A 130658-nucleotide genomic window follows, 5' to 3' on the forward strand; every position below is an offset into this window, starting at 1 on the left:
AAAAAGTCATAATTGGAGTTATAAACCTCCTTTTTAGATGATTTCAAAGCCATAGGAAAGCTAATATCTAGCGCTACAACTTTTATGAAGACAATAAAGTGTAACTCGAAAAGTACCAAACCACTCAACTATTTCAGAATCGCATAGTAGATTTCTTCTAGAAACACTTAATTTTGATATGCAAATTCCCTTAGCTGTTTGTTTTCAGAGACACCTCCATTTCTCATTTTTAATTTCGCCCAGCCATCTCATGACATAGACCATCTCTATTTTTTGCGATTTTGAGGTTTTCAAACCTCTCCATTCCATCCCGAGCCTCCTACAAGTTCCAATCTCAAATCTAAACTATAAAAACTCATCTAAACAATTAGAATACATCAATTTCCAACAACAAAACAACTCATAACAAGAATTTGGTTACAAAATCAAGGTTTTCCCCCAAAAACCCCGAATACCATAAAATCTTCAAGAAACTAAGAACATCAAGTCTTCTTGCAAATCAAGTTATCATTTAAACAATTATGCATCAATGAGCATTTATACGATGCATGCAACATGATAATCCATACAATCATCCACCAAGATCAAATTCTAACTTCCCTTACCTCAATTTTGAGTTAAACCAAGAAAGGAGAAGGAGAAGAAAGGAGAACCCTGAGCTTCCAATCTCTGCATCGCCTTAACCCTTTGATTCTTAACTTAAGCTTCGAATTCGATACTCCTCACCACAAATCTAACCCTCCAGAAAAACCTAGAAAGAAGGGAAGGAGAACCAAAGCTTCTCTATCTAGATCTCTCTCTAAGGTTTCTAAAAAACAAGAGATTATGACCTCTGTTCAAAGCAGAAACCTTATATATTTTTTCTTCTAAGGTCAACTGAATCTCTGACCAGAGATCCTCATAACATACCCAATGTTACAACATTTGTTTAAAAGAAAATTCTTAAAAATGTTCTTATCGAATAAAAATAGCTAAAAACATTTTTGTTGAATAATAGTTTTTTAAAAGCACTCTCTTTCAAAATAATTATTTTAATTTATACTATTTGATAAGAGCGATATGTCCTTTTGGTATACACATTCTATTGACCATTTTACCTTAACTTTTAAATCACTATTTTCTCTTCCATACTTTTTTATTTAGCTTTTTTTTCCCACTTTTTCATAATTTTATTTTTTTAAATATTTTACACCTTTTAAATAACTACTCAAAACCGCTCATATTATTTAATTATTAATTACTCACACATATTTAACATATCAACTATTTTTATTATTTATTTTAATTTTATATTTTATATAAAATTTACAGAGACACAAAATATTATTTTAGACTAACTTATATAACGAGGATTGTTAAAATATAAAATCATTATAAAAGTGTATTAAATATAAAATGATTCTATTTTTTTTAAAAACTGATTATAGAACTAGTTTTAAAAATATAACTGATTATATAACGGATTATTAAAATTTTAAAACCAAATATTCTAAATCATAACTAGTTATTAAAAATTGATTATGATTAAGTTTTAATAAGTACTTATAAATTAAATATAAAATAGATATAGTTATAAAATGATTATGATTGGCTTATTTAGATTATTTAAATAATTTAACCATGAGCGCTGCTAATTGCTTAATACTCAGGATTGACGCTACGCTTTTGTGTACATGTACAACTCTGTTTTCTTGTAATGTCACCCTCACACATAACCAAGTTTTTTAGTTTACAAAAATAATTAGTAAAATTCGATTATGTCAAGTAAAGATTAACTAGGGCCATAGTCGTTCGAGATCATGGGATAATTTCTCCCAAACAAGAGAAGAAAGAACATCAAGAATGCTTAATTGAAAAAGTTTTTTAAAAAATGACACTTTCCCTTTCTCAGTTGCTTATTCTAATTTATAAGAAATTGATTTTCCCGTAATATAAAATATTAAAAAAAATTTCCTACTGAAATGTTAAATATCCTTCAAATCAATGGCTTTCCTTCAGGTGGGGTGACTGATACAAGAATCAAGATATAGTGGTTTATTGTGCGTCCGATCACTTGGTAGAAAAGAATCAATCAATAAAAATATACAATATGGCTGTGACATGCAGTCCACTAATTAATAATTACAATACGCAGCCCGTTGCACATACTATACCGAAGCGTAGATGATTCAAAGAGATTTGGGGGGCAAGGTACGACCCTTTTATGCCAGCAATGCAATTCATCCCTCTCTTCTCTGAGAGGGTCCTTATTTCACGTGAAAATTAATGATAAACTATTAGGTTATTCAAGATTAGTAAGTGTTTACTATCTCAACCGATCACTATATAACATATATTTAAGTTTTTAATTTATAATTTTTTTTAATAATACTTAAGTACATGTTATATAGAGATTAATTAGTTAGAAATTATGTGATGAAGAATTAACTAATAATTTCTCAAAATTAAAAGGGTATGGTTTTATGTAGTTAGAGCATCAGGAAGGTTTGACCGGGAGCCAAGTACCTTGCCACCTACATCTGGGAAAGACTCATGTCCAGGTAATGACTTAATTTTCCCATTGGCATCTATAGACACAGGATATTTTAAAAGGTGCCCTTGCAATGGAGTAAATTCATAAGATGTGTACTTTTTCCAATTGTCCTCAGCAATCTTGTTCACGCTATTCACGCAATCCAAACTTTCAGGATCCTTAAAGCAAGCTTGTATGGTCCCCATGTGTTCTGCCCACAAAGACATTCTATACCCGTATACCTGCAAATATGAAATAATACCTTAATCAAATCCTCCACAAAAGATATCGGGCGTAAAAAGGCTAAGCAAAAACTATGTAGTTAAATTTAGAGTATTACTGAATGAATTGTTCTACAGACCTGACCATGTGGATGTCCCCTTTTCTCACTCCATGTATGATGGGGTTGATATGCACCCATTGCTATCTCAGTATCTCTGGATCCAGCCATAGATCGTTGGTTGATATTGGCAGACCCAAGAATCACATATTCATCATCCACAATCATTCCTTTCGCATGTACATAAATCATAAACCGTTGGAACTTTTGTGAGGCTGAAACCTGAAGATCATTATAGAAAGATGTTGATGTTATTAAACATAAAATAAGAATATTAATCCTGAACTACATTTCTACCAACAAGTAAATTGGTCATTACTTCACATTCATACTAGACACAACTCCATGTGAAGTTAAAATTGACCAACTATTTGAACTTGAAGATCCAAGAGACATAAGCCCATGGAAATAATTACGGCCTTCAATCCTTTTCCTTCCATTAATAATGCGCAAAATGTTTTGAATGATTACCGTTTCGCCATTATCTGAAGGTGTATTATTTGAACTCGGAAAGATAGTTGTTGACTTCTCTCGGTTTCCAAGACAGTAAAAATTGAGATAATCTTGTGGATGTCTATCGTCTAGCTGCATATATTTTAACTCCCGAGCTATGACTTCATACATCATTTGCATAGTTTGTCCCTGAAAATGTGAATTCCTTTTTTTAATTAATAAACATATCACTTGCAATATTTTCAAATATTTTCCCTACACTATATATTACCTGCCAAAAGAGTATCTCTTGCACAGAAGCAGAAGAAGGGACCCCTTCGGGCCACATTGGAATGACAATATAAACTGTAAATCTCTCCTTGGATCTTATCTTACTGGCTATCTTCAGTGCCAACTCCATCGGAATTAGGTTATCAGCACCTGATCATAGAATGAAATTTTAGATTAGTAGAAAATGTTGATAAAAAATTTATGAAAAAGATCAATGCCAAAACCAAGTCTTGTCCCACTCCCACTAGGGTGTGTTTTGAAGGAAAAACAACGATATTTCAAGTGATGTAACACAACCGTAGAACATAGTTTATAATTACTTAGAGACAATTTGTCATTCATCAAACGTGTTAAGTAGTAGTTCCATTTACATGGAGAAAAAAAAAGAATAGTTTTGCAGCATTTTGAGCTTAAAAGTAGAAAAATGCATTTTACAAGCTAAATACTAGTCATAGTTACGTATAGAGAAATTATGAGCAATAAGCAGATGCAGATGCAATAAGTTACATGAGTAAGCATCAATATTCTGCCAAAACCTGCATCTTTGTAAGCTGGCCAAGCAAAGGATGATCCAATAAAATATTGATTCTCGATATAAATAAAATGTTGAGCTGATCTGATCGCATGTATATAAGCTGTTTGAATACTCTTGTCTATGACCAAATTTTTTGCACAAACAAGGTTCTGCAATGAATGGCAATCAAAAAGAATTTAGTGAGATCGGGAAATCCAAAGGTTTTATGACATTTATCTAACTACAGAGCAACTCAATGTTTGGGTAATTTACCTGAGTCTCAGCTACATATACATCCTTAGGAAATCCTTTCAAAGAGCCAGAATCTATGGATCGAAAAACCTGTGGGAAACATAAAGTATAAGTAAACACATCCTCTGTTGAAAAAAAATAAATAAACAGGAGACACACTTTAAAGATAGTGAACTAGTAACCTGAACATGCCAATTTTGAGGATTGTCTTCCTTTGTAACCCATAGTTCAGGATCATCATTTGGAATTGATTCAGAAGGACTGAGAATCCAAGAGATGCGTTCTATCTTGATCAAAGAATCATCGTGCCAGTGAGACACTCTTTTAAGTTTTCGACCCAACTCAGACCATTTGGAGGCTTTTTTCCAACGCTGCTCAAAATTGGTAAGGATATCATACGCAGCAGGACCTTCAATTTTGCAATGCAAATCATGCCATGGTTGCCTTGGACCCTTGGTTCCTGACTATTATTAAAAGGGAAAGAGACAAATTTCAGTTGGTAAGAGTACACTGGGAATCTCAAACTTGGTATCAAACAAAACCTCGGACAAAATTTCATGTTAATTTACGAAGTTACTATTACATGCACAGTGCCAATAACAATAATGTATTTATAACATGCCAAATTGCCTAACCTGCTAAATGAGTGGAAGGATGGCATGAGAGTTTTTTGTGACTACTTTTAACATGTAAACAGTTAAAATATAGAACAATGTCCGTATGAATATTAATACTTCAAACCAAGAAGTCACTATCAACTTATAGACCAAAAGAAAAATACTAGGTCAATAATTAGCCTCATTGAACGAAACGGCTTATAAGTAATGTAAGGTATCCTGAGAAATTATGAACTTACAGAAAATGTAGGATTATGATAATCGTTCTGATACACAGTGTCAATATCACGTAAAATTCTGTGCTCGGGTGTATCATACCGGCCATCACAAAGATCTAGACCACCAATAAATGCAGTTATCTTCCGATTATTGCCATTTGCTTGAGTATCAACTATCACACATTTCTGATGATGTGTAAAGAGTGTTCCAACAACCTGAAGTTTGGCACCAAGTAATATAGTCAACATGTTTTTCAATTTTTTGAAGAAAAAAAAATCTATTTTTAGCAAACCAATCCCTGGGGGATTCAAAAATATGCCAGGTATATTTTAACATTTTTTAAATTATTTTCTTTATAGCTCATCTGTTAAATTAACAGTTCACATATGCCAGGTATATAGGTTTGTGGGCAATACAAATAAGAACGAGTGCCCACTAATTCAGTAACACACAGGGACGGAGGATTTGGCCCCTTAACTTTTTTTTTTGTCAATTACAAATTTTTTATATGTATATTCATTAATTAATTTTATTTTATATTTATGTGTAAAAAATATATTTAAGTATTTTTTTTATACTTTTTGATAAAATATTTTATATTCTTTATTGCAGAGACAAAGGTATTTTTGTTTTTTTTTTATAATTATATTAGTATCATTTATATTGTTTTAATAGTATTTTTATTTTATAATTTGATATTGTTATTTTAAAGTTATAGATAATTGTATTTGTAACCAAATGACTTTATTAATATTATTTTTATATTGATTAAGTGAATAAAAGATATTTATTAACATCTGTGAATGATCCAAACTTAGGAACTCAATAAAAAGGATTGAAAACCTACATAAGTAACATATTTATTCTAATTTAGTATATATTTATGACATAATTAATTGAACTTTTTTCATTAAAAAATTAGCATAAGTATCCATTTTTATTATTTTTTTTAAGTTCTAAGTAATATGTGGAACTAATGATCAATATTTATAATATTGAGTCTCTAAAAAATTATGTTTGTTTTTTTATGGTAAATATATTTTCTATCATATATTCCTAGATTATTTAAAAATACACAGTTATAAATATTTTTTTAATTAATTTTGAAAATTGGCTCCCCAACTCTTTCAATCTGCCTCCGTCCCTGGTAACACATCAATGTAAAGTTCGGGGAAGGAATTTATCATGGAATGAACTTCATGTTACATTTTCACATGATTTTGTTGTCTTGTCAAAATTTTGTGTCCATTTCAGTCTTCATAGACATTTATAGATTTTGATGGGCCGGGCCTCCACTATTTAATGTCTATGAAGAAGAAGGCACAAAAAAGTTCATATTATATTGTCATGTAAAAATCTCGTTGGGATCCACCCTCCTTTGCATATATTAAAATTAGTGATATTCTGAAAGGATGGAAAGCAAGCATGATTAAGTATCAAGAACTTTCTAACAGAAAAATGACAAAATCTGGGAAAGCAACTAAACCATAGCATAAAGCATGCCTGCTGCCTGAAAATGCTAAGCTTACTGCTGGCATATCTTGGTGACAGCAAACATCTAACTGTAGAATGCTTGAAAAACTTTCGAGTTTCTTCATCATGCGTTTGCATTACTCCAGTCTGCAACCGAAATTACTAAGTTGTAAGGTTCCAAAAATAAAAACTCAACAATCGGCAAATGGCAAACAAAGTAAATCTATATAATATATGTCTGTTTCAAGCAACTTGCAAGTAAAAAAATTACTAAATGAAGTAAATCTGAATGATGCACATGGTGAATATTATATTATATTATATAAAATAGTAAATTAGCAAGGAAGCATATAAAGAGATATAGTTGGAAAATAAAGAAAAATACCGTGTTAATGAAAAATTTGCTGTGCGAAGTCTTATCATCCCAAACCAAAAGTAAAACTCGCAAACCTTCTTCAGACTTGTACTTGAGCAAGTCTCCCAAATTCAAATTGCCACCGCTAGGTAAGGGTTTAGTAGGCTCTCTGACGAGCTTAACCTTGTGGAAGATGGACCAACCCACAATATAAACCAAATGATGTGCTTCCAAAATAGCGTGGCATATATCTTCCCAACACTTGCCATGCTCAAACACGATCCCATCATCCAACTCAACATCGGGCAACATCCCATCAGGCACGTGCGCGTCCTGATACAGCGTAACCGCCCCTCCGTGCCGAACCGGGAAATAAGAATCCCGAACCACGAACCGGTCCGGATCCATTTTGGGACCGGACCGGTACAAGGGATTGTCCTCGAACCGCGTGAATTTCATCGCCAGGCGCACGGCGCAGTCAGGCTTCGGCGGCTTCCCGAAGGAGCCGATGATCGGAAACCAGTCGCTGATGGCTTCGCCGGAGAGGATCCTCTTGGCGGAGACGGAGGCGGTTCCGATGAGGTCGGCGCCGAACATGTCATTGTCCTTGACGTAGAATTCCACCTGCGCGGCGGGGTGCGCCAGCGGGATCTTGAAGTGCTCCTCCCAGGAGGGGTTCTGGGAGTTGGAGATGACGCGAGTGCGGGCGACGGTGGCGCCGGCGAGGCAGACGGTGACGTAGGGATCGCTGGTGATGATCTTGCGGTGGCGGGAGCGGTTGTGGCGGTTGTTCCGCTTGGCGGTGATGGAGGTGCTGCAGGTGTTGAGAGCGGAGAAGAAGCGGCGAATGCGCTCGGAGAGCATGTCCATGTTGGGAAGGAAGCGAGCCTCCACGATGACCAAATCGAGGGTGCCGTGGAGGTACACCACGTTGTCCCGTTTTTGAGGCATTGATGGAAGAGTGATAGGGAGCGTTGTTGAATGACGCTAAGCGCGCGGAATCTGCAAACGCTCGCTATCACGTTACGGAACGGCGTTACCGCATTATTACTCCATCGGCGGCGAAACCGATTGGAATAAATATTGTGGTTGCGTTAGCTAGAAACGGAAGCTAATGCCATTGGCCTCTGCTTCGTTCTCTTTGTTCTCCTTCGCCTCTATTTTTGGACATTAATGTTTTTGTATTTCTTCGCTACCTATTAATATAATATTTCAGACTTTAACACCTGTCAACTTCCCATCAGCACGACCACGAGGTGAGTTATGCTTCTTCCTTCTTCTTTTAGATTACTTTTTTTTGTTGCATAAGTGTAACGGACAGAAAAATGGGCAAAGTTGGTTGAGTCGCCTATTATTTATTTTTCATGCTAAGAGGATACGATCAAACATATGTTCGACCATTCTGGATAGTTTCTTTTACATTCATACAGGTGGCAGGAATTTAATATATCCAGAAAAATTTAAGTCTTACTTTAATTAAAAATAAGAAATTTAGGAAAAATTATTCACCTCCATTAAAATAAAGTAATTCGTTAAAGTAAGAGAAAATAAAAATAAAAATCAACTAATATTTTATAAATTTCATTTTTTAATTACATACGTTATTTTATCTTTTTACAAATTTTTTTATTATTCTCTAATTTTAAAAATAATAATTTTTTAATTTATTTTTAAAATTATTTCTTGAAGTTAGTATATTTTTTAAATTACAATATACACGATATTTAATATATAATTTAGGGGTTAAAATTAAATAAAAAATAAGAGTTAAAATGATATTATCTATTTAAAAATTAGATGAAAGATGTGCCATCTATGGATCTCAAAAGTTCCGTATAATTTGTAGTTGAGAATTGCTTCATGAAGAGAAATTCCGAAACAGCGTCTGAATGTATAAAATATTCATATTTTTTAATAAATTTATTATAAAATAATAATTTAATTTAATATTTTATAATTTAAATTATTTTTTTTAAGTTTCGGAATATGTTTCGGAACATATTTCGGAATGTGTAGAACTTTTCTTTGTAGTTAGTGCTTTCAAGTTTAGGGTTTTTTATCTTTTATATTAGAGAAATTATGTTTTATTTTACTTTGCGATGGTTAATTTGTAGTTAGTGCTTTCAAGTTTACTATGTAACAACACAAGCCCAAATTTTCTTTGACGATCTTGTTCAAATTTTCTTCGTTCCAATAATGCCACAATTTTCAGGCTTGATTTCACTTTTCTTTCTGCGTAAACTTTTTAAGCATTTTGTATTTATTTAATTTATAAATGAGATACTAATATATTTTTCTTACCTTTATTTGATTCAAGTAGGAGTTGTAGGTATCTTCTATTGTGAGCTATATAACGAGTGGAATTTTTTTAAATTATTATTATATTATTAATCTAACAATAATGTTCATGAGAGTTGAAACTTAATCGATAGATTTATTCTTAAAATAAATAGATTTTTTTTAAATATATATATATATATATATATATATATATATATATATATATATATATATATATATATAAATAAATAAGTGAAACACTTTGAGGGACATTTCATTTGTACATTTTACATATAAGACATCATATATGATTACAACTACTCAAGAATTCAGTAAATATAATCATATATTGTTCCTAAGTAACGGTATCTTATACATAAATGGAGTTTGGTTTCACACTTAATGAATATTAACTGCCTTTAAAATTAAGGGCTCTAGTCAATTTCTCTTCGTCTAACTCGAAATGGGAGGAACCACTCTAAGCATCATACTCTGAACGAAAGATATCATCTGTAAAATACAATTGCAACCATAAAAATTAAGAGTCATAAATATAAGTCAATTAAAAAGGTAACTAGGGCATGAATATACTTCAAATATAATAATATATAAAATAAATTATTTAATACAAAAACAAATTAAAATAATTGCCTATTATATTCCATTAATGATCAGTACCTGAATGAGAGAAACTCATATAGATGAGTTGGAAAAATAATTGTATTACATGAAGTCATGAAATGTACATAAAGCTTTGAACTTTAGAATTTAGTTTACCTATTCATATTCATATATATCAAAGTTTGATTTTACCCTTGGTTTGAATATTACAAAATCAAACACCAAAAGATTATAATGTACATTATATGGTTACTTTCATGTTGTGATTTTATAATATGTAAACAAATCGTCGTAGTTCAACTTTATAACATATTATACATAGACTAGTTACTTTTTACATATGTAATACTGGACTTCGTCTATAACAGTGGAGTTTCACTAAGACGATAAAAGAACAAAAGAAATATAGAGTTCAAAAGGTAGTTCTTACCGAAGCAAATCCAATGCACATTATACTAAATCCAGGAAAATCAAAAGGTGCCTTTTCAGAGAGGAAGAGGGCTGACAATTGAAAAGAAGTATTTGTTAATAACTTTTATTAATAATATAAATATAACATGTCATGAAAAAATTCTCTCACCAGTTAATGGAGAGAAAACCAAGGGAGAAACAATATGTGCAACTGAACATATGCCTGAGATGCAACCTTGAGCCTTTCCCTAAAGAAGGAAGATTAATGAGAGGATTGAACAAATTTGAAGTTTTTTTTTCCAAGATGTACGGATAAGAAATCACTAAACATTGTACCTGTTCATGGGGCCCAACTTGTTTAGAAACAATACTCCGTATCTGCAAGATGCATAAGAAATTACTAAACATTATGTTTTGAAGAAAATACTTATTTTAAAAAATGAGAGGGAAAAACAAACATCAATGAGAGAGACAAAATGAGGAAATGAACTCACACAAGGCTGTGAGAAAACAAACAAAATTGAGAACATGGCTGAAGCATAAGGAACCTGCCAACATTCACACACTAGCAATTAAACTATATATAAAAAGAGGAAACTTTGGCAACAAGGGGATAATAGAAGTATATATATATATATAAGTGCTAATAATAATCAACCACTCTTATCTTAAGTTTCAACCTTATACTGTTATTACATGCCGAAAAATAAGTAATAGAAACTAACTTGTAATTATAAATAAAGTTACAAATTAAAGACATACCAACGAGGACCATGCTATGCTGTAAAGGAACATCTGCATCCCAATCCATTTTAAGAATTTAGACTTTTATAAATGAGTGAGTATTTCACAATTTCATCATATAAAAACAATACTTACATGTATACAATGAAAAAATAGTCCAATTGAGAGTAGTCTTGCCTCACCCAAAATAGGAGCCAAAATGGGCATAAGTAGAAGCTATATATGACAGACAAGATTCACTGTTTAGATTCATAATGTATAAACTCTCAAAGAAAATAAAAATTTATGGAAGGACAAAAAGAAAAACGTTGATAATTAAAATATAACCATTTAAAAAATACCTGTGACACGGTCCCTGCAATTCCGGAAATGACCATTAAGTCGGCAAATTGATTCTTATCAAAGTGAAATCGAGCCTTTAAGAAATACTGTATACAAAGAAAAAGTGTTATTGAAGATTATGCTATATATTATGATTAACTTGCCAAAGAGAATGCAATGAAAAATTTCAAGTTGACTTGGTTAACTACTTCATATTGAAAAGGTACAAAAATGTAAGAAATTAAACATAAATAATTTGCTAAATAAAAAGTTTAGAAGTTTGTAGTTGAGTATGACTTTAAATATCTATTAGAAATATAATGATTGAAGATATACAACTACAATGTGCTTTGACGTACTAGATGATTTGGTTTGAATGTACGGAACCAAAACCAATAAGGAATACAGTATATCACATCAATATAACTAGCTCTAACTCTAATAGTGATATAAAAACGCCTGAGCCTTTACCAACACTAAAGGTTAAAAATGAAAATACATCAATATAGAATACATACAATGTCTAAATTGTAAAAATTAAGTAGAACTTGAACAAGATATACAAAAAAAAAAAAAAAAGTATACGAAGCAAGGAAAAAATATACCATCATTGAACCATGAAGGCCAACATCTGCAAGGTTACTGAAGAATGCAACAATTGCTGCTTGAGTAATAGTCAAGCTGCATATTTGAGTTTACATCATACATGTATAATTATGACAAACAAAACAATGATATTTGTTTGTTTAGAAAAAAAAGTTAGGAAAAGAGTCGCACCTACTATTGAGGATGGAGGTTAGGTCTTTCAAAAAATGCAATGCTTTAAAAACATGTTTGTTACTTTCCAGTTTTCCGTTGACCTTAGAAATCGTGGGCTTTCCTTGTGAAATAATTGGGGTATAAAGATGTTTATCATCAATGATTGAATCTTGAAGGAAAAATTTCATGTACACTGCTCCAATCACCGCAATAAGAGTGGAAACCTTAATTAAAGAAAGATGTGTAAGCATTGCAATTAAGAAAAATAAGAGATTGATTTAGTAGGGTGCATTGCAATTAGAGAGAAGAAAAAAAAAGGATAATGTGTTAGCATAAAAGCAAAATACCTGAAAAGTTAGGGCAGTAGATAAGAATCGAGCTGATAAGGTGCCACACACAAATGCAGCGGACCCTATCCCTGAAAGAATTCCAAATGCAGTGCTTCGTCCACTTTCTGGAATGTTATCTGCCTGAAAAAAATATATTCAAAGGGAAATAAACAAATTTTATGTTGTGTTGTGTCTTACCACCATACTTTGCTACTTCTAAGTTCTAATATAGATAGATAATAAATATTTAAAATAATAATAATAAATATTTAAAGCATATATAATTGTCATAGTAATATTATTATAATAATATTTTTAAATATAATTATAAAAAAATTAAATTTAATAAAAACTAATACACATGTAACAAATTAATTAAAATTAGAATATTCTTAAACTTCAAATTATCTATAATAGTAAATAATATTATAATAGATATTTAAAATGTAAAATAATACTATAAAAATAATATTATAAATATTTGATTAATATTTACAATGTTTTAACAAAAAACAAAGCAAAAAACATACCACTAATAAAGAATATAAAAATAGAAATAAAATATAAAAATAAAAATAATATTAAATTTTTATTATAGTTATAATATAAAAATATTACAAATATTATAATAAACATAATTTTTTTTAAAAATATTACTCATACAAATTGGATTTTTAAATTGCTCATAAAATATAAATATATTTAAACCAAAATACATCAATTTTACTGTATATATAATGTGTGGAAATTGAATTTTCAATAATTAATATTAAAATAACATTAAAATTTAAATTATTTAGAATAGAAAAATATTTATTACTTAATAAAAAAAATAATAGCACGAAGGTATTTATAATATTAATAAAGATATTTACTAATATTTATAATTTAAAAAATTATATATTATTATAATCTTTAAACAATGTAAAATAAATAATAAATAATATTCTAATTTCTAAAATAAAATAAAATTAATATTAAATTAAATAACATAAATGTAATAGAAACTACTCGTAATTATAAAGTAATAAAAATATTTTATAAAATAAAATATTAAATATTAAGAAAAAAATATTTATAGCCGTACATTAGACTGGTATCAAGTCTAATTTTAAATTAATTACTCAATTGAGAAGTATTACGCTATTTAATATTAGTTTGATTTTATGTGAAATATTGCATAAGACTCACTAAATAAATTTTCAAAAGAAAACTCACTAAATAACCAAAAAATAATTATCTTTTAAACGAGTCTTGTGTAAAATTTATTCAATAATAATAATGATTTAATTATTAATTTTGTTTGTTATTTTTATGTTTTAATGAAGAGTTTCAATAACTTAGGGATAAGAAGAAAAAAAAATTTGGTTGGGGGTGGGGGGTGGGGTAGCGGGTGAAATTAGGGATAACAAAAATGAAAATCGATACTTACAAATAAAATCGAGGATGGTTCAAATGACACCGGTGTAACTTTTACTAAGTGTTATACCGTTCAATAACTTTATATTAAATGTGAATTTTGTAAATTCAACCGTTAGATGAAAAGTTCATATCTCTTAGATCATATATGTCAAATTTTATATTAATCTAAGATGATTTGATACTTCATTCTCATAAAACAAACGTGTTTGTTTTATGAGAATGAAGTATCAAATCATCTTAGATTAATATAAAATTTGACATATATGATCTAAGAGATATGAACTTTTCATCTAACGGTTGAATTTACAAAATTCACATTTAATATAAAGTTATTGAACGGTATAACACTTAGTTAAAGTTACACCGGTGTCGTTTGAACCCTCCTCAATAAAATCTGCTATATGAATAGTAAATAAATAATTAAGACATTTATTACTTAGGTAACAAGTAATAAACACATATTAATTGTACATTAAAGCTATTTAATTTAATTTATTTTTATCATAAATATAAGTTGTAATTGTTTATTTTTAATATAAAAATACGTTACAAAATTATTTTTAAAATATGTATATGTTTCAAAATTATTTTTTAAAATTCATTTAAATTTTTATTTTTTATTAATGTTTTACATTTTAACAAATATGTACGAATATTATAAATATTCACAGATTTTATAAAAATTTCATGAATATTTCTTAAATAAATACTCACACTAAGCTTTTAACACAATGGGTGATAAAGAGTTACTATTTGTCTTGGCCTATTGTCATCTCTGGGTAAAAATGACCTAAAACTTAACAACAATTCTTCATTTAAATTATGTTTTTAATTCTCATAAATTATGGCAAAAATGACCTAAAACTTAACAACAATTCCTCATTTAAATTATGTTTTTAATTCTCATAAATTTGATAATGTTCTTTTTTATTTTTTAAAAATAAATCATCTTCCTGTACTTTAAAATATATCTTGTGTGGTTTTTATTTGCTCAAATGAAAGAAGACGTCTTTTTACGAAGAATAATACGTACATTTAATATTTTTTAATAAATGAAAAAAATATTCCTTATAAAAAATGTTAAAATAAAATAAAATTATTAGTCTATTTACCGAATAAAAAATTATCTAACCGAAAAGCTACACTTTTTTTAAGTAAAGAGAAACTTACCACGTAAGCTAGAGCGAGGCAAGGAACGCTTCCTTCGCAAACCATTGAAATGAGAATCTTAAACACGTAATACACGTAGAAGAATTTTTTCGTCCTGCTGTAAGCTAATATGCCTGTGAAAAACATCAAGTGGTTCGAATCAAAACTATTTCTTAGGTTGTATTTTAAATATATGAATATTTTGCAAAAAAAAAAAAAAATAGTCGAAATCAACTAAATGAAGGGAAGAAATTGAAGAAAAAAAGTACCTATGGGAATGATTGTGAGAGTCATAGGGACTGTGAGAATGGCCTTCCTACCATACTTATCGGAGAGATTACCCAAAAGTGGCATCATCACAAGCGTGCCCACTCCTATCATCTGCATAAATCACTCGTTTATGTCATCGATATTACTAAAATCTTATAACAACTAAAAGGGAGAAAATTGTCACACACAAAAAAAAATGATGTTATTTCTCTAACAAAATCAACAAATTAAAAGAGCTTACGAAATACATTAGAGTCCTTGTAGTAAGCACGATAAAATGTGATTGCGGGCCATAGTTGTGGATACCATTGAAAGTGATATGTTCATAATGTCTTTCTTGTAATTAAAGTATATTTTATTTTTAAATGTAAAGTGAAGAGGTATATTTTATAAGATAAAATACATATATAATTATTGATTATAAAATTAACAATTAAAATCAAATCAAATTTTTATAAAATAAAATTATATATTAGTTATAACATCAACAATTAATTTTTAATTAATAATTATTATTATACCTTTTTTTTAAGTGCAATTTCTTCACTTTAAACCTACTGAAGGTTAGCTCTCCACAATTGTGACTGGTTTTAGTTTTTTAGATCCTTTTAAAGTGCAATAATGTTTAGAAAATTCGTTGTTGGGCCCAATTCGTTTTCACTTTAGTCCAAATTATCAGTTGATTTAATAAGCGGACCAGTTAAAACGGACCACAGAAAGTGACAAATACACTACGGACATAAAAGTGTTGTTGATCAAAATAAAAAACACATTAGTCCACATACGACGAGGCAATAGAAAATGTAAGGAAAACCACGAAAACTCGAGGAAAAAGCATCACAATATAAGTTAAAGAAAATGGGAGCCTTAAAGAATCGCGAAATCACAAGGAAATTTCTTTGTTGAGTGGGGGACAGGCTTACCTAAACAGACGAAGGGACGTTATCTCAGTGACCAGTTACCTATTTTAGTAAATGAAATTTGAATTTTGAGGTTGTCTGTCTATAAAACAATCAAATTTTATGGGTACATCAATAATCATTTATGGATACATCAATGAAGGTGTCTTTCATATATCAACACGTTCGGTTTGTGTCTAACAAGAAAATTATACTAAACAATCTAAATAACAACTTTTTCAAAATCATATTTGATCCAAATTAATCAGACATTTTATGCAATTTTATTTATTTAAAAAATAATTTAATTTATTGTATTTTTTGTGAGTCACAAAGGCTTGTAAGTAGTCACGAGCTTAAATAATTTTGGGTAAAATTATTGTTAAATCATAGGATTATTACAAAAAAAAAAAAGTAATATTATTTACATATCAAATATTTACAAGTTACACAAAGGAGATAAGAAAAAAATTGTAATAAGAAAGGTGACCTAAAGAAGAGAGATTAAAAAAATGTAAATGTGTAAAAATTGTTAGAAATAATGGTTGTATAATAACATTATTCTTAAAAAAACAATAATTTAGTGCACAAATATATATTTTAATTTTGTTTATGAAGTACTTTATTATCAAGCTTTTCGTTCACATTTTTTTTATCAATATTGAATTTGATCAAATAAATTATTAATTGATCTCATTAACAACAATTTAATAACCAAATAACCTTTCTTTTTCTCATGTGTCACATAAAATAGATATGAAATAAATATCTCAAACTCGCAGCTATATATGTTTACTTTATCACAATTTAAGAGAACATGAAAGGCAATTAATGTACAAAAAATTACAATATTCATGAAGAAAAAAAAAACAATGTATCACCTCGATCATTTTTAAGTATCTAAAGTATTAAATCTCATTAATAATAAAATAAAGTCACAACAAGGATGAATGCCTGGACGTGCACCGTGCGGAACTAACAACTTCAGAAACATACTGAATCAACAACACCCACATATTTTTTCACCAAAAGATTAAAATTTATACATATGTAGAAAGATGCCTATAAAAATACACACACTTTACAAAATTTGTTGCTAAATATTGAGTCAAATGGTTTTTATTTGGTAACACAACAGTTCATATTACTTGTTCCTTACGTATATATATGTCTTGTGTTGCTTATTAATGAAAACTCGTTATTAAAATAGTTTATTAGAGTCTCCCATAAAAAGTAGTTTAGATCAAAAGCTTAAAGTATCTAAGAACTCACTCAACTAAATTTCCCCTCGCACCAATACTATACACATCCACACGCCTAATCAAAGATTAAGGAACGAAAACATATAGGAAGTAGAATGAGTGAAGAAGATATAAGTTAGAAGTGTTAATGGGAGTTTTTCTACAGAAAATAAAAAATATTTTTGGTAGTAAAAATTTCAAAAACACTTCTAAATTTATATTAAACCAGAATAAACATTTACTTGGATGAAATATTATATACTGACCGCTTGTTGAAAACCAGTGAGGTAGATGGCAAGTGAGCACTCATCTTGTCCGGGACAAAGAGCAGTCATTGTGACATCGGTGATGGCTGGTACCACCATGAACACGGCGAAGTTATGAAGAAACACAGTCATGAAGAGGTGGCTCAGCCCATTCAACTTGTCCATGATGATTCACTGAGGCTAGCTCTCTCGGTTTCCCTTTGATATGACAAAAGAACTAACTATAGTTAGAATTCTAGGTAAGATCTTATAGAGAAAGCTACCTCTCTCTACTTAGGAGCAGTAGTGCAAGGTTCACTTAGAAGCACCCTATATATATGAGTGGGACCTCAAACTAATCACAAGAGCAAGCGTAGAGTACTTGTTGCGATTGCTTTACGTGGTATCTCGCAAAATAATTGTGCATGTGATCAATCAAACACTCGCAGTAAGTGACACGGTGACAGAATGAGGTTAGTAAGTAAAAAAGGACAGAATGTGTGGAACAATATTATTGTGAAGTTTCAACTAACCAAGTAGTGATTAAGGATTTTTAGTCACGTAGCTGAAGCGCTGTTTATTGTTAATTTCATGTATCTTTTGTTAGATTCTAACTATTTTGAATGGGATGCGTGGCGTCAAAGATAACACAATTAACCAGGATTAGAGTACGCCTCGAAGCGTGCAAGTTTTATGTATACCCTTTTTTCAAAGCATCGAACAAGTGGGCCTACATCATCTCCTGATCACGAGTGAAATTCATGGTTGATTTATGGATCAAGTATAACGGCGTCTAACTTGACAAATCGGGTAAGTTATGCGATTAAACGTTCATTGAGTTTTAATTTGAGTTGTTGGCTTTTAATTTTGTTATCATATTATATGTGGCTCACTTTATAGTTTTTTACACTATCGAATCTGTATATTTTTTTAGCTAAATTAATAATAATATGAAGACATTTTTCCTTTTTCTTTTCCTCTCGCCCATCCTAAAAACTGTTTAACGTGATAACAAAAGTGATTTCATTTCATTTAGAAATTTTCATGTCCTTTTTCTATTGATTCTTCTATATATAATATAATTAATAGGGTCATTAATTATCTTATATATAGAATAAATCCAATAACTCAATTATATCAAATAATCCTTTTGTGTCGTTAAAATTAATGTCTTTAAAATTTGATCAGTCATTGACTTAATTAATTGATTAAAATACTAATTCAATGTTTAATTGTAATTGAACTGTAATTAAATTAATATTAATAAAATAATATAAACACTATAAGAAAATATTAATTTTTGATAGTCAAAATCCGTCGAAAACAAGTATTATTTATCGGAAATAGAGAATTTTTGACAGATTTTTTACGGATATAAATCTACAAAAAAAAGGGACGTTGAAAAAAAATATCTGTCAAAAATAATTTATTTTGTCGGTAATTTTTTACAAATATATTTGTATGAACATTTGTCAATAATTTCTAACGGGGAAACATCCATTGGTAATTTTTGATAGAAATATCCTTAAAAAATTTTCGATGAATATTTCTGTTGGAAATTATCAACGGATATTTTCATAAAAAATTTCCGATAGATATGTCCGTCAGAAATTACCAACGGATGTCTATCAAAAATTTTCGACCAATATTTCTATCAGAAATTTCTGATGGATATTTCCGTCAGAAATAACGAAATTTATTTTTGATAGAAAATTTTGTCAAAAATATTATTTGAATGTTTATTTTTTATAAATTTATTAATGTAACCAATTGACATTATTTTCACTTGTTTAACAATATATATAGATTGATGTTAAGTCTCAATTTTACCTCTTTTTGGATGAGACTTATTGAACAAATTCCACTCATCCTTTGAACCATTGCAATATAATTGTTCTCTTTTTGGTTCATTTTGTGTGCAGATATAACTAACCCAAATTCATCTAACAATACCTTAATCCACCTCATTTTTTGTGCAGGTATTGAGGAAGAGTTGAAAGTTGAAGACTCTTAGGATTGGAAACCTAAGAAGCTAAGGAGCATAGAAGAGGTTCTGCGCCGGGCTCAATATAACCCGCGCTGGGCGTGACAAAAACAGAGTATTTCATCTCTACCAGTTATATTGCGCCGGGCGAAAAAGGAATTGCGTCGGGCTTGTGTTGAGACAGAGAGTGCTTGACTCCTCTGGAAGAACTTGCGCCGGGCGCGAAGAATTGCGCGCCGGGCGCAGAACCCTAATCTGATCTCCCTGGCTCGTATTTGAAGCCATTTTTGGGGATCTTTCTCCCCATTCACACATTGGACGAGTTTTAGGAGCTGTGGAAGGGATTCCCGGAGCTTGGAGTTGTTCGTGTGTGGGTCTTTCCTTCGGTTTCTTCATTTCTCCCTTCATCTCTATTTTGTTTTGCCCTCAATTTTGAGTGGTTCCACCCATTTTTTGTGGGGTTAGATGTAACCAACGAATTCTAGTGTAATCTTAACGTTTTCAATTATATATATATATATATATATATATATATATATATATATATATATGTTGTTCATTCATTGTTGTGTTGTTTCTATTCTTAATGCTTGCCTTGGATTGATTCTCCTTGCATGATATAGGTTCCATGTGTATTGGAAAATAACCTTTGAAACTAGCTCTGAAACAAATGCCTAGTGGGAAATGTATCTAGGAATGGAGCTTGGCCCATTAGTAGTCTTAAACCCTAGACCGTAATGCGGGTGTAGATATTGGATACTCAAGGGATTGATATTCAATATCCACACCTAGGCTCTTGCTCTAAGGGATTAGGTTTGAGTAAACTATTGGGTTGACTAAGCAATGAATTTAACAAGAGATTAAGGATTCATTAGTTTAACGTTTGGTGAAATCTGACCCCACAACCTCACAATACCACAATATCATTTCTAACCTTTTCCACTCACAACCAAATATTTTTATAATTTTCATTCCAGTAGTCATGATCTTTAATTCACATTCACATGACAAACTACAAATTGGAATCATTCTTTAGTCACGAATAGTCAATAAATGCTTATGTTACCTTCTAATCCCTGTGGATACGATATTTTTACTACTTGAACGGCCGGTATACTTGCCGTGTTTGAGACCGTTAATAGAATCTAACTGATTTATAGATTAAAACAAAAGTGTTTAAACGGAAATCTCAACAAGTTTTTGGCGCCGTTGACGGGGATTAGAATGGCGATTTAGTATTTGTAGCTATTTGTGACTTATTCTTTGTTTTTATTGTTATTTTTATTTGTGTGCTGGCAATGAATTGTTGAAGCTAACCTGTGCGCTCTAGTCCTCTGCTTTCTCTTGTATGCAAGGTACTGTGAACTAGATGGACCAATTCCTCTGAGCAGTTGTTGAGCAATCCTCAGATTGAACACAAAGCAAGGAGGAACAAGAGCAACAGGAGGAGAAGGAGAATCAGAGCACTTCAAGTTGGTCACCGTCAGGCTCGGGACAGTAAACAAGCGCTTCCTAGGAGGCAACCCAGAGATCTGACTTTGTTTATGTTTTTGTCATCTCATTCTGTTGTAGATTTCAGTGTTAATGTTTGTTATGTATAGTTGTTTTGTGTTATATGTTATTGTGTGTATGTATTGTTTTGTGGTATGTGTTGTTTGTTAGGATCATGCTTGAGTAGGTAAATATAGGGTACATTTTGTTTGGAATGTGAGGAATGAGGGAATTCTGTATCTAGGTGGAAATAAGGCCTGATCCTAAAGAAAACCTGGGCAAATTGACCTTTTAAGTGGCTACGCGCCGGGAGTGACTCTTTTGCGCCCGGCCTAGTACTCAATTTTTGGTCTCTGGAACCACTACGCCAGGCGCGTTTAACGCATGCCCGGCGAGATATCAGATTTTGAAACCTCGTTGATTTTTACTGATATGAAGCCCGGCACATCTGTGTTAAGCCCGGCGCACCACATCCCTGACACCCAATATTTATCTGTTTTCAATCATGTTTCTTTATGTTCTGTTGTATGTTGTATGTTTGTGTGCTTTATGTTGCATTGTTATCGTCCAATTCCGTGTGCATGCATGTTGTGCTTAATTTTGGACTAAGGATATTCTCCATTTTTGCTATATTTGCTTGGTCATCACTGTGTATAATTTTTGTGCTCACCATGTTCTTTCATGAGTACACTCTACAATCACTTCTGGTTACCAGGACTTTCAGGCGTATACTGGTTGGCCTGGGGACCAGGCTCCTAAGTTTGGGGGAGTGGAGCTGCTGAGGTTGGTGGAGTTGATGATGGTGGAGCAGCTCTTGGAGATGATGATGACCAGACCTCATAGATGGAAGCAGATGGAGCCTACCTTAGTTTACCTTTGTCTATTGCAATTTATTTTTCTGTCTTTTAATTTTAGTATTTAACTGTTTTTATATATAGTCTTTTTGGTGATTACTTTGTTGGTTTTTTTGTGAATAGTCTGCCTTAGCATGGTTTTTAATCTTGTTGATACTTGTTTTGCTTGTGGTCAATTCTGGATTAGAGTTTGCTTGATGTTTATGGTGTGTGTACCTTAGACATTTTCAAGTCACATTAGATCTTTAGTTCATGACTAGTTGCATACGGGTTTCAAGGTTGATCATAGAACTGAGCTGAGTTTGATAGTTTGTGGATGCATAGCCGGGTGAGGTTTGAGCCTAAATACCTATGAATGAACTACGCTTAGGTTGCATGATAGACTTTGATTGAGTTTCCCTGGTGGTTTGCTTATGTTGTGCATTTATATGATCAAGGCATTCACATTTCCATATTTTGTTAACCATCTAAGCCAAAAAGCCATATCCACTTTCCACTTGACCCATACCTTCCTAAGCCTAAACACCATACCTTCCACTTGTCCAAAACCAAGAAAAATTAACCATAACCTTTGTCTTGGTTAAGAGAGCAAAAATGATGACATCAAATAAGTTTGGGGGAGTTGAAGAATGAGGAAATTTGGGAAGAAGAAAGTATGTGGTCAGCCATTACTAAATAAAAAAAAAAGAAAAAAAAAAGAAAAACAAAAAGCAAAACAAAAACATAAAGGCTAATGGCTTGGATCTGGTAAAGGGCATGTGCCAAAATGTGTAATGGGGTATGGAGAGGGACATCTTTGTAAAATCTTATTTGCTCTCTTAAGCTATAGCACCTTCAATCCTTGAAAAACCATAAAACTGCTACTGCTTGACCCTGCTTGACCCATAATTGCCCTAATAAAGACCTTGTGATAAGTGTCTGCATTTGTTTTACCACTGGTTTCTTTTGGAAACGAAGAGCAAAGTTGAATCATATGGCGTGAGTAGTAGACTAGAGAGAAACACTCACCCTGATACACTAGTGTGCATAGAGAGAAACACCTTCCTAGTGAGGATGTATACACAGATAGTCATTACTCTTCTCAGCTCTTTGATCTCTTTTGAAACCTTTGTTTGCCCCTTGTCATGTTCTATTGCAATAATTGTGCCTGGAAATCCATCTGAGGTTCATGCTTGAGAAAAGAAAATATAAGTGAACTAGGATGTAGAAATTGATTCACTTGCATTGCTTGTTATCTGCTAGATTAATTACCTTTGCTTGAGGACAAGCAAGGTTCTAAGTTTAGGGGAGTTGTTAAGTCTCAATTTTACCTCTTTTTGGATGAGACTTATTGAACAAATTCCACTCATCCTTTGAACCATTGCAATATAATTGTTCTCTTTTTGGTTCATTTTGTGTGCAGATATAACTAACCCAAATTCATCTAACAATACCTTAATCCACCTCATTTTTTGTGCAGGTATCGAGGAAGAGTGGAAAGTTGAAGACTCTTAGGATTGGAAACCTAAGAAGCTAAGGAGCAGAGAAGAGGTTCTGCGCCGGGCTCAATATAACCCGCGCTGGGCGTGACAAAAACAGAGTATTTCATCTTTGCCAGTTATATTGTGTCGGGCGAAAAAGGAATTGCGCCGGGCTTGTGTTGAGACAGAGAAATCTTGACCCCTCTGGAAGAACTTGCACCGGGCGCGAAGAATTGCGCACCGGGCGCGGAACCCTAATCTGATCTCCCTGGCTCGTATTTGAAGCCATTTTTGGGGATCTTTCTCTCCATTCACACATTGGACGAGTTTTAGGAGTTGTGGAAGGGATTCCCGGAGCTTGGAGCTGTTCGTGTGTGGGTCTTTCCTTCGGTTTCTTCATTTTTCCCTTCATCTCTATTTTGTTTTGCCCTCAATTTTGAGTGGTTCCACCTATTTTTTGTGGGGTTAGATGTAACCAACGAATTCTAGTGTAATCCTAACGTTTTCAATGATATATATATATATATATATATATATATATATATATATATATATATGTTGTTCATTCATTGTTGTGTTGTTTCTATTCTTAATGCTTGCCTTGGATTGATTCTCCTTGCATGATATAGGTTCCATGGGTATTAGAAAATAACCTTTGAAACTAGCTCTGAAACAAATGCCTAGTGGGAAATGTATCTAGGAATGGAGCTTGGCCCATTAGTAGTCTTAAACCCTAGCCCGTAATGCGGGTGTAGATATTGGATACTCAAGGGATTGATATTCAATATCCACACCTAGGCTCTTGCTCTAAGGGATTAGGTTTGAGTAAACTATTGGGTTGACTAAGCAATGAATTTAACAAGAGATTAAGGATTCATTAGTTTAACGTTTGGGGAAATCTGACCCCACAACCTCACAATACCACAATATCATTTCTAACCTTTTCCACTCACAACCAAATATTTTTATAATTTTCATTCCAGTAGTCATGATCTTTAATTCACATTCACATGACAAACTACAAATTGGAATCATTCTTTAGTCACGAATAGTCAATAAATGCTTATGTTACCTTCTAATCCCTGTGGATACGATTTTTTACTACTTGAACGGCCGGTATACTTGCCGTGTTTGAGACCGTTAATAGAATCTAACTGATTTATAGATTAAAACAAAAGTGTTTAAACGGAAATCTCAACAATTGACCGAAGCTTCATCAAAATAAATTTAAAAGACACTAACATTTATATCATAATAATAATTCAACACTAACATAAGTTAAACAATTCATAATTCAAACATCATATATAGTTAATTCAAATAGATTCATATTTTTCTAATGTTAACTAATAATTATCATAATTAGGAGAGTTTTCTTGATTTTTTCCTTGGTCATCTTGTTGTTGTTGTTTCCCATTTCGTTTATCTTGGTTGGCATTTTGTTGTTGACTAATATTTTGAATGGCGGTTTGTGCTTTTGTGGGTAAGAATTGCAAGACAATTGATTGAAATTGTTGCAACTAACGAATAACCACATCATTTTCTACAAGTTGTTGTTTCAATTGAACAATGTCTTCTATGTCATGTGAACTACTACAAGATGTTTTCCTTTTAAGCTTAAGGCGACTGCTCTGTGTATCTTTAAAATTACGAGTAAGGTCTTTAGCTCCATACAATTGCCCCTTAGTGGTCATGCCACCAACTACATCAAACCAACACTTAGACCTAATTGTATCCTCCAAACTAGGGTCCATAGGATGTGATTCATCAACAGATGATGCAACCTTAGACATAGCTTGAAAAAATTTATTGAGAAAATCTTCCTATTATTCAAACAAAGGCATTGTTTTACTAATCTTGTAAATATGATTAAAATTAACATGAATAATTATTTAAATAACTTACATATGTTTTCTTAGATCTTTCATCAACACACTCTCAAGTTTCTTTTCGTATATGGGTCTGTTGAAAGACCTCATCAATATGCACTGAGCGACCAAATTCTTTTGCCTGCAAATAATGCATTGATGGAAAATAAATTAATTTGTTGTAAAGTTGTAAAAATATAAAAGAAAATTTTAATCTATAGATACCATGCACTTGGCATGATCATGAACTGTAATTGTGTTACGACCAGCCTAGCCGTCACACAACAAAACAACACCACACAGAAGTAGAATATGCATATAAAGGAGTAAATATATATACATATATCTAGCCTGGGGCTCAACAAGTCAGTATCTAAAACTAACAGAATTGCTACACTAAGTAGCCCACACACCAAAAGTCAGCTCCTGCTACCACCTGTAGCCCTACTATTACTCTCCAGCCTATCCCTGCTCTGTTCCTATACACAGTATGATCATTGCAGTCCAACCCATATGAAAACAGGCAAGGGTAAGCTAGTGAAAAGCAATCAACATATAGTTATATTTATAAGCAGCTTTCAACTTAACAGCAACATCATCATTTTCAACAGATTTAGCATACAACACATAACAACATACAACTCAATCACAGCTACACAACACACTGCACATATACAACTCATATCATCATCAAATCAACACAACAATAGCTTATGCATCGTCATGCATTTCAACTCGAAAATCTCCTACAACATGGGTGAGCAGTTTAAGTGGCTAGGTCCTACCGAGTCGACAGCAAAAAACCTTTTTGGGCTTACTAGGTAAACAACAAATTTGGATGTCAAACCACAGCACGATAACGATTTATCAGACTTTTCCACTTAAACAAGGAAGTATAGTACTATGTCAGGATAGAACAGCTGGGTTTTAGGCCTACCACGACATTAGCTAGCTTAACTAAGTCACCTATGAAATTAGCCTACCGACTATCCTCTAAATACTACAACCCTTCGATACTCAATTAGGAACTAAGTTCCCGACTTCGTACTTTACTCGATTGGCCGCTTGTAATCGGTATAGCTCGACCTGGCCCCTTTACTGTGGTCGCTTTGTACACGTGTGCCTCGACCTTGCCCAAACACGAGACCAACTAAGTACTAGAGGAGAACAGCACAATGTCCACTCCAAGAGACAACTTCCCAAGGAGGATTTTCAACAAATTGGGCTCTCTAAGCACCACATCTTCTCAATCCTCACAATGAGGTAAATTCGAAAACATCTCCTCTAATCCTAGTGATCAACAGCTCATCATCACAGCTTAATCAGCTTAATCAACATACAGCACAACTCAACTTAACATCTTTAACAACATAAACAACATACAACACAGCTCAGCTTAACATCATTAACAGCATAAATAACATACAGCACAACTCAGGTTAACATCATTAACAACATAAACAACATACAACACAGCTCAACTTAACATCTTAAACAACATGATCAACTCAATAGCACAACTCAGCTCAACAACTTAAACAACATGATCAACTCAACAACACAACTCAGCTCGATAACTTAAACAGCATGATCAACTCAACAATACAACTCAGCTCGACAACTTAAACAACATGATTAACTCAACAACACAACTCAGCTCAACAACTTAAACAGCATGATCTACTAATAAATTCTATATAAATCTCAACACATCTACACACTTCACATCATGATTCTCACAATACTATCATCATGCACTTCACAACTTTCAACTATATCAACACATAATACAACTCACCCATCATGTTTACAACTCATCTATCATGCCAACCTACACAACATATACAACATGAATTAACCTACGCACCCAAGACAACCTTCAACTTATCCAAATCACTCTTTGTGAAATGGTAACCTTTACATAAAACAGCATATCGGGAGTTATACTACTCCTATCATGCTCATCCTTATCTCATATGAAAGATAAGCATATTTTCTAAAACTCTCATGAAGACACCAAGTCCTAATTACTTCATCTACCTTGTTAAAAATTCTAAAAACCGCAACAGCTATAACCAATGCTGGCAGCTTGACCCCTGTTCACTAAAACAGCCATATCTGGAGTTCTAGACCTCCTTTTTGGGTGATTCCAGCGCTATTGGAAAGCTAACATTCAAGGCTATAACTTTCATGAAGACTTAAAGACCAAAATACTCCCGCCGGCAGCAAACTTAACCAGAGACCTCCAGAGGTCTCCGTGCCTCGCGCAATTATCCTACGCCCGGCGCAACCCCAGACAGAGACTCCCAATGAATCTCCACGCCTGGCGTGCTCTGATCACGCCCGACACCATATCAGTAACAAAAACACAAGGCTCACGTCTGATAGTGCGCCCGACGTGGTTCTCCCAACGCCCGGCGTGATTCACCCAGGGATTTCTCATTTCAAATCACGCCCGGTGCGACTAGCTTTGCGCCCGGCGTGAAAAGACAATGGTGGCCTCTGATGGAATGCACGCCCGACGCCAAGAACTGCGCCCGGTGCAACCTCAAACAGTCAACCCAAAAACTTCAAAATTTCACACAAAAACCTGCAAATCAGCCAGCTCAAACACATGCAATCCATGAAATGAACTACATTTACATCATATGACTAAAAAACAAGCTCTATTTCAACATGCAACCATCAAACGCATCAAAATCACCATTTTCCCCAATTTTCCCGAAACCCCGAAAATGAACAACTCTTCAATCCAACCATTTATCTTCTGAAATCAAGCATCACTTGAGTTCCTAAACTCACTTACAACCAATCAACGCAAAAATCTAGCTTCCCTTACCTTGCAAAGAAGAATCCAAGCTCCAAGGAAGAGAAAGGGAAGAGGAAGAAGACTGGGTGCTCTCAACTAGCTCCTTACGCCTCTACTCAGCACCTTCAACCACAACAAACACCAAAAGGAAGTCTGAGCGTTTGAAACTAAGGAAAAGGGAGTGAGGAGAAAATGACCGTGTTGAGGGGAAGGAGAAAAACAAGGAGCGGGCCTTACAAATTGTGCCACCTGTATGAAGAGTCTCGCCCTTTTCAAATGTTCAATTTAGTGAGGCTTGTGTGGACTTTAATCGAAAAGTACCTGAATTCCAACCTAGAGTGACCTTTTACTTGATTTTTGAGCTTCACTAAACATACCAGACAATTTATGATAGGCCTTTGAGTGAAATACATGGTGAACAATTATTTTTCTTAATTTTTAATTGTATGTTGTGTGATAATTATTCTATTTTTTATTTATTTTCAATGATTAATCTGATAATTTTTCCTAACTAAAATAAAAAAAACAAAAACCAAATAAATACACTAACAATTATAACATATAAAATTAAAAAGATTCAACAATTAAAATAAAAACAAAACAAAAAACTCAGTAATTTTTTTTAACAAACTAAATCATGCTATCTTTAATTATTATAAATCCATGATTTTTTTTATTAAAATTACAATACATTAAAAACAAAATTTACAGATAATTTTGATGGAAAAAAAGTAAAAATAAAATTGTTTATTAAAATAAAAAAGTTGTTATTCAAAAGTTGTGGAGTAACTCTTAATTATCATTTAATTATGTGAACGTTTGAAATTTATCAACAATATATATAATTACACATTTCACCTCATCAAAGCGTGAAATATCCAAAATATATATATATATATATATATATATATATATATATATATATATATATATATATATATTTTAAGATGACTAATTAAGATATTAAATTTAATATTAATATATTAAATATCATCTGTTATCTTATAAAAAAATATTTTTATAGATTTTTCTTCAACAAATAAATTATCAATAAAAAATTGTGCTTTAATATAAATTACTTATCATAAAAATAAAATATAATTTATATGTTTAAAAATATAATCTATATAATTTTAAAATATAATTTATATATTTGAACAAAGTATTTATTTATCTATATAATTTATTATAAATTTTAATTATATATATATATATAATATTTGTGTATTTTACATACTATTAAATACTAATTTATTAAAATGTCCAAACAACTATAGAATAAGATTTATTAAGAATTCTTCTAAAAATATAGCCTTATTAATATTTTACTAATATATCTTAATAGTTAGTTTAATTATCCAAAGAATAAAATATTATTAATTTGATACTATTAATTAAAATTTATAATTAAAAGCATAATATTTAGATTTAATATATTAGTTATCATGTCATCTATATAATTAATACTAAACATTTTTTACAAATGAAATTTTTGACAGAATAATAAACATTTTCGATGCAATTTTTGACAAAATAATCCGTCAAAAATCTTCTGTCGAAAATCATGAAATCGGATTAATATCCATAAAAAATTTCTGTCAAAAATTTTGACATTTCTAACAAATATAAATCCGTCGAAAATATTTTGTAAGTAATATTAGTTTTCCTACAATTTTTTTCGTGAAAAATAAAAATTTTTCTGACAGATTTATATCCGTCGAAAATTTATATTTTTCTTGTAGTAAAAAAAAAATATCATAAGTTTATAAAGTTAAATCTTAAACACAAAACATACATTTTATTCATTCTTAACGTTTAAAGTATATATAAATGATTAAATTAAATGTATTATAAAAGTATAAAAATATACACAAATATTTATTAATAATAACAAATTTATATTTGTAACAACTCGCCATGACTGTCACACTGCGAAACAACACCACACACTACTAGAATATATATACTAAATAGTATAATAAGAAAATATACACATCTATCCAACCATAAAGGCTCAATAGGCCAAATAAATATGTACAATGCCAACAAAATGCTACTCCAAGGTAGCCTACAAAAAGATCATCTACTCCAGCTCCTACCACCAAGTGGCCTCCAACTGCTCACAACAACCTATCCCTGCCCTGCTCTCATACATAGTATGATCATCGCAGTTCACACCACATGGAAACATGCAAGGGTAAGCTAGTGAAAAGAATCAACATATATATAAGCAACTTGCAACACAACAACACTATCATCATCCTCAACAGTTCAACATACAACACATAACAACACACAACTCAACCACAGCTTCACAACACAACAACATAAATATAACTTACATCAACACAAAATCAACTGATCATCAACTTATGCGTTGTCACGCATTACAACTCGGAGATCTCCTACAACACAGGATGAACAGTCTAAGTGGCTAGGTCCTACCGAACCGAAAATACAGAACCTTTTTGGGCTTGCTAGGTAAACAATAAATTTGGATAAAAATACACAACACGATAACGGTTTCTTAGACTTTACCACTTAAACAAGGAAGTATAATATTATGTGAAGATAGGATAGCTGGGTTTAGGCCTACCACGACATTAGCTAACTTAACTAAGCCACATATGAGATTAGCCTATTGACTATCCTCCAAATACTTCAATCCTCCGATACTCGGTTAGGAACTAAGTTCCTGACTTCGTACTTTACCTAAATTGGCCACTTGTAATCGGTATAGCTCGACCTGGCCCCTATACCGTGGTCGATTTATACACGTGTGCCTCAACCTTGCCCACACACGGGATCAACTAAGTCCTAGAGGAGAACAATACATCATCCACTCCAAGAGACAACTTCCCAATGAGGGTTTTTCAATAAATTGGGCTCTTAGAGCACCACAACTATCTCAATCCACACAATGGGACGAGCAACTTCGAAAATATCTCCTCTAGTCCTAGTGATCAACAACTCATCATCACAGCATGATCAACACAGTTTTCAACTCATCCTCTCAATCAACTTTCAACTTGAACGACACAGTTTATCAGCACAACAACTCAGCAACCCTGTTTAACAACACATTTTAACAACACAACAACTCATTTCAACTTTAAACAACACAATTATCATCTCATTAGCTCAACTATCAGCTCATTTCAACTTTAAACAACATAGTCAACTCAACATCTCAATAGTTTAATTCATAATTTATAACTCAACCATCACAAATTAATATCTTTTCAACACATAGTAAACCATACAACTCTCAACTAACAACTTAGCAACACAGTCTACTAATAACTTTTGTATCGTCTCAACACCTCTACACACTTCACATCATACTTCTCACAATTCACAACTTTATCATCATGTATTTCACAACTCTCAACTAGATCATCTCATCATATTTCAGAAAATATAAACAGTCAATACATAACATAAAACAATTTTAACAACTTAATTTCAACATGCTTCAACAATATCATTTGTTCAACATATAATAGATCAACACACCACTCGTAAACAACTTCACAACATACAACATATTCAACATATAATACAACTTACCCATCATGTTTACCACTCATCTATCATGCCAACTTACACAACATATACAACATGAATTAACCTAAGCACCCAAACAACTTTCAACTTAACCAAATCACTCCTTGTGAAATGGTAACCTTCACATAAAATAGCGTATCGGGAGTTATACTACTCCTATCATGCTCATCCTTATCTCGTATGAAACATAAGAAGATCTCCTACAACTCTTATGAATACATAAAGTCCTAATTCCATCATATATGCTGTTAAAATTATAAAAACGACAACAACTATAACCAATGCTGGCAACTTGACCCCTGTTTACTAAAATAGTCATATCTAGAGTTCTAGACCTCTTTTTTGGGTGATTCCAACGCCATTGGAAAGCTAAGATCCAAGGCTACAACTTTCATGAGACCACAAAGTCAAATTCTGAAAGCACAAAAGAACTCAGCGCTTTACCTCTAGGAATTCTCCCTGGCTCGCGGAAATGAAAGGGCTCATCCCTTTCAAAGGGCTTAGCCATTTCCCAAAGCGCTCAGTTTTTCCCAACGGCTTAGCCCTTTGCCTCCAGGGAATGCTCCCCTTGCACGCTGCCCCTAAAGGGCTCAACCCTTTAAAAAGGCTTAGTCGTTGATGACAGGAAACCCCAAGGTTCTTCACTATTTTCACCAAAACTAGACATGCAAATGCACCTAATCTACATCAAAACACCAATACAAGAAGATCTAGCACAAGAAATCATCAATTTTCAACACACAACACAACATGCAACTCAGAAATCATCAAAAACACCACATGCAAACCCACTAGCTTCCATTACCTCGGAGAAGAAGAATCTGAACTTCGGGGAAGAGAAAGAAAAAGAAGAGGAATATTCGTACTTCCAACTAGAAATCCACACCTCTACTCAGTATAGAGGTTCATGGTGGCGGAGCTGCCAAAGAGGTCGTAGTTGTTGGCACAGAGACGGTGGCCCTCGAGAGCCTCACAATGGTGTTCCTCCACCATCCGCAATTGCGGTTTCTCTTTCTTCGTCGGTGAATTCTCTGAACCTTGTTGAGGTTGGGAAGGGGAAAAGTGGATAATAAGAAAAATGATGGTGAGAACTGAGAAGAATCTTAACAAAGAAGGATTAATTAAGTGTGTGAAAGAGAAAAATGAGAATGTTGAGGGAAAGGGGAAAAAGAAGAATGCATTATACATTGTGGGTCTTACAATATTTAAAATAGTAAATAAAAAGACAAATATTTTATGTTGATAATTTTCAAGAAAAAATTAAAATAATGGCTTTAAAAAAAACATTGATCAGGTGCAAACTGGATCTTGACCAGTCTTTTGCTATACCGATTTCCTAATAAATTGTTTTGATTAGGTGATTAGTACCCCAGTTCAATTTTGAAAACATAGGATAAAATAACTTTTTCTATTAAATGATAGTGATAAGTTATAATTTAAAATAAGTTTTGGGACAATACCAAAAAGAGTTTTAGAAAAAGAACACTAAAGAAAATATCGTTGACACGCTAATTAATAAAACTTGAGTCACATTACTAGTAAAATTATTATATTATGTCTTTACAAGTCTACATTAATAACGTAATACATCATGTTACTAAACAATTTTGTTGAAAAAAAAATATAATTAAAATATATTTTAAATTATTTAATTTTAATATAAATTTATTTTCAAAGTAAAATTATTTTTTACTTGTATATATTATTATGATTTTCTTACTTATCATGTGAGGTCATACCAACTTTTTATTTTGTTTGTTGTTTAGCAATTGATGTACAATAAAAAAAAAGGTGAGAATTATTATGCTCGAGAAATTTAATTCCTTGAAGGAGCTAAAATACTAGAATAAGGAGGTATTTGACGACTTGGATTAGATGTGATGTGAGGATCGATGATCTTGTTCAGGTGATAAAATCCTTAAACAAAACAACAATTAATGTCTTTGTGTCAAATTTAAAGGTGGGGCTTATAAGGAAGACCACAATAGAGTTATCAGAACAATTAAGGTCGAAGTGAGAATATATTTACTATAGTTATCAGAATAAAGAACAAGATAGTTTATTTTTATGAATGTAACAATCTATTTAGGCACTATATTTATTATAGTTTAATAATGATTAAGTGAAAATATAAAATATAAACATCAACCATCTATTTAAAATATTATATAATAAGTAAATTTCATGCGAGCAATTATATATATATAAGAAATAAAATAATTATTTCGGAACATATACATACTTCATATAAAAGAAGTAACTACTATATAAAAAAATAAATTTAATCACTAGTCAAGCGTCTATACAAGAGTTAGCTATCTTAGGATAACAACATCCAAAGAGGGTCACATTAGACACGACTTGTACAAAACAACACAGCTCGATTTGTTAATGTTGCCTTACTTTTATACAAAGTATGATCATAACAATTATAAGAAAAAACATAAGATAAGCTTGTGAAACAAAAATAATGTTATGCCAACAACATTTAACACAAACAAATTAGATGACATCCTTTTAATACACTTTATAATAATTCTACAACACAACTTAAAGTATTCAAACAACTCATATAACACATAGTCATCAAACATTACTCTCACAACTTTCACCATATAGCAACCAATACATCTTTACACATTCAACATAACCCATTTAAATATACACATATACATATCACCAAACAATATGAACATCTATATCATCAATACATCACAAACAACATAGCACAACACAAACACTCATTTGGTTATCATCCACCTCACACCTTCAATAGAATAACATATATATATATAAACACACACACACAATTGATGCGTTGTCACACGTATCAACTACGAAAATCTCTTACAACTGAGGTGATGACTAGTCTAAGTGGCTTAACCCTATCGAATCACAATGACTAATATAATACTAGAAAACAACAACTGATACTAAGGCTAGAAACAACAGTTAGTACAAGTCTAGAAGCAACGACTAACATAAACTAGATTGATTTCTCAGGTTTCGTCACTTAATTAGGAAGTATGCTACAATATGTAAAGGTAAAATAGTATGGATATGAGCCTATCATAACATTAGCATGCAACATTAAGCCCCTTATGGAATTAGCCCACCAACTTTCCTCCAAATACCACAACCTTCCAATACTCGATTAGAGACTAAGTCTCAAACTTCATACTTTATTTGGTTGGTCACTTATAATCAATATAGTTTGACCTTACCTGTATACTGTGATCACTTTATACTTGTATGTCTCGACCTTACGCACATACGAATACCACATAAAACCTAGGGGGGATAATTGAAAATAACTTACCCATTCAAAAGTTGACTTACTTACTAAAAGATTCAACACAACATATATTTGAACAAATGGGATATTAAATTTTATAAACATCTTTAACTCTCATTTAGTTCCTATATATCTGAACATAAGCATGTACTACAACCGCATGCCTAACAAGTTAATAACTTAACAACTTATCATCATACATCGTTAAAGCTTAAACATCATTTAACTTACATCTTAAATACACAACAACATAACATCATATCAGCTTACATCTTTATAACTTAATCATCTTTCAACATACATACCAACTTTTAACTTAACAACAATAATAAACAAAACATTCTATACACAACAACTTTACAACTTTCAACTTTAACAACTATTGTGGAAAAAAGAGAAATACTATAAGGGCAGTTGAATAATATTACTCAAAAACTCTCACTTTTCGCAATCTAATGAAGTAGTAATATAAGAGACTAGACAAAGTAAAGAATAAACTCAAGGATTTATACTGGTTCATCTCAACCTTAGAGACTACGTCCAGTTTTAAATCCAACTAAATCAAGTTCCACTATCTTGTCAAAGATACAAGTATTCTTTACCAAGCTACTTTTGGTTTAACTATAAGTATTCTTTGAATTGTTTTTTTAAGCAATCTACCCAAGTATTCTTTTCATACAAAGCTTCTCCAATTTTTAACTCCAAATATTCTTTTACAATCAAGTTTCTCTAGGCTCAAACAACAAGTATTCATTTTCAAACAAATCTTTTAAGGCTTAAACCCAACAATTTAGAGTTATAAAGGTTTACAAGGTTGTTTCATCATCTTGTCAATGTGAAGTCCCACATCGGTTAGGAAGGAGAACGAAGCATGCCATATAAATGGGTGTGGATACCTTCCTTGTGTGGACGCGTTTTGGGGTGGCATGCGTGCCATTGCCAGAAACAAAACCGTGAGGGCTGCGGCCAAAGCGGACAATATCCACATGTGGGTTGCTGGGGTGTTACATTTGGTATCAGAGCCTGGACCCGGGCCGGAGTGCCAGCGAGGGCGCTGGACTCCCTTGAGGGGGGTGGATTGTGAAGTCCCACATCGGTTAGGAAGGAGAACGAAGCATGCCATATATATGGGTGTGGATACCTTCCTTGTGTGGACGCGTTTTGGGGTGGCATGCGTGCCATTGCCAGAAGCAAAATCGTGAGGGCTGCGGCCAAAGCGGACAATATCCACATGCGGGTTGCTGGGGTGTTACAGTCAAGATGTGATACAACAAATTATTTACAAAGGCTTTTTATAAAAAAATTGTAATTTTTATAATTATCAATCTTTATTCTTTTTGTGCCTAAGACTTCCTTTTATATATTGCTCGTTCAAGATGACCGTTGCAACTTTTTGAGTTTCTCTCTCATGGCTTGCTTTGTCTATCTTCATGTATTGCTTCTTGAGGAGAGAAAAATCTGTTAGTGTAATAAATATATATTTATATTAAATATTTTCATCAAATTATCACTTATTATCTAATCAAGGAAGCTCCTTATCATCTTGTGGCATCAAGTAGGTAAAACCATACGTGTGTCAAGATGTCACATTGATGAAAAAACTTTTCATTGTAGCTTTTCATGTTTGTAGAGATCTACTCGACATTTTTCTAACACAAAACATGTCTTTCTTTCCTTTTTGTAGAATGTTTGTACTGAGAAGGTGTCTTTAAATTCAATCTCTATTAAGAAATTACTCAAACGTAGTAAATTTCTTATTGAGGGATCGTAAATTATAAAGATTTAACACATATCTTTTTTTATGAATAACGATTCATCTTATCCATTAACAGGATCATCTTAATAAAGTCATCATCTTATACAAGATTCGTCTTACTAGGTGAATTTAGTCTTACTGGAAGATTTGTCTTAGTCACTTTAAAACTTTACACAATCAATCAAAAATCTCTTTATTTGTTAACAACAAAACTTAAGACCAAAAGGATCTAAGATTGTCTTTTGATCTAACAACTATCAACATCCATCTTACATCATATGCATTATCACATTTGACATCAACATACAAACCTCTACATTGTTAACATATCATTCTATCACACATCTCCAATAACTTAGCATCATACAATTCTTATATAACTTACATGTCAACCAACTTACGCCATTCAACTTATAGCACTTCATAACATATGCAACATATCCATAAACCATCTCTCACCTTAACAACATATATAATTAGCATCATACATCATCCATCATATAGTTCATATATCCTCATTCAACTATAAGATAACTTAAAGCATCGTACAACATGTATTACATACAACTTATTAACTTTCAACATGTAAATTTCATTATAATACGATATCTTGCACATGACTTATTCATCATCACTTAGCCATAAAGAAACTAAAACAACAAGTATTCATCATACAACTCATTCATTATGCAAGCAATCAACTCAATTGGAAAAGAAAATATTTAACTAAGTTTCCATGCTGAGTATGGAATCTCACATTAAGCGTTAGGCTTCCAGAGAGTCGTGTAAGAAAAATTTTCAAGTTTCCACGTTGAGTGTGGAATCTTACACTCAACATCAAACTTCCAAAGGCACATCCAATTCTCATGCTAAGCATGAAAACTTATGCTTAACCTCAAAAACCTAGATACTCGTGCATAACTGAAGAACACCCCAACAATTATAATATCATTCAATCTTCAATTCCTTTCAACTTATGTAATAATCCATGCATGCAACCCCAAAATATTTCAATTCTAACAACATTTAACCCCAAAATCGAAAGAAGGAACATGCAACAACAACACATCAAGAACACCAAAAATCCCAAATCCCCTTTGTAACCTACTTTGATTTGATCCACACAACCATGAATTTCCAAGGAATTCACAAAATACAACACCCACCCTAAGAATCAAGTATACCAGCAAACATTCAACAAGAAATTCATTTGTTAAGAGCTAACTTTGGGGCACTTGAAGTGTCTATTTATCTTTTGAAACTTGTATCTTTTTGTTGAGTTAGTTGTTTACATGATGTATGATAATGATTGAATTTAGTTCATTATATGTTTATTTATGATGATGTATAATGATTATTTAAGTTGATTAAGTTGAAAGTTGTATGTTGATTTAAATTGATTAAGTTGAAAGTTTTATGATGATAAGTTGTGAATGTAAGTTGCTCATGATATTGCAAAATACATGAAAGATGATAATGCATAATGTTGTATGAAGATAAATCATGATGCGATGAGTGAGTTGGAAAAGGTGATGTTAAGTTGAATGATTACATATATATATATGTGTGTGTGTGTGTGTGTGTGTGTGTGTGTGTGTGTGTGTGAATAACCAATTTTATCTGGACTTACAAAAGCAATAAAACGGATGTCTACTATGAAGAGGAGGAGCTCCCAAAGTATGGAGTCAATACCATATGACAACAAGGAAGCTTGAAGCTCAAACAAGTCAGTTTTAGGAGCCCAGAACGGGCTATTCCAAATTTGGAACGGGCCGTTCCAAGCTACTACAAAAACCTACAACTCTAATTGAGAACGGGCCGTTCCAAAAATGGAACGGGGCTTTCCAAGTCGGTAAAAATGACCTAAATGCCTAATCTGAAATAGGTCGTTCTGAATTTAGAACGATCCGTTCTGAATTTAGAACGGGTCGTTTTAGGCTCAAATTTCATTCATAACGGGATGATCTAGAACAGGTCATTCCAAATCCGAAATGGGCCTCTCTGGTCAGGTCTAATGTCTATAAATAGTAGACTCAGACACTATTTTCGGGGTTGAAAATTTCGTCTAAGACTCTTTAGAGCTCGAAATTTCTCTCTCTCTCTCCTTCATATTGTATTTCTTGAGATTTGTGAAGCATATTGTAGTGTGAAAGGTAGCCAAAAAAACACCTAATAGATCGTCATATTTGAAGATTCAACAAGTTCAAGCCTCTCATTTGGTATCATTTTTTTTATAATTGTATGTACATAGTGAATATGATTTGTTGTCTTTAAAATATTTGTTTAAAAAGTATTTAATATACGACAAATAATAATGTTAATTGAATAACATTTTTATCTTTAACATTATTTGGTTCTAGGGGTTTAATGACTAGTCATTTGCTAGCTTAAACTCTCCTGTAAATTTTTTTTAAGAATAAAGATATGTTGCAACCAATAACGTTAATTAAGTAGCACTTCTATTTTTAACGTTATTGGAGGAACTCATTGATTAGCCATTTGCTAACTTGAATCCTTATGCAAAATCTATTTCTTTAGATAAAAATATAAACATAATTTTGCTTCATGTATACTTATTTTTATGGTTGATGATATTAATTGAGTAGCACTTCTACCCTTTAATATCATGTAAATCATAAAAGTTAATAGAATAATTATTCGTTGTCCTAAGCTTTAAGCATAAATATCAACAAATAAAAATTAATAACATTGATTGAATAACAATTCTATCTTTCATGTTATTGGAAGGGTTTATTGATTAGCCATTTGCTAACCCGAATCCTTATGATTTTTTTATAAAAAAAATACAAAAGAAACATCTCTCACATTTAAAAATAATATATATATATATACACATTTTCGAGGAATAAAATAAATATTTATGAATTTATATAATTTTGCGCAATTAATTAAAGGTACTGTTTTACAGGCGTCGTAGGGTACTAATACCTTCCCTACACGTAATTGACTTCCGAATCCAACTTTGATTTTAAAGATTATCTTTTAAAGGGTTTTTCAATATTTTTTCCTTAAAATAAAATATTGGTGGCGGCTCCATTGAAAAACAATATTTGCGTCATCCCGTCGTGATTCTGATTACCATAATATATATATATATATATATATATATATATATATATATAAAAGGAAGAATCCACTTATTCTAAGAATAAATCTACCTAGACTTATCTCATTCAATAATTCATGTTCTATATCAAAATTTAGTAATTCAACTATTAAATAAAAAGTTTTCTTAATGTATAGATCAAATCTATAAATTTTCAAAAAATTTTAAAACTATTTGATACTTCGTTTCATTAATTCAAATCATCGTATAAAGTACTTTTATAAAAAGAAAATTATAAACTATTTGATAATTTTTTATAGGATTGTAACTTTAATAATAAGAGATTCAAATTAGATTATTTGTCAAGATATACTATAATCATAAAAAAAAAAAAAGATTCAAACATAAATTATATTAATATGATTAAATCAAAGGAAATTTAATAATCCAATAAAATACTTTGAAATGCATGTGTGTATATTTATTCTAAAATTCATGTATAAAAAAAATTTCTTCAACCACTATACTAATAAAATACATGCATATCCATTCTAAATTTCTAATATAATAATTTGAAAGTATAAGTAAAAAAAACAACTTTTTAAAGAAAAACAATATTTAACATATGACTAACATTAATAATCTTTATTACATTAACGTTTATTAATGTAACTATAAAACAAAAACAAAATACATCATTACATAATAATACTTAATTTTAATTATTTTTTTAATTAATTTAGATAATAATCACAAAAATTTAATAATCTAATAAAAATAATAACACAAATATTTTTTTCTTAAAATTGACTTCAACTTTAACTAATATACTAATTAAATGCATCTATGTCTATTTTAAAATTTTTATATAATAATTTTAAACTATAAAAAATATTAAAAACAAAACATTTAAAATATGACTAACATTAATAGTTTTTATTACATTAACATTTATTAATGTAACTATAAAAAAGAAATTAATTAATTCAAAATGATAACATTAAAAAATAAAAAACAATTAATTAATTCACTCAAGTTTAAATATGTTTTATTTAAAAATCTAATTCAAACATAAATAAAAATGATATTAATAAATCACAAGAAATTTAATTATTCAATCAAAAAATAATAGCACAATTGATTTTTTAAAATTAACTTCAATCATTATACTAATTAAATGCATCTAATATAATACTCTAAAAGTATAAATAAAAAAATTAAATAAAATCAACTTTTCAAAATGAATCCTAAAATTAAATTTTAAAACAATAAAAAATATAAGTATTTCTTTAATTATACGGAGAAGGTAATTAACTAAGTATAAAATATTTGGCACATAAATTACTAAATAATAAAATAATCACTCACAAATTTTCAACTCTTAAAATTTTTACTACTACTACTTAAAAAATATGAAGAAATAAAAAAAACTACATAAAACTAAATATTGTAAATAACCTTAATTTAAAATACCAATTTGAAAAAATACCAGTTCATGTTTATTTTACACCAACCTGTAATATAAAATGAAAATTCTTATTAAAAAATACATTTATAAATATTCAAGAATAATCAATAACCAAATTAATCAACAGCTAACAAAATATTCACAAACAATATTTACTGTCAATAAAAAAATTCGCCATAAACTTAAAAAAAAAAAAAAGGAAACAAAAAACAATAAAACGACCAAAAAAGAAAGAAAAATAAACTGATCAAAAAATGATGGAACGAAAAATGTTCATAGAAAACGTCCTCCAATGCTTTGTTGCCTTCTCTTGTTAGCATACAATACGCCTTACCTCCATACATTTTTCTTTTCTTTGCTGTTTCCAACAAAAAAAACACTTAAGAGCAGTAGCGTTTTATTTATCATAAAAATAATTTATTATTCCATAATTTTCTCTTATGTATATGAAAGTTACGGTAACTTAATACATTTAAACTATTAAACTTATAAAAATAAATTAGATTGTAACATGTGTACAATATATATTTTGACTTAAATGTACATGTATCATAATTTGATCTATTATTACAAATCTAACGGTTTAAATGTATTAAGTTACCATAACTTTCCCTCCATAAAATTAGAGGATCTATTTCTCATAAACTCATTTTTTATATTAATTTATAAACGTTATATAATCAATTATTTTATTATTATAAAATAAAACCTAATAATAATTTTGAAATATAAATAAAATACACTTTAAAGTATAAAACTAATAAAAATAATTTATCTTTTTATTATATTAAATGAAATCCTTGCATTTTACGAGTGTTGGGAAAACAATTCAAATTTTCAAATTTAAATATCTGAGATACTATTTAGATTTTAAAATATATTGATTCTTTTAAGATATTATTTAGAATTGAAATATATTGTATTTATTTTAGTGATTTGTTTCCTCTTTTTAAGATTGCAATGTAAGTTTAATAAATAGAGACTCTTGAGATGAGAAAAATCACTTCGGCTTATAGAGGGGGTCACCGCCTTAAATGAAAGAGGAGGTCATATGAAGGAGGGTTTCCAAGTTTTGTCAGAAAGTTTGTGAACGAGAGTTTTCAAGTTTTGCCAGAAAACTTGTGAGGAAGGGATTTCCAAGTTTCACCCATAAAACTTGTGAAAAATGATTTTTCAAGTTTAACTCACAAAACTTGAAAGGAGGATTTTGATATATATGTAATACATTTTGAGATAAATAATGAACAACGTAGACATGAGGGACTGAACCACGTTAAATAAATTTGTGTAATTTTTTCCTATTTCTTTTATGGTGTTATTTTAATATGTTTCTCATCATCATTATTATACGTAAAAAAAAAATAATAAAATCCCAACAACGAGTAAACAAAGTAGTTGTTTAAAAAGGTACATCTTTTAAAAGCATATATAATCGGTTGAGACTTTCCGAAATATAATCTCAATTTATCTTCAAAGTACATCAAATTTAGTTTATTAAACTTAAACTCGTCAAAATTCATTTCAAGGTGCAGGGGGCAGGGGCAAATGGGTGGGACAGAGAGGTGATAAACATCCCTTAAACACCTAGGTGATAATAGGGAAAAGGGAAAAATCAAATCTGAAAAAGTTTTCATATAAAATAATTCCGGTTAATTAAAAAAGACAAGTTAGTAAGTTATTAAATAAAGTGGATGGGCAAAAAGCAAAGGATGAAAGTGAAAAAAAGAAACAAAATGAGAGTTGAAAGTTGGTATTTAAGTTGTAACAAATGGTAGTTAACGCGTGAAGAATATCCAACAATTTACAGCGAGGTTTAAGAAGAAGCGAGTAACAAACGTAAAAGGATTTAATTATTAATATGGTAGATAAGCGTTGTTGGTCTGTGTGGGCATTGTTTAATTGAATGAAAGGAAGCAAGATAGACGCGCGAAGCACGTGGAGTGAAGCAGCGTGAGCGAAGAGAAGAGCGATCCACATTGGCACATTCCACAACACAAGCGAATAAAAACAAAGAGTAGGGACCAATGGTTTGGCAATTGGCATCCCCCACAACACAACATAATTAAGCCCACAGCCACACCCAGAGTAGGGAGCCCAAAGTAAAGAAGGTTTAGAAAGAAAGAGCGATATTCTCTCTCATAATTCACACTCCCAATGGACTCTCTCTCTCTCTTGTGCACAGGAGCCCTGATCGCCGGCGGGCTGTACTGGTTCGTGTGCGTGCTGGGGCCGGCGGAGCAGAAGGGGAAAAGAGCGACGGATCTGTCGGGGGGGTCAATATCGGCGGAGAAAGTGAGGGAAAACTACAAGGATTACTGGTCGTTCTTCCGGCGGCCGAAGGAGATCGAAACGGCAGATAAAGTGCCAGACTTTGTGGACACATTCTACAATTTGGTGACGGACATATACGAGTGGGGGTGGGGGCAGTCCTTCCACTTCTCGCCCTCCATCCCAGGGAAGTCACACGGAGAGGCCACGCGCCTGCACGAGGAGATGGCGGTGGATCTAATCGAGGCGAGGGCCGGGGACAGGATCCTGGACGTGGGCTGCGGCGTGGGGGGGCCCATGCGAGCCATCGCGGCCCACTCGCGGGCGAACGTGGTGGGCATCACAATCAACGAGTACCAGGTGAAGCGGGCCAGGCTGCACAACAAGAAGGCCGGGCTGGACTCCCTCTGCGAGGTGGTGTGCGGGAATTTCCTCCAGATGCCCTTCCCCGACAGCACCTTCGACGGCGCCTACTCCATCGAGGCCACGTGTCACGCGCCCAAGCTCGAGGAAGTCTACGCCGAAATCTTTAGGGTTCTGAAGCCCGGCGCGCTCTACGTTTCCTACGAGTGGGTCACCACGGACAAGTTCCGCGCCGAGGACCCCGAACACGTCGAGGTCATTCAGGGGATTGAGAGGGGCGACGCGCTTCCCGGCCTCAGGAGCTACGCCGACATAGCCGCCGCCGCGCGTAAGGTTGGCTTCGTGGTGGTGAAGGAGCGGGATCTGGCTAAGCCCCCGGCCCAGCCCTGGTGGAGCCGATTGAAGATGGGCAGGATCGCCTACTGGCGGAACCACATTGTCGTAACTGTTCTCGCCGCATTGGGAATCGCGCCCAAGGGTACCGTCGATGTCCACGATATGCTTTTCAAGACCGCTGACTATTTGACCAGAGGCGGTGACTCTGGCATTTTCTCTCCGATGCACATGATCCTCTGCAGAAAGCCCCATCCCAAAGAAGAGGCCCAAGCCTGATTTCGGCCCAAACTTTGTTTCCTTCCTCCCTTCCGGTACCCCCCCCCCCCCCCCCCCTTTTTTTTTCTTTTCTTTATAATTATCTTGGGTTTAACTTATTATTATTATTACTATGAACTTGCTGTAATTTGGATTTTGATCTTTTTAATTTAGTTTTAATTTTGCAATGGGATGGATGGATGTCTCCTGGTATTTTTATTTTTTTTTTGGCTTTAATGGAAGTTATTTAGCATAGAATGAGGTTTCGATTTGAATTAATTGCGTGGTCTTTGTTGTTGTGGTGATCAACTTATGGTTTATGAAATGGAGATGGAAAGTACAAGTACTTGCTTTAATTTCCGCGAATTGATTGATCCACGAATCTCAGGGATCAGAGTATCTGAAATGCTCCGATTTATGGCGGTGGTTGTTGAAGGGACTTTGATTTTGATTTTGATTTTAATTAAACTGATTGATCCCATCCCAAGTGTATAAAGTTGAAAGGGAGAGGTGGGAAGAGCACATGTTATTAGGTGGCGACCACTAAGGCTGGTTGTACTGTAACGTGGTTATGTTCGAGTGTGAATCTGGCCTTGATGCGTGCTGAGTTGCTTTTTTGGTTTTACTCTTGTCACGTTCTGCCTGGATTTTTACTTCACAACACGACATCTGGCCCGCACTTGTTTTAGATCTGCATCACATTCATTTTAATCACTCCCGTGATGCCTACTTAAACAATGGATTATCGTTCCATGCCCATGCTCATGCCCGTGGGTTACCATATTTTTATAATCAAAAAAATGAGAGACAAATTCCATATATTTTAATAAGATGATACAGGACATCATTACTTTTGGACTTGGGTGATGAGATGGGCTCACTTGGGTTTTCATTATTCAGGCATACAACGCAATTCGCCTATGCAATACTTTCTCCTGATACCATAATTTATAAAAACAATAAAAAGTAGGTATGGTCTTTTTAGTCTCGTTGGGTTTCATGAATTTTATCTTGATTTAATTACTACTTTGCTTTTTATATTTTCATAAATTTTATATATTAGATTTAATTACTAATTAAAGGAGAGTGAGAAACATCTCCCTTTAATTAGTGGGATAGGATATAGTTAGATAGCTAAATACAAAAGACACATAGCACTTACAACTCATGTATACATACACATTAAATTTAGTCACAAAATCACATAATATCTCAATAAACAAGTACACATGAATACATACAATGTAATGGATATAGACTTTGTTGTACAATATGCATGTGCATTAGTAAAACCAATTCGTTGTACATTACTCGAAGGCACATGGAGTAGCCTAAGTGAGCTTGTCGGGTCAAGCCATCATAATTATACAGTAAGAGGATATACATCAGGACACATAAGGATAACTGTAGCACACAAGTTTCACCTTAAACACACAAGTGAGCGAAATTATGACTCCTAAATACACTATCTTTGTACAAAAATCCCATCAACAAACATGTAGGGAAGAGCCCATCGCCAGGTACACTACTTCCAATGCAACTCACACAAAGAATGTGCATCACTCTCTAGAAGGATCATGCCCAACATGACTATAGTCATGCCCGACAAGATTGTACTAGGGAGTCCCTAATGCTCCCACAACTAATGTGGATCATCTCTCACCCATCGTAAGTGACACAGAGAGTAGTCTATGCTTTTTGTCACTCTCACACTTGATGACCCTTCTTGGCGCCTGGCACCACACCAAAATCTCTGAATTGTAGGCAGCAAACAATCACAAAAAACTTGTACTTAACCAAATCTCGAATTTGAATCGATAAAAGTGTTTTAAATTCCAAAGCATACATCTATCAACCAACAATTTCATACCTTTTCACATTAAGATTAATTATTTCATACTAATTCAATTTTCTCTATCCCTAGATTCTTCACGAGGACTTGCAATTTCAACAATTTCAAGTAATTACACATAATTAAACATAACTACTTAGCAATTACTTCAATTAGAATACAAGAGAAGCATAGGAGCACATGAATACAAGTCATAGTCAGAAATTGAGATTGCTCCCTACAACATATAAGATAGAGAAATAGATTGGAGGTGAATCTCACTGTCCAATATACGTCTTAACCTTAGAATGAGACTATTTACTCCCTACTTACCTCGATGGACATTAGAAGAAGGGTATGGATCTTTGGGATGCTCTCCAATGCCTCTAATTGTCCAAGTTTTTCAAATCAAGAAACATAAGAAGGAATGAGAGGCATAAAAATAAAATTGAAGTAACTTTTCATAAAACATCTTAACTCATATCTTACCCATTAGTTAATCAAAGAAATCGTGGTTACAGTTCCTTTTCCCTAAATAATTAAATAAAACATATAATTAATTTTTAATCATGCACTTCTCATATTTATAAATAACCCAATTAATTATTTTAAAACTCTTATCAATTTATTTATAAATCTTGGAGTGTTACACGAACAAAAAAAACTTTAAAAATTAAAATAATAATATTTTTAACTATAGGAAAAATAAAGTATACGAAATTTAAAAAGACTGGAAAAGTAATCAAAACTCTTATTTTTTATTCTATAATTAATAACATTTCATTTAATTTCATATATGTGTGTGTTATTTCTTTTTTAAAATCTTTTTAGTTTTGTAAACTTTATCTTAGCTAGATGTTATGACTAAATTGAAACAAAAATAACATATATAAAATATATTTTATATTTTAAAAATATCTATTTATACTAATTTTAAAAATAATTTATATATTCAAATATAATATTTATTTATATATAATTTATTATAGATTTTAGTTATATATAATAAATATTTGACTTGTAAAATGTATAGACTAAAATACTATTTAAAAGCTAAAAGTTATAAAACTATAAAGAGTAATTAAACATAAAAATCAACCGTTATTTTACACCAATATTTTTATGAGTTATTCTTCAATGAAACTTCCTTTTTTTCAAAATAATTAAATAAATTATATAATTAATTTTTAATCACACTCTTCATTTAATTAAAGAGCTCATGTTTATAAATAACTCAATTAATTATTTTTAATCACTTTGGGATGCTCTCTAATGTCTTTAATTGTCCAAGTTATTCAAATCACATAAACATAAGAAGGAATGAAAGACATAAAAATAAATTTGAAGTAACTCTTCATGAAACTTCTTAACTCATATCTTACCCATTAATTAATCAAATAAATCGTGGTTACACTTTCTTTTTCCCAAAATAATTAAATAAAACATATAATTAATTTTTAATCATGCACTTCATTTAATTTTCATTTAATTAGAGAGTATTCAATTAAAGTGATTAATCAAATTCTTTGATAAAAATTAATTATCGATAAAGTCAATAAATATTTTACACCTAAAATATAATTATCAAAAGATATACAATAGACTCACATTTATTATTTTTCTTAGGACTTATAAAATGTCAAAATTAACCCTATTTATACAAGTTTATTATTTTAGAAGTTTATGACTATTTTTCATAAACTAATTAAAATAACATATATCTCATAAGTTATCAGTTTTTATTTATTTTTTTTATCTTTATTAATTTAATTAAAATAATTTTCCTTTGTAAATTATAAAATATTTTATCTATTATGTCATTTTCTCACTTTAAATATAAAAATTATTTTATATAATTTTATATTTATTAATTAGTTTATCAATTAATTTTATTAAATAATTTTAATACTACAAAGTAGCCTATAAATTTTTAGTTTTTTTAACTCTCTACTTATAAATTAATTTTACGAAACACATAAAATGGAATTATAATTTAGTCCCGATTTGAAAAAGTAATTTCGCATATTTTTCTTTTATATATAATCAGCGTGTCGTGCAGCTATTTTGTTGTGTGAATTCTGCGCCTTCAGATGCTTTGGAGAGTGTGATAAAGAATTAAGGTGTGCTTTGGAGTGTGTTATGAGAATTGAGGTGACCACTTAGTAGTGACCACCCCTGATCCATTTGATCATGTTTAAAGTTTCATTGCTAATTAATTTAACGGTAATTATTTAAAAATTATAAGAATAATAATTATTAAAATGTGCGTTTTAACTAAAGAAATACACTTACATTATCCCGTAATTTTTTTAGTAAATAGTATTTTTACTGTAAAAACTTATTTATTATCTTTAATTAATATAGTATTCATTTGTTTTGGTAAAGTTTATAATACTATAAAGAAAAATGTAACTATTTCATGTTTGGTCAATAAAAGATACTACCCCCAAAAATATCAATAAATAATGCTTATTTTAAAGATAAACAATGCTTTGAATACGTTGTTTCGTTTCTAAAAAAAAATTATTATTTATACATATAACAATGACTATTAATACAAAATATTTTTTAAAAAATATGTTATTTATAGATATAAGAAAAGATAAAAGTTGAACAACTTTTTGTCTAAATACAAAAAACACTTACTGTCATGATATTATAGCAATACTATTACAATTCTTACCATTGTTACCTACTATTATTATTACTATCACTATCGCCTATAATTATTATGGTTAACCACCACTATTGAAATTCATTATTATTAACGTTATATATCTTGTTTCTATCAATGTTATTTTTGTTATTATTGTCATTATTTATGATATCAATGTTATCATTTTTATCATTATTATTATTATTGTCCTATTCAAACAATAATAATTCATTACAATAATTAATATTAAAAAATTTAATAAACTTAATATTACTTTGTTTATACCATTCATTATTCATTAAACAATATAAAAATAAAAAGCTATTCAATAACTTAAAAATATTTTTCTTATATTATTCTTCTTTTCTTGTCACTTGATATATATCAAACATACTTATAATATTATGTTAGGGCATTAGATACATACAACTTTTCCTAGATTAATAGTTACCAAGTATTAAATATTAAAAAATATATAAAAATATTAAAAATATGAAGGCTATTATATTTAAATGAATTTTTTTTATTTCAATTAATTAAATTCTTAATATAAATGTTGAAACCTTTTGAATTGTGTACATATAAAAGTTTTTTATTTATCAACATGATCCATACAGTATTAAAATTGACGATTAGGCTTTGTTTGGATTTGAGGATGGAAAAGGGGGAGTGAAAAAGGAGGGATTTGAAGGAAAAGTGAGTGGAAAGTGAGGTTGTTTGGATTAAGGGAAAGTGAGTGGAAAGTGTAGAGAAAGTTTGTGAAAGTTTGTGAGTGAATTGATTGATGTGATAGATAAAAATAAATTTTTTAATTGATAATTGTGTAAGATTATTATTTTGCCCTTTGGTTAAAAAAAGTTTTTAATTATTATAATTAAAAGATAAATATATAAATTTTAACTAAAAAAATTATAAAATATTAATTTAAAAATAATTTAATTTAAATATTTGCTTTAAATTTAATGATAGATAAAAATTAAAAATTTAATAGATGAATATATAATTTACACTTTTATCGTTGGATTAAAAATGAGTATAATATTATTTATTGTAAATAATAATAATTACAATAAAATTATATTAATAGGTATAATTTATTAAAATAATAATAAATAATGATAAGAATAATAATAAATATTAGAAAAATGATAAGAATCATAATAAATAATAATGATACTAATTATAATAAATAATAATAATATTAATAAAAATGAAAATAATAATATTTTATAATAATAAATAATAATAACAAAATATATCATGAAAATTATATTTTGTAAAACAAAATTTGATACCTAGAATGGGCCGTTCTCATATCAGAACGGGCCGTTCTGGGGTTACAAATTAACCCACAACGTCCATCTATGAAACGACCCGTTCCAAAACTGGAATAGTCCGTTCCCAAAGTGGAACGACCCGTTCTGAGTTCGCATTTTGCACATAAAATTCATTTTTAGAACGAGTCGTTCTAGGTTCCACTGGAAGCGAAAATATCCCAGCATAATCGATTATGCTTGGCCACATAATCGATTATGGCCTTGCATAATCAATTATGCAAGGCCATAATCGATTATGTGGCCAACCATAATCGATTATGCTTCCTTCGTATAACCGATTATGCATGCATGGGACAGGGACATTTTCGGGTTTTCACAAATCCTACGTGGCTTTCTTCTCCTTTTCTCGCTTTTGTGCGAGGACGAGAACCACGCTTCTCCTCCTTTTTTTTCGCCTTTCTGTCGTCGCAAATCACCGGAAACAAACAGTAATTTTCTTCGCCTTTCCTTACTCGTGAATAGTAAATCCCTGGAAACAAATACTTTGTTAATGATTGATGTATGTTTGTTAAGAGTGACTTCTATTATAAGAATTAAATATATGTAATTTTGTTTACGTTATAAAAAAGAAATAACTATCTGTTTTAGTTTAAATTGATTTGATTCATAAATCATAGTCGCAGTTGAATTATGTTAAAAAAAATAAGTAACTTAGTAATTTATCATATTAGTTAAAGGAGAAAACTTAGGTAAATTACCATGATTGAGTCTATTTTATTGAAATAAATCCCATTTTTTAACCATAAACATGGATTTGAGGCTCCCAAATACCATTTTAAACAAACCACTGGATACAATTATTGGGTGGAATACTGGAATACAAGAAACAAAATATAGTTTTCACTTTCTTTTTCACACGTTACCTGTTGCTATCAAGTTATTAACTCTTTAAAAGAGAAAGACATATTTGTTTGTTGTAATAATTGATACTCCTTTCTTCTTTATTATAAGAATTCTTTTAAATATAAATAAATGTCAACTATATTTACTTCATTTAAAGATACTTTCTATAAAATATATCTCATTTATTCAATTATATATATTACTTATATATATATATATAGGGAACATATCAAGTGAGAGAAAATTTATTATGAGAGGAAATTTATTATGAGAGATGAGAGGGTTAAAATATAACCCTTAGATTAATTTCCTCTCACTTGATTAAACCCTAAATTTTCTCTCACTTGATTAATCTAAGGGTTATATTTATAACCCTCTTATCTATCATAATAAATTCTTTCTTACTTGATATGCTCCCTATATATATATATATTTATAACAAAGACAATTTAAAAAAAATGTTATAGAATTAGTAAAATTTAATGTAAATAATTAATTTCTTAATATGCATAAAATTAGTTTTTTTAATAGTAAACAAAGAAAGTATTATAATATATTATAAAGAGGGTATTTTATGTGTTTTTATTTATTTATTTATTTATTTTCAAATAAAATTAAAGTTTCAAATAAAATTTGCATAATATATGTTGACATTTATTAAAGTGAAATTTTAATTTCTATTAAAAAGTAAAACTTAAACTACTTAAGATATTATCCCTAAATTTAGTGTCTTTGTTTGTGAATAATTTTCATAAAGAACTTGACGAACCACATTTGAAGGGGTATGTCTCCTATCTCAACACATTTATTTGGTTTATAAGATTTGAAATTGAAATTTTATTTAAGAAAATTGAGTCTAATACTACTCAAACTAACGATATGTTGAAAACAATAAAATTAAAGAGTTTTTATTTAAATAGTACCATTTACTATGTCATAAATATCTACATGTTTAAGTAATTAAAATAACTTAAGGTTCATTTGATTAAATTTTAAAGAATATATATATATATATATATATATATATATATATATATATATATATATATATATATATATATATATATATATATAAAGAATTGCTTTTTTTAAAAAAAGTAATTTTTAAAGATGTAGATTAAAGTTTTTTCTTTTAAAAAAACAAAAAAAATCTTTTTCAAATAAGTTTAAACAAACACGTTTAAGAAATAATTAAAAAAGTAATTATTTTATTAAGAAACATTTCTTAAGAAAAAAGTTTAAACGGACTCTTAATATATATATTATTTATAATGCTTAAATTCAAAATCTCATTTAAGTGTGATCCAAGGATCCCGAGCCCTGTTTTACTACGACCAAGGCAATATTAATTTTATGATAACGAGACTTATAAAAAATATTAATAACAATTTTTTTAACATAACTTTAAATAGACTATTTATTATTATGATCATTTGCAATGGAGCAGCTGACATGAGCTGCTACATTTAATATTTTATAACATTTTACCGTTAGTAACAAGTTTTTTCTTAAGACAATGTATTTTGTCTATCCTATTTACCTGTTTTAATTTGAAAAGATTTTCAAAATGTTTTTAGAAACTCAATTCAACATTTTTCTTATGCATTCCTTGAAGCTACGGTTTCATATTAAAGTTTAGTCCAATTTATATTTAACGAATCTGTGTGTAAGTTTTACGAAGGAAAAGTTAACAAAAAAAAGACAAAAAAGAAATGAAATCTCGGAATTTTTATAATAATTATAGATATTGTTACTAAAAAATTATTTTATTCGTGTCGGATAAGATCTTTATGGTCGATAAAATATTTAACGCAATATTCTTTACAAGTAATTCACGTGCTCATAATAAAGAAGGTGAATCTACAGGCGCAAAAAAAAACTGAATAATGATAAAATTCCTTTAAATCCAACAATTAATTGATTTAATTTTCAACATTTTAAAGGGAATGGTTTCAAAATTAATGGTCATTTGCTACTGTTACAACATTTTATGCAACAGCTCTGAATTCTGATACATTTCTGAATGTTTTTATTGCCCTGATACTCGTTACGCATGTGAATTATATTGCGAAGTGTTATATTAATTAATGTGGTAAACCCTAGTAGAAACTAGAAAGTAGAAAAAATTTCATAAAATAACAAATTATGGTTTCGATTTTTTTTCGTCGAGAGACCCAACTACACCACAAATAAAAGTATAAGTTAATCACATACATACTATCAATGTAAAATTTACACTAACAATTAATTATATATCATAATTGTGTCATGTCATTATAAATATATTTATTTTTAACAATGATATGACACAACTAAGAGATATAATTAATTGTTAGTGTAAAAAAACTTTACATTGTCTGTGTAAGTGATTAACTCTAAAAGTATTTCCAATGATGATTGACGCATACAAAACCAAAAATAAAATAAAATAATTCCAAATTTCAATTTTGTCGACCAACCAATACCCTTGATTAGTTATCATCGATTATCCAATTTGACCAAATCTAAAACTATTGACAGCATGTTGGATTTTTTAATTTCAAAAAGAATAAATTTGTTCACTTTTGTAATTTGAATTTCCTGAATGACATTTGATAACTGGACCAGTAGGATACTCATACAAATCGTAATTTTGATGCCATATACCATGTTGCTTATCATATATATTACATTTTTTTGCTCTATCTAATTAAATCTGTCTGGGATTCTGCACATAAAATGTTTCAAAACCAAAAAACAAAAGGAATTAAAAAATTGAAAGAACAAATATTCATCATCGTAAGCTAATTAATAATCAGTTTGCTCTGTCTAATTGGAGAGGCCTAGGTGGAGCCATAGTTCTTCTCTTCCATAGGTTGATTTCTTTTCGTGGCTTCAAATTAAGGTCACACGCATGACCATGACCAACCAAAATGGGTGCAGAGAAAGGAATCATAACCTCTTCCTCTTCTTCACCATCACTACTCTCCACTCTGTACTCATCCGAATAGTAATCAATTTCCTCTTCGTCTTGCGCCACCTTCCAATCAAAATCAGCAAGAGCGTCACGTCCACTTGAAAACCTTCTCATCTGACTCACGTGCGGTGCACGTGCTGCAGCATCCTTGTCAATATCTCCGGGAGCAGAAGCGTTGGATTTTCTCCCCTCAGATTTTGGCTTCGCCCCATTGAACAATAGCATCTTTTGAAACGTGGAAACGTGCTTCTTTACCTCTATGTCTCGGGAAGTATTGCTAGCAACGTTCTTCGTTTTCTTTGGTATGGACGTGCACGTGCTCTTACCCTTGGCTTTCTTCTTGTGTTTGATCTGTCCCATGCAGGAGATTTTTGGTGAAGTGGGTTCTTGAGAATAAATTTCATCAATGCCATTATGGCCCCTATCGTGTGACTTTCTTCTAGCTTCGTGGGGAATCATGGATACCATAGGTTTTGATTTGTGGTCCCTGCCAGGGCTGAATGGAGGGTTTTGAAATGTCACAGTGACTGCTGCAACTGCTTTTGGAAGTGCCTTCAAGATTTTGCTCCTCAGCTTAAGTTGTTTCTCCATGGATAAGACTATCCTTATTGTGAAAGATCAGTAGAATCTTGCAAGAGTTGGAATGAATTTGATGTTTGGTCACTTTGGTGTGTTCTAACTTCTAATGGGGTGGAATGTGCTTATATATGTTGGATTGTCATAGAGGTCAAAGGTGGAACTAGTACATTAAGGAACATTGTTATATCAGAGTTGTTTATTAATAATTGATTTTGTCAAGAAAGGTGGGTAAGGGAAACGGAGAAAGGGTTTGGTCAAAGAAAAGCAGTATGAGACTCGGAAGAAAGATAAAATAAAATAAAATAAAATAAAAATCTATTTGCTTCGGCCAATAACGTAGGTTGTATAACTATAATTATTGTTGTTTTTTAAGTTACATAACCACCACATATATTATTTATTATAAATGCTAAGTGTCATTTGGAATTTTTTGGAGTCATTAAGTAGGAACACTGAAACAGATTGTAATTAATGTAGTAGGGTGTCCTTTTTTCTTCATCTTATGTTTTTATCTTAATAAGGAACTTCTCATCGGATCGGTTCTTTAATAAGGTGTTCTTCTAATTTTAACTCTATGTTTAAAATGAGAATCGAATAAGATGTTTAATTTATTTTATTTATAAATGACAAATAAAATATTGTATTATTTTCAATAAACAATATATGTACTGAAAATTGTAATTCAATTTATATATAATAAGTTTATTAATTTTTAGGCTTTTTGACCAAAGTGGGGTCGTTGACCAAGTTATTTACGTAAATGGGGTTGTTTTGAATTTATTTACGCCTTTGGAGCTGTTTATAACGGTGTCGCTATAGCCCATAGCGACACCGGTGACACGTGGCATTTTTTTCAATTCAGGGAAGCCATGAAAGCCATATAGATAAAGTCGCTATAGTCCATAGCGCCACTAAACGGCTTAAATAAAGTCTCTATAGCCCATAGCGCCACCAAACGGCTTAAAAAAATAAATTCAAATGTAAAAAATAAATTAAGTTAATAATTTAAAAAAAAAAAATTAGTGGCGCTATGGCCTATAGCGACACAGTGTCGCTATAGGCCATAGCGCCACTTTTATAAATATTTAAATAGATAAAAAAGAAAAAAAAATGTATAAAATAAAGAAATTATAGAAATAATAAATTTATAAATATATATTTATATGAAATTGATAATATAAATTAAAATTTGGAAAAAGAAATTAAGTTAATAATTTATTGGAATTAAGTAAATTTTTGTAAAATAATTTACTAGAATGTTGAGTATATAATAATTTTTAACAGATATATTTTATTTAAAAATTGTATATAGTGCATAATAAAAAATGAAAAAAAAAATTTCTAGGAACAGAATGTATTTATATAAATGGAGATAATAAAAAATACAAAAAAAATGAGTTACAAAATAATTTTTAGAAAAAAAAACTAGTACAATAAATCTGGAGAAAAAAAAAACCCAATAACCCAAAAAAAACGAAAATTTTGAAAATAAATATTTTTTATTTTTATAAATATATAATAAGTATACTCAGTTGATTATTTTAAGGTTACATTTAAATTATTTTAGGTTTTTTCATTTTTTTTCTTAAATGGTGTCGCTATGGGCTACACCATCTTTGTTGGCTCACAAACTGTGTTGGTCCAGCTCATAGCGACACTGTTGTGGCTCATTCCAGCCATCCCTACGCAAAAAAAAAAAGCCACGTGGCATGGGTGTCGCTATGGGCCATAGCGACACCGTTGTAAACAGCCCCAAAGGCGTAAATAAATTCAAAACAGCCCCATTTACGTAAATAACTTGATCAACGACCCCACTTTGGTCAAAAAGCCTAATTTTTATAATAACTATTTATAAAAAAATCATATCAAAACTGATTTTGGATCAATGAATAAAAAAACTATATATTGATGGTAAATGAAAAATTAAGCTTCAAGAATCATAAATATTAATAAGCATGTATATGAGTATAAATTTTTAAGTAGTTATTATAATTGTCAAACGCGCGAATTGATAAACATGAGATTATTGTATGCTTAATTAGTGGTTTTTGATTCAAGTTGGAAATATGTAAATACATTAAATATTTAGAGGTAATTTTTTTTCTTCATAATCATCTTACTCAACACGAATATCATGTTTCCTATAAAAGATACCTATGGTTTCTATAAAAATGCAATACTAATTTTTATATACAAAAATTAATAATTTTATCAAACATGACAAGCTATGATTAAATGACGGTTTAAAAAACCTTTAAACTAATGTATTTAAATTAATTTATATTTTAAACATTATATAAAATTGTACAAGAATATGGCTTTTATATTGCTTATATATATTTTACTGCAGTCATTCGTTAATATTATGTACAAGGATTAAAAATATTAAATATTAAATATTCAACTTCAAAAAATATAATCATATTCAATTAAATCATTTTTTAATTCATTAATCTTCTGTTTTATTTCACTTAAGTTATTTTTAGTAAAATTAACTCATATGACTGAAAATTTATAAACTAGTTGAGAAGTCAAAAGCTTATAAATTAACTTATTAAATTGAAAGTATTTAATAAAATTAATTGATAAGTTAGTTGACTAATATAAAATGACATATTTATTTATTTAATAAAAAGAGAGATTAAGATATAGACATAATGATTTCTAAAATAAAAATAAATAAATAAAAAGAAATTTCAAGTAAATAAATAATGTTAAAAGAGGAAAGAGAAAAAGTTAAGAATTTATGAATTATAAACTACTTCAATTAACTTATAAAAATAAGTTATAAATTTTTAAAATAAATTTGTGTACAAAATAAGATTATTTTAATCAAATAAATTTTAAGCTAATTAAAAGAGCTTATAAACACATCAAATACCTTATTAAACACATTCTTAATAAATGTAAAAAGAAATTTATTTCTATATTATAAATTAGAATCCATAATTTATCAAACCTTTCATTTCACATAACACACTTTCAATTAGTCAAAAATTTTCCCCAAAACATTTCAAACTATCAATCATTTATTTATATTTGTATACTTAAGTTTCTTAACCATTTATCCGTTAAAAATCTACCTTTTTTATTTCTATTTCTAAATTCAATCATAATAATTAGAAAAAGTTAGTAGTTAAAAGGTATTTTTATATTAAATTAAATTATCCATTATAAATACAAAATATAATTTATATATTTTACAGTATTTACTTATTGTATTTTTTAATTATAATATACTATATTAATAATTTTGTTTATTATAATTTAATCATATAAAATATATATTTATTCTGTACACAATATTTATCAAAAAACGTGATACTATTAAACTTCGTAAATTTGTTCCTATTACCGAAATAATTTTTCATGCTGTCCTTTGCGCACTTGATTTCGTCTATTTCTGACTTGTTAAGTTTTGATCTAATCATTGAACGCGGTATGTGCTTCTTAAAGTATACGAAAACAAGGCTTCAATAAAATAAGACAACTCGAATCATGACATAAACGTGGATTTTACAAGAAAATTGTTTTTACTTGTCGATAATTGAAACGCGTTTAAAATCTATTTCCATATTTTTTTAAAAGTAATTAATGTTAACAGATTTATTGGTAATTTGGTAAGTATATACAAAATATTATTATACTGAAACTTTTTTTTATCAGGTTATTAATATGAAATACTTAAATTTAGTTTTACCCGAATCAAACACTTGTTTGTATTGTAATGAAACATTTTAAAATACTTATAAGATAAATACATAAATAATAAAATAAGATTTAAATTTGTATGTATTGTTAATGTAAAAATATTTACTCCATCAACCAAATAAAAAATATTATTAATATATACTTTAAAATATTTGAGATGAAAGTTAATAAATTTATCTTAAAATAACGATATGTGATTAAGTAAAAGTATAAAAACTCTATATTGTAATGTACAACATAATAAAGTACTAATAATCAGTGCTAAACACAGATATTTTAATAGAAAATAACTTTTACTCATTCGTTCAATTTTTCATCATTTAGAATCAATGTTTTTAAGGTTGTTCATTAGGTGTTTTACAACTATTTGGTATGCGAATAATTGCGCTTATAGCGTAGCTTAACCTTGAACACAATGTTTTAATGAATTTTAAACTCTTACTTTGTAAGTCAAGTCAAATTAAAACAGACTCATTCAACTGTGTCATCTCCCTCTTTCTTTAAAACGTTTAGTATCTTAAGTCCCGATTAATTAATTCAACTTGATTTAGGTGAACTTGTTCGGAGAAATAAAACTCTTTATTCTTAACTTACAAACTTTAACCCAAAACTTAATTTATAAATTATAAATCGATTTTTTTTGTCATATATTTGTTTAATTTAAAAGAAATGATATATTAGTTTCTAATTAGTTTAATTTAAACAGTTGATACCAATAAAGGTCTGGACAAATCTCTCCGCAGAGGTAGAATTTAACTTCATAGACGTAGGTAGGGGCTCATCAATGATATTATTCAGTTTCTAATCCGAGCATCATTAACTTGAGTTTTAGTAAGATTTTTTTTAAGTCAATAAGGTTAGTCAATTAATAAACAAACTCATATTCTAAAAGAAATTCTCATACAACTTTGAATTGTACCTTGATGTTGATAAGCCACCGTAATCCAACTCACTTAAACTCTTTTATAAAAAATAAAATAAAATAAAATTCCTTGATAAATAGTTAGCAACACTTTTAAATTAAAAAATATAATATTGTAGCTAAGCTCACTAGTAGATATGCCCTAATGGGGGTGGGAGCGGCGCGAGTTTTGTCGTTACAAGCTACAACGAAGGTTATAGTTTTAATGAGAAGGGATTGTATTTTGATTTTGACAGCAAAAGGATTGTATTTTTAAATCTCATCCTTATCTCCATTATATTTTATTGGGTTCGGATAAATTTATGCGAAACTTGTCATATTTTATTTATAATTTTAATTAATTTATATATTAAGTAATTACTTATATTTTAATTCAGACGTTGTATAAAAATTAATAAGAAAAACTTACAAATTAAACATTTAAGAACCATACTTGAACTGGCTTGTGTAGTTGCGTTGGCGCGTTACTGCGTTACCATACTCGAACCCATCTAATTGAACACGTGCATATCCTTTTAAATCAACACGTGTGAATAATGGGCTTCCCCGACGTTCGTGAATATAATCATTTTGACAAACAGTTTAGGGAAAAAAAAAATTCAAAGAAGAAACTCTTAAATGGTATTATTTAATTGCAAGAATAGCTAAATCTGAATAGAGCAGGAAGGGAAAAGAAAAAAGATTACGACGGGTTCAAATACGTTTGAATTTTCTTTAGTTATGGAAATTGACCACCTACAGTTTAGAAAACAAAGGCACCCGTGCAATTATTGATCTCACCGTTAATTTAAGTTTTTCTCTTTATATATTAAAATTATCAAATATTAAATTATATGTATGGCTGAAATCTCATGCAGTTGTTTTAAATCTGTAGAGGATCTCGATCCATGTGGTTTTTGGACCGGGATTCCCTGCAATCAGGGGAATTTTTCATTCCCACAGTCGGCCACTGCACCAAGATTGAATTTGATTCTCTCAACTCAACTCCAACCTTTGACTTGCTTTGTCCCAAACATAGAACAAAAAAATGGAAGTAGAGATAGAGATGAGTAACTGCAGAGAATCTGTGTTCTACCGCGAACCTGTCTATGTCTTACAGCCTTGAAAATATATCAGACTGAAAAAAAGTATTATATTGGAAGAACGTATAACAATCTTTAAGCCTTGCAAAATGTCATAAAAACTTCTAACTAAGCCGTCATCCAATTCAATATATTACAATCGTAAAAAATATTGGAAATGAAAATAAGATGGATTTTTTAATATGAACCGGAAAAGTAACTGTTTCCACAGGAAGTTCGCCATCATTATTAGATCATCACAACCAAAATATTGTCCGTTGACACTCATTATACTGTTACGATTTTGATTTTAAAAAAATGTTTTGGTGAATTAAAGACAAAAAAATGTTTATAAAATATCTTTAATTTTAATTTCTATTTCATCCTTTGAGGTGTTTCTAACGTAACGACTACCTTTTAAAATAATGTAACGAAAAGATTAGTCACCGTTATCGACGATAAATACTCTAACAACGAACAAAAAAAAATCTCAATTTTTAAATAATGAGACTTTTTTTTTAATATTTCAAAACAAGTCTTTCAATTAAAATTAAGGAATAAAATTAAAATTAAAAAATAAAAGCAGCTTAAATCCTCATTTTAATGTTAATTATCTGACTGTAAATCCGTTATCATTATTAAAATCATTATATCTAAGATATTATTTATTTTAATACTTTTTAACCATCATAATTTTATCTTTGAAAAAAGGTCTCGATAAGTTAAAGAGAGAGTTTATAAATTACTCTTAATTTCGATTCATAATTAATGGATAACTTTTTTTAGACATATCAGAGCAGCAACTATTTGTCTTACAGGCAGCAAACGCATCGTAACTTGCTTAGCTTCACGTTACGGTTTGCTACCAAAGAATAAGAAAGAGTTTATCAATCTGGTAAAAACATGACGGGGAGAACCATATTTGGGCAAGGATTGTGTGGCTGGTTTAGCAACTGATAGAAGCATTACCTCCTCCCACTTGTTAGAGCATCCCAATCCCTTTTGAACATGGCACAACTCGTTAGCAACTCCACCAACAACAGGGACATACTAGTAACGTGCATAGTGTTTCATTCAATCGAATCAGTCCACGGCTTCTAAAGCAAAATTTAAGAGTTCATTAAAAATAAATAGCAACAGTAATTAGAAATAAATAATGAGTAATGAAAGAAATTTGAAACCTCCAGGACTCGGTTAAGATTTACAAATGCCCCCTATTGTTTTCACACCTTGCAAATGTGACAAACTTGCAATTCGAGAACAAGTACTCAATTGAGTACCCTTCCCAGCGACAAGAACAACATTCCTCAATTACAAGCACAATGAAATGCTTCAAACAACATTTGTGCCATTTGCTTCATGAACACCTAAAATTTCGGGCAGCATCCAAATAATAAATCATGGCCGCCAAGTTAATCAAATTGAAAAAAATTTCATCCAAGATCTTAATCATCTAAACCACCATTGTACACTGGGGTATAAATAACAAGTAGAGGCTAGAGCGTCTAGATTAAAAAGAATAAGGTACACTTCGGGGGTTAATAAAAAAACCCCACTTGTAGCGATTAACAAACAATACCACCATTTTATAGTCAAACTTGGAAGTTCTCTTATTCACCTCAAAGATGCGAAGGATCAAGCAACTTCTACAAAGGGCGAGTCACAAATCCCCTGGCAACCATCTTATCCACCAACTCTTCATGCTTTTTCAGCTGGCCAGCCTTTCTCAACTGCTCCAGAACCATTTCATAAACTGATAAATTCGGTCTTAGGCATTTTTCTTCAACCATCTCCTTCGTTAACTTGTACGCATTGTTCCAGTGCTTCATTTCACAAAACAACGAAATCAAAATTCGGTAAGTATTCACATTAGGTTCAACCTGATTCTCATCCATCTCCTTCTTCATTTTCAGAACCATATCAGTAGATTTCGACTCCGCAAACATCCTCATCAATATATTATAAGTCAAAGTATTGGGCTGGCACTTCAGTTCCTTCATTCTAGCATACATCCTATGCGCACCATTCACATCATGCAACTTAGCAATGCATCCAAAAACAAAATTGAAAGTGGATGCATTAGGTGCAACCCCTTTCTTCACCATCAAATTAAGAACCTTCACAGCCTCTTCAAGATTCTCATCCCTACAATGACTCTCAATTATGAAATTGTAACTAATTGTATCAGCAGCACAACCAAGCCTCTTCATTTGATTGTAAACTTGCAAGACCTTCTCAGTCCTACCAGCCTTCACATGAACCCGCATCAAACTATTGAAAGTAACAGCATTAGGAGCACACCCTGCATCAATCATCTCGGAGAAAACATCATGAGCGCGAGTAATTTGCCCGCACCGGCACAAGGAATCAATGACAATGCTATAAGTATAAACATTAGGTTGGATTCCAGCCATCTTCATGTCACTAAAAACCTCTTCAGCCTTAGAAATGTTACCAGCGCGGCACCATCCATGAACTAAGCTAGTGTAGACTACAACATCAGGCTCAAACCTATGCTTAAGTGAATCAAAAAACGATTGTGCCTCGTTCGCCCTTCTCTTCCTACACAAGCTACTAATGAGAATTGAAAACGCGACCTTATCAGGGGTGCAGCCGTAGTCGTCCATACGGTTAAACGCGTGCACCGCCTCCGCAGCCAATCCGGCTCTGACGTAGCGGCGGACGAGGGCGGAGAAGGTGTGGACGGTGATTTGGACGCCGCGAGCCTTCATGAGGTCGATTACGTGCCACGCGAGGTCGAACTGTCGGAGCTTGCCGGCGAGGTCGAGCATCTCGTTGTAGGGATCCGGCGAGGGGGGGAAGGCGTGGAGCGCGGTGGCCCAGTTGAAGAACGCCAGGGACTGGAGGAAGGGGATGCCGTGGCGGGGGGCGGCGCATTTCTCGATGACGAGGCGGGCGACGGCTGGAGAAATTGGGTGGGCGGCGGAGATTGCGGAGAAATGGAGGGAGAGTTCGGGGATGGTGAGGGTGGGAGTGGGAGGAGGGGCGTTAGGGTTTCGGCGGTGGTGGTCTTTGATTGCGGCGTGGAATTTGTCGGCTATGGCGGTTTCTTCGGGGGATAGGTTAGGGGTTTGGGAAGTGTGGTGGTGAAGTTGAGGTTCGGAAAGTTCTAGGGGTGAAGAAGAGTATGGTTTGAAGGTGCGAGGGAGGATGGGTGAGAGGGAGTGACGCAAGCGTGCGGTTGATTTGATGAAGGCCATGGTTGAGGTTCGTGTCCGCCACTGAAGTAGGCGTTGCTGGGTGGCGGCGAATCTGCGGGATGATGCGCTGCTCACAGAGTCACACTGGACTACTACACAGTACACATGTTAATGTTAAAGAGGCCGTCAGGCCCTGTTATTCACACTCTCTGTTTTTCTTTTCCTCACCCCACTTTTACTTTTTTTTATTTATAATATTTCCAAACCGAAAATATTTTAGATACATGCAAAAAAATCATCCAACACCCTTTAAAAGTTATTTTATCGTTTTTAATAAATTAAAAAACTAAAACTTTTGCCTTGCGGAAAGATTTTGCAAACACATTGTTTGTTTCGATAGAAACTCAAATAAAATATGTGATGAAATAATTTTTGATTGTTTAACATGAAATATATTATTGGAGAAATTTACAAACTAAAATACACATTACTATTTTTTTTTTAGTAAAACCAAGCATAAATAATGAAGAGAGAATGAGGGTTTTTTTAATAATATTTGTATCCATCCAAACTCTCATCCACCCTCTATTCGAATATATGAAGGATAAAAAGATAACCTTATTTGAATAACTCTCATCTAATTATACATTTTGTTTGAAATAGTAATTTATTTAAATAAATAACTATTCTACTATAAATTTGTTTATTGTATTTAAATAGCATGTGGAATGTAATAAAATAAATATGTTTTGATTATTCCAGTAAATAATGAATAAAAATAAGAAAAAAATTGTGTGTAATATAGAAGAGAATGAAATCGTAATTTTTTTAATTATATTTATTTTTTCTGTATTATTTAAATTAAATAATTTTATAATATTTTTTTATTTCTTACTTATTTCTCTTAAATCAAATAATCTTATTTTCACCTAATTTTTTTTACTTATTCTATTTACTTATTTTTCTCTTTTTTATTTTTCTCCATTTCTTTTCTCACCTATTTCTAAACTCACAACCACATAATGTAAATAATTGAGTGTATGATAAATGGAACCCAATCCAAATTATTTTTGTCTATTCATTTTTTTTACTTTTTAAAATTCTTCATTCTTCCCTTCCATCCTTATTATTTTCTCTTTATTTTTTTGTCTTTTTTAAAACTATTTAGATGATGCAAAATATTCATCAATCATTAATAATTAATTTAATAAAAAATTGTGATTGTCTACTTTTAATCAGGTTAGATTTTGTTAATATTTATTTATAATCTATAATAATATATAAATAAATACTTTCACTTCCGATCATATCTAGCCTTTACTCGATTGAGGCAATTCTATTCTTAAATGTCTTTATTTATTTTTTAAATAAATTTTTTCTCTCACTTTTGCACACAGTCTATAATCAACATTATCTTTATATTTATTTACTATTCACATAACTTTCCTTTTCTCTTTCTTTTATTTAAATAAAATACAAAAGTACAAAAGTGTTTCTTCTCCATTAATATATTTAATAATGTTGATATGTTAAAAAAAAAAAGAGTAACCATTCACTTTATTGATATCTAAAAAAAAACCACTTCATATCTTTATATTTAAAAAATAAAACATAATAAGTGAAAAAATAAAAAAAAGTTACTATTTTTACAATAAAAACTGTCATAGTTTTATAGTTTGCATTCAAACTTCCGTAACTTTTTATTTTCAATTTTATCCTTTAACCAATAAATATAATTAAAAGGTAAAAATGACAAAGGAAATGTGCACATGAAAGGAATATATATTAAAAGATGATATTGTTTTTATAATAGTTAGATGATAAGAGACCCTTCATTCCTCTCTTATTTTTTAAAAATAAAAATTAAATAAAGTTGGTAGTTAATTAAAAAAGTGTCTAGATTTGGTGTTGAATTCAGAGAAACCAACAAAAAAAATTACAAAATAGTTACAAAGATAAATTGGAAATGAAATTGGGTAATGAAAAAATGTCACTTTATTATAATGATAAATAAATTATTGTTTAAATATGTTTTTAAATCTTTTAAATATGAGATAATTTTCTTTTTAATCTATCAAATTTAAAATTAAATCATTTTAGTTCTCTTAGTTTTTTTTAAATATTATTTTAATTTCTCAGACTATCAATAATATAATTAATGTGATAAATTAAGACATTTATGTATTATTAATAGAGATTAATGTGATATTTTTACCGACAATAATATTAACATGTAGATTTTATAGGACAATATTTAATATATTCAAACAAAAATTAAGCATAAAAATTAAAATAAAATTTTCTGAATTTACAAGATTAAAAAAATAATTTTAAATTTAAGAGACAAAAAAAATATTCTAAATTTAAAAAAAATAAAAATATTTAAACTTAAATAATAATTTACTAACTTATTTCATTCATATATTTTTTTAACAAAAACATGAGATGCCCTTATGTATTGTTAGCTAACAATTAATGACTAGCATTTTGCAAAAATTAAGTCAAATTACATTTAATTTATGTCTATTTTAATATTTAATTTATAGAAGAATAATGTTACAAGTTTAACAAAAAATTGTACAATTATTTCTTTGTCTTTTCATTTATTAAAATTTTAACTAAATTACATTTATTTATTTTTTACTATTTTAATATTTAATTTGCGAAAGAATAATGTTACTCCAATAACCAAAAATTGTACTAGATTCATTTTATGTTTATCTCTCTCTTACACCATTTATTAAATGTGATTTAACTTACATTTTATTTATAAAAAAAAAAAAAACAAACAAACAAAAAAAGGAGAACATGGCGTGTTAGTACACCGGAAATATTTTGGTAAGTAGGAAGTTGCGGCTGGAGTCAATGAAGTCGTGACGACACGATTCTGAGGACTTGTTTGTTTAAGTACGACTGAGTAAACCGTTCGTCAATTGCTTAGGGTTTTGGAGCAGATTCGATTCAACATTATTGCAAATACATGGCGAAAGTAAAGCATGCGCATACCAGAGCACAGGGGAAGAAGTTCTCAACATTTTCGTTGTTTTTGTGGACGCTTTTCTTCCTCACACTCATCCTCGTCGTGCTCCTCGCTCTCGGAATCGTTTATCTTCCAACTACCGACGACAATTTTCCAACCACGGATCTCAGCGCCTTCAGGCGCAAGATCTCTCAAAGGTGCTATGCTATAAATTCATTTTGCTCCGTTTGATTTCGATTTGGTCGCAAATGTGTTTAATCTTTCATAGTGTTGCATCGCGCAGTGGCGAGAATTTGGTACAACAGCAGGAGCAGTGGACCGAAATTCTCTCGTGGGAGCCAAGAGCTTTCATCTATCACAATTTTCTGGTCAATTTTTTGTGGATCTGCCTTTCCTCGTTCTTTATTTTATTTTGGAGAGCTAGCTAGAAGTTAGGCGTCTCTGAGTGTTTTAAACTTGATGCAACGCGTTGTTCCTCGCGCGTGGAATTTTTGTTGAACCGTTGAGATTGGGAATATTTTGTTTCTTCGATGTTGTTGATGATTAAATTGTTCAAGTGTAGAATAGAGTGCTAAATCTATAATGCTGCGTCCTTATCAAGGAAGACTGTGGTGTTCTAATTGAAATTTCTGCAAGCATAGGTTAGGCTAAGGGAAGACTGAATATATTGTGATTGAGGTTCTTCTATAGAGTTTGTGATAAAAGAAAATTCTGGTAACTATGTTTGTGCAGAATGTTCAGATTTTTGGTCTACTTGAACCTGTTGAAAGACTCGAGAGTTTAAGGGAGAGATCTTATTTTACTTCTGTAAACTATTGCAGTAGCAAACTGTTGAAATTAATATTGTATGAAAATGTTAATTCTGCTTATCATTTGGAACAGTCGAAAGAAGAATGTGAGTACATGATTGACCTTGCCAAACCTCATATGGTAAAATCAAGTGTTGTTGATAGCAAGACTGGGAAAAGTACAGAAAGCAGGTTTGACTTTTTATCGTGTGTTTTTCTAATGGTTACAATAATTGTGAATTGCATTTTTTGTTTATACACTTTTTCGAGAGATTAGTGGCAATGCATTAATCTAGACATTCTCTGCCTGTAGGGTTCGAACTAGTTCAGGAATGTTCCTGAAGAGGGGAAGAGACAAAGTTATCCAGAAGATAGAGAAAAGAATTGCTGATTTTACCTTCATACCTGTAGGTATGAGTTTTATCTCTTTCCCTTATCTCATTTTATTCATTAGTTTTAACTTATTAGTTTGATATGTTCGATAGCCCCAGAAAGGTGTATATGTATATGAATTGCTTGCATTTCACATTAAACAGAACTACGGTTTTTTTTTTTTTTATGTAAGGTCTTCAAACTAATGGCTACTTTGCCCAATACAGAATGAGGGTTAAGATTAAGGTGAAGGATTCTGATAAGAATCATAAGATTCATGAAGTCAGAAAGTTAGAGTTAGTTACAAAGTAGTTATGGAATTAGTTAGATGGTTATAGTTGGAAGAGCAAGTAAATAGCTATGGTGATAGAAGAAAATGTATTCATATTTGTTAGCATTTGGGAATTGAGCTTTGTTGTAGAAAGGGAAAACCCTTGGAGAAAATTCTCTCCTTTTCTTTGTTGTCATTCAATATTTCATAACAGAAGCATTCTTTCTATTTCTTTCTTTTGGTCTTCACATCTTTTTCTCTAAATTCTCATATTCTGTTTCTGGGTCTCTTACAAATTACAACAGTTCTCAGCTCCCTAAATTATTATAGCTGTAAGAATAAAATTTCAAAGAATGAAACTAGGTTATTTTTTCTTTTGAAGAATTTATTTAGTGTATTGGAAGTTTGTTGTGGAAAAGCAGGGTGATATTGTATCAAAAGTAAATTGATCTGTCCATAGGGCATAGAGTACCAGAGTATTTTAGATTGTCATTATAAAGTTGATGATTTGAATTTATGGAATTACTCTGAAGAATTAATTCCTGGCTTGTATCAGTACGTTTAATTTTTGTTATAGTAAGAAATTCATCACTTGGGAGGTCCATGGAGGGAAGGGAAAACACAGGAGGTCCTGTGGTTTGGACGCAGGACTCTGCCAAACCCCATGCCTAATGTTTCTGGACTAAGGCCCAGTTTGTATTGATACATTATGCATTAATGCCCAAGTAGCGCTAAAGCCTGTGTATTTGTCAAAATGTTTTATTTTTCTAATAGCACTTCCTATCCATGGGCATGGTTGAATACTTATTTTTTCTCATTTACTATTTTGTTAACTTTAAAATATTCAGAGAATGGAGAAGGACTTCAAATTCTTCACTACGAAGTAGGCCAAAAATATGAGCCTCACTATGATTACTTCCTTGATGAGTTCAACACTAAGAATGGAGGCCAACGTATTGCTACAGTTCTTATGTACCTGTAAGATGTCATTCTCTTTCCAAATTATGGTCTTTCATTGTGATTTCTGATGGATTTTGTAAAGAAACTTGATATTTCTTTCATTTTGTTTTTCTGCTTATACAGTTCAGATGTTGAGGAAGGTGGTGAGACCGTATTTCCTGCTGCCAAAGCGAATTTTAGTTCTGTGCCATGGTGGAATGATTTATCCCAATGTGCAAAAAAGGGTCTCTCAGTGAAACCAAAAATGGGTGATGCTCTGTTATTTTGGAGCATGAGGCCTGATGCCACACTAGATCCATCTAGTTTACATGGTTAGAAACTGTTCAAAATTGTCACCAAATGAGCTTAAATACAGATTTTGTTACTATAGCATGTCAAGTTCATATTTACCCATTTTTTACCAAATTTAATTATGAGCCAAATTTCTAAATTTAGCTTCAGATTGATCCATGTATTTACTGCTGCTATTTAATTTTCTGCATGCTTAGCCCTCCGAGAAAATTATAAAATATGCAGTATGGACCTTATGTTGAGAATATTCTTGCCATGTCATTCCATAATTTTTTCTTACCAGTGGAAATTACAAGCCACTCAACAATGTTTTGTACTCACAGTTTCTTTTGGTCCCAGGAAGGTCATGATTGGTAAAGCTAATGAAAATTTTATCTTTGCTTCCAGGAGGTTGCCCAGTAATTAGAGGAAACAAATGGTCTTCAACAAAGTGGATGCATCTTCATGAGTACAAGGTTTGAACCATCAACTGCGCAGGTAACTTCTACAGACCAAGTACGGACATATTGTTCTCTTGAAAATAGATGTGAATAATCTAAAGATGACTTTCAGATGAAAAATTCAAAAGAGAATTTCGCCCCTAAAATTTCCATTGTCCAGGAAGCTTGACTTTGAGTTTCAAGTAGCAGATGTCTTACTTTTTCATTTTTGTTCTTCTGTTTTATTATTGACATTTTTTGTTATCCAAAATTGAAATTTTAGTTTGAAAATACTATTTTGAAGAGGCCATTTAATTTTGCTTCAGTTGTTAGAATTATGTTAGACGATGTTAGATTTGTCATTCCCGCCTCTCCTCACCCTGCTTTTCCCCAACCGTAATTCCCAAGTATATAAAATTAATATATATACTTAACTCATGTTGTATATTAAATTTTAACGATTTAATCGTTGAATTAAAAAATTATTTAATGTATAGATTAAGTTTACAAATTTTTTAAAAAATTGAGAACTATTTAATATTTTGTTTCATTAATTTAAATAAACTTATAAAAATTTTATAATTATTTGTCGATTTGAATTAATGAAATAGAGTATTAAATAGTTTTCAATTTTTTTTAAAATTTGACAAACTAGATTTATGTATTACAAACTTTTAATTTAACAGTTGAATTATTAAAATTTGATATAAGACATGAGTAATTAAGTAGAATAAGTGAATCTCTTCACATATATAAATATATATATATATATATATATATTATAGCTATTTACCAAAAAAATTAGCTTGTGTAAGCTCAGACATTTCCCTTTCTGTTCACCAAAAAATATTTAGCCTTGTTTAGTAAGCATCTTTCATCATATATACTGGAGCATCTTACTGTGATCGGTGGATCATCGAACCTCTTCTGTTAACATATTTATGTCAGATATCATTGGGCACCTGACGATTTTATGTTTGCAGGATTAATGTGGTACAGGGTGAGTATTTCATCGCATTTTGGATTGGAGGAAAACAGGTTCAATGCAATCATATTCACTCCTTATGCTGCCTAGTGATGTTTTCCTTTGCTCAGGTGCACCATTTTTCTTCACTCGTGTAGAATAAACCATCTGGTTTCTCTTTTTCATGGATAGATAACTTGGCGTTGTCAAGGGAAAAAAAGAGCACTTTCACTTAATGGTCCGAGTTTGTTATATTTGTTATAGTCTTATAGAGTTTTCAAGCGCATAGGTCTCTAGGTATGAGGCTTACTAGAGAGTGATGTGTTGAATACAAGTAGGGATAAATTTGTAATTTAACATAGTGAAAGGGATAGTATATTGGTCATAGGTAAGTTTTCGAAAATGTGCTGTAGTTCACAGAAGAAAACACATTTGGAGAAGTATCAAATTTTAGTTTGTAAAGTTTATTTTTCCTCTAGTGTTGGTGGAATTTAATTATCATTCACTGGTGTTGTTTTTTCGTTTAAAAAGTTTGTCATTTAGAATTATTGTAGTCAATCTCGTTTGTGTAAACCAAAAAAAAAAAAGAATATAATAGTCAATCTCATTTGTCCATACCAATAAAAAAAAATAATCAATCTCAATTGATAATATGACTATAATGTTGTGGTATAATGATAGTTTTGCACAAACAATGATTAAAATTAAAATTTTAAATTTCTAAATTTATAGCATTTATTTTGTAACGACCCGCCCTGGCCATTACACTGTGGAATAACACAACACCTTGCTGAAATATATACTAAAATAGTATAATAAGAATATTTACAACACAAGTTGCTAAGAAAGCAAAAAAAAAAATTCAATTATACACAACCAAGTATGCTACTATAAGGTAGCCCACAAAAGAAATATTCACTCCAAGCACCTCCTGTGGCCTCTAACAATTATCTCGCAGCCTATCCTTACCCTGTTCCCATACATCGTATGATTATCGCAGTCCAAACCATATGAAAACATGCAAGGGTAAACTAGAGAAAATAAACAACTCATAATAATTAAATATGCAACACAATAACTGTATAATCATCTTCACATCCAACACAAGTAACAAACAACACATATACCACACATCTCAACATCATTTCAGCTTAATTCCAATACATTAAACGTTGATCAACACATTATCAACACATATGGTTAAAACATGTAACAGAAACCACTATACAACTCATCATAATAGTCACCATATTCAGCACAACAACGAATAACACATGTATTACATATCTCTCAACAACTCATATTTAACAGCAACTTACAACATAAGTAATCTAGCAACGCTATCAACATCATCATACTTGTTCAACATACAACACATAATACTAAAACATGAATTTAAAAGCAAATTACAACACAATGTCACTACCAACAATAACTGTTCATTCATCATGCAACACACAACACATAGACAACATACATCTTAATAGCACCTTCACAACACATCAACTCATACAACTCATAGCATCACAATATCAATTTATCAACACATACTACTTATATCATCACAATATCAACTCATCAACACATACAACTTATATCATCACAATATCAACTCATCAACACATATGCGTCGTCACACATTTCAACTTCGAGATCTCCTACAACACAGGGTGAGCAGCTTAAGTGGCTAGGTTCTACCGAACTGACAACACAGAACCTTTTTGGGCTTGCTAGGTAAACAATAAATTTTGATAAAAATCCACAACACAATAATGGTTTCTCAGACTTTGTCACTTAAACAAGGAAGTATAATACTATGTCAGGATAAGACAACTGGGTTTAGGCTTACCACGGCATTAGCTGACTCAACTAAGCCATAATGGGATTAGCCTACTGACTATCCTTCAAATACTACAACCCTCTGATACTCGATTAGGAACTAAGTTCCTGACTTCGTAATTTACTCAATTTAGTTGCTTGTAATCGGTATAACTCGACCTGACCCCTATACTGTGGTCACTTCATACACATGTGCCTCGACCTTACCCACACACGGAATCAACTAAGTCTTAGAGGAGAACAACACATCATCCACTCCAAGAGACAACTTTTCAATGAGGATTTTTCAACAAATTGGACTCTTAGAGTACCACAACTATCTCAATCCACACAATGGGATGAGCAACTTCGAAAACATCTCCTCTAATCCTGGTGATAAACAACTCATCATCATAGCACAATTAACATAGTTTTCAACTCATCATCTCAATCAACTCAACTATCAACTTAAACAACACAGTCAACTCACAACTTTAACAACTCAATTTATCAACACAACAACTCATTTAACTCATATAACATCTCTGCACAACTATACAATTAGGGTTTAGCATGCAACTCTCAACTCGCAATTTACAACTCAACCATCGTAAAGTAATATCTTTTCAACACATAGTACAACATACAACTTTATAACAATATACAACTCTCATCTAACAACTTAGCAACATAGTCTACTAATTAATAACTTTTGTATAAATCTCAACACATCTACACACTTCGCATCATGTTTCTCACAACTCACAACATTATCATCATGCTCTTCATAACTCTCAACTATTTCATCTCATCACTTTCACAACATATAAATAATCAACACATAACATAAATAAACTTTAATAACATACCACATATTCAACATATTTTTATTTAGTACAAGAACTCACTCAACATATAACTCTTCAACTCATTTAAGACATCTACACAATTACACCACTTCACAACTCAACTACAACATGCATCTCACATCTCACTACTAAGTATCCTCATTATGCTACACAACATCATCTCTCAACACCATACACATCAACCCATGTTATGCAATCATCTCTAATTACTTACAACATTCACAACACAGCATAGCTAGTCATATATCTCGTTTACATCTCATCTTCATCACAAAAGCATCACTAACAACATCATAATCAATATTTTATCATTTTATATTATCACACAACATTTTCATCACATAATACAACTCATACTACATATTTACAACTCATTTATCATGCCAACTTACACACACAAACAACATAAATCAACCTAAGCACTCAAAACAACTTTCAACTTAACTAAATCACTTATTGTGAAATGGCAGCCGTCACATAAAATAGCATGAATGAAGTTATACTACTCCTATCATTCTCGTTCTTAACTGAAATGAAAGATAAAAAGATTTCTTATAACTCTCATGAAGCCATCCGGTCCTAATTCCATCATCTATTTTGTAAAAAAATTAAAAATTGCAACAGCTACAACCAATGCTGACAGCTTGACCCTTGTTCACTAAAGTCCTAATTCTATTATCTACTTTGTTAAAAACTTTAAAAATTGCAGCAACTACAACCAATACTAACAGCTTGACCCCTGTTCACTAAAACAGACATATCTGGAGTTCCAGACCTCCTTTTTGGGTGATTCCGGTGCCATTGGAAAGTAAACATCCAAGGCTACAACTTTCATGAATATTCTAAGACCAAATTTGGTCATCTAGCCCCAGCACTGCAACACTCAATTCAGCGCTCCAGATTAAATTTTCTGCCCTTCCATGGCTTCCCACACGTTTTTCACCCCTAAATCCATCAAAACTTACAACCCGTAGGGACCCAACACCTGCACTTACAAGAAAATAATCTTACCATCAACATGCAACTCAGAAAACATCACAAACCCCACATGCAACAAGAAATCTGACCCAATCCATTACATTCTGTAAACAACTCAAAACCCCTCTTTCTAATTCCACACACTCCGATTAATCAACATGCAACCAGCAATTTGTTGCAACAATACAACATTTTGTCTCAAAATCAACAAATTCTAGCTTCCCTTACCTTGGAGGGAGAAAATTTCTGGTTCCGAGCTCTCGAGAAAAAGAAGAAGAGAAATGAAATTACTTCGGGAAAGAAGACTAGCTTTGTTGCTCTCCTTGATTCTCAACAACTCCACCTTCTAAATTAAACTCCAATACTTAGGTTTCAGCCATTAAAGGAATGAAAAAAAAAAGTGATGGAAGGAAGAAAGGGAAAATGAGAAAAAGAGGGTTTGTGGGTGCAGAGGGGGTGCGGGTCTCACATATTTAATCAAATTAACATGCTACGGGTATGATAGTTACTATAATTGTTTAAATTGTCAATTTTATTTGAAGGTTTATTAAATCCTACGGTGGTGCTATTATCGAACCTATTATGTATTTGATTCCTGTTGATTCACTGGATTTCTGTGAATTTTATGCTTCGTGGTTAGTACGGGTTTGAAGTACGCGAATCGCAACAAAAGAGAAACGATAAGGAGGCGTTCTAATAAGGTATATCATGTCAAAAATCGAGGGATTATAAAGGCATTGTACAATTTCATTTCGTAATTGCCAAGCAATTGTCCAATAAATTGTACTGATAGTACATAAGGTCAACCATTTCAGTAAGTTTCTAGTTTTTTTAATTGTACCGGGAGGACCCTATCGGTCACGTTGACCAACACGTGCCGTTTCGTCAGACACCCATGCGAACTGGACCATACCCAAGGATGACGTTAGCATCGGCTCGGCTTATAGCCGAAGGCCGAGATTTGTCAACTGGTGCATAACGGCTCGGCTGAAGGCCGATGCAAGCAGCATGATGCATTCCCGCATACTATGTATCGGCTCGGCCCAATGCCGATCCGATAGGATTACCAAGCAAACGTCTACCGGCGCATTAGCCTGTCGGCTCGACAATGTGCCGATAGGTTAAACAGGTTATAGTACAAATCACAGTTAACAAGGATAAGTGCGTAATTAAGACATGATTAGCTGATTAGCATCGTATTACCTAATTTGGTAAAGATTAGAACAAGCCCATCACGTTCAGGCCCATGTCAGGTATTATAAATAGGTCACACGTAACGAGGTACGTCACTGTTCATTAATTACCCTAGAATATCGTGCATATCCTAACTTGAGCGTCGGAGTACCTTTTGCAGGTACCTCCCCCCTCTGAAGAGTCCGTTTAAAGCATCCGTTCGGCCCTTCTCACTAAGAAGACTACGAGTGTACCCTCAGGCAGGTACATTTTGGCGCCCACCGTGGGGCCGAACCGAAAGCATTGCAGAAACATCGAAAGTTTACGAGTAAAAGAATCATGGTAAAGACAAGGAATACTAATTTTGAAGGGCAACAGTCCGAAGAGGAGCACCAGTCCGGGGCTGAGACGGTTGAGGAGACAAACTTGACCGATATGGTACGCCAGATGAAGGAAGAGATGATCGCCATGAAACAGCAGCGAGAGAGAGATGCTGCCGAGATGGCCGCATTGAGAGAAGAGAATGCTGCTTTAAAAAATCAATACCGAGACCCCACATGGAAACCATCTGAGACGACCCACACTCAGGGATCGTTCCACTCGCACGGCCATCATACCTCCATTCCTCACACTTCTGTCGTTACCCTAGGCATTCATGTTTCGGTCGGCCGACCAACGCCGCCAATGCCGGCTGGCGCCCACCAACATCCATTTACGCCAAATATTATGCAATCTGCACTTCTTGACCATTGGAAGTCCTTGCCCCTTGACAAGTACGATGGCACCACCGACCCCGATGAACACGTAGATGTGTTCTTAACTCAAGTTACCCTGAGCACAACCGATGATGCCGCCTTGTGCCGAATCTTCCCAACATCGTTAAAAGGGCGGGCGCTGAGCTGGTTTACTCGGCTTCCAGCTAACTCGATTGACTCGTTCAGCACGTTAGCTTCCCAGTTCACCATCCAATTCGCTACAAGTCGGCCTCACCAGTTGACCTCGTTGGCGCTGGTCAGCATCCGTCAGGAGAAAATGGAGTCCCTTCGGGCGTTCATAAGCCGATTCAACAAAGCGGCGCTTGAGATTCGAGACTTAAACCTTGCAGTGGCTGTGCATCACCTTACCACCGCCTTGAAACCGGGGCCTTTTGCCAACAACATTTGCAAGAAACCCCCTACCGACATGGATGACTTGCGTCGGCGAGCCGACAAATACATGCAGATGGAAGACCTAGCCGAGTTCCGTAACCAGGCCCGAGCGGAGGTGTCGGCAAAGCCTGAAAAGCCGGCTGAAAACAATTTTCGAAGCCGTCCGAAAGAACTGGTACCCCGCGAGAGGCCCCCTCGTGGCCCGAAGTATTCCCATTATACACCACTCAACACCAGCAGGTTGGCAATACTAGAACAAGCACTCACTTCGGAAGTACTAGCCGTCCCAAAACGAGCGTCGACCCCTCCCCGGGCCGATACGACCAAGTCTTGCAGGTATCATCGCAATCGCGGGCATTCAACTGACGAATGTTCGGCCCTGAAATATAAGATTGAAGACTTGATCAAGCAAGGACAGTTGCAAGGCTTCGTGGACCGACCGAACTCTTCGAAATACTCCGACCGGTCGCGACGGCATGATCAGCCCGAACAAAGAAGGACAGAAGCACGCTCGTACAGAGAACGCAGTCGGTCAAGAGATCGAAGAGAGGAAGAGCCTTCGGCACAGCCTCGGCGAGTCATCAACACGATAGTAGGAGGATTCGCTGGCGGAGGTTCATCCTCATCAGCCCAATGCAGACACTTACGAGCTGTTCGGCACGTGAATGCAGTGGAGACAGTTCGTCGTCGCCTTCCCACCATCACTTTCACCGAGGATGACTTCAAAGGCATTGACCCGGACCAAGATGATCCAATGGTAATCAGCGTCGAAATTCATAACTGCATCGTACGAAAGACGTTGGTTGATCAGGGAAGTTCGGCCGAAATTCTTTATTGGAACACATTTAAACAGCTGGGTATTCCGGAGTCTGAGCTAGTTCCTTATGATGAACCTTTGGTCGGGTTCTCCGGTGAACGAGTCAAGACAAAAGGGTATATCAAGTTGTCAACTCGGTTCGGGTTCGAAGGAATTGAGTACCGAGACATTTCGGTTAAGTATCGAGACATCCCTGAATCGGCTCGGCGCAATCGTCTCCACCCCTCATTTAGCCATGAAGTTTCCGGCCGAATCAGGGCGAATAGTCACTGTCCATGCTGACCAAAAAACTGCGCGAGAATGTTATTTTACCAGCTTGCGATTACCGAAAATGAAGAATGAAGCACCGAATGAACCGAGAAGGGTGCACTCGGTATCACAGCAATCGGCCATGGACCTCGATCCTCGGATCGATCAAGATGAGAGGGTAGAGCCCATTGAAGATAAACAACCATTCCAGGTGGGAGTGTCCGAGTTCCAAGTCACTCACTTAGGAGCTAATTTCTCTGAAGAAGAACAGTTGGCTATTAAACAAGTAGTCCTCGAAAACAATGACTTGTTTGCTTGGCACCCGTCTGACATGCCCGGCATCGATCCCAATTTCCTTTGTCACAAACTCTCCATCAGCAAGGAGGCTAAGCCGATTGCTTAGCGGTGCCGAAAGACCGGGGAAGAAAGAAAAGCTGCAATTAAAGTAGAAGTGAGCAAGTTGTTAGACGCTCGGTTTATCCGAGAAGTGCACTACACGACCTGGTTGGCCAACGTCGTCATGGTCAGAAAACCGAATGGAAAGTGGCGCATGTGCACCGATTACACTAACTTGAATAAAGCCTGTCCCAAGGACGCCTACCCGCTACCAAACATCGATCGGCTCATCGATGGGGCATCCGGCCACAAATTTTTGTCTTTCCTGGATGCATACTCTGGATACAATCAGATCCGGATGCACCCCCAAGATGAAGAAAAAATTGCCTTCATCACCGAAACAACCAACTACTGTTACCGAGTGATGCCGTTCGGCTTAAAGAATGCCGGTGCTACCTATCAGCGTTTGATGAACAAAATCTTTCACGATCAGATTGGCTAGAGCATGGAGGTGTATGTGGATGATATGGTAGTAAAGTCGGGTGATGTGTCGGTGCATGCACGCGACTTGACCGAGGTATTCCAGGCGCTTCGGCGACACCAAATGAGACTTAACCCCGAGAAATGCGTATTTGGAGTCTCGGGAGGCAAGTTTTTGGGGTTTATGTTGTCCAACCGGGGCATTGAGGCAAACCAAAACAAATGCCAGGCCATCCTGGACATGAAAAGCCCAGCCACATTAAAGGAGGTTCAGAAGTTAGCCGGACGGCTTACCTCGCTGTCCCGATTTCTCCCTTGCTTAGCCGAGATAGCTAAGCCGATTCTACTTCTGCTCAAGAAAACAGAACGATTCAAGTGGACCCAGGAGTGTGAAGAATCTTTTCAGCAGTTTAAAAAACGGCTTTGTACGCCTCCAATTTTGTCTAAACCAGTCAGTGGCCTAGCCATGGTTGTTTACCTGTCAGTTTCGAGTAGTGCAGTCAGTGCCGTCATAATACAAGAAAACCAGGAAGGTCAACAACCCATCTATTTTATCAGCCGGACGCTGCAAGATGCCGAGCGACGTTATCAACTGTTAGAAAAAGTTGCCTTAGGACTCATCTATACCGCTCGACGATTGAGGCAATACTTCCAAAGCCATAAGATCGTAGTCAGAACCGACTGTCCGGTTGCAAAGGTCCTCCGGAAACCAGAAATCGCCGGCTGGATGATGGCATGGTCGGTTGAGCTTTCAGAATTTGACATATCTTTCGAGCCAAGAGGGCCGATCAAGTCGCAACATCTGGCCGATTTTGTTAACGAGCTCACTCCTCCGGGATGTTTTGAGGACGAACCTTGGACCATGCATGTTGATGGATCCTCTAATGCCCAAGGTAGCGGGGCTGGCATAATTCTGGCTAGCCCTTCCGGAATCACAGTTGAACAATCCCTTTGGTTCGGCTTCCGTGCATCAAACAATCAGGCCGAATACGAAGCCTTGATAGCAGGAATGAGACTAGCAACTAAAATGAACGTCACAAAAATCATATGCTGGACCGATTCGAAGATCGTGGCTGAACAAGTCAATGACAACTTCCAGGTCAAGGACTCCAATCTGCTGCAATATTACCACCTCTTCCAGAAGCTCAAGGACGACTTCACCGAGGTGCAGGTTCGCCACGTATTGCGCGCCAACAATGAACGAGCCGATCAGCTAGCTCGGCTCGCCAGTAGCCGGAAACCAGGACAGTTGCGAACAACCATTCACCTTGAGATTCCCTCTCCAAGTGTGACGGTTGAGTGTATGTCAACCGGTACCGAGACGCCGACCTGGATGACCGCCATTCGGAACCTTATCGACCGAGGGGAGTTACCAGCCGACCCGATGGAGGCAAAAAAGATACGAACACAAGCGGCTCGGTACTCCATGATCTCCAATGAGCTCTATAGGCGAGGATTCTCCACCCTGCTCCTCAAATGTATCGACACTCACCAAGCCGACTACGTAATAAGGGAAATACACGAAGGCATCTGTGGCTCCCACTCAGGTGGAAGAACTCTCGCAGCCAAAGTCTTGCGTGCCGGCTACTATTGGCCAACTTTGAAAGGAGATTGCGCTGAGTTTGTCAAGAAGTGCGTATAATGTCAAAAGCATGGAAACATCATACACGCTTCGGCCACAGAGTTGCACAGTATCAGCTCCCCATGGTCGTTTGCTTTATGGGGTATAGACGTGCTGGGACCATTCCCTGTGGCAAAGGGGCAAGTTAAATTCCTTCTCGTTGCGGTGGATTACTTTACAAAATGGATAGAAGCTGAACCGCTGGCCTGCATCTCCGCTGCTAATGTTCAGAAGTTTGTTTGGAAAAATCTGGTTACACGCTTCGGCATCCCGTACGCCATTGTTTCAGACAATGGTCTCCAATTCACCGACAAAAAGTTCAACATTTTCCTCGAAAACCTTGGCATTCGGCATCGGTTCACCTCAGTCGAGCATCCGCAGTCAAACGGGCAAGCCAAAGCAGCCAACAAGGTTATACTCGCTGAGCTCAAAAAGAGACTCGGCTCGGCCAAAGGAGCATGGGCCGAAGAGTTACCGGAAGTCCTTTGGGCATACCGCTGCACACCACAGTCAACCACCAAAGAGACGCCTTTTCGCCTAACATACGGCGCGGACGCGATGATCCCGGTTGAAGTGGGAGAACCGTCCTTTAGACGACAGCATTTCCATGAAGACTCTAATGACAGCTCACTCCAGGCCGAACTCGATGTTCTCGATGAACTACGAGAGAAGACACAGGTAGTGGCGGAAGCATGCAAACAACGCATGACCCGACGCTTTAATTCCAACTTAAAGCCAAGGACATTCCATGAAGGTGATCTCGTATGGAGAGCAACCGGTTCGGCGAGGCGCAACTCTTCTGACGGAAAGCTCGCAGCCAATTGGGACGGCCCGTTCCGGATCAGGCACGCCCTACACAATGGAGCGTACAAGTTAGAGGAACTATCCGGCAAGATTATCCCTCGGACATGGAATTCTACTCATTTGAAGACCTATTACAGTTAGAATTTAACTCATGTCCCTCTGAAAATGTATAATGATGCACTCTTTTCCTTGAACCGGTCTTTTGTCCTCTTAAAAAATTGTGAAAAGAGGTTTTGGCCGGCAAGGTTTTTAATGAGGCATCCATTCAATTAATACCAAGATAGTTCAATCATCTATGACTTACTTTAAATTCCTGCAATTTTATTTTCCAATGACAAGTCTTCCCTCCCGAGATCTCTCTCGGCCAAGGACGCGGCTTTAATTATTTAACAAGTCTTCCCTCCCGAGATCTCTCTCGGCCAAGGACGTGGCTTTAATTATTTAACAAGTCTTCCCTCCCGAGATCTCTCTCGGCCAAGGACGCGGCTTTAATTATTTAACAAGTCTTCCCTCCCGAGATCTCTCTCGGCCAAGGACGCGGCTTTAATTATTTAACAAGTCTTCCCTCCCGAGATCTCTCTCGGCCAAGGACGCGGCTTTAATTATTTAACAAGTCTTCCCTCCCGAGATCTCTCTCGGCCAAGGACGCGGCTTTAATTATTTAACAAGTCTTCCCTCCCGAGATCTCTCTCGGCCAAGGATGCGGCTTTAATTATTTAACAAGTCTTCCCTCCCGAGATCTCCCTCGGCCAAGGATGCGGCTTTAATTATTTAGGGTCTTCCCTCCCAAGGTCCCTTTCGGCCAGGTGCACCGGTATGACAGCAAACAAGATTCACATTTATTGATAAAGGCGCTATCGGCCTAAAAGGATACATTAAAAAAGGGGGCACTACCGGCCCAACATTACAAAAACAAGAAAAAAGCACAAGACCTAACCTCCGGTTCCCCCTTAACCGGACCATCCTCCGGCGCACCCTCCTCGTACGTCGTCACCTCCTCATTCGGCCCAGCTGGCCGTGCCGTTGCCTCCTCATCGGCTTGTTGGTCAGGAGGGATAGAAGTCAGGTCCACCAACTTCCCCTGGAAGAAGTCCTTGGTCATGTCCAAGTTGAATTCAGGGGGGAAGTCGCCGAAGAAGCATGCTTGTCGGGCGGCCTGAGCAAAGCCAGCCTGATGTTGAGTTAAAACCTTGTTGCGCGCTTTCTCCTGGTAAGCCCCGAAGGCAATCCTCTCGGCCTCCAGCTCCTTGCTCAGAACTGCAACCTTCTTTGTTTCGCCCTTCAAAGCAAGTTCAAGGCGCTGAACCTTTAAAACCAGGTCATCAGCCGTTCGACCCCGGCGATCCACCTCGGCCTGGTATTTGGTGTTGGCCGTTTAGGCATCAGTAAGCGCCGCCAACGTCTCTTGAAGAGACTTCTCCTGCTCAGCTAGTTGCCGATGCAATCCATCGGCCTCGCCATTCGACTCCATCACGATGCTTTGGGCTAAAGCCACAACACGCACTTGGGGTCAGGCCTTCTTTTTTCAGGCTGGGGCCGAGAGGGTTTTTTCGGTCTGACTGTTGGCCCCGCTCCACTACCTTGGGCAGACGGCTGATTCCCGCGCACACCGGTCGGGGCCCTGTTCGTAGTAGTTGCCGCCACTTGATTCCTGATCAGTGTGCGAATATCCAAATCGTCCTCTCCGTGGTTTGCCATGATACCTGCACATCATTAGTCAAAATCGATGATAACGCAAGAATTTAAAAAAAGTAAGAAAGGTACTATACCAATCAATTCTTCAACTACGTCGGCCGATTCACACAACCGAACCAGAGGACGGCACGGTAAAGGCCGAGGCAACTTCTCCAAAAAATTCAGACTCAATCTCTATTCCGGGGACATTCGGGATTTGGAGACCGTGTCGTACTTCCTCGGCTTCCAAGTCCAGTACAATGGAAACAATGATCTCCCTTCGGCATAAAAAAAAAACTTGTTCCCTAGCTCTGGCCGAATCATCACTTTCATAAACCCTACTTTAAAATTTTTATAAGAGGTGGTGAAAGGCTGTAGCAGGCAATCACTGTGCCGAACCAGGGACAACCACTTAATCTTCTTCGTCGGCCGAGACGAATAGAAGTGTAGGAACAGATGTGGAGTGGTCCGGATGCCAAGAGCCAAGCATAACTGCCTAAACCCTATAGCCGCCCAAGTGTTGTGGTGAAGCTGGCTCAGCGCCACGTTCAGTAGGCGCAATATACTGACAAAATAATCGTCAAAAGGTAAGGTGATCTTCAAATCCCGGAACATGTAATCATACACATAGAAGAACTGGTATTTGCTCGACCCTTGGTCCAAATATACAAAATCCAGGTTCGTCCCTCCATCACCTCTACATGGCTGAAAAAAGATAGCGGAGGGCTCCTCTTCCTCGGGAAAGGTCAAGAACTTCGCCGCCGATACGAAGCGGATCAGGGAGTTCTTATCGGTGTATCGTGAATATACGCTGCCAACCTCCCCGTGCACCCACGAATATCCAGGAGTTGATATAGGAGCAAAATTCCTGGACGATCCACCACCTCGGCTCGGCTGATCGTCAGAAGCCATCGCCGATGAAGAGTGACTCCCATTTTGCGACCGTTCGGACCCGGGTGCGGACCCTGCATGATCCTCTCCGTTGGAAGCCGAGGCCGATACGACGTCTCGGTCTGGAGTCTCCCTCAACCCAGAATCATCCTCGTCCCCGGAGGAGTCAATATCAACAACATTTAAATCTGCCATTACGTACCTGAGTGTTGAACTTGACCAATTTTTGGTGAAGAATATGCGAATGCAGCAACTCAAACGATCGCGGTTCGGAGCAAGTAATAAATGCGTATGTTTGAGGACCCCCCCAACATGCCTATTTATAGGCAGTCTCCGCAAGTTACCAAGAGACACCCCTCTGCACACCATTGGATCACTCAGATCCAACGGTTCACGATGCGTAACCCTTCGCGTACGTCTTTAATACCCAACGGTTATAACCCTTGGTATTCCGACAACGGTTACGTCTCTCCATATTCCATTAGGTCATAACTCCTCGCGTGCGTCATTAATGACCAATGGTTACAACCCTTCATTTCCCTGAAGCAGTTGTAACCCTTGGCCTACCCTCAAAAAGGTAACCAACAAAGTGCTACATTTACCCTTTGCGTCGTTATACTCCTCAAGGCTGGGGGGCTTGTGTACCGAGAGGACCCTATCGGTCACATTGACCAACACGTGCCGTTCCGTCAGACACCCATGCGAACTGGACCATACCCAAGGCTGACGTTAGCATCGGCTCGGCTTATAGCCGAAGGCCGAGATTTGTCAACTGGCGCATAACGGCTCGGCTGAAGGCCGATGCAAGCAGCATGATGCATTCCCGCATACTATGTATCGGCTCGGCCCAATGCCGATCCGATAGGATTACCAAACAAACTTCTACCGGCATTAGCCTGTCGGCTCGGCAATGTGCCGATAGGTTAAACAGGTTATAGTACAAATCACAGTTAACAAGGATAAGTGCATAATTAAGACATGATTAGCTGATTAGCATCGTATTACCTAATTTGGTAAAGATTAGAACAGGCCCATCACGTTCAGGCCCATGTCAGGTATTATAAATAGGTCACACGTAACAAGGTACGTCACTGTTCATTAATTACCCTAGAATATCGTGCATATCCTAACTTGAGCGTCGGAGTACCTTTTGCAGGTACCTCTCCCCTCTGAAGAGTCCGTTTAAAGCATCTATTCGGCCCTTCTCACTAAGAAGACTACAAGTGTACCCTCAGGCAGGTACATTAATTAAATGAAAAACTTTTTAATTTTATTAATAATGTTGGGTAAAACATTTAATTAGCTTCTAACTTTTTTTACTCTAACTCAACGAACGTTATCTTAAAACACTAGCTTCTATTCTTGTATATTATTTCTTATTTGACTTCTAAATATTTATTAAATCTTATTCTTACCATTTATAAAAAAGAAAATAATTATTAAATTTCCCCATCCCATCTTACTCTTTGATCTATACATGTGTTTAATAAATAATATTTTATTATTCTTATCTTTTACTCGTTTGCATGTGCGAAGTAAGACCTATCGAGTAGTCATCATCCCTCATCTCATTTCCATTAACAATTAAGTTCATATCATTCTTATAATAATATAGTGCACCCACTGCATCACTTTTCTTTCTTTCTCCACCATTGCTCCCTTGTTCTTTGTTTTCTCCCAATCAAGGCAGGTTCGTGCTCGCGCACTATGCTTGTCGATGACCATGCTCCGTCACAATGTGTCCCAACTTCGTGAGGTAAAACCGCAACAAATTTCTGGCAATTTACCAACCACAAGAAAAATTAAAACCATTTTCTATTATGTGACACTATTAGTTAACGGAGTTAACACAAAGCAAAATGGTACATACCAAAATTAAAAGTGAATGTATAAACACTAAAATGGATTCTTTCTAGATAAGGACCAAAACATAAAAATGATACAAGTAGAAATATCAAATGAGTAATTTATGTTTTTGTATCCCAAATTCACTAGTTATTTAGGTTTCTATTTATTTATACCGTAGTAAAGGAGATTCTTCATTTAGTCATAATTTTCTTTATCTAAAATACCATTGTTTTATTAAACAATTTTTTTTCAACAAAAGAAAATTAAAATTACAGTTGCAAGAGTGTTTCAATTATTCTTTAACCTTTCACTGTATAATTAATGTAAAGCTTCGTAATTATAATATACTCTTTCATTTTTTACACATTTTAATCTTAATTAAAAGTTAAAATAAAGATTAACAATGTTCATAGGGATACAGAATATATTCGAAAAGTAAAAGTCTAAAGCAAAGCCAATAAGAAGTCAGGCAACTCTATTTTCCAGAAATCACCAAATGGTGTCAATTTTCATAAGTAAAAAATTATTCGGCTTACACGTTTGGTATTAAAACTCGTGTAAACGCATGGATATTACCTAAAATTTGGTCATCAAATTTTCATTTTGTTTATATTTTATATAAATATAAAATTTTAAAATTATTTATTATTTGATTATACATATTCTAAACTTCACTTTTATTATCCTGCAATCCTGCAATATTTAAACTGTAATTTTAATCATTTAGATTATTGATTTCACAATTTTAGCTTTCAAATTTTATAAAATTTGTAATTTTTGTTTTAAATATTCATTCCTTAGCAGTTAAAATTGCAATATTAAACATGAGCTAACATTAAGTAAATATTTTTTTTTTCTTCTCATCAATATTCTAAGATTTCATTTTAGACTAGTCTAGCTGCACTGGAAGGTAAATAAAATCTAGCCAAAGAATTATTTTCTTCAAGGATTAAATTCAGACATTATCCAAACAATTCAACCTTTAATTCAACGCATTAATTACTTATATCTAATTTCCTTATTTAACATTAAACAAAAATGATAATTAATATGTATATCAAAAGGTACTTTTCTCCTTAATTTCTAACTATATAGAGTTCTTAAATCTGTCTTTTAGAGTGGGACATTGTCTTTCATTTCATTCTCAGCCTTTACATTTAATATAAAAATAGTGTCTTCTGCCGCTCACTAAAGTTTTTACGGACAAATTCTTTTTTTTTTTTTATTTACATATTTGAACGGTCTACAAATAAAAAATAAAGATGGTTCCAAAAGATGTCATAATTTTTATCATTAAAAAATATATTTAGTTTATTTTTTTAATATAGAATTTTAAATCATGATAACAAAATCAATTTGAATGGAACTATCTCAATACTTTTTTTTCATTTTTTTATTTATTGTATTTTAACACAACATATTAACATTATGATATATTTTGTAATATATAAAAATTTAAATAATGTTAAAAAGTCAAATCAAACTAAACAAAGCTTTCATTATATATTTTTTATTTTTATCACCTATTCTAAAAGGAAATATACTTTTTTTTTCCATTTTAGCTTTTATTACATTGATCTCATCTTAATCAACATAAAAGAAACATTTTTATTATCAATGAGTTTTCTTATTTTATTGCTTTGGAACAATTTTAAAAAAAAAAATCAGATAAAATGGAAATCAAGAAAGAAAAAAGAAAAAAAAATGATAAAAAGAATTATTAGTACTTCGTAAAGTTTATAGGATAGATAGCACAGATATAGAACTTTATTTAATACTAGTAATAGTCTATAGATATGTAAAAAAGGTGTAGCGGAATAGTTTGATAAGAAGTGGAAACCGGCTTACTAAATATGAATATAGTGCCCTCGTCATAAATTTGAACGTTTTGAGATAGAAACCCTTTCACTGCCAATTCTACGAAGCTGGCTCAAAATCTCGTCGAAATCTGCAGGCGGTTCGCATGAAAAGTGTACCTGCTCCCCTGTACGGGGATGCTGAAACCTACAAAACAATAGGCAAAACCTTGTCAAGTTTGTTAAACAAAGAGATAAGAAACAAGGTTTAACAAGTTAATAAGCTTTTTATCCTCTCACCCGAGAGTCAAAGCATGAAGGCAAGGCCTATCTAGCCCTGAAACCATTTTTATAATTTTGCTATGCAAACTCGTCGAAGTTCGGGGCCGTAGCAGTGACAAGACCATGTTTTTTGTCCCTCCATACACCTCATCACCCAATAGAGGAACTCCCAAATACTTAGCGTGAGCGCGAATCTACAAAAAAAAAACATGGATTTTTTTTTTGGAAGGGAAATTATTAGTTTAGCAAATTCTAATGGAATATTCTTCACCAAATACATGTGATGAGAGGTTTTTCTTCTTCAAAATATCGGTATCTAAAAGAAAAAATGCCTTGTTTACCATTTCATTCTTCAATTGATATAACATGCTAAATAATAACGTGAACAATGTTTCAATCCAGTATTGGGAAAAACTATTTCAACACATTCCATTAGTAGCCCAAAAATCTGGTTCAGGCAATAGTGAGGCATCTAAATGTACCATACCATTACCATGTATCATTTTTGCACAAAGTTATGTGTCATGAAGTACCTGATGAGTACGTCCAGTTTCCAACTTCCACTCAACCAATGAACAACTGCCCCCAGCAAGTATCTCAATTACTTTGTACCTGACATATGGTAAATAATCAACTTTTAGATGAAAACATAGCACTTGCTACGAAACCTTAAGGACATTCCACCATACGAAAGAAACCAAAACTATCATAATGATGAACCAATTACATGGATCACACTAAGTGAGATATTCAAGTAGTTCCTTTTGATTAATTGATTATAAGGGAAAACCCCAAGGATGAAATATCTTCTCGATAACAATTGCCAGTTAAATAAGTGAAACTAATTCCCCTAGAAATCTAATTGCAAGATCGCCTGGATTGAATAATAAAAAAGTTGGAAGTTCATGTTATGTGTACAAAATTTTTAAATTTATACAGTTCTTTTATTGATATATTTCAAATTTCATGATAATCAAATATGATAAGAAGCAACTAATATAATTCATATTGCTTAGTAAATAACTAAATATAAATTAAGTGTAAAAGTACCATAAATCACCTACTAGCAGCATGACGGGCCTTTCTAGAATTATTTGGTCCAGCTACAGCAGTCATACGGAGACGGTTATTAAGATCACGACCAACTGGAACTTCAACACGGCCAGCAACTGGAGCGGGTACCCCAGCAGTAATACTAACATAGACTCTCTTGATGGTACGTTGCTTGAATTGCTCTGACAATTTCATATGTGAATGCTCATCCTAATAACAAAGCATACAAATAACAGGTACAAAACCAAATGTCAATCTTTCAAAGTATGAACAAGAATCTTCACTTTTTACTAAGTTGGGTGCTAATGACAAGTTTTTGAGAAAATGTAAGAAACACCTTTGCAACAACAAGTAACCCACTCGTGCCTTTGTCCAATCTGTGCACAATCCCTGGGCGAATCGATGCCATAGACAATCTAGAATGTAACCCTTCACAAGAACTTGCAAGGGAGTCATAGCTATTGAACTCCTCATCGGAATCTTCTGTATCTGAAAGAGCTTCCTCTTTAGAAAATTCAACATTTGGAAGGTTGCAATGGTGAAGAATGCCATTGACAAGTGTCCCAGATGTGTTGCCAGGTGCTGGATGCACAACCTAGGAAGTAAATCAAATAATGAAATAGTCAATCTCACTATTAGATTCTATTAACAATGCCTTGTGAATATTTCTTATATGATTAGTAATTGGGGTTAAAAAGACAGATAACTTCATAATCATAAACCATACAAGTTAGGCTTAGAATTACCATGTGTGCAGGTTTATTTATGACAAGAACATGTTCATCTTCATAAACTATATCCAAAGGTATATTTTCTGGCACAGCCCTCAACTTCTGCAACTCTGCAATTGTGCACTTAATCTCATCTCCAGCTTTGACATTGAAAGAAACCTGCTCAAGCATCACCAATTAAAATATGCCACTGATCCATGCAGCTCAAACACAAATTGAGAGGAAGACAGAACACTGTTAAAAACTACCAAGAGATGGATACATAGTTGCTAATTGTGCTGTAATGAATTTGAGAATGAGTCTTTTTTTTCTAAACAATGGATTGGGTATGGTACTTATCCAAGCTCTGCTCGTTGTGATACCTAAGTAAGCATCCTAACTATTGGTAGTTTCTTAAAGTCGATCACAATTAAGAAAACCAGCATTACAGATTTAGTTTCAATTTCAACTACGCTGTCATTACCGCCATTACAGATTTAGTTTTAATTTCAATTTGGCTGTCACTACCGCTAGGAAACGCCTCCAATTTGGAAGCATCATCTTAAAATACTGGAAACATTTTCTAAATTCTGAACACAACGCATTTCATATTCATCAATAAACCACGCATAAACAGGACATCTTCCACGATAGATAGATGCAGATTTATATTATTGCACAAATAGTTAAATGTGAAATAGCTTGGAAATTATCTTAAGGAGAAGCCAAACACACTCGCACACACGAACCGAGTTAGTAATCTACATGAAATTGCAAATTCTCGCAGTTCTAAATACAAAACGGAAGTAAAATCAGCTTAGAACCTAATGCATAGATTACCTTATCAATGACACGGCCATTGACATGAACAAGTCCCGCTTTGATACTTGATTGCACGCGCGCTCTACTAATGCCGTTGATGCGAGAAGAGATCCAATTATCGAGTCTGAGTTTTCCAGATCCGATTTTGCTATCGACGGTCTCCTCCAATCGCGCACCAGAGAAGTTCAAATTTCGCTCTCCGTCGTAGTCCGAGTCGCCGGCGGAACCAGAAGCAGCGCTCGCGGTGACAGAACGAAATGTATTGCTCGTAGCAGAGAGAAAGAGTGAAGAAGAAGGTGAGGTTTGAAATTGAAATTGGAATTGGAATGCTCTGGATGTTGAAACGCGCCAACATCCACAAGAGTGAAACGACAGCATTTCTATTCTAATTCTTTTCACGTTTTCGTTGAATGGCTGGATAAAAACTGTGACGCAAAAGATGAAACCACCAAGCGTTACTTGGGTTGGGCTTGGGCCTAAGTCCGAAAGGAACGCGCCGGATGGTGCAGAAGGAACTGAGACCCACTTTCTAGTAAAGAAATTAATATATAGAAATTTTTTATTGGAAACTATATTTATTGGAAACTATATTTAAAATACATAATGACTGCGCTATATTAAATTTATATTTTTCAATATAAAATTTACTTTTAATTATTTAATAATTACTCTAATGACACTTATTTTCTATAGCTCAATGAGCTACAAGTCTTTTCCTCCATTCCCATAGAGGGTTTTTCCTTCATACTCTTTCTTCCCATAACTTTCTCACTCCTCTAAACCAAAGTTTTAGAACACCACTGCACCGGAGCAACGGTTTCAAAAAGAGAAAACCAAAGAAGCAAACTAGGTAACAAGCATGCTTCTCGCAACTTTTGCTGGCAATTGCAAGAACTGTGTCTCGCATCTCTCTTGACTGGTAATAGGTGGAAATGCAGTAACATAATCACAAAACCACATCAAAGGGTATAATAATGCCTCTCTTAAAAGCTAATTTTAACTTATAAATAAAAAAATTCAAAAATAAAACATTTATTTTATTTTCCTCTCGACTAAAAGCTTATCCAAATAGAATTGTGCCAACGACAAGTCGTTGGTTCAAGTGGTAGTAGACTTAGTAAGATATTCATAAATTTTAAGTAGTAAAGTTAATATTCATATACAAATATGTAGTAATAAACATATAGTTTAACATTTTTTTAGAATAAAAATATGTATTTTAATTATTTTTTACGAGATTTCATATTCTAAAAATATTAAATGATTTTCTTATTTTCAACATCTTTAAAAAAAATTATATAAGTAACAAAATAATCATTTAATCTTTCGTTTCTTACATTAAAACTTTATCTTTTTTAAAAAAGTATAATACAAATTTAGATAAACCATTATCTTTTGACTAAGCTTACTTAACTATAATTAATATGACACGCACACACATACATGAATTTGCTAATTTACAATTACATCATTTTTTTAAAAAGAGTAAGTTAACAAATTACATCTAGATGTATTTTAAAAAATATTACATTATAACTTACTAATATACTCCTTTTAAAAAAGAAGAGAATGTATGTTAACAAATCCCACATATATTTGATAACTTGCCCCATTTATTTTTAAGAAAAATCAAGTTAACAAACTACACTCAAATTCATTTTTTTATAAAAAAAATATACTTAAAAAGTAATATATTGATTTTAACTTTCTTTTACAACATAAAACACAAAAGACAATGGAATACTTAATTTTTAAGTAGTATATTTTATTATTATTATTATTATTATTATCATTATTATATATATATATATATATATATATATAACTATTGATATAAAAAAAAACTTAATGGGGGAATTTGTCCCCACTTCCACCAAAATGGATTTGTCTTTGAGTGGACTCAGTCATTTTAAGTAAGATTTGAGTTTTGTGTATGAAAACAACGTAATTGGGATAAAAGATCCTATTATGTTAGTAGTGAGTCAAATTTTTTTGACAAAGATTAATCATCACCAAAATTGATAAATATTTCATATCAATAATATAATTAAAAAAATTTATTAAAAAATCTTTTGCTTATCTGCTGTAACATGTTCCCATCTTTGTTGCCTTTTCACTCTGTCGTAACTCTAGATCATCATAATAACATTTTCAAATAAGGGATAGGAAAGCAAATTTCTCTCGTCTTTACCAAGTTACAGTCAATATATAGTTACAAGGATTCAACAAATTTGGGACAACAGCCATTTTATGCAACAAAATTAGAAGAGCAAGTCTATATCTATCTTTTCTTCCTAGTACCAAAGGTCACGTGCAAACCAACTAACCAAGCATACCCTCTTCAGAGAGGAATGACTACCTGTATTTTCTTATGATCCCCCGCATCGTTTAGAGATTTTATATTTGTACATTTATCTTCCCTGATCACTCACTTTTACCTATTTATTTCTTTCTTTATTTATCTCTTCATTCTACCTATACACTCCAAATTTTTATTTTTTCCATCGTTTATCACATTCACATTGTAATAGTAAACTGAATATGACACCGGTAGTAGTACAAATTTGTGAAGAAAAGTAGTCCAATACTAAGAGTCTAAGACCCACCATTTAAAATTGCAGAAAACATCATAATTTGATAACATACTAGGATGATCGGGGTTTGAATTGCCCATGGGCCATTTCGAAATCTGCTTCTTATGTTATCTGATTTCTTGTTGACATATATGGACTTGTTGGTTGTCATTCGCTTTCTTGTCGCTTTGGGCCCATTTCAACTATCATGAGAGGATTTTCTTCCGATCTGGGCAGGTTCCAAACACTAGCTAGCTAACAACACTTCTTTTTGTACGTTACGGAGAAGGAGAACAATAATAATTGATGCTTCAAGTTCATGAATCATGAATGTCTAAATTATTTAAAACCACTATTTTTCCGACAGAAAATCAATTTCCAAATCGAAATTCAAATCACGTTCTTGACTATGTTTATCAAACTTGCACTCATCAATCATCATATATCGGAGTATGTCACCTTTCCCTTTCATGACTGTCTTTTTCTTTCAAATAGAAAATCACCCACAAAGATATGTAATAATCTAATTAATTCTGAAGGGCATTCCAGTCCCTTCCGTGGTGTAGCAGATTCGGTAAAGTTTTCGCCCTCTTGGCCTCTAACACAGGACATTCAATTAATTGCTACAGAAAGTTATTAATCACTTCCTATATATATTATGCACAACCAGTAGTGGTGTCCACCAACACATTATTATTATTATTACTATTAGTGTCACGTTCCACAGCTCTTACGCACTTGGGGTGCACTTCATAGCCACATTGGAGACACTGATAGGCCCAGCTAGAGCCTTGTTCATCACACACGCAGCAAATAAATGGGCCCCCACCGTTCCCATCAGACACCAAATTAAGGTTGTGGCGGTGCCCTTCGTGAAACACCAACGTTGGAAGACCCTTAGCCTCTTCCTCGAGCTTTTTCTCCAGCTCCTCCACTTTGGCGCTGGTGAAAGGGTACGCGTTCTCTTGGTACAAGTTTATCAAGCTCCTACCGTGAATGGTTATTGTTTTACCATCAGGGCCTATGATGACCAACCAGGGAATCCCCTGCACGTTGAAGTGCCTAACCAGGTTCTTGATCTCAGGGTCACCGAAGGGTAAGGCTAGCCAGGGCATGGTGCTATAGTAGGAGTCGAAGGATGCTTGGTCACGGTCGCTGGAGATTAGCACAACCTCGAAGTCTTCCTCTCCCTTTTCGGCTAGCTCGTGCTTTATCTTCTCGTACACGGAGATGAGTTTGGGAGTGAACTTGGCGCATGGCACGCACCATTCCGCTGAGAAGTAGAGTCCAATGGTTTTGCCCACAAGGGAACTCACGGGTACCTGCATGTGTACACGAGGAGCAACACCCGTAATGCGGAACAGGATTTCTCGGCATGCAGTTCAAATGAAACTGCCTGCATGCACCACAAATTCTATTCATATGCATGGATATGATTCTAGTAATTCTACATCTTTTTTCTATAATTAACTACCAGATAAACTACAAGATAACTGTTAAATACAACGACTGATACAATAAAAATTATATAAAAAAAAAAATGTTATAAGTCTTTACTCGATGTTGATGATTAAAAAAGAAAAAGGCATTTTGAAATTTGAATTAAATTCCCAGTCATGTAGTCTCTGGTACTGGAGCATGATTGACTTTAAGTGATGCTTATTCCATATTTACAATATATAAGAATTAGAGAAAAGCTAGACACAAAAATAAGAACTACAACTCTTATTTTGTAACATTAATTTTCTTTTTTATAATCATCGTACAAAATATCAACCAACTTAATTAATGTTTACGATTAATCTCTATCAAGTAATCTAGCTGGCCATTTTAATGAGATCACTCTTAATTATATTTTTTTCATTCACTGGATTCGAATTTCAAAACCTTACTAAAAATGTTTAATAGTATTTGGATCCATGACTAACTGATATTTTGTATCATTGATTTAAACGTTGATAGATAATTGCAACCTTATTAAGTTAAAAAAAAATTGTGACATAACAATTATTTTAACTAGTATTTTAATATTAATAAATTAATATAAGTATTATATAGAATAAATATTTATAATAAATAAATACTTCTATATATGTATAATTAGAAGAATAATATAAATAAATATATTTTTAAATTTTTCAATAAACAATTTTAAACTTTAATTGATATATATATATATATATATATGTGTGTGTGTGTGAGAAGTGATCCACTTATTATAAAATAAGTTTTGATACACTTACTTTATTCAATAACTTTCTATATCAAATTTCAAGATCTAACTATTAAATTAAAAGTTCTTAATTTATATATTTTTAAAAATTTGTAAATTATTTGATGTTTGAAATGCCAAGAAAAGAGATAGAGAATATTGAGTTGCGACTTGAGAGCATGTAATAGTGAGAACTTATACATGTGTATTCTAATTATAACATAATTAGATAATATTAATTAACAAAACGTGGAAAACAGTAGCATGCATGCAAATCAAAAGTATTGGAGCGATTTACCTGTTTGAGTCCCGTGTGAGTGTGAGTCAAAACATAGTTTCTGTGTTGGTTTCCTAGTAAATTAACGAGGGTCTGGTTATCAAGCTTCACTTTGTCTTCATGTTGCAGATGCAACAACCTCTCGATACTGAATGGATAAGCTTGGACACCATAGCGGTAAATAAGTTCAACCCCATCACGAACTGTTGCATCGTTCTCTTTACCATAGTCAGGTTGCAACAAAATCAAGCATGGAATGCCTTCCACGTCATACTTTCTGCTCAAAGCTTTCTTTGTTTCCAAATCAGAGAACGGAATTGCAAGCCACGGCATGTTTCCATAGAAGCTGTTAAAGGCATCCAAGTCCTCATCAGAGGACACATACACTATCTCGAATTGAGGGACACTGCTTTTCAGCTCCTCGTAGATTCCAACTAAGACTTGGGTGAATCCACGGCATGGTGGGTACCAATTGGCAGCGAATAAGAGACCCACTACTTTCCCTTCAAGATCGCTAACTTTTACCTGCATCCACCATTTATAACAACTTAACCCAATATCAAGTTATCAACTACCTCCGTAATTGATTATTGAAAAAAAAAAAAAAAAAAGCCTCCAATACTTACCACAGTCATTAGTCAATTCGGCCCAAAAAGTTAAGAACGGATTAAATTGATACGCACACATTGAAGTCAAGGATTAAACTACCCTTTTGCAATAAAAATTAAATTCATTGAAAATGATGAATTTTTTTTCCTATACATAAAAATTACAAAGCAGCAGCATTTGAACAATAAATTGAAAATTATGAACTAAAAGACTCAAATTAATTTTAATGTTATTGTTTTGACCACAAAGTTGATCTCATCAACGGAACACTTAAATGTTCTCCTTTTCTTATTCTCTTTAGTTGTGTTTTATTTCTAGAAAGAAGACATGTCTCCCCTCAAGACATCTCTCTTCTTAACCTAGCAGTGGGATTTCATGGCCTTGATTTTTTGACCTCCTTCCTGACCTTGATCTCAATGCTTTTTTGTTATGTCATCATCTCTAGATTCCACATATCTTAGGAGCACATCCTTTCACGTAATGGTTTATATCTTTCATTCTATGCATTAATTAAGTCATTATACCTATCATGATAGATCAATCGATTACCCTCTAATGTCGAGTTCAATCAACATTGAATACATAAATATGATTTGTGAGTCTTTGACCCATAAATATCCAATAAATATATTATATTATAATCTCATGGGTCATGTCCATATATAAACTCGAAAAGATGTAAATTTATTGTGGATTGTTAATTATTAAGATGATTAACCTTAAGTTAATTGACCGTGAGCCTAAAAGTTAGATCGGCCATAATCCTAAGGAGGAGGTTGGTCCCGAGTATAGGAGGTAGGAATCCCATAGGCATAGGAGGGTACAATTCCCCTTATCTAACATTTTACTTAAATTATTGTAACTAGAGAGATGCATTAGTTGATTAATCTTTGATAACAAAATCAGTCAACAATTGAGTAATCAAACAAGGTACATCGACCTTGAACCTCTAAGATTACAATTGTAATTGAAATTAATTCATTCTGATAATTTCAGGAATCTCTAGATAATATTACATTTATATGTAGACAAATATATCCATTTGATCTTAATATGCATATGAGCAATAACAACAATAAAACACAAAATACCAAATGGCATGAATGACATATTTTTAAAACAATAAAACATGACGTGACTAAAACACACAAATATAACATAGAATTAATATATAATCTTTAATAAAATACACATTTCATCACAATCTTCAAACAAATAAAGTAGAACAAAAATATATCCCGAATAAATACTAAAAAAAATATATATCATTTTAATTATTCACTACTATTAACAACATTTCTTTTTACTCATGATAAATATATTAGGAATAAAGAGGCACTTCATGCCCCTCTATTTAAAATTAAAATTATAAAAATATAAAAATAATTAATTGTTATTTAAAGAGAAAGAGGTTTGAAATAGTTATAGGTACATTAGTTCAGAATTTGCTCACACCAAAAAGAGGTATTCTTTTATTAATAGTATAAACTAAGTAATATAAATCGGTATAACTACTGCATAATGATATGAATTTATACTAAACGATGTTGTGCATCATATATTCGTTAAATTTCTTAATTTGATACATTCAGCCATCGAAACCAGCTCTTGTGGACAGCTAGGGTAAAGATTTACCTTGTTTATTTTTTAATCAGTAAAGTAAATTACAACAACACAATGAAAATTAAACCTAAATTTTCATTATCCACTGTAACACCGCCATTAATTAGAGTTTCCCTAAAAAAAATTACTTAAAAAATAATTTAATATTTTAAATAAATTAATATAAACTAATATATAAGCTTCACAAGTCTAGGAAATTCTAAACAACAAAATATTTTTGTTTGTCAATATAATAGATCATAACAAAAAGAATAAACCATCTTCTTAGTCTGTGACATATAACATATTACTATTTCTTCTAAATAATCCTAGAAGTATTAAAATTATGTTAACTAATCTCATAAATAATAAAACATCCTTCAATTTAATCCTTAAAATTTACTGAAAACATCTATTTTGAAACTAAATTGATGGATTTTTCGTAATTCAAGAATTACTTAACCAATCTTATTACTTTAAAAACATTTTTGAAGAAAGGATAATAATCCCATAACGAAATTGGCGATTTATTTATAATCAAAATTTACCGTTATAGTAACATAAAATTATATATTCATTCAAATAGATTAGTATATAAACTATTAAGCATTTAGCTTTTTCTAGCAAGTATACTATTAAAGAACTTGAGTCTAACACCTACGATAAGCCTCGACGAAAATTCTAGAAATAGATGAAAGGACATCACGTGGATACGTGCTCTTACGTGTCGCTGGCATACAGAGTTAAAACCATGCCAAATTCCGTACAGCTGCGTTCCAGGCTTCCAGCGATGACCATGTGTCTCAAAAGTTAATTTACAAAATTGCACATAAAAGAAAGGGGCCTAGGGGGAATGATACATGAACATCAATGTTCGAGATTCTGGTACAAGGGGAAGGTTAACAAAGCATTCATCAACGTTGTTAAGGTGAACGCTACTAAGAAATTTCAATTATGCCTTAATCTATCCAATAAAATTCAAATTTAATTTTATCTAAGATACTTTCTCTTAATCAGAATCCGGCCATACTTTTAAAAAAAATTGAAGAACTTGAATAACACCGACAATGGAGTACATGATACAAAAGCATGGGTACATAAGAACAGAAGAGAATCCAGTGCTATCCGAAATTATGAAAGGGACGGGTCACCAAAATGGCCCACTGTTTTTTTCTGTAGGGAATAATGGGCCACGTGTATAACGCACAGCGTAATAGCTAGGACTAGGCTACAGGGACTATTTAGGTGACACTTGTCCTTCAATTGCAATGCTTGGTCCTCCACGACAACGCTGAAAGTGACAACAAAAATTGGGCATGTGTAGCTCGTGAATGCTTTGCATCTATGTCATTTAACTACTCAAGAAAACTCCATGGCTAACAAGAATATCATCGCCATTCATCTTTATTTTCATTCTTCACCTCAAAATTAGCAAAAATCGTTTTGAAAATTCAGCAGTTGTCTAAAACATTTCCCAGAATGCTGGGTACCATTCTTCGTTAACCAAAAAACAAAAATATTTTCTGAATACCAGGTTGTTCACGATTTATTAGTTGACCAACTTTAAAGACAGTCAACCTTAAATTTGAAGAACTGTATCTTGAGTCTTAACCAATCGCCTATTACAGTTGTTAACGCAAGTAATCGTTAATTACAACGCTCCATTGACGGTATCTTTATCTTTACAACCAAAGAAGAGTTGTATAAACTTTTTCGCTTCAAATTTATACTTATGTAGTCTCGTTTTTTTGATAGCTTGTAAAAACAACTCTCTCTTTTCAATATAACTCTCACTTTCTTTGGTAAAGTATTGCTGGTAAAGATGATATAATTCATAAAAATCGCAAGCGAAGTTTGTTGGGGATGGTTTCATAAAATTAAAGAGTAAAGGAATAGACCACTATCAAAAGAGCATAGAAGTGAAGCCCCATTAGACAGCGCAACAAAAACAAAACTTGCTTCTCTCACAGCTTATTTATACCCTACCTCTCCATCTACCCCGTTTATTTGGACGGGTCGGATTGTTACTTTCCGGTTTTGGTTCTCAGAGAATAAATGTAGAGTTATAGACATATTCACCATGCAAGTTTTAGCTGACCAGAGATCATAACCGGAGTTTGGTTTTTTTTCGAATTGAAAAGTTGCATCCTTTAAATAATATTAAACTCAACTGCTTTTAAACCCTAGAACTTAATTTTTTTTTAAGGTGGAAGATAGGCTCTTCTAGATAAATCTTCATAATTTTGGGGTTGCAAATGCTTCTAATTAAGTTCCAATGGATATAAATAGATAAATCTAGAAACTTTACACCTAAAATCTCTCAGGAAAAACAACTAACATAGTTCTGGGTCTTCAGTCTTCACGAAGAACAACCTTAATATAATAACATCTTATTTAAAATACATGAATATGTAGAAATTTTACGGATATAATAAGAGTAATTAAAAATTGCATCATTTTAATTTGCTTGGCCTTTACTAAACGCGATTGAACACAATAAGGTCACCCGCCACCGGCTACCGCGGCAGCAACCTACCAAACATTGTTTAAAAAAAAAAAAACACAATTCCAAAAAATTGCAAGACTGAGTCCTAACCCAAACTACACCAAAAGCCACAGCAAAGAGATTAATTTAATAAAGGAAAGGCCAAAGGGGAATTAAACAAACTACGATTTATACAATCATAATATATATATTCCCATAAATTATTTTCTTGGGTGTATTATCATTTAATATGTATGGAAGAAGCTCTTGTTATTTTCCGCGGCTAAATCCAAAAGTTGGAGGGCCATGACCCATGAGCAAGTCTGGCGAAGATGTATAGAGCACAAAAATAGAATTAAATCGTATCAAGATCAAAATAATACAAGACGAAAAACTGACCAGAAGTGACCACCATCTGAAACAAAACGATAGAAGTATAACCGTAGGAGCATACTATATAGTTTTTTATTTTATTTTCAGCTATTACCCGATGGTGCTCTAAATAATTAACACTGACATACAAAAACTAGAGATAGAGAGGGAAAAGTGTTGAGGGAGATAGAAAACCTGAGAGCCCGTTGGAGAGAGAAGAAAATCACGATCTTGGGAAGCAAGAAGGTGTGAGAACTTGGAGATTGAGACTTTCCCGGAGTTACCATTATCATGCACCACAACTTGAGTTCCATCCTTCATCTCAGCCCTCATCACACACACACACTCTCTCTCTCTCTTTTTTTATTTTTTATATGTACTAGTCTAGAGATTAAAGCACCGCGAGGAGAGTAGAAGCCTCTTGTACACCCGACACTTATATTCATTAGAAGTAGAATCATATTCTTTCCACATCATTACATCCTATGCATCCACAAATCACACATCAACACCTTCACACGTAGCATTCATCCGCACCCCGAGATAATATCAGCCTACACCGCACACACATGGGGAATGATGGTGCAGCCATTTTGATTGCCGCGATCTCGTCCATGTGCGCCTTTGACTTGTGCATGCGTGAGTCAAGCGAACATAAAAGGGCCACGTGTATGGTGGTGATTACCAAATGGGGTGTTATTATTAGGTGCCATCTTATGGCAACGGTGATATAGAAGGTCCGTGTAGTCATAAAAGACTTTTGAATTTGAATTAAATTGATGATGCGGAATACGGCAAAACCCTCCTTCCGACACCTGTCACTCCTTTAATTTCCTTTATTTACTTTTCTATCGCCACTCCCCTTTCTGCCAAAGCTTTCATAGCCTAGCCTTGCCGTACGATGTCTAAAATAGCTCTAATTTTGGATGTCTAAAGTTTTCATAGATGAAAAATTCTGATCCTCTGAAATATATTTCGAACCTTTAAAAAAAAGTTTTAATTATAAAATATTAAATTAAAAAATTATTTTATATTAAATTTATTTTAAAATATTAATATTTTAAGATTTAGACGACGCTGATTCGATTCATTTTTCGGAGTGTGTAACATTTTTCTTCATATATAGATAGGATTTGCATGTAATTGAAAGAAAAACATAATAGCTCAGTAGCAGTGATTTGAATAAATTTAAAAGTAGATGAGACTGAGCTCACACAGATTAAAAATACTCACTAACATAAGATGATTCGCTTGGAAACTAAAAAGAAACGACAAAAAAAAGTGTGTGTAATCATTATTCATTTTTCAATTTTATTTAAAAATCACAATCATCATATTTGGTTTTGATTAAAATTAGAACATGAAAGTCATAAAGATTTTAGGTATAATTTTGTTTCTTGATCTATGAATCCAGTTTATGTGATAAATAAGAATACTAGAAAAATTTAATTCTGTAATTTTTATTTTAAAGTTGTGGGTTGAATGTGATGGACTAGCTTAAGTTCCTACTTTTGGAACAATATTTTTAGTGATACATAATACACATATAATATTTTATAATAGGTTGAAATATCTCTTATACTTTCTTTATTTTCAATTATTTGGATTATAAACAAATATTTTTGATTATGTATATACGTAGTTTAATATATAATAATTATAATTATACGTAATCTATTAACATATATATATATATACACGATTATAATAATTTATATTATTTTATTTATTAATCTTTAAAATAAATAATTTGCAATATAATCTATAAGTATTATTATAATAAATAATTAAAAATTGAATAATTTAATTTACATAAATACTTAACTATATAACTTACAATTTTTAAATATTAATGTTTCCATTTTTCATCCAATTCTATCTTATCAATTAATTACAAATTTTACTTTAATCTACTTTATTCTTAATCTATTTTGATATTTTTTAATCAATAATAAATCTTTACTTATATCTAAAGTTAACAAAGTAGATTTCGGTCTGAAGGTGAATTCAGGTTACTTTAAAAATGGATTGGGTCAAAAATAAAAAATAAAAAAACTTTAAATTGGTCCAAAAACTTAACCTAACTCACTTTTAATCCCATCAATCCAACTTATTAACAACTCACTTAACCATTTATTGTTTTATATATATATTATTCTAACTAAGTACCTTTTTTTAAGAAGAAGATAAAGTTGATATTAAACAACATTAAATTACTATAGATTCATCTACCTAAGTCTTAAATGAAAGTTAATATTGATTGACAACTATTTTAATAACAATAATTTATTATTATTTTTGTTTTAATTGTTTAATTAAGTTTAATATTGCATGGATGATACTTAGTTTGATAATTTTATATTAGATAAAAAATCATTTTAAATTAAAATTTTATATAAAACAAAGTTAGGTGAGTTGGTAAATCAATTTGTTTAACCCACCAACCCATAATAGGTTGAGTCAGATTTAAAAATTTTGAACATTCAAATTAGTGAATTGAGTCAAATCAACCTCACTTCAAAAATGAGTTGAGGTAAATTAGATCGAACTAACCTATTTTAATAATCGTATTTATTTTCTTTCCCTGCCTTTGATTTTTCTCTCTCCCAAACAAAATGTTAAAGTTTGATTCTTTTAACAATCAATTTTTTATTTCTATAATTCTCAAACAAAAATATTTACCATAATAATAATTCTCACTATCGTGTTTAACAAAAAGCAAAAACAAAAAAAAATAATAAATAGTTGGATAAAAGTTGGAGTTATTTAATACGAAAGATAGAAGTAAAAGAAAAATGAAGTAAAAATATTTTTTATTAATTTAAAAAGAAAATGTAACAAAAATAAATAAATTAAAATTAAAATTTTATTTATTTTTCAAATCATAGACGAATGAGATTGGATTAGATCATTCTAGTTTAACTATTTTAAATCATTTAAAAAATTATAATTTTTTTTAAATTAACTAATTTTTATATACAAATTCAATTTATATTAATATAATACATTTTCATCAACTACAGTGAAAAATAAAAATAATTTAAGGATAAATACTTTTATATATAGAGGGGGTTATAATTATACCGGTATAACTTTTACTAAGTATTACACTTAAGGATGACAAAAATACTCGCACCTGCAGGTATCTGCGGATAAAATCCGCTACGGACAATAAATAAATAGGCTAATTGGGTACCTGCGGATAATGAGAACGTATAATTTTTCACCCGTTTATAAATGAGGCGGGGCGAGTATATATGATGATATCCATTCCTGCGGGTACCCGTTTAATAATATTTCTTAGATATCCTAATTATCTTTGTATCACATAACTCTAAAACTACACTCTCTCATCTTATTTTCTTACAAAAGTGAGGTTGATGAATAAGTTACCAACATGTGTTAAGCATATTATAGAATTATGTTGGATGTAATTTGATTAATTTTTTTAACTTTAATTGAACCAATAAGATTTGTGTATTTTAAGTTGTTTACTTTCGTTTGGAATTATGAGATTGAATTATTGTAGCTTTGTTATGAGATTTTAACTTACTTGTGAGATTGATGTATTTTAAGTTATTGATTATCTTGCATTTTTATTATTATTTCAACAAAATTAACATTAAATATAAGTAATATAATTTTTTTAATTTCTTAAAAAATTTATAAATATCCATGGATATCTGTGGGCATTCAATAAATTTATGGATACCCGCGCGGATATAGGGTGGGTATGAGGCCAATTTTCATCCAGTGGGGCGGGGGAAGATTTACTATTATCCACCACCATGGGGCTCTAGTGTCATTCCTAATTATACAGCTCAATAACTTTATATTAAATGTAAATTTTGTAAATTCAACAGTTAGATTGAAAGTTCATATCACTTTATACGTGTATATCAAATTTTGTTAAAATTGAACAACAACTTGAAGGTAATCAAAGTGTTCATATTTTAATATATTTTAAAATGAATATATTACGTCAAATTTTTTATTTTATAAAAATGAAATATTAAATCATCTTGGATTAATATAAAATTTTGTATATATGATCTAAGAGATATGAACTTCCAATCTAACAGTTGGATTTACAAAATTTACATTTAATATATATATATTATTGATATTACCATGAACTTTCATCATGTTAAACAACTTTTCTTTATGTGACTATGTGACTTGCAATGATCGTGTCTTTTTTTATGAAGTTGTCTTAAGGCAATTAGTTCAGAAGTGCAACGGTCTGATACATTAGGAGAGGACCTAAAAAGGATTTAAACAATTATATAGTTGTTATTTTTTCTTTTATATTATTTTTTGTTATTTTGAAAATTAATTAAAATTATTTTCTCTCATGATGTCTCTTTTTTAATAGCTAAATAGAAATGTAACATGATTATAAAGACTATAATTATTTTTATAAAAAATTGTATGATGTATTACAATCACAAATTAATGTTAAATAATTTTACAATTCACTGTGATATATAAACGCGTAATGAATATATGATAATGCGTATAATTAAGATTTTTTTTAAAACAAAATCAAAAACATGATTAGAACTCAAATTGTCAAGCAATTTATCTCCACTCATTAATTTAAAATCTCTTACTTGGAGAATAAAACCATTACTCTGTCGATTAGAGTTTATTGACGCCTTCTTTTCTCTTCTCGAAGAGTGCATTTCACACATTATTCAAAATTAGACAAAAAAAATGTATATTTTCTAAAAATTTATATATAAAGAAAAATATTTAAATTCATACATTAGTTAAATTTATTTAAATATATTAATTTCATATAAAAACTAAATTTTACTACCTAAACTACCCTTAATTATATTTATTGGAAATAATAATCACACATTTTAAAAAATATATATAAATATTAAAATTAAAAAAATTCATTTTTTATTAGAATTAAAAATATATTTTAGTATATAATTTTTGTGATAGAAATATCTAATTAACGGTTAATTTTTGACTTAAAATTGCTCAATAATTTTTTTAAGCTATTGTAAAAAGTTAACGTCGTATACATATCTGAAATGTGTGAAAATGAAATAGTTTTATTATCAATATTAAAATTTAACAATATTTAACACATAATTTATCAAAATAACTAATAGTTTTAATGTAATGGTTGAATTAACAAATATTTTTGTTTCCATTTCTTTAATGCTTTAGTAACAACTGTTAATTGTTCGCTTATTTAATTTCAATTAACATACAGTTATCACGCAATGTCACTATTCTTTCTTTAAATTCACTATTTTTATTGATCATGTAAGTTAATAATTCGATACAAACAAAAGAGCATTGAATCCCGCCAAGCCAATTAATTTAATAACTAATTGAATACACTGTTTTAACTCTAATTTTATCCTACAAAATCATAAACTTAATTTGCCTTGTAAATTTGTTATCCGATAATGGTAACATTGCCATATATAAACAGTTAAAAAAAAAAAAAAAAAAAAAAAACTTTGCCACGGACAATTAAGTTAGCATCAAGGTTTATTTGATTTTGCCAATATACAATAACAAAAAGTCCCAAATGAGAATAGGCTTAGTTATACTTGATAATTTACAAATCCATAAGAAAAACTAAAATCTAAAAGAAATCCACAATTGAAAATTACAATATATATATATATATATATATATATATATATATATATATATATATATATATATATATATATGAAAACTCGAAAAATTGGCTTGAAGCATAAAGAGAGAAAGATTAAAACACTTTTGTCTGAATCATGCAAAGGCATTCATAAAGGTATGTGACAACTCACAACTTTGGAGAGTCATTCTTGACTATAGCAACTCTACAAGTGAAGGGAAGAGAAGTTTCAAAAAAGTTACACTTGATATATTAATGCATAAGAAGAGTGTGATGCTTTACATGGTTATACTATGCACGGAACTACAAAGATCATGCATGCTTAAGTAAGCGTGATTGTGCATATATATACAACATATGCACTGATTGAATAATGTTGGCATCATTCTTAGCATGTTTGGACTATGATTGTGATTAATTAGTTGATTTGGTTTAATTGAATTTTATGGCATAACGAAGTTAATAATCTGGCATGCATTTGTATGAATTCATTCAATGTAGTTTTTGGATTGTAGACTTACTCGGATCTCCTAAATAAAGTGGTAATGGTCTAAAGGTCATATCCTATGTTCATTTAAATAAGGTGATGATGACCACTATAAGTGAAATGAATTTTTGTGGGAAATTCAAGGCGGGAGCATTTTGCATGCATTGTAGAGAGTAGAGTGATTCGTGTGGAAGGAAGTAAGGAATTTGGATTCTCTCATTTAATATTCTCTCTCACTAGCAACATTAATAATTATTAAATATATTTAATAATTTAAATTTAATTTTATAATTAATATAATTTTTTAATAATTTTTATAAAATCAAATTTAAACTATTAAATATATCTAATAATTATTAATATTGTTAAAGAGATTGTTAAGGATAACAGAAAAAGAATAAAATCTGTTAGTTAGTTACAGTTTTGATGACTTTATAAATAGATGTTTATCACCTTAGATGTAACTCACTGATACAATAATATTTTCTCTTCCATAAGTTTTCTCCAATCTCTCATTCTTTTAGAAACTTCAACATGGTATCCAGAGCGTAAACGGTTCAACATGACTTCTGCGGCGCAATTCACCCCTCAAACATTTGCAACGTCAATTGCGATCAAGCTCGACGATGAAAATTTCTTGGTATGGCAGCAACAGGTTCTTGCAAGCATTCGTGGATGGAAACTTGAGAAATTTATCCGTGGGAATGAGGTTCCATCGCGATATGCATCCAAAGAAGATGAAGCCAAAGAAATTGAGAATTCAGAATACCTAAATTACATACAACAAGATCAATTGCTCGTTGCCTGGTTACTTGCTTCCATGTCTACCCCGATCTTGACGAAAATGGTGGGATTAAAGAACGCACATCAAATTTGGATGCGATTGGAAGTCTATTTTGCATCACATACTCGTGCAACGATCAAGAAACTCAAACTTCAACTCCGAATGATCAAGAAAGATAAAGGGGTAAATGAGTATCTTTTAGAAATAAAGAAAATTGTTGATTCTCTTGCGGCTGTAGGTACTGTACTCTCAGAGGAAGATCACATTGATGCAATTTTAGATGGTTTACCAGAAGATTTTGATGGATTTGTAACTTCGGTTACATCAAGACTAGACCCATATACTGTCGATGAGATTGAGGCTCTTTTACTAGCTCAAGAAGAAAGGATTGAGAAAAGAAAGCATTCTGATTCAGTTCTGATTCAAGCAAACATTGTTTCTGGACCCTCCCAATGGCAGAATTCAAATCAAAGTCGTGGGAGAAGTGATTCTAATTTTAGAGGAGTTTTTCGTGGTGGTAGATCAAACAACAGAAGTGGAAACTTTCATAATAGGGGTAGATTCACAAATGGTAGAGGCAATGGCAGATCCAACTGGAACGCCACAGGACATAATTCGTGGAGCCAAGGTAAAGTTCCTTGTCAAATTTGTGGAAAAACTGGACATATTGCTATTGATTGTTGGCATAGGTACAATCAGGAATATCAGAATCAACCTCAAGCAAACAACACTCAATATACAAATCGTGGCAATGAAGTCTCCGAGTCTTTTTCTCTTGCCACACCCTCAACCGTGTTGGATCCTCTATGGTATCCTGACTCAGGTGCATCCCATCACATCACACATGATGAATCTAATCTTTCTACGAAAAGTACTTATACAGGAGCAGACTCAGTGAATATTGGTAACGGTACAAATTTACAAATTTCTCATGTTGGCCATTCTTATGTTCATACTCCACAATCATCAAAACAGTTTTCTCTGCATAATCTACTACATGTACCTTCTATAACTAAAAATCTACTTAGTGTCTCAAAGTTTGCCCTTGACAATGGTGTATTTTTTGAATTCTATCCTCACCATTGTAATGTAAAAACACAGGATACCAAGGAAATAATCCTTCAAGGACAGCTTAGAGGAGGCTTGTATGTCTTTCCTCAACTACAAAAAGTTCAGCCAATTTCTGCCCATCCCACTCAAAGATCTTCACAACAACTTTTCCAGCTTTGGCACTCAAGGCTTGGTCACCCATCTCCTAGGATTGTTAGATTAGTTCTAAATAAAAACAACATCACATGTAATCAAATTCCAGATTCTTTTCTTTGTGATTCCTGTTGTATGAGTAAAGCACATCAACTGCCCTTTGCAGATTCAACAACTGAATATAATACACCTTTACAACTTGTTTTTTCTGATATTTGGGGTCCTTCTCCCGTGGCATCTAGTTCTGGTGCTAGATATTATATAATTTTCATTGATGCCTTTTCAAAATATTCTTGGATATTCCTTCTTCATACAAAGTCTCAAGCTTTTGATGCTTTCAATAAATTCAAAACTACTGCTGAATTACAATTAGGCTATAGATTAAAAGCTATTCAAACGGATAATGCAAAAGAATACTTAAAATTTACCAAATATCTCACTGAAAATGGAATACAACACAGGCTGTCTTGTCCTCACACACATGAACAGAATGGCAGACCAGAAAGAAAACATAGACATATAACTGAAACTGGCCTAACCTTACTTGCCAATGCCTCTCTTCCTCTTCTTTTTTGGGGTGAAGCTTTTGTCACTGCAACAACTCTCATTAATCTCCTCCCAACACCTTCCTTGCAAAACACAAGCCCTTACCAAATTCTCTTTCATAAACCCCCTGACTACAACTTTTTGAAAACTTTTGGTTGTGCCTGTTATCCCCTTCTTCGACCATATAACCAACATAAACTTGATTTCAAATCTCATCAGTGTCTTTTCTTGGGGTATAGCAACCAACATAAGGGATACAAGTGCCTGTCTCCTACAGGCAAGTGCTATATATCCAGACATGTCAAATTTAATGAATCTTTTTTCCCTTATAAACATTCTCCGAATCCCTTCCTTTCATCTTCTATTTTAGATATATATACTTCTCATCCTAGTCCTCCACTCACTGTGCTCATTCCTACTGCTGACAATAATTCTCATGAAAATTGTAATATTGCTAATACCACTAATGCTACTATAATTGTTCCTAATGATGATGCAAATACTACTAATCCAATTGTTCCTGTTTCTAGTTCTATTACTGATACAGGCTCTACAGTTCTACAATCTCGAACTAATGCTCATTCAATGACAACTCGTGCTAAGGCAGGCATTTTTAGGCCAAAAATATATACTGCAAAAGCTACAGACCACATATATGATAGCACAATTGAGCCACACACAGTGAAGGAAGCTCTCTCCAAACCCGAATGGTGTCAAGCTATGAAAGAAGAATATGAAGCTCTAATAAAGAACAATACATGGACCCTTGTGGATTTACCTCCTGGATGTAAAGCAATAGGGTGCAAATGGGTCTTTAAAAGCAAATTTAATGCAGATGGTAGTTTTCAAAAACACAAAGCACGTCTTGTAGCCAAGGGCTATCATCAAAGAGAGGGTTTTGATTTTACAGACACATTCAGTCCTGTGGTAAAACCTACAACAGTAAGAGTTGTCTTAACCTTAGCTCTTTCAAAACAGTGGCATATGCATCAAATTGACATCAATAATGCATTTCTTCATGGTATTCTTAAAGAGATTGTGTATATGAATCAACCTCCTGGATTTGATTCCAGAGAGAAAGGGAAAGTGTGCAGGCTGCAAAAATCAATTTATGGCCTTAAGCAGGCTCCGCGATCTTGGTTTCAAACTCTTAGTCACTTTCTCATCACAATGGGTTTTACAGCAGCAAAGAGTGACACCTCTTTATTCATTAAAATCACTCAAACATTCACTCTTTTGGTCCTGGTCTATGTGGATGATATCATAGTCACTGGCAGTTCCAAATCTGAGGTTGTTTCTTTGGTTACTAAACTCAATTCTATGTTTAAGCTTAAAGACCTTGGACCTCTACACTATTTTCTGGGAATTGAAGTAAGTAACACTACAGATGGAGGACTCGTTCTTTCACAAGCAAAGTATATTAGAGATCTTCTTCATAGAGCCAAGATGACTGACTCCAAATCACAACCAACACCAATGGTTTCAGGCCTTAAACTTCAAGCAAATGGTTCAGCTGCCGTGACAGATCCCACCTTCTATAGATCAATTGTGGGTGGACTTCAATACATCACTATTACAAGACCTGAACTCTCGTTTTCCATCAATAGGGTCTGTCAATTCATGCACAATCCTCAAGAACATCACTGGAAAGCAGTAAAAAGAATACTGAGGTATTTACAAGGAACAGTTCACTATGGCCTACACCTCAAGAAATCTTCTCAGCTGAATTTAACTGCATACTCTGATTCAGATTGGGGATCAGATTTGGATGATAGAAAATCCACCACTGGATTTTGTGTTTATCTAGGGCAGAACCTAGTCTCTTGGTGTTCAAGAAAACAACAAGCTGTCTCCAGAAGTAGCACTGAAGCAGAATATCGTGGAATCGCAGCTGTCACTGCAGAGTTGGTTTGGTTAAAGTCACTACTTAGTGAACTATACATCTCTGTTCCTGTTCCAAAAACATATTGTGATAACCTTGGTGCAGTTCTATTGGCAGCCAATCCTATTTTGCACTCTCGTACCAAACATTTCGAACTTGATTTATATTTTGTCCGAGACAAAGTGATGAAAGGAGAAATTCAAGTCATTCACCTACCAGCAAGGTTTCAAGTTGCTGACATCCTCACAAAGTCTCTCTCCAGTTTCCAGTTTGAAGAATTTCGACACAAACTCATGGTTACCTCCAAGGATAACATGAGTTTGAGGGGGGATGTTAAGGATAACAGAAAAAGAATAAAATCTGTTAGTTAGTTACAGTTTTGATGACTTTATAAATAGATGTTTATCACCTTAGATGTAACTCACTGATACAATAATATTTTCTCTTCCATAAGTTTTCTCCAATCTCTCATTCTTTTAGAAACTTCAACAGAGATACTAAAGAGAAAATATTATCCACATTCGGAAGTAAGGAGTTAGGAGCGTGATTGCGAATGTGAAGCGATGGAGGAAATGGGATATGCGGGCGTAAAATGACACGTATAGAAGCAGTGGGACAAGTGTCACGTGTTGCGCTATGGAAGTTGTTGTCCTCCGTAAATAATTGGAGGGTTGGGGCCCACAGCATAATGGATGAAGGATCACGTGTCCTTCGGAAGCTTGAAAAAGGCGAAGCCATTGCGTTTCTTCCATGGATGTCCGTGAACTGCGATGCAAGTCACAAGAGAGTGACTCGTGTCACCCACGCATCAGAAAACGCGACTCTCTCTCATGGAACTCGGTTGCGGCACGGATTCTCTTGTTTCCCGTCTCAGTTCCACCTTATGGATCAATTTCATTGGGCCACAAAGTCCATTTCCTTCCCAACTTCCAATATTAGTTAAGCTGTCACGCATTATCTGCGGCATTTTCGTTTCAACTTTCAACCATGCCTAAAGGGGAACTTAATTACTCATACCAGTTCCTACATGTGTCAATACTTTATGTAATTTAATTAAAGAATTAAACTGTTCAAACTTCAAAATCCTAATTTTAGATGTACATCCGATCACAATTTTCGACAAAGATTAACTATTACTTTCAATAATAAGTATTTTGTATTTATATTGTGGATAAAAAAATTAATTAATAAGTAATTATTTTTATAAAATAATTGATTATTAATGTTTCATAAAATATAAAATCAAATTAATAAAAATAATAAATATTTTTTCTTTAACTGATAACACTTTTTAACAGTGTCATAAATCTTATGCATATGATAGATTCAAGTATCCACTACATTCATTCTTATTATTATTTCATTCTATAAGTGAAAAAGCACTACGTACTTAAAAAAAGGGTAATTATTTTCAATAAAATGAGGAGTTATTTTTTTAAAAATATAAATATCTTTAAAAAACAAACACCAGATAAATATATTCTCTTAATACAATATTCTAAATAATAGTATATCTTATAGAGCTAACTAGAGAAAGATAGTGATAGCTAAAAACATAGTTCTTAATGTAATATCGAGATGTTTCTTAAAGACCTCTGTTATCAATTTTAATATTTAAGTAATTTTTATCTTTGATATTTGACTTAAAAAATAAGAAGAGGATTATAAATTACACAATATTATAACATATTCATAGCCCTTAAATTTTAGTTACTTTACATTTTAATTTTTATAATTTAAAATAGTGCTTTTTAATAATTATATTTATTTTTTTAATTATTTATAATTTTTATAGTTTAAAATGAATTTTTTAGTCTTTATATAATTTTTTATCTTTTGAATACTTTTATGTTATTTTTAAAAAATATTTTATTTTTCAAGTTGATGTAATTAATGTATTAATTGAATTTTATATATTTGATATCAAATTATTTTGTTAGAATCACTTTAAATTAATTTCTCAAAGTTTTATGTCTTTTTTATACTCTTAGATATAATGTTTATTATTGAAATATCATTTTTTTTATTTTCATAAAATTAAGAATTTCTATTACATCAACACAAAATAGATAATATTACAAAAAGAAATTAACTATAAAACTTAAAAAAATTATAAACTATAAATGTATGGACAAAATAATTTTTTTAAGTTATTAAAATTAAAAAAATTATAAAAAAATAAATATAAAAACTAAAAAAATCCATTTAATATTATATGAACTAAAAGAATAAAATAAGTAAAATTGAAAAAAGAAAAAAAATTTATTTTAATCATAAAACAGTTAAACACGAATGGCAATATCATAGTGATAATATAGATTTCATAATACTAGCAATCATACCTATCCTTATTTCTATAAATAATCATTTTTAATTTTTTTATGTATCAAAATTACAACAACGACAAAAAAAATTTATACATGTATATCCTACTTATCTATATTCATCACTAACTTTGTGACTTTTCCAATATTGGATATATAATTGTATTTTCTTTTTAATAAATTTTTATTTGACTTTGCATTTAGTTTCGTTTAAAATTTGATTTAGGGTTTAAATGTTATATTGTAATATTCTATGTCAAGTTGAAAATGTTTTTTTTTTCAGATAAACTGATTTTTAAAATTATTTAAGACAATTTAAAATTTAAATTTTGATACATTATGTGCGTGTTTGATTTTGCATCGATAGTACACATATCATTGAACTTAACGTTTAACTTTTTAAAAGACGCAAAAGCAACAATTCTAAATGTTAAAGATTCACGCAAATAATGATATCAAGTCAAACACGCCATATCAATAACGATGATGTGTCTTAATTTTAAAAAAATAATTAAAAATTCTTTAATCAATCTAAAATTTACCATGTAAAGCTTGATATTGCATTATTCCTAAAGCCAAATTTAAAATATCTATATAATGTAAAGAAAATTTATTAGTTAATATATAATTAATAACTCCACATTTTCCTTCGGTGCTTTATCACCAAGAAAACTTAGCTAAGTACAAGGAGGAGAAAACAGACGGCACAAATGTCAGTCTACTCTCCAAAGACGGAACAATGTAAGGAAAAGTAAAGTTTAATATGTCCAGTTGTTAAACCAAATCCAAAAACAAAAGAGTAGGTCCACCAACATTACTTTCTATATGTCATCACCCAAAAAAAAAAAAAAAAAAGCAACGTAACTTGTGAAAGTTACTGAAATGAATATCTGTAATAAAAATCGGTTACATGAGATTTCCAAAAGAAAAAGGTGATTAATATTGGGCATAAAAGAGTACAAAAGTAATTTAACACGTGAAATTTTTTGAAATTTAAATTGACAGATTTGGGGGGTTACGGGGGAGGAGAATCTATTAGTAGAAAGTTTTAAATCGTTAAAGGAAGAAACAGATATTGGGCATAAAAGAGTTCTCAGGACCCGGCCAGGCCCAAATGAAAACAGAGAGTAGATTTTTCATCCTCTGACTGGACTTAAGGCCCAAATGAAAATAGATTATGCTAGTTTTCAATATAGACATTATTCGGGTCTACCGGGCCAACCAATGGTTAGAATTCTCTCAACTAAATTTTCTGGCAAAGATTTTCAAAGAAATGAAACATTCCATCTTCCATTTTAGCAAACTGCATCTCACACTGAGTACACTTATATTTCATGCACCTCCTCTAATTAAGCTCTATTTACAAGGCATTCAAATGAAGGAAACCATTCATCAATCAAAACCAAATGCTCTGACATGTGTTTGGAGTGAGAAACATATATTTGGTTCTAAGCACTCTCACCCCAAGCTTATCAGTATTGCAGCAAAGTTTCCAAGCGTATTTCATAAGATAATGCATAAATATTAAATAGATAAGATGTTACAGGGTCACCTAGAAGGATGAAGGAAATTCATGCAAAGCTTCCCCCTCAAAATCCATGGGTCAATTGATTCACAGAATAATATGTAATTCTCAGAAATCATATTTCCAAGAATAATATGATCATAAATGTTATTTATGAGAAGGTTTCAAACAATATTTGGTTAAATTTAAATATTTTCAAGAATATTATAGTGAAATTAAAAGTAAATTTTCACATTTTCATAGAAATATATCTTTTCTACCTTTTACTGTGAAAATCAAAATGACTTAAAATATGAGACTACTACTTTTTTGAAAATTAATAATACCTTAAAAAAATAATTTAAAAAATGTGAAAAATGTACATTTTCAGTTACGCATTATCTAGAATGGTGTTTTAATATATGGAAGAAAAAAAACCTCAACATAGATATAGAATATGCAGTAATACACCAACTCAATGATTTTTTTTTTCTCGTCAATCATTTGTAAAGCACCAATCACTTTGATCCGAAAATAATTCTACAAACACATTTTAACAGACATTTGTCAATTCCATTTTACCATTTCTGCAATAACTTTTTTGTTTTTTATCATAAGAAGAAACATTTCAATGAAGTGAATCTTGTATTTTGTCCCTTTCTGTTTGCTTTTATGCACATCTGGACGTCATCATGTTTATCTACATAAAGTAATAAACCACTAATCTTTTGGTAGCGCCGAAATGAATTCTAATTGCCTCACTTTTTGGCGTGGGGACTCACTGATTAGTGGATTTATCAAAAACACATTTTTTTTTAGTATGAACCATCGTTGATAAGTAAAAATGTTGATATTTAATTGATAAAATTTATATTTTAAAAAATCGATTTTAAAAGTACTTTTAAAATTGGTTAAATTTTAACCAATTTTAAAAATGTTCATATTATTTATAAAATTGTCACCGCATCATTTTTAAGATCGGTTATCTTGTAACCGATCTTAAAACTCCGATTTTAAATCTAATTTTTGCACTAGTGTAGTTATAACTTCTAAGATTTACATTTTAAACGTAATTTTGGCTCATGTAATCAAACATGCAGTAAGCTATTATTGGTAACTCCTTCGCAACCCTAGCCAGTGATCCATCCGTATTCAATTTATAATAACCGTCAGGAGGTATATATCATCTAATCAGAGAACTACCTTTACCATACAAAGTACGGCAAAAGATAGTTCCTGCACCAAAAGTCCAAAACCAGAATTGGAAATTTTTATAGTAAAAATAATAATTAAAAAAATTTGAGAGAAAAAACTTTAAGAAGTTTTTTTTTCTTTTATCCATCAGAAATTATATCAATGACTCAAATCTAAAATCTTATAAATATTATTTCCAACAGTTCAACTAATGATTCACTTTAAGGAGTATTTGAAAAAGAAAAAAAATTAAGCTAGAAAAAATAATTTTTTATATTTAATTTAATATCTTAAAAAAATAATATTCACGTGAAATATTATTTTTTTAGAGATTATTTTTACCTTTATTTCACAAAATTATTCTAATAAAAGTGGTTAGAATCTAACTTTTTAAAATTAAAATAAAAAATTTTACCATTGTAAAAATATCATATTATTTTCGTTAACTTATTTAGTATGATAAATAATTGAAGTTTTAGTACAGTTATATTAAAGATCCCAATAAACGTATATAAATCTTTTTAAAAAATATTTATAACTTATCGAACAAATTTTAATTTTTTTTAAATCATGATTTTTGAGCATAAAATTTTGTGTCTTTTACCAGACGCCCCCTGTCAGTCATGTGAGATATTTAATTACAAATATTTCCAAGTCCTTGTTAAATAGCGAATACTAAAAGTTACGACAATTCTCAAATGGGTAAAGATATTTTTATCACTTTATTTATCAAACGGGAATCTTTGCATATTTCAAAAGACAACTGCATCACCTCAAAAAAAAAAAAAATTGCAAAAAAAAGAAAATCTAAGTTTTGTCCTATTTAAAATACATACTACTATTAAATATTTATTTATTTTAAACATATTAAACAATTTCATATATTAATTATGATTTCGATTCTTACTCTTTCTATATAATTTTAAATGAAAAACTATCTTGCATAATGTTTTCAAAGATTATTCAATGAAAATGTTTTTAATTAATTTTTTAATTATAACGACCCGACTGATCACTACACACTGCCCAACACCACACAGAAAAGAACAAGTATATACATATAGTGTCTAGAATTTATATATATATATATACAAGGTTCAATCTGGGCTAAAATCTGAGTATACAAATTTCATCCAATAATGCCACACTAAGTAGCTAAAAATAACAAAACAGCAAAAAGAATCAGCTCTATCTGCCAGCTGCAGACCTGCCCCAAGTCACCAACCTAACCTTGCTCTGCTCCCATACAACGTATGATCATCGCAGTCCAAACACATGGAAACAACAAAGGGTAAGCTAGTGAAAAGAATCAACATACATATATATAGATATATGAATGGTAAACAGCTACAGCTATTAGCAACATCAACCAGCTTAACAACATCAGCTTATAATATATATAATACAACACACACTTAACATCATTCAACAATAATAGCAGTAAACAACAGTACACAACGATAAAATAGCAGTAAACACACAATGTGTCGTCACGCATAACAGTTAGTATTGGTCGCTTGTAATCGGTATAGCTCGACCTGGCCCCTATACCGTGGTCGCTTTGTACACGTGTGCCTCGACCTTGCCCACACACGGGATCACTAAGAACTTAGAGGAGAACAGCAAGTTACCACTCCAAGGGTCAGCTTTCCAGGGAGGGTTTTCAACAAATTGGGCTCCAAGAGCACCACAGCCACTCAATCCACACAATGGGATGAGGAAATTTCGAAAACAACTCCTCTAGTCTTAGTGATCAACAGCTCAGCCTTACGGCCTACAACAGCTCAGCCTTACGGCCTACAACAGCTCCTAACAGCACGAAGCACAGCACTGCATAGCAGCAATAACAGCACCGCATAACGGTAATAACAGCACCGCATAGCGACAATAACAGCACTGCGTAGCGACAATAACAGCACCGCATAGCGGCAATAACAGCATCGCATAGCGGCAATAACAGCATACAACTCAGCACAACACAACAATATCAGCATACAACATTAACAGCTTACATCACAGCTAATAATATTCACCACAACTTAAAACAGCTCACAGCACAACAATATCAGCATCCAGCACAGCTAAACAACTTACAGCACAGCACAACACAGCTAAAAAACTTACAGCACAACACAACACAGCTAAACAACTTACAGTATAGCACAGCACAACTAAATAACTTACAGCACAGCACAACACAGCTAAACAACTTACAGCACAGCACAGCACAGCTAAACAACTTACAGCACAACACAACACAATTAAACAACTTACAGCACAACACAGTACAACTAAACAACTTACAGCACAGCACAACACAACTAAACAACTTACAGCATAGTACTAGACATCAAATACAGCTTAACATCATGATGCAGCATAAACATCTCACAGCACATCAAAATCATCACTCAGCTCAACAACATTCGGCACAGCTCAGCTTAACAACAATAACATCTCAAACAGCATACAACATGTTCAACACATAATACGACTCATCCATCTTGTTTAAAACTCATCTATCATGCCAAATTATCCACCCAAACAACACCAATCAACCTAAGCACTTAAAACAACTTTCAACTTAACCAAATCACTAATTGTAAATGGCAACCTCCACTTAAAATAGTGTATCAGGAGTTATACTACTCTTATCATGCTCATCCTTATCTCATATGAAAGATAAGAAGATTTCCTACAACTCTCATGAAGACACCAAGTCTTAATTCCTTCATCTACCTTATCAAAAATGATAAAAACCGCAACAGCTATAAGCAATGCTGGCAGCTTGACCCCTCTTCACTAAAACAGCCATATCTGGAATTTTAAAACTCTTTTTTGGGTGATTCCAGCGCCATTGGAAAGCTAACATCCAAGGATACAACTTTCATGAAGACTATAAAGTCAAGTTCTGAAAGAAAAACGCACGCCCGGCGCATTAAAATCACGCCCAGCGCAATTCTCAACCAGAGACCTACAGAGGTCCATTGTTCCCGGCGCACTTATCCTGAGCCCGGCGCAGTATCAGTAACAAAAACATGAGATTCACGTCTGATAGTGCGTCCGACGTGGTTCTCCCCACGCCCGGCGTGATTCACGCAGGGATTCCCCATTTCAAATCACGCCCGATGCGAAGAACTGCGCCCGGCGCAAATTCAAACAGTAACTCTCACCAGTTCAAAAATTTTCATTAAACCTGCACAAATCAAGTCATCCAAACACATGCAATCGGTTCAAAACTCCACATTTTTATCCAACAGCTCAAAAATCCCAGCTTTTTACACATGTAACATCAAACAAGGAAAATCCCCGAATTTTCATCAAAACCCCGGAAACCCCGAAAACCCGTTTCCATCAAATCTCAGCCATCAATCCGCAACAATCAGCCATCATGTGAGTTTCTAGCTCACTAAACAAACAACCGGCAAGAAAATCCTAGCTTCCCTTACCTCGGTGAAGAAATTCGAGCTTTTGGGAAGGAGAAACGGGGAAGAATATGAAGAAGAGCTCAACGGAGAAGAGCAAAGAATATCCGGCTCCAACTAGCTCCACACGGCTTGCGTCTGAGAAGAAGAACCTCTAATGAAACACCTCTTCAACTTGAGAGAAAAAGAGTGAGTGAGAAAAGAGAGTTGAGAGGGAGAAAGGGGGGGAACAGCCACAGGTCTCACATTAACAATTATATTTTAATTGATTTTATGAGTTTTTCATTTCTAATTTTAAATTGAACTTAAAATTTTAAAATTATCAATAACTAATTTAACTTTCTATTACAATATAAATTATTTATCATAAAATCTCAGTTTCATGTAACTCAAGAGATAAATTAATTGGATTTTTTTAAATTTTTAATAACAATTATAAAATATTGCATCACTTTTATTTTATTTTATTTAAAAAATTTATAAAAAATGATAATAATATCATGACTTGAATTTTTTTAGTTTTGACAAAATATTTTAATCTTTTTAACTTTTTTTCATTCTCCTAAAATTTGAAGTTATGATTTTAGTCTTTATTATTATGTGACTCTCTTTAATTACTTATATGTTCGTTAAAAAGTTACGTGATCATCACAAATGGTACTCACAACTGTCTACTGTCTACGATATTTATTTGCATGTGACATTTTTAAGTTTTTTTTTTATAAATTTTAAAAACAAGTATTATATATATATATATATATATATATATATATATATATCTTAAAATAATCATTATAGACTTAAAATAATGACTTTAAAATTTAGAGGGATGAAAATAAAAAAATAAATTACAAGGAACAAAATCAAATTTTATTTATTTTATAAAGACAAAATATAATGTTTACAAATTTTACAAGATAAAAAATAAAAAAAAATCATAAGGACAAAAATTAAAATTCATTATGACTAAAAATATATTTAAGTTCTATTTTTATTTTTTTCAGTTATTTTTTTTTTACATATTTTTTGAAATGAAATGAAAATAACAGTGAAAATTTATCCAAGCAAATAAAAGCTACCCCAATCGTAATAAGTGACGTTGAATTTGGGCGTTTCCAATTAGTGGTTTTATCAGAATATAAGAAAGAGATTAATGTTACATAGTAAGAAAAGTATTTGAATATATTTAATTTTTAGGATTTTATTAAAATACTTTAATTATATTTATTATAAATAGTATTCTTATTTTAAATATATTAAATAAAGTTGATTAAATTAAAATTTTAAGAGTCTAAAAAATTTAAATATTTTTTATTTATATATGGATTCACAGGAAAGTATTTTTGACCGAAAAGCTGAAGATCTTGAAAACGGTTATGAGTTGGATGTTGGTGAACGTGTGAAATGCAACCATACAAAGCTTACGATATGACAGCTATTGGCTTTCTTTCCCAACCTCACCTCAACGCCAAAAGGAATGACCATTCTTCTTCTCAACCTATTCACTCATGAAACTCCTCACACTCATTAATTCATGTTCCCCGTACCATGCCAACAATCAATAAAGAAGCTCTCAAAGTTGACAAACTAGTTGTACAAATTTGAACATTAAATTAAAAGTGTTCAATGAAATCATCTCTTCAATTAATCAATTAATAGATATCAAATGATAAGACATAATTATTTAACTAGAATAATTTTTACACCAGTTATTTAATTATTTAATTAGAACTTAAAGTTTGATAATTATATATTTTTACAAAGTATGAATTTTCATTTAAATATCAGTTTAAAAATAAGGATAATAATTATTAATTCCATTTTATTTATAAATATTTTTATTAAATGAATTGAGATGTTATATGTGAATTTTTTTTCAAGAAAACCAAATGTTTGTTAAAATTTTATTAAATAAACTTTTATTTTTCTACATTAAAATATTTTGTTTTCATATAAATATAATTTTTAATTACATACTTTTTCTTTCATAGTTTTGAATTTTTATGAATAAAGAATAAACATTTTATTATTAAATAGTAGGTGTAAATTTAAAATTATATATATATATATATATATATATATATATATATACTCCGAGAAAGGTAGAGTGTTATTTTAAAACACTACACGTTATTCAAAATAAGAAACTGAACAATTTTAATCAGCCATATCCATGACCTTGCAATAATAATTATGCTCTTGCTTCCATTCGGAATGTTCAATTTCTATTATAGAACGTTTTTGGTATCACATTTTTAAATTTTAGATGTGACTTTAAAAGTATAATAATTATTACTTTTACACTTTAATCCCATTTTTTTTATTCCTCAACGCATAATAATTATATTTTTAATTAGAATTGATTAGCAGTGTGTATGAGTATGAAAATAAAGCGTTGTAGGTGGCATGAAGCTGTGGTGATAAAATAAAAATGAGGCTGCGCATTCTCTGTGACTCCGATGGAAAAAGCAAAGAAAACCGTTCAGTTCACGACCAACCACTTGCTTGAACCAACCCTCACCTACGTGTCTCAGAGTTACGTGATAGCGTCAATTCCCCGCCCTGACACCTTTTTACGAAACAAAGTGAACAATTCTATAAAGCTTCACAAATACATCTCCTCCAACATAACTCAAACAAGAAAAACATAAATTAAACTACGCCCCTGGCTCTGGCTACATGTTAATTCGGTGCTAAAGCTAATTCATCAGGGCCATGGCACCACAACCATATTCATAATAAGAAACAAAGAAAACAAGAAGGCTAATTAATCACGAAATTAAAAAAAAAAAAAAAAAAATCCCTGTTGGTGGATCAGCAGGGGTTCTGGGAAGTGAAAAATTGAGGGTCGAGCCTAGATCGGCAAACGGGGCACAAAGGGTGCTTGGAGAGCCAGGTGTCAGCGCAATGGACATGGAAGCCGTGGTTGCAACCGGGAACCAGCCTGGCCGGTTGCTCGGGCTCGATGTCGTCGAGGCAGACGGCGCATTCGGTGCCCAAGACGAGTTCTTTGCCGGTGATTCTGGGGATATTCTCCAACTCCAAAGCGGAGAGGCCCTTTTCGGCGACGGGCTTGACCGGTTGGGCGTCATTGGCGGGGTTGTAGCGGGTAGTGGCGTACCAAAGAAGGCACATGTAGACAATGAAAACCGCGCTCATGCCAAGACAGGGCAAGAAAAGCGCCAGAAGAACCGAGTCCAGCATCTTATCTTAACTTACTCGAACCTTTGTCCGATCGAAGAGGGAAATTAACTAATGCGGTGGTGGGGGTTGGTAGAGGAGTACCCAAGAATTTGGGTATTGCCGCAAAGAACAACCCACCATATCTCACGACAACGCAGGCTTTTGCCTTTCCTTCTCGATCGTAAACAAAGCTACACGGATCGCAGAGGGGTAGTGGAGAAACAGAGAAAGAGTGTGTTGTGTTATTCGTGCTTTCTAACGCTCTTGGCCTTTTGTTTTATGAGTAAGCGAATGAATGAGAATATATACACACACGAGAGGAGAAGGAGACTAGGTGTGAGTTATTATTATGACCAACAAGACTCATTTATTGATTTATCACAAGAGATTTCAACTTCTAAACGCATTCACACTGCATAGCTGTCTTTGAGTAAATATCTAAATCACTCCGTCAAATATTTAACCTACCTACGCCTAACACTTTCTATATATATACACATGAGAGGAAAAACAATCACGAATCCATTTTTTTTTTTTAATAAAAGATTTGAGCCTAATTCAATCTACAAAACTAGCTTATAAAATAAAAGCTGTTTTTCACTTATATATTATTTAATTGTCTAATCTATAGTCGATATAGAACTTGAATTTTTCCTAATACATTTATTTTAAATAAGAATTAAATAATATTATTTCTATTATTATATACAAGATTTAATATTATTATTTATAAAAATTAATTCATTTTATCTTTTATATTAATTTTTTAAACTAAAATATTCTTAATTAAAATTTATTCTCTAATTTAATAAAATGTATTAATTATAAACTTCTTTAAGAGTATGTACTCTAATTAGAGTTATTAAATGAGTGAGACTAATTTGACCAACCAAATAATGATTTTAGATTAGGTCAAGTTGAGTTATTATTTTAAGGTCATAATTTTCTAGTTCAACTTGGTTCATTCAAGCCATTAAATTGGTCTTAATTAAAAATAAATAAATGAAAATTAAAATATTATTTACATGACAATTTTTAGTATTTATTCATTTTAATGAAAATGTGAATGTTTTGAACTTTGACGGTTGGAAAACAATTATTATATTGATAAGAGAAGAGACAAATGTTAATAAAATATAATAAAAAAAATAAAAGAGAAATAATATTATATATACAAATAAAGATTTATTGACATAAAAGTATATACCAATTTTTATATATTTAATAACTTTTTGTATAATGCAAATTTAACTTATTCTAATTATTAAATTATGTGATATTATATTCAATATTATTTATATCGTAATTTTTATAATTCTAAAATGATATAGTAGTTCAATACACACACACTGATGTTTTAGTATGTACAACGCTTATTTTAAATGTTTATTAAATATAACTAGTGAGAATTAAGACACTTCGTGTCTCTATATTTTATTTAATAATAATATTTAAGAATTACCGATGTTTGCTAGATCAACTAATGTTGTGTTTGATCCTCAAACTTCAAGGCCTAGAGTTCGAGTCTTTTAATATTATGTAAAAATTTAATGGTAAAATAATCTAAAAAATATGTATAGCAAATTACTTTATCGCCTTTATATATGTTATAAATTAAAATATAATAAATTATATGTAAAAAAGATGTTATGTTTGAATATATGTTATATTTTACTTTTAAATAAATATATTTTACATTTATGATAAATAATTTATATTTTAATTAAAAATTATTTTTATTTATTGATAATTTATTTTTAAAATATTAAAACACCTAATTTGGTCCCTTATAATAATTAATAGTTTTAATTTCGTCCCTTTATAATTTTTTGTTTCAATTTGGTCCCTAATAATTTAAAAAATGTCAATGTGGGACTTTCCGTCCAAATTTTATAAACGGTATCAAATGTAAATGACGTGAATGCCACGTAGATACATAGGTGGCAACTTCTCATACTTCTTTTTTCATGAACCTGGAACAGCCCATTCTGAAACCATAACGACCCGTTCTAAAATCAGAACGGCCCGTTCTAATCCCACTCGTTGTGTGTTAATTTTGTAACTGAAATGGATCGTTCCAGATACAAATGTAACACACAACGAGTGAATTAGAACGGCCCGTTCTGGTTTAAAAATGGATCGTTCTGGTTTCAGAACGGGCTATTTCAAAATGCCAACCAGGATTAATAGATTGGAAACAAAAATTCATAACATAACATAAATTCAAGTATTAAAATATGCACCAGAGTTGATTTTCTCATCCCTATTTTTCATCATTACCTGTACCTGTCTGAGGGTACACTCGTAATCTTCTAGTAACTAGAGGCCGAACGAGAGCTCCGGGCGGTTGCTTCGGAGGGGGGAGGTACCTGCAAAAGGTACTCTGACGCTTAAATCAGGACAAGCACGATTCTCGAGAGCAATAAATGAACAGTAACATAACTCGTTTTAAGTTACCTATTTATACAACCTTTGATGGGCCCTACACGTAGTGGGTCTCTTCTAACGCTTACCAAATTAGGTAATACGATGCTAATCGGATGATTATGCCTTAATCGCGCGTTTGCCCTTGTTAATCGTGACCATCATCTTAATTTCTGCCTGGCCCTATTGGTCTATTGCCGAGCCGATAGATAAAGACTTGGGGGTTGCCGTTCGTTCTCGGCCTTCGGCCGAATCGATAGATAGAGTGTTGGGTTGTCCTTCGTTCTTAGCCTTTAAACGGACCAATGAGTATGTGGTGGGCCACCCTTAATCCTCGGCCTTTGGCCGAGACGATACATAGGTTATGTGAAGCCTTATCATGCCGCCTTGGTTTATCTTACCGGTCTTTAGTCGAACCGAGGTTGCTATTGTTCCCTTGGTTTCGGCCATGTGCCGAGCCGATGGTTGAGCTATTAATGATCTCGTGTCTTGTTAATACGACCATAGTCGTGTTCGAGGTCCCCGTGGATGTCTGATAGGATAGCACGTGTCGGTCCACGTGAAAGATAGGGCACAATTAAAAGATATAGTTGGTTGCCAATGTAAAAAAACTTTAAACTGTCAGTATATAGGTGATTAACTCTATATATATTATAATTAGACTTTTTAAGAAATTTGATTCGTTATTAAGAAATATTCTTTATCACATAAGAGAATTAATATCTTTCAAAAGTTTGATAATATCAAATAAATGAATCTCTTTTATGAATCTATATTTTATACATATGATAATTTAAATATATTTTATTTATTTTATTAAAATATAATTATTTTTTTAAAATATATTATTTTTTAAATAAAAAGATATTTATGTGTGATATAGTAGTGGGGGCAAGTGCCTCCACTACTCACAATGTGAATCCGTCAATGCCCACATGTATGGATATCATCATACCCGTCATGTCCCATTTATGAATGGGTAAAAAATTATCCGTCCCCATTATCTGCGAGTACCCAATTAGTCTATTCATTTATTATCTGTAACAGATTTTACCTACAAATATCGGCGAGTGTGAATATTTTTGTCATCCTTTTACATAACGATGAATATGATGAATGGGGATAAACTGATAGAGCACGTAAGAAGAAAGCGACGATTGGGCCGTAGCTGTGGGCGACGATGGATTTGTTTACCAGCGCACACAAAGATCTGAATTTGATATTTGTTACGATTGAAATTGAAATGATGAAACAATCCTAAAATGGGTCCCTCTTGAAAGGGAAAGGCCCTTCCATTTGTATCTCCACCACCACTGGTGCTACGGACCCAGCTTCTCCAATTTAATTTCTCTTCGACTTAACATGCCTCAATCATAATTCATGCTTCACCAAAAATATTCACCAGATAACTTCGCCTGGGCCCTTCAACTTTACCATATCAGGGACCAGGTTGCGTCTTTCCAGGACTTTGTTCATTTTATTTATTCAGCCTACATTTTTTTTTATTTTTATGTTATTGGTAGAAATAACCTTCAGATATGATTGATTTTTGTCCTCAAATCTGATTAAGTGAAATATCATCCTTCAATTATATATTTTTATACACAATATTTAAACCTAATATATTCCTTAAGAGAAAAGAGTCTAAAAACATCTGCAATGGGAGTTTCTTATAAGCAATTCCTGTACTACATCACTGTCACATCAGCTCTGACTCACTTTATGACAAAAATATTCAACTCTGTTAAAATTTAAGCAACCCATAAAATGAGTCAAAGCTGATTTGGTAATGATGTGACACAAAAGATTGCTTATAAGCAACTCCATTGAAGATGCTCTAATACTACTTGATATTCATTCTATATTTCAAGTAAGTAATTGAACATGTGATTATGGATGAAGTAAGTAATTGAACATGTGATTATGGATGGCAGTATGCACAGATTTTCTGTCTGTAATTATCTTATTGACTCAAACAAAATTGTTTTTGTTTTTTTTTTCTTCTTTTGAAAGGTATATATGATTTATACTAAAATAAAAAGAGTGTAAAACTTAATTATATAAACTATTTATTCGGAAAAATGATCTTAGTACACACTACACACAAAAAGTAACTTCTTTTAAAGTTTAGGTTTAAGTATGTTTTTAAGATTTACAAAATACAAGTTAGAAAATGTATAGCAGCGATTCCTTAAAAACATGCTGAATAGTCAATTGGTTGCATGAAGACAAGGAACTCCAACAGCAGCTTTGTTTATTTGAAGCAGTGGAGCAGAATTGAGTCAGGACTTTAGGGAAAAGCCACTTTCATTTCTCCGGCATCTGAACCTTAAAATATGCGATATGAGTCAGCCAAGTCAAGTGACGCAATTTTTTAATTCGCGTTTTTTTATTAATAAAAAATTTGTTAACAGTGAGAATTAAAATAGTATGTACAGTGGTGAGAGTTAAATAATAAATTCGTGTTGTAGTGATCGTAATTTTTATTAATAAAAAATTTGTTAATATATAATTAAATTTTGGAGATAAAGTGTACTAAATTCTTTATCAATTCCAAATTTATCTTTAGACCCCCTTCCAAAAATTATATATCCCCTATTGTCGTACATGGAATAACGTGACAATATCAAGATAGATGGAATTGAATTCCGGTAAGTGATTTATAAATTTCTTCTAGAATTAAAAAAGTGGTGCTTAAAATAAGAATAAAAAAAACTACATGATTTATGTCCCAGTCCATTGTTTTTTCTTCTATCTAACTGGGCTCAGGTGAAATGAATAACACTTTCTGCCCAATAATGTGTTAGACCTAACTGTTAACATAACAGGACGCTAGGCCCATTATTGTGGACCTCGCTGGACTATTCTCTTACAACTCAATTGTCATTGCAATTTTGTTTTGAAAACTCACTATTCGAATTTGCTTTTAGAAAAATGATTATTTACTTTTATATAATTTTTAAGATAATTATTAAAAATAATAAATATTTTTTTGGATATTGATATTTAACAAACAAACACATAATTGAGAAATATAATTTGCATTTTCATATTTAGTCAAATCTGTTGTATTTGTGCGAGTAAAATTATAGATTTTTAGGGAAAAGCATATGTGCAACAAGATGAAAAAATTACATTAAAGTGCAACAAACTAAATGTTTATTATATATTACTAAATTCTATAATAAGTTATATACAAATAAATATTATATTTGAGTATATAAATTATATTTAAAATTTATATATAAATAGATATTTAAAATATATAATTATATTTTATATTTATGATAAATAACTTATATTATAATATAATATTATTTTTCTGTGTTGATAATATATTTTTACATATTAAAATATATTTTATTAATAGTCATAATAAATAAATATTGAATTAAATAACAAATTATTATTTTTAAATACTCTCGTATATTTTTTAAAAAAATTATCGTGTAAAATAAAAAATTGAAGTTAATATAGTTTAAAACGAATAAGATTATTATAAACAATAAGTTTTATATATTAATATTTAATATTTTCATAGATTCAAATTTTAAATTCAATATCACTTGTTAAAAAGTAAAAAACTTCATATCGATCTGTAAGAAAAATAAAAAAGCTTCATATCATTATCAGTTGTTAAAATGAGAGAGACAATCTAAATATTTTATTAATTTAGCTCTGACTGGATCATTAAATTGACCATGTCCGATACCTTGAAATTAATTTTTTAAAAAGTTAATTGATTAATATATCATACCATATGAAATAGAAGTACATGTAAATGAATAACTCAAAGACGGCATAATAGTGACAGATTAGGATGATATCTTTAATATTTTAAGTTTAAAATTTTAATGTTATTATTATAATTTTGATGAATAATTTTTTAAAAATGTATTTTTAGTTGTTTAAATTTTTATCCTTTAAATTTAAAATTCATAATTTTAGTTCTTAAAAATTTAAAAATTATTGTTCAATTAGTCACTATCAACTATGTAATTAGAAATTAAAATAATATTTTAAAAAATTTTAAATTTGAAGAATTAAAATAATAGTTTTTAATATTTTAAAGGTTAAAATCATAAATTTTAAATTTGAGAAAAAAATATATATACCACAAGTTTATAAGACTAAAAACATAAATTAAAATAAAATATATGCATGTAAATCAATCTCATCCTAACAGTCGACATAGAACAAATAAAATAACGTCAATTTAAATAGAATAAATTTTGATAAAATACGTTTATATCATTTCCTGCAATGTTTTTTCATGGTTTAGGTCTTTCTTTTAAAAAATTACTTGTAGATTAGTGACGGATCCATAAATTTTAGATATGAAGACAATAATTATTTATATATTTACAGTATTAAAAATTTTATATATAACTTTTAAAATTATGAATATATATCATAATTATTTTTACAATCTTTTATATCTATGATTATGATTAAAGATGAAAATAAGTTAGGTTAAATTATGTTATACTATAATTTAGTAAGTTTGAACCTAACTTTTTTTTAAAAAATATATGTTTTAAATATGACTTATTTATCTATTATAGACATTTTTTTAAAAATATTTGGTTAAAACTACAATCCTAAAAATATACTTTATAATAATTTTATACTAATAAAAACATAAAAATAAATATGTTAAATTGTATAAAAATCAAGTTTAATTTATTTACAATATGAACATGTTTTTAATATTTAATATAATATTTTAGATGATAATTTATTTCAAAACATATTTAATAATAATTTTTTTTAATAAAACATAAATGTTCCATTCTTTTTTATTTTAATTTTTTTAATCAACGTATACAATCTTTATTATTTTGATTTTTTTAGTCAACGTATACATAAATAGAAAGCACAAAATGTAAACATATATACTGCAAATTTTATTTATAAAAATTAAACTTTTTTAAAAAATTAATTCATTATTAAAAAGTATTATTTATCACATATAAGAACTAATTTCCTTCACAAGTTTGATAAATAACAAATAAATGAACAACTCTTTTAAATTTATATTTTATATATATGATAATTTAAATATATTTATTTATTTTATTAAAATATAATTTTTATTTTTAAAAATATATTTCTTTAATAAAAATAAATAAATATATATATATATATATATATATATATATATATATATATATATATATATATATATATATATACATGTATCCATCCCTGATGTAGATAAAATAAAACCAAACATGTTAGGTAATACCCTTCTTATCATTTAAATACTTGTAAAATAGTATAATAAAAATTACATTATTTATAATGTTTTTATTTAATTTAATTATGTTCCACTTGTTATTGAATCGCTTGTAAGACCCTGAATATGAATCGGTACTTCACTCTAAATCAAAGACTTGTGGTGAAGAATTGAGTGAATACTACCCTTTGCACAAGTGTGTTTGTGGTGAAGAATTGAGTTGACTTGTTTTCTCTCTTTCCCATTAGACAGAAAAACTTTTTCCCCTTATTAGATTGAAAATATTAACATATACACATTGATTGGTAGATATTAATAACTTAATCAACAAACAAATATTATTTACAGAATTTGCAAAAAAAAAAAAAAAAAAAAGACATCGAACGATTCTTTTATTATAATTAAAAAATAAAGATATAATATTACAATATATATATTTTTTTCTAATACAACATCTCCCAATTATCAAAACACCGAAATTAATATAATTGTTCATATATGACATTTTAGATAAAATATGTTTCTATTCAATGTAAGTATATACGTTATTTAACTTCAAAATTATTTATTAACTAATCTAAATCCATTCTTAATACCGTACTTTTCGTTAAGAAATTAAAGATAAGTGATTAATTTGCTGAATCTAAAATAATACTATGGTCAGATAAAAATAATCTTTCATTAAAGTTAGCA

The 130658-nt window shown here is 32.0% G+C and overlaps 9 protein-coding genes across 13 annotated transcripts; 3 read left to right on the top strand and 6 right to left on the bottom strand.

Annotated features, from left to right (window-relative positions):
- Nucleotides 1-2397: 2397 nt before the first annotated feature.
- On the bottom strand, nucleotides 2398-8228 carry LOC109802026 (phospholipase D delta). Its single transcript, XM_020363217.2, has 10 exons — nucleotides 7036-8228; nucleotides 6681-6797; nucleotides 5198-5392; nucleotides 4524-4805; nucleotides 4363-4431; nucleotides 4112-4259; nucleotides 3577-3725; nucleotides 3324-3494; nucleotides 2874-3074; nucleotides 2398-2754 (listed from the first exon to the last, which is right to left on the bottom strand). Exons 1-10 carry the CDS (start codon nucleotides 7954-7956, stop codon nucleotides 2461-2463), a joined length of 2547 nt encoding a protein of 848 aa, XP_020218806.1. The 5' UTR covers nucleotides 7957-8228; the 3' UTR covers nucleotides 2398-2460.
- Nucleotides 8229-9546: 1318 nt separating this feature from the next.
- On the bottom strand, nucleotides 9547-18008 carry LOC109802027 (Major facilitator superfamily protein). Its single transcript, XM_020363218.3, has 14 exons — nucleotides 17718-18008; nucleotides 15311-15422; nucleotides 15063-15175; nucleotides 12489-12611; nucleotides 12160-12365; nucleotides 11988-12063; nucleotides 11403-11489; nucleotides 11197-11277; nucleotides 11080-11112; nucleotides 10812-10865; nucleotides 10654-10695; nucleotides 10487-10565; nucleotides 10337-10407; nucleotides 9547-9795 (listed from the first exon to the last, which is right to left on the bottom strand). The coding sequence occupies exons 1-14, from the start codon at nucleotides 17880-17882 to the stop codon at nucleotides 9739-9741; spliced, it is 1299 nt and encodes a 432-aa protein (XP_020218807.2). The 5' UTR covers nucleotides 17883-18008; the 3' UTR covers nucleotides 9547-9738.
- Nucleotides 18009-43230: 25222 nt separating this feature from the next.
- Nucleotides 43231-44730, top strand: LOC109802073 (24-methylenesterol C-methyltransferase 2). Its single transcript, XM_083073927.1, has one exon. The coding sequence runs from the start codon at nucleotides 43470-43472 to the stop codon at nucleotides 44556-44558; it is 1089 nt and encodes a 362-aa protein (XP_082930053.1). The 5' UTR covers nucleotides 43231-43469; the 3' UTR covers nucleotides 44559-44730.
- A 9086-nt stretch (nucleotides 44731-53816) lies between these two features.
- Nucleotides 53817-54850, bottom strand: LOC109802888 (uncharacterized protein At1g76070). Its single transcript, XM_020364297.3, has one exon. The coding sequence runs from the start codon at nucleotides 54749-54751 to the stop codon at nucleotides 53999-54001; it is 753 nt and encodes a 250-aa protein (XP_020219886.1). The 5' UTR covers nucleotides 54752-54850; the 3' UTR covers nucleotides 53817-53998.
- Nucleotides 54851-61576: 6726 nt separating this feature from the next.
- LOC109803034 (Pentatricopeptide repeat (PPR) superfamily protein) lies at nucleotides 61577-63817 on the bottom strand. Its single transcript, XM_083073930.1, has one exon. It carries the CDS (start codon nucleotides 63652-63654, stop codon nucleotides 62080-62082), a length of 1575 nt encoding a protein of 524 aa, XP_082930056.1. The 5' UTR covers nucleotides 63655-63817; the 3' UTR covers nucleotides 61577-62079.
- A 2586-nt stretch (nucleotides 63818-66403) lies between these two features.
- Nucleotides 66404-77724, top strand: LOC109802877 (putative prolyl 4-hydroxylase 3). 3 transcript variants are annotated; one of them, XM_083073929.1, is made up of 9 exons: nucleotides 66404-66771; nucleotides 66858-66942; nucleotides 67457-67554; nucleotides 67676-67773; nucleotides 68854-68983; nucleotides 69089-69276; nucleotides 69644-69733; nucleotides 70659-70675; nucleotides 70771-71140. In XM_083073929.1, exons 1-7 carry the CDS (start codon nucleotides 66575-66577, stop codon nucleotides 69715-69717), a joined length of 870 nt encoding a protein of 289 aa, XP_082930055.1. In that variant the 5' UTR covers nucleotides 66404-66574; the 3' UTR covers nucleotides 69718-69733; nucleotides 70659-70675; nucleotides 70771-71140. The 3 variants fall into 3 exon arrangements, with proteins under 3 accessions (XP_082930055.1, XP_020219873.1, XP_082930054.1); XM_020364284.2 differs by having other exon boundaries at nucleotides 66406-66771; nucleotides 70659-71140; XM_083073928.1 differs by lacking the exons at nucleotides 66404-66771; nucleotides 66858-66942; nucleotides 67457-67554; ... (2 more) ...; nucleotides 69089-69276; nucleotides 69644-69733 and having other exon boundaries at nucleotides 70655-70675; nucleotides 70771-77724.
- Nucleotides 77725-84914: 7190 nt separating this feature from the next.
- LOC109802464 (Pseudouridine synthase family protein) lies at nucleotides 84915-90521 on the bottom strand. 3 transcript variants are annotated; one of them, XM_020363847.3, is made up of 8 exons: nucleotides 90027-90482; nucleotides 89223-89366; nucleotides 88814-89071; nucleotides 88484-88686; nucleotides 87957-88035; nucleotides 87442-87617; nucleotides 87194-87349; nucleotides 84915-85272 (listed from the first exon to the last, which is right to left on the bottom strand). In XM_020363847.3, the coding sequence occupies exons 1-7, from the start codon at nucleotides 90384-90386 to the stop codon at nucleotides 87217-87219; spliced, it is 1353 nt and encodes a 450-aa protein (XP_020219436.1). In that variant the 5' UTR covers nucleotides 90387-90482; the 3' UTR covers nucleotides 84915-85272; nucleotides 87194-87216. The 3 variants fall into 3 exon arrangements, 1 of the variants encoding a protein (XP_020219436.1); XR_014433600.1 differs by lacking the exons at nucleotides 84915-85272; nucleotides 87194-87349 and having other exon boundaries at nucleotides 87547-87617; nucleotides 88488-88686; nucleotides 90027-90515; XR_014433601.1 differs by lacking the exons at nucleotides 84915-85272; nucleotides 87194-87349 and having other exon boundaries at nucleotides 87572-87617; nucleotides 88474-88686; nucleotides 90027-90521.
- A 2376-nt stretch (nucleotides 90522-92897) lies between these two features.
- On the bottom strand, nucleotides 92898-100644 carry LOC109802830 (putative nucleoredoxin 2). Its single transcript, XM_020364227.3, has 3 exons — nucleotides 100334-100644; nucleotides 95092-95595; nucleotides 92898-93903 (listed from the first exon to the last, which is right to left on the bottom strand). The coding sequence occupies exons 1-3, from the start codon at nucleotides 100469-100471 to the stop codon at nucleotides 93238-93240; spliced, it is 1308 nt and encodes a 435-aa protein (XP_020219816.2). The 5' UTR covers nucleotides 100472-100644; the 3' UTR covers nucleotides 92898-93237.
- A 6175-nt stretch (nucleotides 100645-106819) lies between these two features.
- Nucleotides 106820-111043, top strand: LOC109796007 (retrovirus-related Pol polyprotein from transposon RE1). The gene has a single exon (XM_020355603.2). It carries the CDS (start codon nucleotides 106820-106822, stop codon nucleotides 111041-111043), a length of 4224 nt encoding a protein of 1407 aa, XP_020211192.2.
- The last annotated feature ends 19615 nt before the right edge of the window (nucleotides 111044-130658 follow it).

The sequence above is a fragment of the Cajanus cajan genome, chromosome 4, assembly GCF_000230855.2.
Source record: "Cajanus cajan strain Asha chromosome 4, NIPB_CcT2T_4, whole genome shotgun sequence".
In the NCBI taxonomy this organism is placed as follows: Eukaryota; Viridiplantae; Streptophyta; class Magnoliopsida; order Fabales; family Fabaceae; genus Cajanus; species Cajanus cajan.

What these genes read in the sequence shown, in the direction of transcription:
- LOC109802026 (XM_020363217.2), bottom strand. Translation starts at nt 7,956, where the DNA reads ATGCCTCAAAAACGGGACAACGTGGTGTACCTCCACGGCACCCTCGAT. An exon ending in ATCATAATCCTACATTTTCT is followed by an intron (nt 4,806 to 5,197) that starts GTAAGTTCATAA and finishes TTTTAATAATAG; the next exon opens with TCAGGAACCAAGGGTCCAAG. An exon ending in TATATGTAGCTGAGACTCAG is followed by an intron (nt 4,260 to 4,362) that starts GTAAATTACCCA and finishes CATTCATTGCAG; the next exon opens with AACCTTGTTTGTGCAAAAAA.
- LOC109802027 (XM_020363218.3), bottom strand. Translation starts at nt 17,882, where the DNA reads ATGGACAAGTTGAATGGGCTGAGCCACCTCTTCATGACTGTGTTTCTT. An exon ending in GCCTCGCTCTAGCTTACGTG is followed by an intron (nt 12,612 to 15,062) that starts GTAAGTTTCTCT and finishes TATTTTTTTCAG; the next exon opens with GCAGATAACATTCCAGAAAG. An exon ending in CTACTGCCCTAACTTTTCAG is followed by an intron (nt 12,366 to 12,488) that starts GTATTTTGCTTT and finishes TCTTTAATTAAG; the next exon opens with GTTTCCACTCTTATTGCGGT.
- LOC109802073 (XM_083073927.1), top strand. Translation starts at nt 43,470, where the DNA reads ATGGACTCTCTCTCTCTCTTGTGCACAGGAGCCCTGATCGCCGGCGGG.
- LOC109802888 (XM_020364297.3), bottom strand. Translation starts at nt 54,751, where the DNA reads ATGGAGAAACAACTTAAGCTGAGGAGCAAAATCTTGAAGGCACTTCCA.
- LOC109803034 (XM_083073930.1), bottom strand. Translation starts at nt 63,654, where the DNA reads ATGGCCTTCATCAAATCAACCGCACGCTTGCGTCACTCCCTCTCACCC.
- LOC109802877 (XM_083073928.1), top strand. Translation starts at nt 75,817, where the DNA reads ATGGTAAAGACAAGGAATACTAATTTTGAAGGGCAACAGTCCGAAGAG.
- LOC109802464 (XM_020363847.3), bottom strand. Translation starts at nt 90,386, where the DNA reads ATGCTGTCGTTTCACTCTTGTGGATGTTGGCGCGTTTCAACATCCAGA. An exon ending in GCCCGTCATGCTGCTAGTAG is followed by an intron (nt 88,036 to 88,483) that starts GTGATTTATGGT and finishes ACCATATGTCAG; the next exon opens with GTACAAAGTAATTGAGATAC. An exon ending in AAACTGGACGTACTCATCAG is followed by an intron (nt 87,618 to 87,956) that starts GTACTTCATGAC and finishes TTTTTTTTGTAG; the next exon opens with ATTCGCGCTCACGCTAAGTA.
- LOC109802830 (XM_020364227.3), bottom strand. Translation starts at nt 100,471, where the DNA reads ATGAGGGCTGAGATGAAGGATGGAACTCAAGTTGTGGTGCATGATAAT. An exon ending in TCTCTCCAACGGGCTCTCAG is followed by an intron (nt 95,596 to 100,333) that starts GTTTTCTATCTC and finishes TGGTGGATGCAG; the next exon opens with GTAAAAGTTAGCGATCTTGA. An exon ending in CTCACACGGGACTCAAACAG is followed by an intron (nt 93,904 to 95,091) that starts GTAAATCGCTCC and finishes GTACACATGCAG; the next exon opens with GTACCCGTGAGTTCCCTTGT.
- LOC109796007 (XM_020355603.2), top strand. Translation starts at nt 106,820, where the DNA reads ATGACTTCTGCGGCGCAATTCACCCCTCAAACATTTGCAACGTCAATT.